The 144,179-nt window shown below is 37.1% G+C and overlaps 3 protein-coding genes across 5 annotated transcripts; all 3 read left to right on the forward strand.

The window, feature by feature from the left end:
- The first annotated feature begins 16,723 nt into the window (after positions 1-16,723).
- On the forward strand, positions 16,724-45,968 carry RGS17 (regulator of G protein signaling 17). The gene is made up of 4 exons (XM_082855285.1): positions 16,724-16,886; positions 34,193-34,270; positions 35,986-36,220; positions 45,057-45,968. The coding sequence occupies exons 1-4, from the start codon at positions 16,768-16,770 to the stop codon at positions 45,243-45,245; spliced, it is 621 nt and encodes a 206-aa protein (XP_082711411.1). The 5' UTR covers positions 16,724-16,767; the 3' UTR covers positions 45,246-45,968.
- Positions 45,969-53,412: 7,444 nt separating this feature from the next.
- Positions 53,413-65,256, forward strand: MTRF1L (mitochondrial translation release factor 1 like). 2 transcript variants are annotated; one of them, XM_082855918.1, is made up of 7 exons: positions 53,413-53,680; positions 56,278-56,357; positions 58,185-58,368; positions 58,837-59,000; positions 60,578-60,695; positions 61,883-62,019; positions 62,776-65,256. In XM_082855918.1, exons 1-7 carry the CDS (start codon positions 53,428-53,430, stop codon positions 62,974-62,976), a joined length of 1,137 nt encoding a protein of 378 aa, XP_082712044.1. In that variant the 5' UTR covers positions 53,413-53,427; the 3' UTR covers positions 62,977-65,256. The 2 variants fall into 2 exon arrangements, with proteins under 2 accessions (XP_082712044.1, XP_082712045.1); XM_082855919.1 differs by lacking the exon at positions 62,776-65,256 and having other exon boundaries at positions 61,788-62,013.
- Positions 65,257-70,426: 5,170 nt separating this feature from the next.
- FBXO5 (F-box protein 5) lies at positions 70,427-79,841 on the forward strand (the record flags this gene model as incomplete). 2 transcript variants are annotated; one of them, XM_082855270.1, is made up of 5 exons in its annotated part: positions 70,427-70,529; positions 75,479-76,196; positions 77,594-77,684; positions 78,622-78,804; positions 79,524-79,841. In XM_082855270.1, 5 exons carry the CDS (start codon positions 70,427-70,429, stop codon positions 79,773-79,775), a joined length of 1,347 nt encoding a protein of 448 aa, XP_082711396.1. In that variant the 3' UTR covers positions 79,776-79,841. The 2 variants fall into 2 exon arrangements, with proteins under 2 accessions (XP_082711396.1, XP_082711397.1); XM_082855271.1 differs by lacking the exon at positions 70,427-70,529 and adding an exon at positions 73,455-73,609.
- Positions 79,842-144,179: the final 64,338 nt, after the last annotated feature.

Genomic DNA, 144,179 nt, shown 5'->3' on the forward strand with positions numbered 1-144,179 from the left:
TCACTTTAAATATGTCCTGCCACGCCCTCATTTTCTTCTTTTTAAAAGAGCTTTTTATTTATCTGGAAACTAATCCTTTAAGCTATAAATTAAAATATTTTCTCCCACTTTGTCATTTGTCCATTGATTATGCTTATGATGGTGGTCTTTTTGTTTTGTTTTGTTTTTTGGCTTCGCAAAGTCTCTTATTTTTTCTTAAATTTGATCATGGTTTGTAAGACTTTCCCTTCTCCCATGTCATAAAGGAATTCACCTATGTTTTCTTGTAATACTTGTATATTTTCAATTTTTGCATTTATGTCTGGAATATATTTAGAGTTGATTCTGATATGTAGTTTGAAGATTTAATTCATTTTATCTCTTTCCAAGTGGTGATTCATTTCTTCTAATACTAATTAAAAGAATCCTTTTCACTTTTATTCTATATTAAATTTCAATTTTTTTCTCTGTAAATGGGATCAATGTTGACTTGCTTTACCTGTGAATGCCAAATAAGAATGAACTTTTACAAAATAACAAGTCAAATTATTTTCAGTTTATTTAAAGCTAAGTTACCTAATTTGATTTATGTAAACCTTTGTAAATACAGCACAGTATAAAATGTGTGAATTTATTTATATTGCTACTTACTCATCATTTTGTAAATTCATCTAGTTGAAATAATCAGCCCAGTGTTGCTCTCTATTCTGATCAGCATCCAGGGAGGGCTGCTCATGGTTTCATGCTGAATTTTACTAACAGGGAAGTAGATGATGGTCTCTGCCTCAGGAAGCTTTTTTTCTTAATAGTGTATTTCAAAAGTAAATCTCAAAGAATAGATTTTAGTTCCTTTCCCAACCTGAGGTTTCCATACGAAAGGCAATCAATCAGTCAATGAACAATCTATCTTTGATACAAACAATGGATGGCTGTATGTACAAAAATCGTTTTTAAAATACTACCAATACAATTAATGATGAGATTAAAGATTGCTGACGATATCCAATTAACTAAGCCTAAGGGGGAATTTCTAATAAACTGCATCGTGTTTATAACATTTATATACCTGGCAACTAGGAAGGCAGCCTTTTTCCTGACAATTACAGAATTAAGGAGACATTTTTTTTTTCATTCTACTCCACAGTCATTTCAGTATTGTTACTAGAGAACTTCAAATATTTCTGATACCCGTTCTGCTTTAACGGGGAGTTTTATTGTGAGGAAGCTGTTGAAAATGAACAGTGTTCTTAACGTATTTTATGTTACTAGTTGAAAAAAAAGGCACAGAGCCGAACACAATGAAAGGGATGTATTATTAGGAGAAATGCTACTCATGTTGAATTAATTTTGTCTATGTGTTAAAACTCAGAAACACTGACTTGGGAGCAACAGAACACTGCTGACTTTTGGCTGTGCTGGCTGTGTGTGAATGAACAGCCAGGAGTAAATTGTTACACAATAAGCCACAGAAAATACTATCAGTTTTGGAAATGTAAGGAATTGTGTAAATTTGTCTTATACATAGAGGCAGCTCTTTTCTTGAGGATAGCAGAGTTCATTTCCTCCTCAAAAGTTTTTTTAATGCTGAAAAAAATGCCTTCTTTGTATATTTCAAGAATGACATGAAACACTTATCTTAATAGGAGCAAAATACATCTGAATTCTAGCACACCTCTTAAGGTATATCCACGTTTCGTTCCCATCTTATATTAGGTCAGGGTATCATACTTAGCAACAATAAGTAAAGATAAGAACTCCTTTCAGTACATTCTGTCATCAGTCAATCAGTACACAGAATACACATGAAAATGGGCCAACAGAGCAATCCTCACTGCTGGATAGCCATCATTTGCCCAATATCATCTCCCAACAAAGCTAGTTTTGACATTTGGTACAGACAGTAAGTGACAGAACATCACTACCCAATGTGTGGCCACATGCAATCCACGTGCTGATTTGCAAAACATTTCTTACTGGTTCACAACAAAGTAAGTAATGAAATGGAGAGGAAGCATCTAGAAATGTTCACAGCAATTTGAAAGAGTAATTTTATGTCTATTAAATCTAATAGTAAAAACTAATTGGGGCTTGTACATTGCTTTTTTTAAATTTATTATTTATTTTTATTATATTTGACCAAAGTATTGCTCCAAGGCTGATTGGAAATTTAAAAATGAAGAACAAACAAAAAGACACCCTGGTCCTTTACCATCAAGTGTGAGAGTCACTATTCTAAACCAGAGGATTAGTGAGCTGGGAAAGTGTCATAGATGAAGTAGGAATTATGATGGCAATCTGGCTAGCTAATGATACTTGACTACCTACTATTGTGTCTATCATTGTGCTTAGTTTCTTTCTCTCTCTCTCTCCCCCTATATATATATATATGTATCAATGTACATATGTGAATACATTTTACATACGTATACATATATCATATAATGTACATATGTGGTATACAAGTATATATATATATATACAGCACCATATATATACACATATATGTATATATCTGTGTATAGAGTATTTAATATCTTCACAATAACCCTGAACTTTGAAGTCAATATATATCGTGCCCATTTGACCTGATTATGTCCTGGATATTACTGCCAATGTCCACTTCTCCCCCTAGAGTTATTCTTTGTTAAAAATTAAACCAATAGAGTTTCTTTCATTACCAACATTCTTCCACGAATTTATGAGGATGGAGAATAATTATGGTTCCCCACCCCCTCACCGCCCCAAAAAAATAAAACCTGTTATTTCCTATCTCTTTTCTATATTTCGGAGGGTACTTGGTGGGCAGCTGGGAATAGCTGTGTCAGTGGCTCCTGGGGAGAGCCTTTATTCCTTCATCATTGTACTCAGCCTTTCTAATAGCTGCTGCCCACTCTTCCTGGAATGAGTAAAAATGTTTTCCTGTGTGAATGAAGAGAGCTGATTGAATTGATTCCATCACTGGTGCACTTCCTGGAGATTGGTGTGTTTATTTAAAAAAAAAAAAAGGCTGAACTCGTATGAACTTTATAACAGGCACCAGTTTGCTGAGTGAAGGGAAGTAATTATTTTGATTAAATAGATATAATGTGCTGAAGGGAAAGATGACCATAACCCTCTCTGACAAATTTTCACCTTGAGTGGAACAAGGGCTTTTGAACGGTTTACTGGTTCCCTGATTGTCTCTTTAAATGTTCTTTTAAAGATGTCTATGAGTATAAGACAAAATATACAGAACGTAGCTTTGGAAAGAATAGGTAATATACTACCTCATATGCTGAATATGTCTGAGGAGTTGGCAAAGCAGAGCTGTAGATCCATATAGACGTGTTATGAAATGCAACAGAGAATCAGAGATAACCCACACTGGCTTAGTTGTAGAAAAAGATTTGAATAACATACAGGGATACGACATTAAACACAAACATAAATGGGATATATTGTGTATGTTTTAGATCCTTTTGGGGATGCTTCCACATGGCATTATTCTCTTTATTCCCATTTAACGTGTTTATATAAACAGTGCTCTATGTTGAATTTCCATAGCAATTATCCCTGCTCGTGTAACTATCTTAAATAATTACATGAATAATTACTATTAGGAGAAACAGTCTCTGGCACACCCTTTTTCCAAATGTTGTGATTTTGGTTTCTCTACTGAATTCTTTTTCTTTTCACATTTTAAGTCTTTTTTTTTCTTTCCTTATGTTAACTTGCTTATCTTCTTTATGTGAATTGAAATAATGAGCATGTCTGCTCTCTGCAAACCAGTTTGATGGATCTCAAAATGAGTATGTCACAGAGAAGAAAGTGCTATCAGTACTTTCCTAAGTAAACACATTATGACTGCATATTAATCACTGGTATATTCTAGAATGGCACAATGACAGTAATAGACCATGCTAAGGAGTCTCATTGTCACCAGGCAGTGTTTATGACAAAATTGCCCTTACTGTAATGTAGTTTTGGTCCCATTTCTGAAACATTTACCTTAAGCTAATGCTACTGTTCTAAACTAAAGCAAAGCCTGAATGAATGAGGCAAAAATTGGATTTTTTTTTTTCTGGTCCGCGGGCCTCTCACTGTTGTGGCGTCTCCTGTTGCGGAGCACAGGCTCCGGACGCGCAGGCTCAGTGGCCATGGCTCACGGGACTCAGCCTCTCCGCGCACGCGCGGCACGTGGACTCTTCCCGGACCGGGACATGAACCCGTGTCCCCTGCATCGGCAGGCGGACTCTCAACCACTGCGCCACCAGGGAAGCCCAAGATTGGATTTTTAAAAGTGCTACTTTATCTGTGTTGGTCTTCTAGACTTTCTGAAATTACCAAGTAATTGAATAACATTCCCCTTCATTTTAACTGTGCAACTCCGGCCTCTGTCAGAGAATCTATTTACTCTCTCATGCTAGAAAAGCCTTCTCTTTCTCTGTTTCACTCATTTAACAAGCGTTGACTGACCTCACTGGTTCTCAAGGTTATGTATGTGGTGAAATTCCTGGAAAATATGGTGCTTTTTACCACCTATCATTTTGATGATATTAGCATCAAAATAGCTAAATTTTACATTTATGTATGGAATTAAGTACTGGCTTATATTAGATTCCAAAATACACAAACATGAGTAGGTACCAACATTTTAAGAAGAAACAAAAGGGGGATAAACTTTATGAGAGAAATTTCTCCTCATTAAATTAACACTTTCCCTCGGAGCAAAATAGAGGGTTGTTTCTATGACCTGCTCCAGCTCACAAAGTATCAGTTCTTAGTGGAATCTTAACTGAAACACATAAGTATTATTTCATGTGTATCAAAAATACGAAGGTAAATGGCCCAGACTCTGCCCTCAAAGAGCTCACAGTCTTGTAGGAAAAACTCACAAATGGCAAAGCTATAAAACAATATGGAATTACAGGTCAGAGAAGGTCAAGCAGTGCTGGGCACCTTCCCACAGGCTGGAAGGGTCTGCAAAGATTGCCGTGAGGAAGCGTCTCCACCAGCTGCTGGGGATACCGAAACAGGCGAGACTCTTTACGATGTCAGAGTCCGGTTCTAATATAAACAGGCTTGTACACAATCACAGCTCAAAGTGGAAGGCACACAGTACTGTGTGACAGTGAGTGGAGAGAAAGGAAACAGAGAGAGGACGGCAAGTGAATGAACCTGACGGGGGAGCAGTTCAGCAAGCCTTCTGTGGTCTTTCCTTCCACCGGGTGCTTCCCTAGAATACACGATGTCTTTCCAACTCTCATGAATATACCTCCTCTACACACTGATCACGGTGCCTCAAGTTCACAACTTAGCGTGGCCTAAACTGGCTTTAATGTATGTACATCACTTGTAAGTCCGTATTGTTCTGTATTGTTAAAATGCAAAATCAGATCCAGTACATCTGAGGTGGGACTTGACATCCTCATTCCTATGAAGCTCCCAGGGAATGTGATGCTTCTGGCCCACAGCCCACACTTTGAATGGCAAGGGCCCAAGTTTTAACTCTTCATATGAGAACCTTGGCAACTGCCAAGTAAATCTATCATCTTTGCTGTTATATTTAAAAACGCATCATACAATTTTGAAGAAAATCATCAGGTATTTTTTGGTAAATAAATATGAAGACAGGGGCTTCCCTGGTGGCGCAGTGGTTGAGAGTCCGCCTGCCGATGTAGGGGACATGGGTTTGTGTCCCGGTCGGGGAAGATCCCACATGCCGCGGAGCGGCTGGGCCCGTGAGCCATGGCCACTGAGCCTGCGCGTCCGGAGCCTGTGCTCCGCAACGGGAGAGGCCACAACAGTGAGAGGCCCGCGTACCACAAAAAAAAAAAAAAAAATATATATATATATATATATATATATATATATATATATGAAGACAGGTCTAGAGGTAATAATAATAGGAACAACGATTGTGATTACAGATTATTGAGTGCTGTTTCCCTGGCACACTGCTAAAGTTAGTAGTTATAATAGCAATATATATGTTTTCTAACCTTAAAACTACTGAGTGAAGTACGTATCACTCCCCATTTTACAAACTGAGGCCGACGTTAAGTAACTTAATGCCTTGTGGCCAGTACAAGGCTGCCCTTTGTGACTCCAGTCCAGATGTCTCTTACTGCAACACTCTAAAAAGCATGGTCAAAAGAAGAAAATAGGAAGTTGATAGAAGTGCACAATCACAAGAGTAGAAATTGTGATGTTCTGTGGAATGGAAACGGCTGAATCTTCTGGGGACAAAACTTAGCAGCTGAGCTGCACAAGGTGCTCTTTGCAAACAGCCCTGTCAAATAATGCTTTTCAGCATGTCCGATAGACGCTTAGGAGCCAAAACAGGAAGAGGACTGACGTGGCTCTGATCCTGTACTTTAATGATAGAGGAAAGCACAGGAGGAACGAATTTTTAGTCTTTTTATATATTTATATGTTATGATACATATTTATGTGTTTATAAATATGTATGAAAGTATCATGAACATGGAGAATTGCTGACTCAACATAATGTGGCATTTTTAGCAAGCTTCATGGATAACCAAGGGAAAGGAACTGCATGGATGTATTCACTGATGGAACCAGATTCTAACCACCGAAAGAGTGGACCAAGTCCTATTTTTAGTAATTCTTTTCTCTTCATGCACGAAGAGTTTACTTCTTGAATTTTTCAGAGTTTAATGTAATCATAAAATGGTGATTTTTGAAAACAGCACACTAAAAATTATCCCTCTCCGCGCCCCGCCCCCTGGCAAAAAAAAAGGAAAACTGGTTTGGATGCCACTCTTTTTAGATGAACAAGTCATGGGACAGGAAGTGATGCTGAAAGCTTGCTCCGTGACATAGATATATGCTGGCTTAGCTGAAGCAGGGTAGCTATCAGACATTTTAAATTGAGGAGTGGGTTGTTTTCCTTCACAGGGAAAATACATCACAACTAAGAATAAATATCAGTACGTGGTGAATTGCTTCCTTGTCCATCCCAGTGCTAAAAAGGGCCTCACAAATTTGGCTTATTTAGCAAATACCTTTTGGGGGCTAAACACTGAATCAACAACTATATGACAACACTGAATGCTTTCATTAAACATGACAAAATGGCTACAATTATCATGAAGTGTGATTGTGGGGTAGGAGTTGATTGTGGATACCGTGAGTCACTTGAGACTCAGTTCATTTACGTGTGATAAAAATGACAGTGTTAGTGGTGAAATGGAAATCCAACCATTTTTCTTCACTGACTAAGCCTTTGTGTAGATCCCTGAGCTAGGAAGAGTCTAACCAATGGACACAAAAACTGTACAAGCCACCCTATAAGAAGTGAAATGAGCTCTCAGCAGGCAGAAAGTGTGGAAATCTTCAACATCTGTAGCCTGAGAACATTGTACCACACCAACTTTTGGGCGACATCATGAACAATGCTCTCCAGCATTACCTTGAGAGAGCTGTCACTATTAAGTACTTACTGTAGGTACAAGGATTTTTTCCAAGTATTTTACATGTTCAATCCACTTAACCCTATAGTAGTAATGGTGTACTGATGTGTCCTATTATAATCAATAATTATCTGCAGATAAGGACACTGGGACACAAAGAGATTAAATAACTAACCAAAGGGCATCCAGTTGATGACAGAGGCAAGATCTGGACACAGCCCAACGCCAGAAGTTGTTTAATCACCGTATTGTAGTGCAGCTTGGCGGTGGGGATGGAGGATATTGTCATCGGTGTATTTCTAAGTTTGAGTTCTAGAAATATTGTTACACCAAGAGTGAGATGATAAATCACTAATATTGAGTGCAGAGTCAGTTCTTTTCCAATTCAGCCTAATTTTCCAAAATTGGTAATCTCACAGCAGCAGCATCTTGACCATTAAGAAAGATGTAGGAATATCCTTTTTCTTCTAAAGTTAGGATATGTAAAATAATTAGTCTTATGTTTATGCATTAATATATCAAAATACCAAGCAAATTTTCTGTGGGTCTCTAAGATAAAGTATGAATGTTTCATCTGAGATAAAATGTAAATGTTCACATTACAGTGGGCCATTCAGGCTTCAATTCTCTAGACTTCCTGAATACGAGTTTACTCCCATCCTCTGTGAAAGATGATTTGGGAAAGGACATGGAGTCCTGTTGAAACTTAATAATGTGTCTTAGAGCTATAAGAATTTGTATGCAAATCTTCCATATTTCTGCCTTAGGTAACTTCCAAAACTTCCCAAATTTCTGCCTTGGGAAAATAGATATTTTTAATAACCAGAGAAATCATTCGTACTCACCATCATCAATACTCAAAATTTATTGTGCATCTAATATTTTGTATCGAGGTATAGTTGATGTACAATATCATGAGCATCTATTGACAGAAAACATTGCTAAATTCCAGGAAAACCAATATATGAGAAATATATTTTTTCTCTCCTTCCCCATTAGAGTTTTACAACCCACTTGGGAAACAATACATAAACAAAAAAGATGAAGAAATACCAGGAAATACTCAAGGATTGACAATATGATCGACAAGAGTACAAATTGAAAAAATAACAGGGGTTCCTCATCTCCCTCCCAACTGTATTTTGAAGAGAGTTCTCAGCTTGGGCAGCCCATTTTAAGAACAGTAACTTCAGAACTAAGAACAGTTCTCTCAGTCTAACCATTCATGTAAATTTAAGACCCCTGTAGATCAACCTCTTTCCGAATGTCCAGCCTTGGCTTGAATGCTCAAGAAAGCTTGACTTGATACTAACCTCACAGGTAAATTAAGATCTTACCTGAGTATCAGACAGACTTTCTATTTGTGAAAGCAAAACTCTCTCAGTTGCTTCTGTTTATAAATCCATCTTCTAACATTTGGGATCTTACAAAGCAGACTGACATTGTCTTCTACTTGGTATCACTTCAAATGCTAGATAATTATGATTCTGATTATATGAATCTCCTTTAAACACTTTTGTTCTAAGAGTAGTATTCTTATGAGATTTTCTTTTTAGTTTTGTTTTTTTTTAACTCTCCTTCTAGTTTTCTAAGCAAATTTCATTTTCGTTCTTAAATTATGGGGGCCAAAATTGAACATAATAATTTAACCAGCCCAGAGAAGACTTATCACCAGTTTGTTTTAGAAAACATGTTTTTATTAATGCATTCGAAATTTCCATTAACTATTTTGTTTACATCATACTGTTGATTAATACTGGATTTATTGTCCAGTAAATCACCTAGATATGCTCCTATTAAGCCATGTTTCTCCCATCTTAGTCTTCTGCAGTTTTTTAAAATCTAAGTTCATATCCTTATATTTATCCTTTTGAATTTCATCTTGTTTTATTTGGCTCATTGCTCAAACTGTAAAGATTTTTTTAATTGAGATATAATTGACATATAACATTGTAACTTTAAGGTGTACAGTGTGTTGATCGGATACATTTATATGTTGCAATATGATTACCTCCGTAGTGTTAGCTGACACCTCTGTCCCATCACATAATTACCATTTCTTTTTTTGTGGTGAGAAAATTTAAGATCAAGTCTCTTAGCAACTTCAAGATATACAATACAGCAGTGTTAACTATAATCACAATGCCATGCATTAGCTCTCCAGAACTTATTCATCCTCTTACTTCAAGTTTGTACCCTTTGACCAACATCCCCCCAATTCACCCACCCCCCATTTTCTGGTAACTATGATTCTACTCTCTGTTTTTATGAATTCAGCTTTTTTGGATTCTACATATAAGTGATATCATACAGTATTTGTCTTTCTCTGTCTGCCTTATCACATTTGACATAATGCCCTCAAGGTTCATCCATGTTGTCGAAAATGGCAAGAAGTCCTTCTTTCTCATGGCTGAATAATATTCCGGTGTGTGTGTGTGTGTGTGTGTGTGTGTGTGTGTGTGTATGTGAGACACCTTCTTTATCCATACGTCCGTTGATGGACACCTAGGTTGTTTCCATATCCTGGCTTTTGTGAATAATGCTGCAATAAACATAGGAGTGCAAATATCTTTTTCTTTTTTTTAACATCTTTATTGGAGTATAATTGCTTTACAATGTGGTGTTAGTTTCTGCTGTATAACAAAGTGAATTAGATATACATATACATGTATCCCTATATCCCCTCCCTGTTGTGTCTCCCTCCCACCCTCCCTATCCCACCCCTCTAAGTGGTCACAAAGCGACGAGGTGAGGGAGTGGTACTGACATATGTACACTACCAAATATCTTTTTGATATCATGTTTTCATTTCCTTTGGACATATACTTAGAGGTGAGATTGCTGGATCATATGGTAGTTATATTTTTAATTTTTTGAAGAACCTCCATACTGTTTTCTATAGTGGCTGAGCCAATTTACATTCCTACCAATACTGCACAGTCGTTCCCTTTTCTCCACATTTTTGGACAACACGTTATCTCTCATCTTTTTTTGATGACAGCCATTCTAACAAGTGTGAGGTGATATCTCATTATGGTTTAGATTTGCATTTCCCTGATGATCAGTGATGTTGAGCATCTTTCCATCTGTTTGGTGGACATTTATGTGTCTTCTTTGGAAAAATGTCTCTTCAGTTCATCTGCTCATTTTTTAGCCAGATTGTTTGTCTTTTTGTTATTCAGTGGTATGAGCTCTTTGTGTATTTTGGAAATTAACCTCTTATCCATATATGGTTTGCAAATATTTCCCCCATTCTGTAGATTGACTTTTCATTTTGTCTATTTTTTTCTTTTGATGTGCAGAAGCTTTTTAGTTTGATGTAGTTCTGCGTGTTGATTCTTGCTTTTGTTGCATAAAGATGGTTTTGATCATTGCATCCAATCCTGAAAAAAGGGAAGAAGCAACGTGGGGTAAAATGGTGCACAACCGGAAGTGAGATCAGAATTTTCTCTTCGTTTCTTGGAAGATACAATTAATTCACAACAGAAGCAAAGCCCTCTCTGATCACTGTCTCATATAAAGCTATATTGTATGTGTGTGTGCATGTGTGTGTGTGTGTAGAAAAAAATATATATGAGTACAAAAGACAATAAAAAAATACTCCTGCATCCAATACCCCAATTTAACAAATATTAGTATTTTGTTTTGCCTCAGATTTTTAAAAAGATTATCAGATAAAGTTAAAATCCTGTCTCCTCCAATCACATTCCCATCATAATTCCCCAGTATCAACCAAAGTCATGGATCTTGTTCATGAGTTTTTATCACTTTGCTGTATATATTACCCAGAAAAAAAATACGATTTATATTTTGTATACTTATGAAAATTTTGTTAATGATACAGGCTGTATCTAATTTTTGTTTTTAATTCTTTTTATTACTTTTTTTTTTTTTTTTTTTTGCGGTACGCGGGCCTCTCACTGTTGAGGCCTCTCCCGTTGCGGAGCACAGGCTCCAGACGCGCAGCCTCAGTGGCCATGGCTCACGGGTCTAGCCGCTCCGCGGCATGTGGGATCTTCCCGGACCGGGACACGAACCCGCGTCCCCTGCATCGGCAGGCAGACTCTCAACCACTGCGCCACCAGGGAAGCCCTGTATCTAATATTTTGCAGCTATTTTTTCCATTCAACATTGTTTTATAGTCTTCCCAAATTGTTTCATATAGATTTAAATTATTCAAGTGCTGTTTTATGTATCACCATACAGTGACTTCACCATTTTGTATTCATCCCTGAAAAGATGAAAATATAGATTGTTTCTAATTTAAGGTAATAAAAATACTGTAATTAGTGTCTTCATATGCATATGAAGACACTAATTACAGTATTTTTATTACCTTATACAGTTTCAAAGTATAAACATGAAAGTGGAATTTGTTATAAGTTATGTATATTGTTAACTACATTGTTACATAGTCAATGTTACTCTTCAAAATGATTGTATGAGAGCTTTTCATTACCCAAGTTCTCTCCCCAGATTGGTATTGTGTGACTTTTTACCTGTCAGAAATTTGGATATGAAATAATTTTTTTTATTTAAATTTCCCTAGTCACTAGTTTTGACCATCTATTCATCTAATCTGGGGTATTTGTATTTTCCTCTTCTGTAAACTGTCTGCACATTTCCTTTGCCTATTTTTCTATTAGGTTATTTGTATTTTTAAACTGTGATGTGTTACGTATATGCTATAGATATTAGTCCTCTGTATTTTCCAGTCTGGTTCTCATTTTTTTACTTTATGTTCTTTTATTTGTTCAAAGGTTTTTGATAAATTAGCTGTATCAAAAATCATCTTTTCCCTTTTGGCTTGATTTTGTAAGAAATCCTTTTCCTGCTCTGAAGCTATTAGTGCTTGCTTCTATATATTTTTTTCCCCAATAATTAGATTACATTTATTTTTAAAAACATTTTAAAATTGAAGTATAGTTGATTTACAGTGGTCTGTTAGATGCTGGTGTACAGAATGATTCAGTTATACAGTGATTCAGCTATACATACAGTTATACAGTGATTCTGTTATACATGTACATATATTCTTTTTCATACTCTTTTTCATTATAGGTTATTACAAGATATTGAATATAGTTCCCTGTGCTATACAGTAGGACCTAGTTGTTTATCAATTTTATATATAGTTTGTATCTGCTAATTCCAAACTCCTAATTTGTCACCCCCCTTTTCCCCTTTGGTAACTGTAAGTTTGTCTCCTATGTCTGTGAGTCTCTTTCTGTTTTGTAAACAAGTCCATTTGTATCATATTTTAAATACCACATATAAGTGATATCATATGATTTTTGTCTTTCTCTGTCTGACTTACTTCACTTAGTATGGTAATCTCTAGGTTCATCCATGTTGCTGAAAATGGCATTGTTACATTCTTTTTCATGGCTGAGTAATATTCCGTTGTACATATATACCACATCTTTATCCATTCATCTGTTGATGGACATTTAGGTTGATTCCATGTCTTAGCTATTGTAAATAGTGCTTCTATGAATATTGGGGTGCATGTATCTTTCAAATTAGAGTTTTGTCCAGATATATTCCCAGGAGTGGGATTGCTGGATCATATGGTAACTCTATTTTTAGTTTTTTAAGGAACCTCCATACTGTTCTCCATAGTGGCTCTACCAATTACATTCCTACCAGGAGTGTAGAAGGGTTCCCTTCTCTATACATCCTCTCCAGCATATATTGTTTGTGGACTTTTTAATGATGGTCATTCTGATTGGTGTGAGGTGATACCTCACTGTAGCTTTGATTTGCATTTTTCTGATAATTAGCAATATTGAACATCATTTCATGTGCCTATTGGCCATCTGTATGTCTTCTTTGGAGAACTGCTTATTTAGGTCTTCTGCCCATTTTTCGATTGGGTTGTTCGTTTTTTTGTTGTTTAGTTGTATGAGCTGTTTGTATATTTTGGAAGTTAAGCTCTTGTTGGTCGCATTGTTTGCAAATATTTTCTCCCGTTCTGTAGGTTGTCTTTTCGTTTTGTTTATGGTTTCCTTTGCTGTGCAAAAGCTAATAAGTTTGATTAGGTCCCATTTGTTCATTTTTGTGTTTATTTCTATTGCCTTGGGAGAACGACCTAAGAAAACATTGCTATGATTTATGTCAGAGAATGTTTTGCCTATGTTCTCTTCCAGGAGTTTTATGGTGTCCTATCTTCTATTTAAGTCTTTAAACCATTTCGAGTTTATTTTTGTGTATAGTGTGAGAGTGTTCTAACTTCATTGATTTACATGCAGCTGTCCAGCTTTCCCACCACCACTTGGTGAAGAGACTGTCTTTTCTCCATTATATATTATTGCCTTCTTTGTTGAAGATTAATTGACCTTAGGTGTGTGGCTTTATTTCTGGGCTCTCTATTCTGTTCCATTGATCCATATGTCTGTTTTTGTGCCAGTGCCATACTGTTTTGATTACTGTAGCTTTGTAGTATTGTCTGAAGTCTGGGAGGGTTATGCCTCCAGCTTTGTTCTTTTTCCTCAGGACCGCTTTGGCAATTCTAGGTCTTTTGTGATTCCATATAAATTTTAGGATTATTTGTTTTAGTTCTGTGAAAAATGTCATGGGCAATTTGATAGGGATCACATTAAATCTGTAGATTGCTTTGGGTAGTATGACCATTTTAAGAATACTAATTCTTCCAATCCAAGATCATGGGATAGTTTTCCATTTCTTTAAATCATCTTCAGTTTCCTTTATCAATGTTTTATAGTTCTCAGCATATAAGTCTTTCACCTACTTGGTCAGATTTATTCCTAAGTATTTTATTTTATTTTTTTGATGTGATTTTAAAAGGGATTGTTTTTTACTTTCCCTTTCTGATATTTCATTGTTAGTGTAAAGAAATGCAACAGATTTCTGTGTGTTAATCTTGTATCCTGACACCTTGCTGAATTCATTTATTAGTTCTAGTAGTTTTTGTGTGGAGTCTTTAGGGTTTTCTACATACAGTATCATGTCATCTGCATACAATGATAATTTTACCTCTTCCCTTCCAGTCTGGATAACTTTTATTTCTTTTTCTTGTCTGACTGCTGCACTATTTTGCTGTCAGTGCTTGTTACTCCTCTGTGGGTAATTCAGCTTATATCTTTATTTTGGAGTTCTGTGGTTCTATTTTTATGCATATATGTGTGGATTTACTTTTATTTTATAAATCCTGCTAAGCATGTGGTATGCTCTTTCAATGTAAGGCTTTTGTTTGTTTTTTCCTTCCAATTCTGGAAAGTTTCCAGCCAGTATCCTTGAAAGTACTTCCCATTAATATTCTCTGTTAATACACTACTGATGATGAAAATCTTGTTGGACACATAGGGGAGTCTTTCAATGTTACTGCTAGGCTTGTCTCAATTCCCTTTTTTATGTTTCATCTTTTCATCTCTTTTCACTGGATTCTGGGTACAGTCCTTGACACTTATTCTCTTGGGGGTGGCTTTGGGAAATTATTATTCCATCTGAATCTTTTAATGGTGATGTGTTTTGTTTCTATATTTTCCATTTTTCATTCTGTCTATTCTTGTTTCATTTTTGCCTACATTTGTTCTTATAATTTCTTGTTGTCTTATATGAACAGTTTTTTCCTTTATCACATTGTTTATATTAAACATATGTTTATTACACTAATTTTGGATGATTCTGTTATTTGCATTTGCTCAGGAATATATTCATTTCATGATTGTTGAGTTGGTTTTCTGTTTTTAGTGTTAATTGGATTTTTTGCTTTCAGGCAACACACTGAGTAAGAGGTGTATTTCTCACTCTCACTCTTTATAATGCTTCTCAGTTGTCTCCACTAGTCCCCCAAGACCTTCAGTCCCAAAGTAGCTCTTTCACTGGCATCTCAGGATTTCCTCCCATCCAGGAATGGCTTTGGAGACATCCTTGGCCCAGTCACAGAACCTGTGGGCTGTTTGGCTTAGGTCAGGTTTCATTGGCTCTCTATGCATCCCCTCTCTCCTGCAGCTAGGTAGCATTGATGGTACAGATAGTTTTTTTAGCATCTTTTTATGAGTGGCAGAAACCCAGCTGCTGATTTTATTCAGGTAAAACTCCGGTCTGAACTCTGGTCTCCCACTACTCACGGCGGAGCATTTTTTACTCCACTAGAGTTTGGAAACTTTGCACCTTTCTGTTCCCATACCTGAATTACAAAATGACTGTGACTTTACCCCCATTTATCTACCGTTGTGGTTTTCTCATCTGTTTCTGGTCTAAAGAGATGTTTATCTTATTTTTAAGAATACAGTATTTTTTAAAGTATCTATCATTGTATTCAGAACTGAAAATGTATTTTTTAAAGCATGAGCTCACAATGCCAAAAAAGCTCAAAGTACTTTATGTTTTTAACAAGTATTGTTCTCAGTCACACATATGACAATATATATGTGTGATTTACATACATTGTGTATTTGTGAAAATATTATTCAGTAGAATTCATTCCTTTTTCTAAAAGTTCATGCTAAATTTTATATTAGTCTACTAAATAAAACTTTATTTTTTTATCATCAACTAACTCCTAGATCAGTGTTGGTCTTCTAAATCTGTAGCAACTCACTTGGCTGCATTTGTAAAGTCACAGGTAGGGCAGCCTGCACCTCAGTATTTTTCTTATCTGCCATGATATATAAATTCCACCAAAGTGATTCTCCTGGATTTGATAAATGTTTAGTCTTTCCACGGTTATCTACTAAATGAAAATAAATTTTGAGCAGTGCAGGACAGGGAGGTGATGCCTTTGCTACAGGGACACCTAACACAGAGTAAGGCATTTTGCCCATACTATCAAGAGAAGGCCCCTGGACGGTGAGCCAGAGTACCAAAGAGGAGACTGTATGTTTTAAAAGGAGATGAGAGAGGACCAAAAACAAACTGTTCTTCACCATGTTATAGAGTTAGAAACCTTGCAGCAATGATTTGTAAAGCTCAAATAACTGTATTGTAAGTAAGAACAGAGAAACGAGTTATTCATACCCCCATAACCATTTAAAGGTGTTCATAAAGGCAAGCAGGTGTAATCATCCTTGAGTACAGAAGGAAGTTAAAAATAAATTTTCAAACCTTATCATATTTACCTTGCCAACTGATTCTGATTACGTGGCGACACTTACCAAGATTGTATGTAGCAGATAATGGTAGAAGTTTGTTCCCAAAGTTTTTAGAACGTTCGCCTTAAAAAATTCCTGGGGAATTTTCAACTTGACTGCTAACGCTTATTCATTTTTACCTTTTCTCAAACTATCTTTTCCTGACCCCTCAACTAAATTATGCTTCCTTCAGCACAGGCGACTTACCCTTATCATAACTTTTTCAGACCTTATGTTTTCTCTCTTCTTTCAGCCAACTGGGCACTGCAGTAGCTGAAATGCGAAAAAGGCAACAGTCACAGAATGAAGAAACACCTGCTGTGTCTCAAGCACCTGGAAACCAGAGGCCCAACAATACGTGTTGCTTTTGTTGGTGCTGTTGTTGCAGCTGCTCCTGGTATGTCTTCTTATCTGTGTGATACCACACCTGAGCTGGGTCATAACTGGCGTGAACCTGCACGTCAGCTCTCGGGACCATAGAAACTTCTCAATCTGTCCTTTTTTCTTCCTTTACAAGTAGGAATTACTGGAAACGATCGTTGGTTTAATGCACACATTTCCATAAGCAAAATATCATATTTCCTCAAAATCTACAATGAAATTGGTAGTAAGATAAAGAGTGAAAAATTGTTTTATATCATGGTTTTCTCCACCCATGCTTCTTAAAGTTATGGGTAAAGATAAGATTATGGCTATGTATTTACTGAACAGTAAACAACATTCTCCCATGTTACAGAAGGTGCAAGAACACTAATATAATCTCTAGTAGTATTGTATGTAGTATTCAGGGTAGTGTTTTAGTTCTCTGCTATTCCACGTGGTGTTGATTGTTCTGTCACAGAGTTGGGTGGCAACTTCAGCCATAGACTCCTGAAAAGGACAGAAAAAGAAGCGCCACAGACTCATGTCCACAGATCTAAAAGGCCAGGGGCTATGATGGGTATGAAGGCCAAGTCAGTTCATTAAAAACTCTGAACTTAGAGCCAGAGAACCTGCTTTCCATTGCGGTTTTGTCCCTGACAGGCTCTGGGACATCAGACAAAGTTGTAATCTCTGCTTTTTGGTTTTCTCACCGGCAAAGTGATCAAGTCAGACAAGTTGGTTTTCAAGGTCCTGTCTCGTACTAAATGTCCATGGTTCAGGCACCTTAGAAAACCTGCTTTAGTTCCAAATTCCCAAAGTCTTCAAATAAGAAAATCAGTGAGACCCAGAGTCCTGAGATTTACAAAGATGAGATTCCTCGGGGCGGGAGCAGGGGGATGCTAGACTTAATGGAATTTCCAGAGAACCACACGTTTTCGGGTACTATAAGATCCAATTCACAGGTGGATATTTTGGGTTAGCAGTGGTCTGTTGGATCTCCATGACCTGTTTCAAAACCCTAAAGAAAGGCCCAGATGCTTGAGTCATCTTCTCACACATGATCTCTACAGTTTCTCAATGTCCATATTATGATGGTTGGTGTTATGATATAGTGGCATAATGTTCTATCACAGTGGCCAAAAGAGAAGATGAAATATGTAATGCTCCAGTGGCAGCCTTGGTGTTGAACAAGCTCTGAGCTCTCTAGGAAACTTCATTTCCAGAAAAACCATCCGATATTGTAGCAATCTGGAACATTTAAAGTAGTTTTTATAGATATCAAAATTGCTTCCCAGATGATGATTCTTTTTTGGGTAAAGTCATGTACGATTCCTTTTTCTTTCATTCTTAAGCCTCAAATTCAGCATTTCAGATGGAGGCAACAGAGTCCTAGAGGAGAGAACTATTTCAATGCAACTGTGTCATATTTTTCTCTCTCATTCCTCAAAAGATCAGCTAGCTCTGGTCTTAATCTGTGAAATACGGGGTAGTGACTTAATATGGTGGTTCTGGAGTCAGACTGCCTGGGTTCCAACTCTTCATCTCTTTCACTATTTGTTTGACTTTCAGCAAGTTGCTTAGTGTCTGCAGATTCCTCATCTATCAAATGACAGTAATAAGAATCCCTACCTCATAAGATTGCTTTAAGCATTAAATGAAGTAAAACCCATACAAGCTGAGAACAGTGCCTGACTCACAGTGTGCATTTAATAAGAGTTAGTTACTGGGCTATGGAACACTTCATATTGGGAAAATAAAATCTCTTTAAAGAAGACCTGGCTCCAAACCATGTATATATTATTTTAAAGATCAGCTTGTAGATACAATACAAAAAATTATCTTGGAAAGGAAAACTATTTTATTTTAAACTTCATATGAAAGGTCACAAATATATTGTTACATCGTGCTGGGGATTATATTTCTATTTCTCACTTGCTCTGCACCATGTTCCAGTAATTAGTATATGATTTTGTTTGCCTGCAGAAACTTATTTCTGACTTGCTTCAGGATTAACACACCAAACGCTGAAGGTTTTTTGCGCAATATTTACTGTCAAACAGATGTGTAGTGAGATTTGCTTTTATCTGTCCTACAGATATTTAGCAAGACTTGCTTTTATTGATTCTTAAAGTGCACATTAAATAACAAAATAGTCAACGTGAGCTCGTGAGCATCAGGTTGTCACAGAACACAGACTATGGATGGAGAACAAAACAGCTTTTGGAAGCTGCATTAACTCTCCACACGTCTAGGGCAACAGGTATTTGGACCCTAAACATGTGGTGCCTTGGATGCATGTTCTATTCGTTTTAGACGAGAGAGTATTGTTAAGAACTATGTTTGCTAATAATGAGTCATGGACACTCAAGTCCAGGCCATAAAATGCAGAGTCTGTAAACGTATGCCTTCTTTACATGATAAATGATAGGTAAGGTCATTTCTAACGTAAGCAACTATTTTAAAACACAAGAAGGAAAGTTAAATTGCATTTTAATTGTAACTCTGTTATCTCAGTATAAATGGAGATGTCCTTTACACATGCATTTTTAGAGCATCATAATTTTTGCATTTTGAGTTTAGGGAAAAAAAATTGTAAAGTCTTATTAGAGTGGAAAAAAAAAAAGAAAGAAAGCAATGTTCTTCAAATTTTCCAGGCTAGGGAAAAGGAGTATAACAAAAAGAAACACTAAAAAAAATGTAATTTAGGGACAAAAAGTTAGAAATAAAAGTATGAAGTAACTGTCATTCGTAAATAGGAATAGTTGCCAGGTAGCTGATTTTACCTCCTTTTAAGGAAATAGAGCGCTAAGAAAATAAATTTCTATATCTAGTAATAAATATAAATACCTCACTCAAGCCTCACATGATGGGTTTTTAAAACAACTTAGTATTTTCCTCAAATTTGCATTTCTCATTCATATTTCATCATCAGCTCCTCTCTCATGTTTAAATTTATTCCTGCCTTTATAAAATTACCACTATGCTTTATTTTGGGTGGTGATACAGATCATAAATACATAACTGCTGAATAGTTCCACAGTTTCCTTCAAAAATCTCAAAAGTTAGGATTACTTCACAATGTCCTCTGTCCCTGTCAAGGAACCACTTCCTTCCCCAAATCCATCTATCTCCCTTTTCTCCCCAGAGCCCTCCATTTCAAGAAGAGAAAGCAAAGGAATGAGGTTGAGACCGTTTAACCTGTGTTACACAAATAAGTCATGGATGCCCGAGTCTTGGCCATCGAGCAGACAGTCTGTAAGCTTGCAAGCCCTTCTACACACGGGACAAAGCTGTTCCCAGCCAGGAGAGCTTTGTCAAGATCACGTGTCTAGAGATTCAGAATTGTCAAAACAATGTTCCCCTTATATCAGGATTCAAAGAGAATGACCTGCCTTTTCAGGTTGTTAACCCTCTTCCCTTTTCTTTATGAGAAAGAAACCTTTCAAAGATGCGGGATCCTTGCAAAACTGCCGACGGTGTGAATCCATGAGGTAGTTCAGACACCTGTGAAAGTGTGTCGGAAACCAGAAATTGCGTTGTGCTCACAAAACAAGGTGCCACAAAAAGGAGGTAGAAAGGGAGAGCTTCCAAAAGCTTAAACCTAATTTCCAACTTGTCCCTTGAACCCTCCTCTCCTAACATCAGAGGTTAAACTAAAATAACTCAGAGTATTTTTTTCAAGGAAATCTCTAGGTGCTAATCCACTCCTGCTTTAATTCCTCATTGCTCCCGGGGGTGTCCTAGCAAGAAAAACAGATTGCTTTGTTTACTTATAAAAAATGAGAACTCAACAGACTTCAGATACCATGCCTCCAAAACGTTCCATTGGCTTCTCATGCTGCTGCAGGTGGTGAGGGCATCACTCGGGTGGGGCAGCCTTAGGCTCGCCACCTGCAGTTTCCGAGGGAATGGGTTCTCTCTTTCGCTACTTTACTTACTAGATTAGGGTATAAGCTTTTGTTTGGAAGAAAAAAACGTCCTCACTTAAAAACTAATGTTCAGAAAACTCTGTGTCTCATTTTACAGATAAGGCAACTGAAGACTTGCCTACTGTCACTAAGCTCATTAACGACAGAAGTGGGACTAAAATGCAAGTCTCTTAACATCCCAGTCCATTGTTTTGTCCATTTTAAGAGAACACTTCCAAACTTTTCATTTCCAGGCTGGATATGAACTGATTCCAAAGCTTTTTACTTTGCAAACTCTTCAAGAATTATATTAAGTAACACTTTTCAAATGAAATTCACAATCCCATGCACTACTATGTATTGCCTACAAGATTTCATCCACTGCATCGGATGGTCTCCATTCTTCTCGGGAGAAATTGGCCAGAACGTTACTACATTAAATAGTCCTGTGAAAGCTAAAATTATCTCCCTTTTGACACATTAGTTTCCAGACCACGGAACAGATCTAAGTAAACTTTAAGCCCTTCATAAACATACTTTTGATTGCCCCTCCCTCCATTTTTAACAAGTACCACAGCCTCTATAATTCAAAACAGTGCAAAAATAATGTCCTATTTTATCCTCTGACACTGTCACACTTTAGCTCTTTGCTAGTGGAAACATTAAAACGCATGCTTTAAAAGCCAAAGGATATTTTTTCAAAGGAAGAACAAAATCTGCGTCTGCTCCATGGTAAAGAAACCACCCCCTGGAAATAAATCTGCTCACACATGCAAGTTGAATCATTTCATCTAAGGCACCAGGGAAGAAGCAGTCTTTTCTCTAGCTGTCACCCTCAGAGACCTGATTCATCTCACATGGGAGCACAACTTATCTGCATAGGATTTCCAAAGGACGTGTAACCAGACCATCAAAAATATCACTTACAAAGAATTCTAGTTTTGAAAACTCTATCTCACCATGTCATAGGTAAAATTTGTCAGTAGTTTCTATAACTTACACCATCTTTTAAAGGCACACAATCAGAAGACATGTACCAAAATGAACCCAGGTTTCCCAGGCCATATACACAAAACCAAAAAGTGGACGTTGGCACAATGGACCATCTCTGTGTCATGCACTTGTTTATTCACTCCTTTACAGCTGATTGAATGCTCATTATTGCCTGGTACTGTTGTCATTAGCTTTCACCAGATTCTCCCTGCCTCTACATTGACAGGGAACAAATGCTCAATAAGCAACTGAACATGGACATGAACATTTGGTTTACTCCCTAGGTCACCCTCCAGAAAAGTTTAAGATTCAAGCTGCCTCTGCCAACAGAATGCCTCGACCCTTTTCCAAGGAAGGCACACCGTTCTTCTTTTTTTAAATTGTATTGGAGTAGAGTTGATTTACAATGTTGTGTTAGTTTCAGGTGTACAGCATAGTGATTCAGTTATACATATACATATATTCATTCTTCTTCAGATTCTTTTCCCATTTAGGTTATTACAGAATACTGAGTAGAGTTCTCTGTGCTCTACAGTAAGTCCTTGTTGGTTATCTGTTTTATATATAGTAGTGTTTGTATGTTCATCCCAAGCTCCTAATTTATCCCTCCCCCCTATATTCCCCCTTTGGTAACCATAAGTTTGTTTTCAAAATCTGTATGTTTCTGTGTTGTAAATAAGTTCATTTATATCATTTATTTTAAAATTAGTTTCCACAAATGAGTAATATCATATAACACTTGTCTTTCTCTGACTTACTTCACTTAGTATGTTAGTCTCTAGGTCCATTCATGTTGCTGCAAATGGCATTATTTCGTTCTTTTTATGGCTGAGTAATATTCCATTGTAGATATGAACCACATCTTCTTTATCCCTTCCTTTTTGACTCTGTTTACTGTAAATGTACATTTTTTCTGAGTGTCACATTGCAGTGCTTAGACCATCAATGGAAAAATGGATGTGAAGAAAACAAAATACTAGATGAAAATATTATACCCAATTTCATTTAAGAGAGTAGAAAGAACCAAAACAGAATGGAGAAAGAAGATTAAATTAATTCCAGCTAGAAGAAAGCAAGAGCCAGCCCCCGCCTGGCCCTGTGGTGAGTGGAGAGGAGACGCCTCAAAAAGACAGAGTGCCAGGTGGGGCGGGGAGAGGACGTGGGCCTTACCAGGTCGAGATGTAGGAGAGTTCTGACGTGGAAAGGGCGTTCCAAAGAAAACAAAGATGGGTCCTCAGGAGGGGAGAGGATGGATGGTGAGAGGAGCCTCGCTCTGTGAAGAAGCCCAGAATTCTAAAGTGACAGGAGGAAACAGACTGTAGGCGAAGAGACTGGGCAGCGCGTCCAAGGACAGCACTTGGCACTGAGACGTGAGTGCCGTCCACGGGCCCACATACCCCAGTTGGCTTCAAGTCATTTCAGGGTCATATCCGGGGAGGATCTCTCAATCTCAGCTGACTCACTGTATGTCGTGGTGGGGTGGGTGAGGGCCCTCTGGGTCTCAAAGGGCAGGATGTGGTGGAGCTTCTCAATGACCTTGGCAATGGGCCAATGCTCGTCTTCCCCATGGCCACGCCTCCCTCTGCCCTGGACAAGGCTGCACATTTGGGGGGCTGGTCTGACGCCCAACTCACTGTGCTGCTTTTCATACTAGTGACTCTCCTTCTGTTTGACATGCGTTTTTGTTTTCTAGGTGAGGGCCTTCAGTAAAATTATGCTATATGGATTTTAGAGTGGAATTCACAGCCATTCATATCAGTCAGTTGGCACTGGGCCTTTTCCTAAACATATACTAAAGTTTTAAAGTAACTAAAAGTATATGTTGGCTTATAACATAATATTTGGCACATAGTAAGTGTTTAATTAATAATAAGGTGTTGAAGGGTTGATGGAATTTGGATTTTCCAATTGAGTCTACTTTATAAAATACGGAAATTTGTATCACAGATTTTGTTTCTCAAAAATTACAGGTATATTCTCCTATCATGAGCATAATGAGGTGGCAGCCAATGCATGTTAGGGAACCACCAGATTTCTTCTTATGCACCATGTTCTTCATTCCCGTGTGTGTGTGTGTGTGTTAGTAGCAGTACTAGTACTAGTAGTAGTAGCAGTTAGTAGTAGAGAAAGGCCAGGATTCCAGGAGGGAGTGCTAAAATCTGGTTAGTACTACTGGGATATAAAGTCAAGAAGGACAAAATAGAAGACTAGAGACACAATGACAGGTAATAAAATGCCTTTTATGGCATATTAAGACGTTAAGACTTTACACCTTTTTTGGTTATGGGAAGTGACTGAACATGCTTAAGTGAGAAGGGGACAAAGTCCATTTTATGTTTGAAGTATATCCCTGTGGAGACAATGGAAACTGTGTGGAAGGACAGGACAGAAACAGGAAGCATGTTAGAAGACTTCTGTAATAGTCTTGGTGAAAGATGCAAGGGGCTCAAAATGAAAGGTGATTAAAAGGAATGGAGAGATTCCAGTTTCAAGAAAAAGGAAGTACGGTCAAGAATTTGCAGTAGACGTAAAGGAGAAGGGAAGGATAACGCCATTGCTTTGCTTGAGGGGCTGGGTTGATGGTAAGCCCATCAGATGAGAGAATGCTGGAACAGGAGGTGGTTTAGGCCAGGATAGGATGGTGGGTTGGGCTCGCTCCATGTGTGGTACCCAAGGATTAGCTGTGGAAATGATTTTGAAGCTTGCAGGGCATGTCTTGATTAGATATAACAATCAGGGAGTCATCAGCATACAATATACAGGAGATAAAAAGGATGGCCCAGCATCAAGAGCAGTGAGCTACAGGCTGAAACCTCAAATGTAAATCCTTAAACCCACTACTGGGCATATATCCAGGGAAAACTATAATTCAAAAAGACACATGCACCCCAATGTTCATCGCAGCTCTATTTACAATAGCCAGGACATGGAAGCAGCCTAAATGTCCATCAACAGAGGAATGGCTAAAGAAGATGTCGTACATATATACAATGGAATATTACTCAGCCATAAAAAGGAATGAAATTGGGTCATTTGTAAAGACGTGGATGGACCTAGAGACTGTCATACAGAGTGGAGTAAGTCAGAAAGGGAAAAACAAATATCGTATATTAACACATATATGTGGAATCTAGAAAAATGGTATAGATGATCTTATTTGCAAAGCAGAAATAGAGACACAGACATAGAGAACAAACGTATGGATGGACACCAAGGGGGAAGCGGGGAGTGGGATGAATTGGGAGATGGGGATTGACATATATACACTATTGATACTAAGTATAAAATAGATAACTAATGAGAACCTACTGTATAGCAAAGGGAACTCAGTGCTCTGCGGGGACCTAAATGGGAAGGAAATCCAAAAAAGAGGGGATATATGTATACATACAGCTGATTCACTTTGCTGTACAGTAGAAACTAACACAGTGTCGTAAAGCAATTATACTCCAATAAAAATAAAAATTTTTAAAAAGCCTTTAAAGAGAAAGCAGTGCAGCTCTGCAAACACAGAATGCGGAGACTAGACAGTCTGGGAGGTAACATACAAAACACATCACTGCGCTGGCACAGAAGCCCAGACAGTAAAGACTTTCACACAGAAGGGAATGATGGATGTTGCAAACACACGAAGGAGGTCTGATGCGATAAGAATCATAAAACATCTCGTCATCTGGCCTACCAGGAAGTTATCAGTGAACTCTGTGAGAATTAAGCATCTCCTTAGGGTGCACGAGGAAGAAGAATTCGGAGAGAAAAGCTGCTGAGTACAGCCCTTTTCAAAGGCACTGAGACACCCTGATCTTTGGGGGGTGAAGATTCAAGTTGAGGGAAGCCAACGTTCCCTTTCTGATTTAATCAAAGCAAATTATTCAATTTCTAAAACAATGTGAAATCCAGCCCTTCTAAATCCTGGCCAAATATATTAGCGATCTGGACAAAGGTTAAGAACTGCCCACCCATCCCAGCCTCTGCAAATCAATAATAATACAAAAACTGAGGTTATGACATTTTGCTACCCCTAACCTATCTATAAAATGTCATAGTTGTGCTACATCTTATTGAAGTTAATAATTTTCATCTCTCTCATTGGAACTCTTTTTTTTTAACATCTTTATTGGAGTATAATTGCTTTACAATGGTGTGTTAGTTTCTGCTGTATAACAAAGTGAATCAGTTATACATATACATATGTTCCCATATCTCTTCCCTCTTGCGTCTCCCTCCCTCCCACCCTCCCTATCCCACCCCTCTAGGTGGTCACAAAGCACCGAGCTGATCTCGCTGTGCTATGTGGCTGCTTCCCACTAGCTATCTATTTTACATTTGGTAGTGGAACTCTTTATTAGTCCTTTTAAGCCTAACTTATTTAGGTCTAGGCCTGGTAGACCTATTAAAATCTGCCTGATGTTTTAGGACATCACTCAAGAATTACTAATTACTTGTCAGATAAGACAATAAAATCCACTTCTAGCAAATATGAAGTTGATTGTATAATAATTCTGCTTCATTGGGTTTTATAAATATTATCATTTTCGATGCTATAAAATTCATATCTTTGTTTCAGATATCGATATACTCTATATTAATGTACATTTCATGCCTGGGAGCATGTGCTCCGAAGTAGAAAGCAAATTTCTGCCATTGCTACTTTTCTGTATACAGAAACATAGATTATTTAAAAGCACAAAACCCTTTTAATTGACCAATTTCATAATAGTTGAATAATAACTTCATATGTTTCATTGTAAATAGATGTGGTCTTGCCATGTTTAAAGATTACACACAAATTCTAATAACATGCCTTCCTCATATAAAGCCTACTTTCAAGAGGCAGCACTGGGTAGGGAAGAAAACCACACTGGAATTAGACCTGGATGCATCTCAGTCTCATAACATATAACTGTGAAATGTCTGGCAAGCTTTAGTTTCATCTGTAAGATGGGATTCACAACAGTTACTTTAGGGTGCAGTTTCTTTCAGGAACCCCTGAATCATCCTTTATTGATAGATATTATTTGCAAGTCTCAGGCTGAAAGGAAATTACCAGACTTTGGCCACTGTATGCTTAGCATGTTCTATTTCCATGTTGTCAGTTAATGTAACAGAACCTGTTTTCTGCATTCGGTATCCCTGGCCCTTTCTCCCCAACTCTCACATGAACCAGCACAGGTATGACTTGACATTCCCGGAGCACGGACCACACGCTCATTGATACACAGAGTGATGTGAGTTCATCACATCCTGGGATAAAGTCTCCCCACAGATCAGGACTGTTGCCTTCAATCATAGTTGTTTTCAAGGATGCTCCCACCTCAGCCCAGACATACTCACACACACAGTAACTGGAAAATCCCCAGGGAAGAATGAATGGGTGGATGGGTAAGTGACCCTGCCAGCAAGCAGATGTTTTTCTGAGTCAACTGCTAGGGTTTTAACGTTTTCATTGTCCTTTTTATAATAGAGACACAAGTTAACTAAAGCTAGAAGCTTGAGCTCCAACTTAACTGATGCATTTAAAGATTTGGATGATTACATGCCATTTTAATAACAGTGTCTACTAACTAAATAAAAGTCCATTTGGCTTTTTCGCATCCAAGATATTTGCTTTCCCACAAAAGCATCCACTAACTTAATTATGACTTACAGGGAAAATTACAGTGGGTTGAAGGAAGAGCTTAAAATAGGATTTCAGTCAACCTGAGAACTGAAGTAGAGGATTCTATGGATTGGTGTATGTTATAGAAAGTACATCTAAATATTCAATCCTATAATTCTCTTAATGTTAAGGCGGAAAAAAAGAAACTCTATATATGCCAAATAGGAGGCTTTGGTTATTTAACTGAACATCAGCTGACATAGCAGATCCATATTTTAACCAGGTAATAACTTGTTAAATGCAGTTGGCATTTTAAACCAAATGAATATCCATGAACTTAAAATACACGGCTTAGAGTTTGAAATAAAAATGTAATACCAATAGAAAAAGGGAGTTTTTGAAACCCATCTTTTCCAACTGAAGCATGTATAGAGGGAAATTGGTAGCACAGAGGGCGAGTATGAGAAGACAAAGTGATTTTGTTTACAGTTTCCATGCAGCAAAAGAAGCAATTAGCATTTACATACAACCCAAACTGGGATTGAAATCGTTTGGAGAATCCACTTTCACAGTGGCTCTTTGAAAACATTTTAAATAACAAAAAAATTTCCTGCCTGTTGGTAGCTAAAAACCTTTTCTAATTAATTTGTCTAAGAATGTATCACCCAAGATCTATATTACCCCAGCAAGAGACATAATTAGAGTTCAAACAGCTAATTATTGGAAAGGATAACTACGATGTTAATAGGATTATGCCTGACCCTTTTTTAAGACTAAAGTATTCCTAAATTAAATGACCTAGGGCGGGAAGTATCCAGAACATTTCCTAAATAGCAAAAAGGAAAACTGGGTGTAATTATGCACACCTGTCAAGATTAAATTTATCCCTTTTGAGTATATTTCACTCACAGAAAATTTGATGACTCTTTTCAAAGTCCTTAGAAAGATGTAATTATCAAAACCCCATACATGTAAGAATAGATTTTTTTTCCAAATAAGGGTAAACTTAGAAACTTTCAGTTTTATTGAGTTAATTAAAATATTATATTTATAAAGGCAACATAGCCCTCTAGTGGACAGATTTTTAATAGCGGGTTATTTTACTTCTGATAGGCTTTAAATTTATGAAATAAAAGCTTAAACGAAATGAAACATTTGTTTTATAATATATGATACATGATTATGAAAAATAGGAGTACTTCTAGGGGCAATGTTTTTTTTTTTTTTTTTTTGCTGTACGCGGGCCTCTCACTGTTGTGGCTTCTCCCGTTGCGGAGCACAGGCTCCGGACGCGCAGGCTCAGCGGCCGTGGCTCATAGGCCCAGCCGCTCCGCGGTATGCGGGATCTTCCCGGACCGGGGCACGAACCCGCGTCCCCTGCATCGGCAGGCGGACTCTCAACCACTGCGCCACCAGGGAAGCCCTAGGGGCAATGTTTTTTGAGACAAGTGTTGTATAACATTCCAGACACACATTTCTAACCACCATTCCCATCCTTACATACCCCATTCAAAACCAAGCTGTTCTACCAAAATGTAGAAATGAAAGAGATGAGGTTCAAGACATAGGTTTGATTATAACTGAGTTTTTATATGTCTGAAATTGTAGATCGTATATGGCTACTGTCCCCCCTTCTGCTCCCTTTTTTCTTCCTTTTTATAGCCCTTTCTAAGCAATGCATCAGTGCACCTCCCCTTTCCCTTCTTCCCAAAGTTGTCTTTGCCAGTGGGAGCGAGTTGTATTTCCCAGGGATGCTCTTTGCAGTAACAACATCTGTTCTGGAGTCATGAGTGGCACCACCTCTTCTTCCCCTTGTCAGGTTTTGTTGTCAACCTGCTGTAACAGCTCCTTTTTCCCTGGCAATCTCAAGTTCCTGGCAATCAAGAAGTTGCTCCTTGCCAATATCTGCTGTATATTCAGTCCTCTGGGCAATACCTCCTGCAGACTGGCAGCTGTGGGGTAATGTTGTTAGAAGGGGCTGTGCCCTCCAGACATGGGTTTGTGATAAGAGGTTTACCCTTTTCAGACATTTAAGAGCAATCCATTTCTCTAAATACCTGAAAAGGTAAAATACCACAATTAATTCTTCTATATCAAGAGAAGAAGCATTGCACAGCGAAAATGAGCATGAAATAAGACGTCGGAAGGTGTGAGTTCCATTGCTAGGCCTGATATGTTTTAGTTGTGGGTATCGAGTAAGTCAACCTCGGTGACTGCTTTTTCTTAAATCAGATGGGAATGATTAATAACAAAGCCCCTGCTTACCTTACAGGACTGTTGTGAGGAAGAAATGGTAAGGTGTTGTATGCGGAAGTGTTTTATAATAACAGCACGGTGTAAGTTTTTATTCCCTCTAGTTGAAATAAAAAACTCTTCGGTAAACTTGGAATTGTCATTTTAATATGCCACCAACTTGCCCTTCCACTGAATTAAGCATGTGTAATAATTTTCCTTTTTGTCACAAGTGTTTAGTCTTTGCTTTCAATCTTGTGTAGTAGGTCACTACCTTTGTCCCCATTATGAATGGGGAAAATAAAGCTTGGAAAACCAAAATCGTCATCAAGGAGATATCTTTTGAGATTTGGAGTCCACTTCATTGTTTTCTTGGCCCATTACATAACCACACCTCACTGACTATTCTAATTTATTGCTTCCATCCTGAAACGTCTGATTTGTCCATTTTGCTCTGCGCTGATATCATGCATTTTTACAACTCTACACGATTTTACCCCCTCTGCTTGGAATTCTCCTTGTCTACGTCTCCATCTGGCAAACACATTTATTTCAACTCTCATTGCAATGCTCTGTGATGCCTATTTAACTGTCAGAGCTCCTCAGTTTCAGAGCCTCTGTCTTGTTCATCTTGACTTTCCAACCCAGACACCGTTGCATAAATCAGGTGTCTCATACATATTTGTAAATCGTTGTTGAAGCCTAAGTAAGGCTGTAGTATTATTTTACCATGGTATTTTGACTGAGAAAAATGACACATTTAAAGAATAACTTACCAATTTTTTTCAGAACCTGAAGGAAGTTGATTCCATTTTTGCACTGGGAAATTTGAGGTAGAATTGTTAAATATAAAGGAAAAGCTGATAGTACAATGTGAGAATATTAGAATAATGAATTGTCTTTACCAATGACAGGGGTTCTTTCTTGAGCCTATATTTTAATACAGTATAATACAGTTATACTGTATTAAATTTAAGCATAAATTTAACATAAATTTATTAAATGTATTAATTTATTAATTCCTCAGCTGAGTGTTTGTGTAAAGATATGTGGTTTTGTGATCAGCCTCTACCCCAGAGTTACCGTAGCTACTGCAAAGTTTTCGTCTTATTTACAACCATTTCAAGGATTCTCTCTAAGAACCAATTGTTTACTGAAAGTAGACTGTCTTCCAAAAGAGTCCCCACACATAGCCATGATGATGAACCAGTAGGTAAGCTCGTTAAAGGGCAGTAGGTAATGTTTTCCATACCCCACTGCCCAGACTCCCCTGTAAACAAACAAAAAAATCCACCCACACACAAAGAGGGCATATTTCCTTATTTTCTGAAGTATACCAAATGTATTTCTCTCTTCTCAACGTCACTATTTGAGACAATCTCTAATAAGATTTTATATGCTTATTTTAGTATTCTTAGCATAGGCTATTGGAATTTTCTCCCATAAACTATTTCAGCTTTGATCAAGACTCCCACAGTGAGCATTGTATATGCATTCTGTTCTCTTCATGGCTTTAGTTGTTTAAAAAGTGGAATTGTTAGTTCAAAATATTACAAGCATTGTAAAAGTGAAAAAGAACACGTCTCTACATGACCCCTCACGTTAAGCTTGATGTTTTCCTTTTAGAGTTTTTCTCCAGCACATATGTATATATATACGTTGATCCAGAGCAAATATGTCCTGTATTTTATTACCTTAAATGAACCCACTGTATTACTTAGAGCAGGACCAAGTAAAATTGGGGACAGACATTAGTCATGCCTAAGACAGATGGCAAACAGTCTAGCACCAAGTCTCCTATCATTTTCTCCATTTCTCTTCATCTTAGAATGGCATTATTTTAATGGTTCTTGATAATGGAAACTTGGAAACCAATTTTTAAAGAACAGTCCTAAAGGACAGTTGATTAAAAAGGACACATCGATTGCTAAAGGTCAGTTTCTTTCTACAGGGCAATGTTGTGTGCAATATTAGATCAAGAAATGGAGGAAACGGTGAACAGTTAGGCACTTACTGAATGTCTGTTATAAGTAGTTTTAGTACAGATGTGTGTCCATATTTTACCATCTGTAGAAATCAAAGATATAAACACAACCCAATATTTCATAATGATCACTCTAATATGGTGGCATTTGGGATGTTTGTAAATATCACAGAAACAGATACAAGAGCCAGAATTCATCTTCAGAAACTTGTGAATCATGTATGTAGATTCCAGATTTGTTGCTCCACAGCAAAGACACAAGGGAGAACACATTTTTTCAACGATGTTGTGTGTTAAAGTTTTTCAAATAAGGATACCTGCATTGGTGTGGCATCCTCCATAGGATACTGTGTGGAAATGTAACTGAAACAAATTCTCAAGGAGTTTATTACTTAATCAGCAAAGCGAGCTCATTTTCCAGTCTTTATATAGTCCCTCAGTATGTGTGCACACACACATATGAGCTCGGTGAAGCTTGGCAGAATGAGTACTAATTTCCTATTTAAATGTGATCTTTCTAGGATTTACCCCCCAAGTTGCATATTTTATACATTTGGCATCATTAGTTTCTCCCAGGAAATTTCACAGAATATTGTCAATGGTGTCTTCCTATCTCCTCCCACCCACTTTCCCATAATTACCGGAAATACATCAAATTCCAGAGAGGCACTCTTACTCAAAGACACTTTGAGAAGTTAATGATGCTGCCCTCCAACACATTCCTAACCTGCAGACACAGTCACAGCTCGGCAGGCAGAGACTCAACCAGCCGCTCTCTGAATCCCCCCTCGCTGCTTCCTCGCGGCTCCCCACGCTGAAGGCTGAGAGGGGTCTGGAATTGCTGACTACCATGCAGAGCAATCCGCAGTCTTCTGGACATTTGAGTAACAATCAAACTATAGCTTCTGCTTCCCAGAATTCCTTGGGCCATACCATCTTTGTGAGAGGTTTCTCCTTTTCTACACCAGTAAATCTGCCACGTTCCCTATAAACTGGTAGAGGAGGACTTAATTTACTTCCCTCTGACATTTTTTTTTTTTCATTGACGTGTCCTGTTTCTGACTGAAGAATCCTTTCCACTTCCTATTGAGTTCTCTTTTCTCCAGGTGGTCCAATTTCGCAACTAAATTTTCCATCTAGTCCTACTTTCAGTTGTAGATTGACCCCTTTGCCTTCCCGTCTTTGCTACATTCTCTCCATCCTCACCCTTGCACCTGAGAATGAATGAATGAATGAGACATCTCTCCTCTTCCCTTACCGGATGTTCCAGATCAATAATAGCTAATTGTTGGAAGCTTTCGCGCATTAAGCCACAGCCATGTTTGGTGCCGCTTTTCTGCATTCACATAAGTACTCTATTGCCTCAGTGCCTATCAGACAGCATGGTTCATAATAACAATTACAGGGTGGCTCAAGAGAATTGGGTTCAAATTCCAATCATACCGCATATTTAGTGCCTGCCTTTGGGCCAACCTACCAGACAGCTCTGTGCCTCACTTTGCTCATCTGTAAAATGGGGATAGTAAAATTAAAGTAAATTAAAGTAAAAGAACAGCGCCTGGCACATAATAGGTACTAGGAAATAATAGTTTCCATTTCCCTTTGTTGAACAGATAATGAATGAACAACTGAAAGAGACATCATCTAACTTCTTTTGCTCTCTGACAGGCTCTCATGAAGCTTCTCGGCTTCTAGACAGAGGGATCAATTTGCTAATTCAGTAGCTTAGCTCTTCCAAGGCCACTGAGTCATCCTCCCCGCCCTGCTTCTTAATATCTGCCCTCAACCCCCTCATCACGTTGTCTGCACCTAGAACCCCACAACCCTGCTCAGCTACCGTTTACCTGAATCAGACAATTCTTATTCTTGTTCTGGGTTACTAAAGCCCATAGGATTATCCCATCTCCTGTAATCCTGTAGAATTCCCAAATTTATGTCCCAGAGACACAGAGACGCCTCCCACTCAATGCTCTAATATCCAAACCCCAAAGCCTCAGAGTGACTGGCTTTTCCCTCTTGAGATGTTGGAGGTTTACTTAAAGGGATGAAAGGGCAAAGAAAAAATCAAATATAAATCCTGTCGTTCGAACTTGAGTGGTTGGAGGAATGATGACAGAAAACCTGGTCTGCAGAGAAGGGTGATGTGAACTTAGCAAATTTTGTTGTAGACTCTGATACACTTTATCTTTTTAGCAATCAATGGGGGAAAAATCAATGGAAAACAAACTATGAATAGAACTAACCAAAAATCAAAATGGCATTACACTAAGGAGTAATATAATGATATATATCAAATATTAAAGCATATAATCATGTAAGTTATCTCGGAGATTTTAAGTAATTTGAATTATGCATGGAGGAAGTCCGAATGTATGACAGTATCCATTTTCTGAGGTTATGACTTACTTTATTTTATTAAATAATGATTCTCTTTCCTTTAGTTGACATGGGCTTACCCAACATTTAAAAATGGTATTGCTCTTTTTGTACTCTAAATACTCTCACATAGTTGAAAATAAAATTCTTCCATGAAATATTTTCCTGGAATTTTTTTCTTTTCTTTAAATAATTGGTTTTCCCTCGACAAAATAAAGTGTTATACTACATTACAGCCTCACTGTTAGGAATGAAGAAAGAGGGGAAAATGCAGGAAGACCCACACATACCACAAAAATGGAGAGTATCCAGGTCCTAGAGGAATGGTGAGTGTGATTCACGTTGTAATTGTGTCTTGCATGTACGTGCTGTGTACATCTACCCAACGCTTAAACATAGTCTCTTGCTTCCCAGTAACTCCTCAAAATGGTTTTGTGAAATGAATGCATACTTAGTCTGGGAGATCTTATTTTGTGATTGCAACTGCTTTTTATCCCTTTTTTTTTTATTAGCTCTGTTAAACTATCAGCTAAAACATTGCTTGAGTTTATCCTTCCCTTTCAAAAAACAATGATTGATACATGAATTAACCTCCCCCCCTAAACTGCCCTAGTTCTCTACTTCCCTTTTCTGAGAATTTTTTTTTTTTTTTTAACATCTTTATTGGAGTATAATTGCTTTACAATGTTATGTTAGTTTCAGCTTCACAACAAAATGAATCAGTTATATATATACATATATTCCCATATCTCTTCCCGCTTGCGTCTCCCTCCCTCCCACCCTCCCTATCCCACCCCTCCAGGCGGTCACAAAGCACCGAGCTGATATCCCTGTGCTATGCGGCTGCTTCCCACTAGCTAACTACCTTACTTTTGGTAGTGTATTTTTAAGTTGTTATCTTTATAGAAGAGTCTAAAACACACACAGAAAAGATATGGAACTACCTAAGTCAGTGAGAAAGGGCACCCAGCTGTTCCTCAGTCCCATTTCCATTGGAAGGGACTCTAATTAAGTATTTTCGCCAAACTGAGAAGTTGAAATGCAGTATCCACAGAATAGAATTAAAATACAAGCAGATTATTTGTATAATGATATGTGCTTTCTTTTTCTACTTCTTATGAGAAGGTTTTAATTTTGATGCTTCATAGTAATTTTTCTGTCTTTTACACTTTTTTTTAAAACAAACGAGGAAGTTCAGACATTTTGGAATAATAGCAAATCTATATAAAATATTTGGTCAAAAAGGTAAGATAAAATATAAGAATTTTTTGACCAAGCGTATTTTAGGTTGGAAAATTATTAAACAGACGAATGAATGGCAAAGCAAAATCAGGACCAATTTAACCATAAGAATCTCCAAGCTTCTATCCTTTACTTCTTTGATGTATAAGCAAAGGAAGTAATAACTGGTGGTTTCTGCAGGAAAGTAGTCGCTGAAAACCTGAATATAGGTATCTAAAAAGTCCCTGATGTCATTATAATTGTCCTGTGCTTTTTAATTGTGATAACTCCATTCATAGGTAACAATTCGCTCATAATAGTTACCAGAATAATTATTAAAGTTTAGGAAAATATGTGACAAGTGCACACAATGTATTCTTATTTTGATTCAGTGAAAAATGAAAAGATAGTGACCAGAGATGAAAAGAGAAACTGTATCTTATGCCTTGGAAATGAAAATCTACATCAGATGCAAACAAAAAAGTTCAGTTTGCCTTTCAAAGTAATGCATAGGCTTGCAGTCGATTGTTTGGGTTCAAAAATGCCCAAGCTTCATTAGGGATCTATGATGACCACGTGCAGAGTGTGTGTAGCCCCTTGCTACTTGAATGTTTGACTCCCTAACACATAGCTTGTACCTACACGAATTTTTGTCAAGACCCAGAAATCTCTAGCCCAGTCCTGGCAGATGTTTGCCAGGTCAGGCTGGACTGAGTCTCAATGACCACTAGATGGCAGCAATTGAATGGCATTTCTATCTGCAGCTCACCATCCCCGCACCAAAGTTGCTTTTGATAACGGCCCCATTCTGTCTCTGCAGCCAGAACCCCACTTCAGATGAAGTCTTGTCCTGGTCTCAAAATTTTGACAAGATGATGAAGGCCCCGGCAGGAAGAAACCTCTTCAGAGAGTTCCTCCGAACAGAATACAGTGAAGAGAACCTACTCTTCTGGCTTGCCTGTGAAGACTTAAAGAAAGAGCAGAATAAAAAAGTAATTGAAGAAAAGGCCAGAATGATATACGAAGATTACATTTCTATACTCTCACCAAAAGAGGTAAAAATCTGGAAAATATTGATGTGAGCTTCTTAGACCAAGGATGAACCTAAAAGGACTTCTGTCCAAATTGAGTAATGAATGCACGGGGTGTGGACAAGCTAGAAGGCTTGTCTGGGTAGATAATCTATATTCCATCCTACCTGAATCTACCTGAAGACGTGTTTCAAGGTTAGGTCTCCCCAGTATGCTTTGATCATTTAGCTCTAGCTGAATCACGTGACAGTCTACTTGCTTTTCAGAACTACCATTAGGAAGCCTGGTAATACAATTTGCCGTGACTTAAAGTGGAAAAGAAGAACTTACGTTGGGGCAGTGTTTCTCAAAGTGTGACCCCAGATCACCTGTATAGGAATCACCTGGAGCATTTGTTTGAAAAGCAAATTCTCGAGGCGGACCCAGGATTCTGAATCTGAATTTTGGGAACTAGAGCCCAGGAATCCGTACCTTTAATAAGTTTTCCACATACGTACTAGTTTGAAAACCTCTGGTATAGGGGAAAAAAGCGACAACAAAAGAAACCCTGCCACGTTGATGCTTATGATAGAGTTTTTACAGAACTGAAGTATGACCCTTTAGGACCCATTAATATTCTTGGGGGAGAGATGTGTAATGGCAATCATTTTACTTGTTCTGGTTTTCCTGTTATTTATAAGTGCAAGCTATTTTTCCCATTGCCAGAATGTACCTGATAAACAAGGAACGTTTCAAGCAACCGGATTGACACCGTTCCATTAGCTTTCTAAAAATCAGTTTGCTCCTGAGAAACGGTCCCGCTACCAGAGTGAACAAGCATTTGGTGAGGGAGGGGCTGAGAGTGTGGCTGGCCTCTGAAGTGCCGAGGGACTGAGTTCCAGCAGGGCTTTTCAGAATTTGAACTTAGAATTTCCTAGAATGCCTTCTCTTCTGCACGCCACCCTCTTGCTGTCTTTTCTGTCTCTCTTAATCCACTGTGACTTTACCTGTGCATTTAAGTGTTCTGACCTGGTGCTGTCTGCCTCCGGACTTTATCCTCCACACCCCTCTCCTGCACGCGGACGTTTATTACATCCCCTAGAGACAGGTATCTGTCTCCTCCAGCGTTTGGTGCGGCCCTTACCTTTAAATCTGTAAGATGAGTTTGCGGCTGGTCTATCAGCTCTGTGCTTGGGATGCTATATAAGCTATTTCACTTCTAATCAGATACACCTGAGTAATTTTTTAAAGATGTATCCGTTCGTGCCATTGGTATTCCAGAGTACTCCAATAGCATTGTCTCTGCAAAATGAGAAACCTTGAATTGGATACACAAAAGATTGTCTTAATTTTTACTTCCTGCATTAACACAGAAAAAAGTATTCATAGAAACAAGGTGGGGAGAAATTTTTCTATAGCCTCAATACATTTATTACTGATGCCACTTTGTATTTCTAACACCATTAAAATTCTGCATCCTAAAAATACATTCTTCAGGTTTCTGGTCTCTCTAGAACCTCAGCATCTAACCAGTTCTACTTGAATTTTATTAGTATATTAAGTTCACCTTCATTTTTATTTAATATTGCAATACATGGCAAATATATCAAATAATCCAAATGTGCCCCAAGATGTGCTTCTCTTGTCCATAAGTACACATAATTACAGAGTCTTTGGGAAGATTATCTATCCCATCTCTCTCCCCCAAATATGTAACATGTATCATTTGAAAATGATTATTGTTTAAATTATCTAGTCCATTCCTCTGTACTATGTATCCTCTTAAAATGATGACTGTCCCATTTTAAAACAATGTTAGTAGAAAAAGTGCTCTCTATATTAAGTACATACAATTCCTTTATTTTACAGTCTCCATTTTCTAATTTTAAGTTTTTGTGGGAAACACAAACACACAGCTCTTGAGTTTCAGATGTCACTCATTGATGGAGCTTTGTAAAATACTTAATTTTCACAAAATTACTTCTTCTCTGGGCCACAGTTTAGAGATATCATAGTTATTGATTACTGAAATATAAATGATTGGATTTTCATTATTTTGCAAAAGTAATAGAGTTTTGTTTTAACCAAATTTCTTTACTTTGAACATGAGTTTCACCAAAAAGTCATTAAAATATTATTTCCTGAATAAGAACATGACCTTTCCTAAATTAAATAGACTAATATTTAGTGTAATAGCCTCTCTCCTTTAATATTCTCTAAATACCAGAGGCAGAGGTAAAATTCAAATTTTTATCATTTGGCTACTTGTTTGCTGACATATAAATAATTCTCAACATAGAATCTAAGTGATTGGACTGTATGAAGTACCTCTGTTTAGCCAACTGATGGCTCTCCTGTCAACATAGTAATTACACTTATTATTTAGCAGCAAAATTGAATAAACCCAAAGTAGGCAATTATAAAAGATAATTGTTAAGAAGTTACATTTTAAGCCCACGTATAGATATATTTACTTTTGAACCCAGTCAGGTGACTTGACTCACTTACATGCTCCCAAAATGGCACTCACTTTCTAGCTATCCCAGGGCCCTTTCCAAAATATTATATCTCACTGACCTTCTATGCAAAAACTTGTGCATTTCTAATCAACAATACACTGCTAACCGTTTAGTGATACTGTGTTATCACCCTTCAAGTTTTGTTTTCCACCACTGGAGAGAACACATGTCCCATCCAGAGAGCCCTGACTATATAGAAGTAAGAACACTGAACTAACACTCGGATGGACAGATTCTAGTCCATGCTCAGCTCCAACTTAATTGTGAGGCCTGGGATAAATTAGTTCACTTTTTCTGGGCCTCGGTATTCAGTTGATTTGTTTATAAAAATCAAAATTCAAAGGGGCACAGAGGATAGTAAACCAAGTCCAGAATGGCAGCTGTAAGGCCCCTGTGGTACTACTGCATTCTCCCCTCCAAATGTCATGGCCAGTTAGTCACGGTCTGCCTCACTGCTGTACCCAGATTCAACCTCAGAGCCTGTCTTAACATGGCGCTCAGAGCAACCACTGCAAGGCCATCGGAGTTGGGAATCTACTTCCCACTTTGGAGCCAGACAATCTGTTTCTACTTAGAATATTTTTAAAGAATATGAACATTTGAATCATTTGTAAAATGGTAATAACTAAATAACTGAAAATTGTCAGGACTTTATTCTTAACCAGAACCTCAGTTTTCTTCACTAGACTTTCATTTTACTTTAATTAGATTGAGTCATCATGTTGCCCTTTGTTAAACGTTAAGGAGGTCTACATTCTTAATATTATATATACATTGGGGCTTCCCTGGTGGCGCAGTGGTTGAGAGTCCGCCTGCCGATGCAGGGGACGCGGGTTCGTGCCCCGGTCCGGGAAGATCCCACATGCCGCGGAGCGGCTGGGCCCGTGAGCCATGGCCGCTGAGCCTGCGCGTCCGGAGCCTGTGCTCCGCAACGGGAGAGGCCACAACAAGTGAGCGGCCCGCGTACCACAAAAAAAAAAAAAAAAAAAATTATATATACATAGCATATTTCCTTCATGAAGCCAGAGTGCTGAATGTTACATTTCGTTGTTTTAAGATCATGTTATATGCATTTTTAATAATTTGGATGTTATGTTATAAAATAGATGTTTACAACCAGGAGGCAATATAACTTCCACTCTCGGCACAGCATGCATTTCAAGAGGGGAAATGACCAAATTTTAAATTAAAAAAAAAAATCTAAAAACAGACAAAAATAACATTTCTCTCAAAAGTGAATTTTCTTTTTTGTCCTCAAAGGGAAAACAAATGGACGTAATAAAGAGGAATTTAAGACGAATAGTACGCTTGCACATCACAGATGCCAGTGGCAACTTATATTAAGTATTGAAAAGACAAACCCAGCAAAATAAGGAACTTTAATAAAAAGTCTGCTTAAAAGTTATGACCAACTTAAACAGCACTGAGCTGTTGAATAAAGAAATATCTATAAATGCTGAAACAACTGTAAGACTTATTGGAATTGAAGAAAACTATGTGTGTTCAGATATCTAGTGACAGCACTGTCCTTAACCAGGGCTGTAATCCAGCCCCACCACTTAACCATCTGTTTAACACTAAGAAACTCACTTCAGTGCTCTGCAGCCTTAGATACCTTGTTCTGTAGAATGTGGGAACGGAAAAAGCTAAAAAACCCACTAAATCTATGACTTTCAGGCTCTGCTGAATGACAATTTTTATAGTAGTAGGAACTGTTTGCTTCTTCTGATTTCACCCTAAACTTCCAGTTGCTATCAGGGAGAAAAAAGCAAAAAGCCTATTTAAACACCAGAATTATCTAAACATAATGCACATGTGAAAGACATTTGGGTCCTATGTGTGCACATAGACAGATGTTTCTTCGTGCAAAATCATGTGAATTTAGCACTTTCAATAATTTAAATCAGTTTTTCTAAACAGGACTCATGATTGTACTTTCCTAGATTCATTTCTTTGTGCACGCATATTATCATTCAAAAAATATTTCTTGAGTACTTCCCACGAGCCAGGTACTGGGCTAGATGTTAGGGATATGATGGTGAACGTTGGCCTATACCTTATGGAGCTTTCATTTTAGGAAGACAAACAAATCATGTCAAAAACAGGTAACTAAAAATCGTGATAAACATTATGATGGGGGTGGAGGTCAAATGATGTAGTTAGAATAGGGTTAGTCAGGGAAGGTCACTCTGAGAAGGTAAAATTCAAGTTGATACAAAGTCTAAAGACATTGGGTTTGAGGTGTCATTACACATATGCTCAATTATTATTATCATTACTATTATTACTTTACACTGGGCTTAAACTTCGTTGTTGACAAAATGGTCTTATGTATATTATTACAGCATAAGTCTCACAAGAATCCTTTAGCCTCTAGGACACATGGCACCATTTTATAGGAAAGGAAATTGATTTTCAAAGAAGTAAAACCAGGATATTAGAATTATATCTGGTAGAGAGAGAACACAACCCTAAGATCTTCAGATTCCAAGTGTGATGCTCTTCCAGCTACAATATGCTGATGAGTTATTCCATTGTATTCCATCCATGATACTACTATGGATTTCTATGAACCCAAACTTGAACTTGAGACACGATAAGAACTAGTAACCTTAACCACATGTCTGAACTCTCCTTCAGAAACAAGATTAACTTTCCCATCATTTGTACGCCATCAGAAATATGGTTACTCCACTTCATCCTACCAGTGATGTTTGGTCCAAGAAACACATTCCAATAATCAATCTTATTTGTAATTTATAATTATTTTCAGTAGAAATAACCAACACAAAATAATATGACTAAAAACACACGTGGTAAAAGTGTATTAAAACAGATAGGAAAACCAGATAGCCTTCAGATCTGTAAAATTTTACATGAGAAGACCGAATTTAGTTAAAATTATAAAGAACATTTCCAATGGCAAAAACTATAATTGGTAAAATTGAACGTGGACTTATAAAGGAAAAAGAAAAAAATTAATCAGAATTTTACTTAGAAAATAATCCTAAGTAAAGCAGCTTCAGTAAAATTAAAAATAAAGTGGAAAAAATGGGAGAAAAATTAAATCATTATGTGTAAAAAAATTGTTCAAGGAATTAATTGACTTAGGAGGGTCTTTATGGGAGTAAAAGACTTTTAGTGGTAATTCATCATCTTCAGTACAATTCCACCGAAAAAATGTCCAAAGAGTCAAAATTTCCATGATGACTAGAAGAGGAAGACAGGGTCAAAACTTGGTGTGCTCCCTTTTGCCAATACTGACCTATTTTACATGAATTGGCTCCATTGCTAGGAAATCTATCAAGCATAATATTTAATTCAATTTGACCCAGGTTTTCCCAACCACACTAGAAAGATTTCTGTTTTCATCCTCCCCACTTTACCCCCCATACTGTTGTTGAACCTTTAGCTTTCATTTCATTTTCCCCCCAATTAGTTTGTGGAGTTGCTGGTGCATATTTTTATGTTTGCAAGCCACGTGCTTTTCTTTTTCTCTGTCTCCTACTCCCTGTGGGAATGGATGCTTCCAAGTTCATTGAGTCCTGTCACAAAGTCACTTATGCCTTTTTAAAGCTTCAGTTACCACCTCTCAACGCTGCCAACATTTCCAGCACTGCTAAAACTGCCAGTTAAATGCTGCCAAGTCTCTCAGTGCCCTCTTGTGCCCTGTCCCACAGTAGTAGATCGTTTTTTAACTGTTATTGCTGCACTGCGTCCCTCCCTTCACCCCACCTAAATGGGAGTCTGTGAGGACTAAGAAAAGAATTTCCATTGCCCAAGGATAGCTCTTGTCTTGTGCTACTCAATTTTCTCTTCCCCTAGCATGAGTTCTTCACAGGAAACTCCTCAGTCCTATGCATTGGCCGTACAAGCCATCCAATCATGGGTGAATCCTAGGGTGACAATGGCTCAGGCCCATGCTGGGATCCACCCACACTATCTTGTATTATAGATGTTCCACAATCGAAGCACAAAGATGCTACAAGATGAAACTATAGACTGTTATGCTCATGGGGTTTATCCTTGTTGTTTGACCTCTCTACACTTCTTTTGACAGACAACCTTTTCAAACAAACAACCAGATATTTAGGAAAATATTTTATTTTTCAAAAGGAAATAGCAAATGTGTTTTTGTTACAGATTACTAAATGTTGAATGGTACTACTTTCTGTACTGCATTTCACTACTGTTTTTAATTAGCCAAAAAAATTTTTAAATTATTCAATGAAGACTCAACACATTTACTAATTCAAATTATTTTATTTCTCTGTCTTCAGATAACTAATATTATTCCAGCTCCTGATAAACTGTTATCAGTTTATCACATGTTAAATATGTTAATTATATGTGTTAGGGAACACATATGTTAAATAGCATATATTTCATTATGCTATTATTTAAGAAATAAATGACCTCTTTATCACTAATCTAATGTTCCTCTCTCCAATGAAAGAAAAATTTCCCAAGTTTGAAAGTAAGAGCACCATTTACAAAAATAATAGAATATGTTTGTTACGATTCACTTGACCATAACACCACATTTCAGAATAAGATCTATCAGTTTAAACTCCAATGTCAATATTTTCCTTTTGAGTAGAAAAACAAATGATATTTTTAAAGAAAAAGCTTAGATAAAAATTCTGTACTTTTTATTACTTGGTACCTGACGATGACCTCTTATGGCAGTAACACAGAGAATAAAATGCAAACGATCCATTTCCAGAACATCTTTTCTTTTTTCTTTAGAATTTAGAGAGAAGAATATATAGTTCAGCCAGGGAACGTTTAATTTTTTCTCTATATAAGTTAGTCTAGCTAAACCACAGAAATTGAGTCTGGATCACCATTTCCCGACACATCCTCCCCTAGCAGCCATCCCTGGTGTATATCAAGGAACCCAACACCACATGGGCTGTTGAGCTCAGGCATCTGGGGACACCAAATGGAATCTGAGTGGCTTCCGTCATTGGGACTGTTTCAGATCCCAGGCTTAGTCCAAACAGTGGGTGGGAAAAGAAGCCGAAACCAAAAAGGCTTTTGCAAAATGCTTGTGACAAAACGTTCAGCTATAAATATGAAAGGTTTGTATAGACTTGAGTACGTCATGAGACAAATAACTGTGGATCACAATGCCCTAGTCTTTGTTCAACAGTGAGAACTATGGACACCAATCAAGACTCTGAGGTGGTTTGCCTCTTAAAGGGTGTTGCTAACATGTCATTTCAGAGCAGACCTTAGTTCTTTTCCCAGAGTGTGCATTTATTGGTATTTAATTTCCCCCCCTTCCCATTTCAACATGCTCTACCAGTTCCAACCAGATTAGCATTTAGGGAGGAAAAAACCAAAACAAAACAAAAAACAAAATTGAATCACTTGCAGAATTTAATTTCTTTACACTTTTCAAATAACACTGTATGATTAATGGGTACTCTGAATTCCTACTTACATTTCTCCTTTCAGAGATTGAATTTCAAGTAAATATTCTGCTTAATCTTTAGTACAGAGACCTTTGGATGTATTCCTAGGTATGGGCTACAGAGTGTCCTATGCCATGCCAGGTAGATAGAAGAGCTGAAGAGTGTGTGCTGTCGTTCTGCTCTACTCAGCCCTTCCACATTCCTGGTGTCCTCCTTCTGACACGGGAGGACTTGTTGGGATTTGCAACTATCGGGAATCAGCACTTGATATACGTGTTAAGTTTGGACAGAGAACTACTCTCTGCCAGATTTCTACCTTGTTCCATCAAGAGTTACCCCAGCAGTCTCATCATAGGAGGACGTCAATTTGTATCCTGGCCAGGGAATTCTCTAGCACCGCAACAATGAATAGAAATTGTCAAAAAAACTCCTGAGTGAATGCGTAGAAAAGATACATCCAAGTAAGCCAAGATATCTGAACTAAAATTCTGGTTTAAAAGTTGGTTTTTGTTTGTTTAATTCAACGTTTGAAGGAGAAAAGTATGCAGGGTTATTATGTAACCTTTGAAAACATAACCTCAAGATTTTGTTTTTTTGTTGTTTTTTTGTTTTTGTTTTTTGTTGTTTTGCGGTATGCGGGCCTCTCACTGTTGTGGCCTCTCCCGTGGCGCAGCACAGGCTCCGGAAGCGCAGGCCCAGCGGCCATGGCTCACGGGCCCAGCCGCTCTGCGGCATGTGGGATCTTCCCGGACCCGGGCATGAACCCGCGTCCCCTGCATCGGCAGGCGGACTCTGAACCACTGCGCCACCAGGGAAGCCCCTAACCTCAAGATTTTAGAGTTATTCTGTGAGGTTCCTCTGAAATGTCATGAATCTATACTTACTTAGTTGAGATCTTTTGAAAAAATATTATTTAATGTATCTGCTCTTATTTCTTTTTAGGTCAGCCTCGATTCTCGAGTTAGAGAGGTGATCAACAGAAATCTGTTGGATCCTAATGCTCACATGTATGAAGATGCCCAACTTCAGATATATACCTTAATGCACAGAGATTCTTTCCCAAGGTTTTTGAACTCTCAGATTTATAAGTCATTTGTTGAAAGTACTGCCAGCTCTACTTCTGAATCTTAATTTTTATTTTTAAAAAATCATTTTGGAGGGCTGGGATGAGAAATAAAAGTAGTTAAATAACACCTGAAACTGAGTTCCTGGAGAACTACAGTTTAGCATTCCTCAGGCTACTGTGAAAATACAACCATATGGTCTTTGTCTCCATTTTGTATCAAGGTTATCCATGGTTATGTTTGGAGAAAATACCACCTGAAACAATGAATTGCCAAATTAAGTTTGTTTCATTCAACACGCATTCTACTTGCAAGCAAACTGTATTTGTAGTCCTATGAACAGTCTCCTAGTGTATCCAGAGACTGCATGTGCAAAGTAAAACTGCTTCATTTGCCATGTAGTTGTTGTTAATATTTAAGCCAATGGCATAACTTATATCTGTATTTAAGGACTTTCGTGCAATATGGTCTTATAGAAATAATTGCCAAAAAGTTGGCTGTGGTTTGCATTTTTAAATATAATCTAAGACAGAAAAAGCCAATTTTTAAATTGTAACTATGATATTCAACATGCTATATACTGTGTTCAGTACACTAATTTTGAAGCCAATATTTCTGTACATGAAAAAAGAGCTATTTATCTCTGTTTGTTGGAAAATCCTAATGGGGAATTCCTCTGGTTGTTCACTGCCAAAACTGTGGCATTTTCATTACGGAAGAGTTTTCTTCATATATATATATGAAGAAAAGAGAAAAAAAAGCACAAAACAATTTGAAGATATTCTATCTCAAAGACAAATCAAAGAGTGATATTGTTTTTAACTGTAATAGAGGAAAATGAATCTATGTATCAGATGTCCAATACTGTAATTAATTTATTAAAGACTGGCTCTCCAGTTCTAAAATGGTTGTGTAAAGTATGTACTTTAGCAAAAAAAATAATAATAATAAGCTTGATAACTTAGTTTTGGAATATAAAGAAAGGATTTAATAAAGGAATGCCTATATGTAGCATCATAAAACTTTTGATGAATAGCATCTGTGCTGTGGCATATTTTCCTTGAAAGTGAAATCCAAGAAAAGCTAAGTTTTTAAGCAAGAAAAGTTTTATAGGGGTTCTCTAGAAGACAATTCTCTACTTCAGACCTTAACTGTTTTCACATAGTATCTTAAAAATGACTTATTTAAAAAATGTTAAAACCAAACCATTCTGATCCATAATTGAAAGGCAGTACAGTGCTCAAATCTTTTAGCTGCCGTATTATTTTTTATATGTACTACTAAATCTTTAAGACAAAAAATACTTGCCTGACATTGGCACGTACTTTTGACATTCAAGAAAACAGTATCCTATCTCGCACACACACACAAAAGTCAGTGTCATATTTATATCAAGGTGTTACATTTGAATATTAACATCCCCTGGAGGCTATTTTTTTAATCTTAAACTTAATAAATATTGAGTAACCTAAAATGAAAGTTTTAAACATATTTATATCCACTAAGAATACTGGCCTTATATTAAGGATATTAAAATTATAAGTTTCCTTTGTCATTTTTTTAACTACCTCTCATTTTTTTAATTTATTAAAGTTTTTTTAAAAAAATCAAGTTTGGGGTTTTCTTTTTAACATTTATTTTACTTGAAAGGTTGACATCGTAATTTTCTTTTGCCATAAACTTAAAACATTTCAAGAATTGCTTTTTTAAGTGAATTTGATTTTCTAACTTATACAGAATTCAGGAGATATGATTAAAAGGGCTATTATCTATTCCCTATGCAAATATTTTAACTGTTGCAGTGTTTGACAAAATGGGATTTAAAAAAAAAGTTTGCAGAGTAGAAAACAAAACGTTCTGTTTACACTGGCGTTGCTGACTATCCTACTATATTCAGCACTTTTAAATACATTATTTATGAAAATGTAGTTAAAATACAAGATAGAAAATATTTATAATAATTTCTTTTAACAAATGCGTGTTTCTGTCTGAAAGTGTTAGTGTGTTAAGACATGCTTTATCCATGTCAATTAGATATTTACTATTTGAACAATAGTTTTCAGTAATATGGTGAAAAAGATAGCTATGAAGATGTTTACAAAATGTCGTATTTTTTTCCTAACGAGTGAAGAAAAAGCTAAAAGAATAATCATCACTTCTATTGTGAAGTTTATTGTTCCTAAATTATCTAATTTTTTTCTTGATTAGAATTGTTATGCTACTATGCTGTATACACATATATGTTGTAATATCATACTTGTTGCTGTGTTTGAGGCACATGACTAGAAAATATGTAATATGCTATGATACACTGCATGCATCAATCTTTTTAAATGTAGACTTTATATTCTTGTTGTTACTATATATGATGGTGACTTGCTAGTCATAAGTTATCTTTATAAGATACTTTGGACTATTAGATGAATTGTCTGTTTGACAATACCTTTAATATTTTACCAAATGTAAAAGATAAGGGCCCTTATAAAGAGTCCTAATCTCTAACTCTGGGCATTTGTAGTATACAGATTTTGAAGCTAGTATATCCTTTTGAAATCTGATTAGGAAGTTGTGTTGAGAATGATTCTAGAGTAGATTTACACATCAGATGTTACGTGAGATTTCCCTGCTAAATTCCTATTTTCAGGGGAGGGGAGTGTTTCTCTTTTAATTTCAAAATGTTTAAAGTTTCCATGTAAGAGTATGTCTGTGTACTTGCAACTCTACCAATTTTTAAAGTATGGTATAATTCCTTCAGTTTTAATTACAGAGCTATAATAAACAAAAAAAAAGCCCTCAACTGGTGTCTATGCTACCATTCCAAGAGCACAATATTTGTTTTGGTAGAGTTTGATTTTTCCTAGTGAGTAAATTCCTCCCTGGGGAAAAATTAGCACTTTAGAAGGTACACTTTATATTTTACATTGCCAAGTTATCTTTGTATCCTGTTAGAATCTGCTAATGCACACAGAAAGAGGTTAATGCTCTTTAAATAATGCCTAACTTCAGATGTGTCTATAATGGAAAGAAAAGTAGAGGATATAGATTATATATGAATATGTATACATATATTTATATAAATTGGAGAGATTTCTTCAGAGATGGATCTTGAACATAGATCACACTAATAATGAATGCATGATGCTTCTTTACACTGGATAACTATTATGATGTTACCTAAAGGTAATACAGATGTCCCGACAGTGTTATAGGGCAGCTCTAAGCACAGCAGGTGCACTGGCAAGAGAACAATAGCAAAACACAATTTTGATATCAACACTATGATGTGCAAAAATCAAGACCATAATGTGGTCATTTTTTTTCAATTTTAAAATATGTACATAGGATGACCAGTTCTGATATTTGGTCATGGTGCATGGGGTGTTTATTCGTATCCTTTAATGCTGCCTAGATTCTTACTTGTGGAATGAAATGTGTATCATATATTTACCTGATAGTTCAGTTTTGCAAAAAGATTGTAGAAATAAGTAAATAGTATTTATTTATTAAGGGCAAAAAAATACACTTTCACCCCATTAAGCTGATTTAAAATAATACCTGATTCTTATTTTTTGAATTTATCCATTTTTTTCTATACGCTTTTAACTTACATTGAAAAAAATGTCATATTGTAATTGTAACAAACTACATTTGCAAAAAAATGCAATATACCAGATGTGTTGAGGAAGAAAGATACAAGGAAGAAATTTAACATACAATCAGAAAATAGGAAAATAAGCCACCTAAAATTTCTTAGGTCCAAAATGTCTATAGATAGAACCCTGTCAAACTTGAGTTTTGAAAACTTCGCATTAGATACATTGGCAAATTATTTTGAAAAGTGGTAAAGATACTTCCAGAATTTTTTTTGCCTGTGTATTTATGTTGACAGTTTATGACCTTAATTTTCATAGTTTTCAGACACTTACATTTACATGCCCTTTTCAGTTTTTAAAAAATTTCTGACCAATATGTTTGTTCTCCTGAGAAAACAATACTCAATCTGCAAAAAGTTTAGTTATTCCTTACTTGCTGCAACTTCAAATATTTACCAATGAAACTGATACCAAAACCTTGCTTCGGATCTTCTCTGCAACACTCTTAGTAGCATCCTTGCAACACACAACAGTGCACAGAGTGATAAGTTTTGTTTCCAGATACCAGCCTTTAATTATAAATTTGGTTTCAAGTTATGTTTCTGTCTCATGTGACTTTGGGCAAATCACTTATCCTCTCTGAGCCTGTTTCTTTATCTTCAAATGAGGAATATAATAATTTACAGGATGGCCATGGGAATGAAATAAACATGGAAAGAGTGAAGTGTTACATATAATATTACTATTTTATCAAAGTTCTCCAGCTCAGTAATAATTCCCATTTTCAAGAATGTATGTATTAAATGCCATTTTAATGCACTTTCCCCCGATTTTTTTCAAACTATACTTTAAAAATCTGATTTAATTATTCATTAAAAAATACAACCAAGCTTATTTTAAGACAGAGGAATATATGAATATGTTATTGCTTTGTTCAATAATGTGATTCAAAATCAGTTCTCAGTTCACCACATCACACTGAAGTTACAAAGAAGTATGTTTCTTTCAATGACACACACACAGAGATATTTAGATGTGCATATGCATATGTGTGAGTGCGTGTATAATATTGTAGGTTTAAATCAAAGTTTAAATAAGAGAAATCATTTGAAAATTTTATTTCCACAGGAAATAAAACATTCCCAAGGATAGGAAGAATATAAATATCAGTTAATTTGCCAAATAAATATGTGGTGGTTAGACGTAAAACTAAACTAAAAGAGATTGGCCTGTAGAAAACATTGACTGGCACGGAACAGAAAGCATTCTTTTTACTATTAAGGTAGTATGATTTTTTAAATAATCTTATCATGAAAATATGAAAATAAAAGAATAAAAGGCAGTTGTATGTTCATAAAAGTTTTCATTAAACCTTTTATTTTAGAATAGTTTTAGATTTACAGAAAAATTCCAAGGATAGTATAGATAGAACCCATATATGACACACCCATGAAACATTTGTCACAATTAATGAAACAATATCAATGCATTATTAAGTCTACACTTTATTTAGATTCCCTTAGCTTTTAACTGTCTTTTTTCTGTTCCAGGATTCAAGATGCCACATTACATTTAGTCATCATGTATCCTCTTAGCTGTGACATTTTCTCAAACTCTTCTTGTTTTTGGTAACCTTGGTAGTATTGAGGAGTACAGGTCTAGTATTTTGTAAGATGGCCCTCAACTGGAATTTGTCTGATCTTTTTCCCACGATTAGACAGGTGTTACCAGTTTTTGGAAGAAAAACGGCAGAAGTGCCATTCATATCACACCATTCAAAGGTACATACCATCATTACGACTTATTATTGTCGATGCTGAACTTTATCACCTGGCTGAGGTAGTGTCTGTTAGGTTTTTCCACTGTGAAGTGATACATTTTTTAAGAGGGTATACTGGACGTAAATTTACTGGACATTTACACTGAGATAAAAATATTCTGAGCAGATTCCTCAGCATTGCTACTAGGTTCCATTAAATGACTGCTAACCAATACTATGAAGAAAATATAATGAATTGGAAATTGATATGGGAAAGTAAAACTCCAAAATGGTGTTAGCTTGAACATTCACTTAAAGGACGTGAAGGTTAACTTTTTCCCTTGAACTACCTGTATGATTACCTTAATCCTCTGCATCCCTTGGATAGTGAAGATTTTAGTTTTACTGTCATAAAAGGTAATCTAAATTGATGATGATTTTGCTGAGTACTTTTCTATATTGCCTTCCACTGAACAATGAACACTGAATACTGGAATAATGTAAAAGGCTTGATTTTTTCCCCCTTGCTTTAAACTATTTGTCATAAATACAGTGTATCTTGTATATGATTTTAGGGTGTTTGCTAAATATTAAAAAGTATTTCAATGTGTTTGGTTCTGTAAAATTTATATTGAACGTGTGTAATTTTTTCTACCATGTTCATTGTACTTAATAATCTATATCCATATCTTGGACTTCACCAATATTTATTAGTGGACCATAAAGAAATTTTGAATGCATGAATATAACTTGAGATGCCATGTTTGGTTATTTTGCAATGCCAGAATAACTGTAGGTACTTATAAATTGAATAGATAATCCAGATTATTTTCCACCAACTTAAGTTGTTTTGGGTTTTTATGCCCCCTTCCTTGAATCTATTTTATTATTTTACCTATGTACAATAACAGACTTCCTGAAAATGCTAGAATTTTCAACATGTAATAGAATTTAAGCATGACCATAATGGAAAAAAATGCAGAAATCTCGAACAGTGTATATTTCTTTGAGTTTACAAAGTAAAACTAAAGCTGTTTTCATTTGACTATATTGTGGAAACCTATGGATATTATTGTAAAATGCACATGCGTTACACTGACTTTTTAAAAATGTTTTGAATAAAGAATTCACCAATGTATCCTTAGAAAAGTTACTGTTTCCTCATTGGTGTAACACTATAGGAGTAAAGGTGCACTTAATTATGTTGCTTAAATTGCTTACACATCTGAGGGAAAATAATTGCTGGCAGGATTCTTTACATTGTTCTATAAGGTTATCACTTGTTACATTTTTGCACCTTTTATAAATAATAAAGTATACTCTTGAAATAACTCGTTTTGAGAATTCAGCTGAGAGATTTATGTTGAGTTCAAGTAGCTCCCACAATTTCTATGCTTAAACTAATATTCAAAGTTGAGTTTAGACTTGGAAAAAAACTATTCCTAAAAGAGATGCAGACAACCTAATCAGTCCTGTTCTATACTCGGATTAGAATTTTTTTAATTGGGTTTGGATCACTTTTAAAGCAAAACAATTTTATAAAGTAGTGTGGCTTAATACACATTCAAAGTGAAAAAAGATTTGAGTTAGTTGAAGCTTCTAAGTAGCAAAACCTATTTTTGTTCTATATTATTTGGAGAGTCAGCTCATTCTACTTTGCATTTGTATATAGAGAGCAAAGAAACGATGCAAGCTCATTTTATAAGAATTTATACTTAACCTCAACAATTCTGATTAGATGACTTAAGAATGACTTAACCTTGTCAAGGGCTCCCGTATTTTACCATTTTTTTTTTACAAGAATAAGTAAGAAGATTTTGGGTATATTAGGTCTCTGTACAGTTACACCACCACTTAGTAAATCCTGCTCAAACCAGTTAGGTAGTGGGATGTTCAGCCCTTGCATTCTCAGGCCTGTCTAGATTGTATTATTCCCTCATATACATTCCTCTGGCGGGCTATGAAAAGGTCTTTTGAAAAATGCAAAAGCATTATACCAGTAAACTTCAGTATTCCTGGCACTAATCCACTCTCAAGTTTGGGGGTGGAGGTTGGTGGTTTTGTGGGGACGGGGCTAGCGGAAGCGGGGCTCTGAAGGCTTTGCTGGGCTGTGATTCGTTGCAACACGGAACGGCTCAACCACCTTAAAAAGTAGCTGAGTAACAACGAATAAATGAGAATGGGCATGAGACTCGGTGTGGAAGGAAGCCGTTTTAAAGCAGGTAAATTAAGTGGTAGATAAAGGGCAGGAAAGCAGACTGCTAAATCACTCCGTGGTTGCCTTCAAGTCTACTTGTCACGTCTTTGTTAATACGAACCTTAACCACCGTCGAAAAGAGAAACATGAGCAGGTAAATTGGAAGAGTAAACACACGTACACACTGATAACCATCCTACAATTCACTCTTGGAGACGACAGTCCAGGCTAGCAAGAGAGAGGACATCCGTGCTGTGACCTCAGCCCCTGTAGCGGACAGTAGGCTGCCCCCCGTTGCTGTACTTTAAATCCTCACTGAAAGCCTGGCAGACAAATCTTCGACGTCAGAAAACGTAATGACAACCTATTGCTTTCTCCTTCCGGTCTAACACTCCGCCCCAGCTCGTTCAAGGAGGCGTGCCTGACCTTGCCTTTAGAGGAGGTGCCCGAGGTCTCTCGGACCCTCCCCTATCGCTTCCAGCTCTGCCCCTCAACTTCCGGCCTCCGCAAATAATACGGCGTTTAATAATAATTGGCCGGAAGTTCCCAACCAGGCTTCCGGGAGGCCCTTTTAAACCTGCGCGTGCGCCAGACGGGGCTTGGCTAGGTCTCGCCCCTATTGCCAAGCTGCACGGTGTCGCGAGACTTGCTCCGTCCGGAACTTCCGGCTCTTGTCCGCTTTGGACGTCCGGCTGTAGCTATGCGGTCAAGGTTTCTTCGGAGTGCTTTTCGGTGGGCCCGGCAGGCTGCTGGCCCGGCCCGCCGACACGTTAGCTGCAGTAGCCTTCCAGTGGAAGAGCTATTCGCCCGCGGCGGACCCCTACGGACCTTCCTCGAGCGCCAGGTAGGGTCTGAAGTCCAGTTGCAGGTCAGGCGGCCTGAGCTGGTGGCGGTGGCCAAGCTTCTGAACGAGAAGGAACAGGAACTGCAGGAGACCGGGCACCTGCTACATGGTAAGGGCCGGGCCTAGGGGAGCGGAATTCAGAGCAGATTCTTGACTCTTCATTTGCCCTTGCCACTAAGCCGCTGCTCAGATGTCCACATTCTCTCCGAGTCTGAAGTCTTTGCTCGGTTGCAACCCTTTTTGATTGCATCAGAGGTCAAGGCATCTGTATGTGAGTTCTGGTCCCATCCTCTCCTTGGGCTCCCTTGACAGTGCTCTGCGCCCTTTTACAAAACTTAAGTTGACCTTTACTGATTGCGTATTTAACAGCAGGAGATTAGCTCGCCAGACAAATAAGGCACTAGTCCTGTTATGGGCTCGAGAGCAGTGTTTCTAAGTGTGGTACAGGGACCACCCGCAAAAGTGACAGGAAAGGTTCGTGCTAAGTAAACCCAGACTCGGAATCTGAGACCTAGAAACATTGCGGTTTTAACAGATTTCCCAAGTGATTCATGTCCATTCGAATCTGGATGGGGCCTATGTTTCTGCATTTGCACAAGCTTCTGGGGATGCTTAGTTGCTGGTCTGTGGCCCACACTTTGGAAAGGCTCTAGAGAAGGTCACAATCTATTGGGGGCAAGAAAGTTAATTATAATACAGATGATAAGTAAAAATATTTATCAATAAAGACCTAGGAGAGCAAGGAGAACTTGTTGGGAAAGACTTGTACAGGGATAAAGGCCCACCCTTAGATGATTTAATAATAATTTAACCTTTATTGATCCTTTGCCATATTCCAGGCTTTGCTTAGCTTCCTTTATCTAACAACTCATACAATTCACGTAATAAATTATGAAGTAGGTTCTATTAGCCTCATTCAACAGAAGAGGAACCTGAGACATAAAGATAAAATTACTCAGCTCGGGTGACACTGCTTGTAAGGAATGGAGCTTGGATAGGACTGACCCCAAATCTCATGCTCTTAATCACTGAACTCTGTGTTAACCAAGAAAGGGGAGGTTGGAACCATTTTGTAAGGGGGCTCAAGTACTAACCTACAAAGTTTCATTTCATCCTGTTGGCAGAAGCCAGCCAGCAGAAGCTTTCAGATTGGGAGTGAATGATAGGAATAGCTTTCTTGCTTAGGAATCTTGATTGGTGGCAGTTTAGAAGCAGCCTGGAATAGGACTGAAGATGCCATGGAAAATGGGAGACTAATGCAATTGTATAATTAAGACATAGTATCCTTTGGGAAAAAATTAAATTGGTTTCATTCCTTAAGCCAAGCTTAAAGTCCAAGTAGCAGCCACAAGCCTTAATATTAAAAAATATATTTTTATATTGATTACATGTTGAAATTGGTAGTGTTTTGGGTATACTGCATTAAATAAAATGTAGTATTTAAATTAGATTACTTCTACACTTTAGTTCCAATCTCCTTAGCCTTACCAGAACACTGCATTTCAGAGCTGAAAGGCCCCTTAGAGATCATCCAGCTCAGATCTTTCATTTTATTCTTGAGATTACTGAGACTCAGAAGTTAGGTGTGTTGCCCTAAGAGAACCTTGGTGGTTGAACTAGGGCTAGAATTCATTTTTGCTTTTTCTAATTAAGCACATTTTACATTTCACCAAATTCTTGCCAAAATAATTCCCTGCCATTCCACCAACACTCCCTATATTCTCCTATCTCAGTTTTGCTGTTTTCATTCTCTCTCCTTAATTCTTTCCTTTTTCTGCCCATCCCCAAAACAAACAAAAAATCCTTCGGCATGCTGTTATTTTAGTATTTAATCACTTAATGTTTTAGGTTATTTTTTGTGAGTTTTTCTCCCCTAGAATAATATAAAGAAAGTAAAATGATCTAAAATCCTGCCTTGAGGGCAGGTCTTAACATATTATCCCCAGCTCCCAGAATAATTGGCTGTTAATACATGAATAAACATTCCAGCTGATAGAGTTGTTCTTTCAACAGAAACAGAAAATTGTAATAGCTAAGAAAATTTCTGCCTGTCTCCTTTCTATAGGCTGCATGTGGTCCATAGGATACAGGAATGAGGAGGTATATTTTGTACAGTAAAAATGAAAACTGAAAGATGAAATAAGAATTAGGTAAAGCCTGAGAGAGAAGACCGCTTCATGTAAATATTCTGTCAGTATTAGGCTGGGTCTAAATGTTTATTTAGGTGGACACTTTTATATTAATGAAGCATTTACTAGTAAGACAAATAACTTCCTACTTTTTAACTCAGTTTTGGTCTAACTGGTGGTACCTTCTCTTCCCCTTCCGGCCTTTCTAACTAGCTCAGTGTATTCATTGGTTATTGTAGAGTCTGAGTTGGAAAACTAAAAGCATATTTGTTAATATGAATGTTTTGGGGAGGCAGAATTATAGCAAAGCTTTGTAGCTTCTTTATATTTTTCTATAGAGATTCTTTTTATTTTGAACATATACTTTTGTCATCAGGAAAAACTTAAAAAAAAATTTTTTAACTACATGCTTTTGAAAACTAATGCATAATATGCTTTAAATTAATAAGTTATTAAAAGGACAGGATAATTGTTATTTTTCCCTTAAGCTACAATAACAATAAAACTATTACCTTGAATTCTGTTAGCAATTTAATACTAATTAAGGAAAACTTAACCTGCTGCCTTTTTTTCTTAGATGAAAATGAAGACTTAAGGAAACTTGCAGAGAGTGAAATAACTTCATGTCAGAAAGAAATAGCTCAATTGAAGCATCAGGTATGGTATTTGTGCAAGGAATAAAGCATCCGTGCATGCTATTACTTCTAATGTATTTTATTAGAAGTTTATAAAAGCAAGTCAAGAACTAAGCAGCTTGCTAGTATTTATAATTATAAAAAATTTTAAAGAAGGAATCCCCATGGCCCTGTTTTTTATCATACTAAAAGGATTGTATTGATAGAACTCTGAAAGAAAGATGACTGTCACACTAATAGGATTTGCCAGAAAGGCAGTGAAATGTTGGTAGTATATTTTCCTTCTTTTGTTTTTTGAAGAGAGGTGAGGATGGGGATGGACGATGAGAAGAAGAGGTTACGGAGCGATGGTAGGAGGAAGCAGGAACATTTCTTTATCTTTGTGTCTCTGACACTATTACAGTGCCAGCCTAGAATAGGCCCTTAGAATTTTTAAAATGGAATTGCATTGCTTTGGCTTTATATCTAGGAGAACTGCAGAACATATGGAGTTAGACGAAGGATCATGAAATTAGATCCACTCTTCATTAATTCTGTAAAGCATAGCTTAAAGGTTTACAGCAGATATATCTGGAAATATAAGTGAAAGAACATGATAAAGTGAGGAAGGATCCTGGAAAGGAGGTGCTTAATTTAGAGATTCCCTTTATCCAAGTGTAGAACTTACCAAAAATTAATGTCCCCACCACCAGTCTAGAAGAAAAGTTCCACTATAGAGTGAAAGGTTTCACGTAGCTTGCCTTCTACCCATTTTCTAAATTTTTTGTGACATAGAAGGACATACGTATTAATGGTTTCTGTTCATTGGCTAGTAATTAACAGATGTAAACTCTATCATGTTAGTTCAAGATTTGAGTGGTCACATTCTATTGGCACAGGCCAGAGAGATGGAAAAGTAGGAAAGCAAGTATAGCTCCTGACCAACACAAAGTGATACTTCAGAACTCCAGTAGCCTTGGGTTCAAATTCTGGCTCTTCCGCTTTCTAGTTGTAGGATACTGGGCAACTAGAGTTAAACTTCGTTTTCACTTCTTAAGGTGGAGCTGTTAATAGAACCTGCCCAGGATGTTTTAAGAATTCAAGTACGTAGAGTGCTTAGCAGAGTGCCTGTCAATATTAAAGAACCAATAAATGTTGGCAGCTTTTTTTCTTAATTCACCTCATCTAAGAAGTCTTTTTTCTGTATCTCCTTAATAAGTACATACTGCAGTGTGAAACACAGAATTGTAATGAAAGGAAGACTGATTTAGGCACAAGGGTCTGAGTTCTTGGGCCTGTTTGGGCAGTAACTAACGCGTGGCTCTTTAACGAGTCATCTCACTTCTATTCTCATTTTCTTTTACTTGTAAAATGAGGGAATTGGACCAGATCTTCTCTAAAGGCCTCTCCAGTTCCAAAATTGCAAGTTTCTCTTCCATGTTGAAGCAGCTTCGAAAAAACTACAAATGCAATTTGAGTGTTTTTTTCCTGCCATACTAGGCTATAAATTTCCAGGGACAGAGCTAGAATCTTTTTGTATGCTGTACACAATATAATGTACTACTCACAGCAAGCACTGAATTATTAACTGAGTAGAGAACAGATATGTATACATGAACACCAGAAAGAAACAGAAACACCTGTAAGTGTCAGCTGAACATATATAGCATTTATAATGTAGTTATAACAATATTTTTGGAAATTATGCATTATATGGTTCTAATTGGCAAGATAATTGAACAGTAATCAGCAATATTAAATTATTTGCTTAGGGAAACCTTAAATTAAATATTTAAAATCCTACATCTAATCATTTGAGGTTTTTTTTTAAGTCTTAATTATAGGAGGGGTGATATTTTTGTATTTGCAGATTATCTTACTTTTGGTTCCCTCAGAAGAAACGGATGAAAGTGATTTGATCCTGGAGGTAACTGCAGGAGTTGGGGGTCAGGAGGCAATGTTGTTTACCTCAGAGATATTTGATATGTATCAGCAGTATGCTGCATTTAAAGGATGGCATTTTGAAACCCTGGAATATTTTCCAAGTGAAATAGGTCAGTAAACTGTTTTGAAAAAGTATAGATTTAATTTATCTATCTACATATATTTTAGGAAAGGGTTGGAAAGTTCATGACTAGGCTTTATAATTTATAAGGATGCTTAAGTAGTTTTATGCTTATCATTTACTTAATAATTTTGAATGCAAATATATCAAGTTTGAAATGGCCTATAAAACATTAGTCATTCAGTACTAACCACTGAATGACTAATAGTCTTTTAAAAGTGGTCCTTTAGAGGTGTTACTGAACAGTTAACACCATAAATGCTTTATGTTTAATAATTATATGAAATAAAGATATTAAGTGAATATCATAGACTTGTTAAAGGTTTTCAGTATGTTTTATAATCAATATGCTTATTATGTAGCTCTTTTAAATATATTTCAAGATGGTAGAAGTGATGGTCAGTTGTTATAAATGGTAGGAAAAATAAAATAATTCCCTTTTCCCAATGTTTTCAAGGTGGCCTTAGACATGCATCTGCCAGCATTGGGGGTTCAGAAGCCTACAAGCACATGAAATTTGAAGGAGGTGTGCACAGAGTACAGAGAGTGCCCAAGACAGAGAAGCAAGGCCGCATCCACACCAGCACCATGACTGTGGCGATCTTACCCCAACCCACTGAGGTGAGGCACCACAGGCCCCTCTCCTTGGAATCCTGGGACCAGCACAGTGCCTCCCCCAGAGTAACACTCACTTTACTGAATTGAGTGTCTCTTTTGCATCATGTATTTTGAGTTGTTTTTACAAATACATTCTCACAGTCCAAAAAGTATGATTTTAACAGTAAATGGTAAGAATTAAGGATATATAAGTGATCTAATCTTACATTGCCTATTTATTATTTTTTCTCCACCACTAAGCTTCAAGTAGCTATTTTGAGACCATGTACAGGAGAAACGATATTAAATAGCGTTCGAGAGTGATTACCTCTATAAAGACTTTTGCTTTGTGTGACTTGTTTCCAGAACATTAACAGCGAGAATCCTGTTTTGACAAAGGATAACTATTACTTAACAAAACTGCTGCTTTATAACCCAATCATATTAAAATGGAAATATATTACTACAGTGTTCATAATGAGTATACTTTATTTTCACAGATAAATTCTCAGACTGTATAATATTTTTAAGGTAGCTTAGTTGGGAAGTTCTATTTTGCTTATATCCCTTCTGCTGAAAAGTGATAGGAAATATATGACTTGTTTTTCAGAATGGAGTATGAATGATTTGAGAAGGAAGTTTGAGTGTTTCTCTCTAATAGGGTTAATGGAGTTCCTTTCTTCATGTCTAAGTTTTATGTGAAGCCTAGATGAGCAACAGAACAGTTAAGGGAGAGAGTGAAATGGGATAGATGGGAGGAGCCACACCTAGATATAGTCACTTCGGCTTAAGCATCTTGGAGATGTAAGGAGTTTTCAGAAAAAGATGGAGACTGAAGACTGAGGTCCATATGTCATCTCATTTCATTCTTCCAGCAACGGTATAGAAGGAGCCACCCAGGGATACATGGAGGGCCTGTGAAATGATAGGATTCCTGCTCCTGGGGTTGTGGACATCTCACAGACTGGGCTGTAATGGTTCATGAAAGAGCTTTTTAAATACAGTGCTTTGGATGGTGACTCGCAGGACAGAGCATTATCCTGGTGTCAGACCCCAGTGTATTTATGAATTGAGTCTATACCCTTGACTTCTTGGCCTTTAACATTTCCGTTTGTCTCTTCTCTGCCTCTAAATGTGTTTAAATCCTCCTTTATTTAAAATTAAACAAAATAAAACCTTCCTATAGTTCTTAAGCTCGTGTCATTTTTTTTCCCCTCTGCTAAAGTCTTTTTGCACTCAAATCATTTAGCTATTATATTCACATTTCTGTTACTCACATTTCTGAGTTCTGCTCTTGGTAAGAAGAGGGTAATCACAGAGAAGTCCAGTTTTTGAGGATGAGGAGGGTTTGTTTTTCTTTTACCTTATGTTTTGATAATGTGCTCTTCCAATAAGAAAGTTTAAAAAATGGTATCCTTCCAACTACTTTCTGTTCCTAAAATTAAACCTTCTAAACCTTATATAAATTCTATATATGACATGTATTTATATTTATAAATTCTATACATGACATGTATTTATATTTATAAATAGATAGTTCTTCCCTTTGAACAGATCATACATGTAATTTTTTTAAATCCCAACTTTTCTCTTACATATAGATTAATCTGGTGATTAATCCTAAAGATTTGAGGATTGATACTAAGCGAGCCAGCGGAGCTGGGGGGCAGCACGTAAATACCACAGACAGTGCTGTCCGGATAGTTCATCTCCCGACAGGTATGTACTTATTTCTTCAACATAAAACAATGAAGAAAGAAATCGAATTTTGAATGACTTGATTAATTTTCCACTGACACAGGTCGTCAGTTGTCAGAGGAATACAGTTGTTATTTAATACTTGATTTATCTTGAATCCTTAGCTGAAACTCTGCAGGATAATTACAAAGCCAGAAAGAGGGAGGGATCTAAGCCCAGGTAATTTCCATGTTAGTGACTATATCATTAATTTTTAAAAATCCTCACAATGACGTAATATCATGGGTTCTTCTTTATCAAAAAATGGTCTAAATCACTAGTTCTTACCCTTTTTTGGAGGGAGGAGGAGATGGATTCCTTTGAGAAAATGAAAGCTTGGACCTGCTACCCAGAAAAACATGCTTATATGCAAAGTTTTGCAGGTAATTTCAGGGGCTTCTTTCCATTAAGTCCATCTGCAGACATCTAGGGGTTCTGTCTTAATTCTGGACAGTAAGGCAATGGAGCTATAACTCAATATTCCTTAAGACTTCAAAATACTATTAGTGTACAATACACTATTATTAAACGTGTTTTTACTGTTGATTTACATGTGAGAAAGAGCATATGGTTAACAGACCTCCGTTGTCTAGAAAGAATACAAGAGCCGCCGACTGTAAATGATCTCAGTCATAATTCCTGTTGACTGAGAGTGGCTGATGGGAGTGCTGGGGTCATTTTCTTCTTTTTTAATATGAGGAAATCCTCACGTTAAACTTGAAGATGATGTCTTATGTAATACATATTATATAAACAGGAATAAGAAAAAAAGTGGATGGAAAGACTCAAAAATATTAATAGTGACTAACTCTGGTAATAAGATTAACTTTTATAATTCAGTTTGTATAATGAGTAGTTATTACTTTAAAAAAAAATTATGGTGACTAGCTGAAAGTACCAGAAAATAATCCATTTTAAATGACTAATGCTTATTGTTTAGTATGTATGCCTTCAATATGGAAATACTTTGAGCTATAACTCAAATTTTCAGTTTTCCGATAACTGTAAAAGTTACTTGTTAAGTTTACAGTCTTCCTTTTTTATATTAGAGTCCTATTTTTTCCCTTTATAAAGGAAGAAGAAAAAGAATGAGAAGAAAAAGGAGTATTCCTTGATAATAAATGAAGATTTCTCTATTAAAACTCTTTAATTCTCATAACACTATTCAGGTGTTGTTTCCGAATGCCAACAAGAGAGATCTCAACTGAAAAATAGAGAGATGGCTATGAAAAAGTTACGTGCAAAACTATACAGCCTGCGTGTAGAAGAAGAAACAAGTAAACGATACAATGCTAGAAAGATTCAGGTAAAACTGAAATCTTACAAATGCTTCTAAAGGATAAAAATATTTTTAGATAAACAAGGTTTTGTATGTGTTAAAATCACTTCAATGTATTTGTCGAAATTAGAGTATAATTCAAGTAGCTCAACCAAGGGCTGTACTTGTTTTAGAGCAATCTTACACCTCTGCCCTGTTTTTTATATTCAGAGGTGTCTTTCTCATTCACCAAAGTTATTTTAAAAAGGTGTATGGAATTCCCATTCATTTTGAATCCTTTGAAAATTATGGAAGAAAGTTGCAAAGCAAACTGAACTTACTTCCTGTTTGACATTTGACTTTATGTTAACTCCTTATTATAACTTTGTCATCACTGATGACAACCAGATTAGTTTGCAGAGGTTATATGTGTTCAGCTATAGCATCTGAATATCAGCTGTGCGCCAGGCTGTGTGTGTGCACCGTCACTGTGCAGTAGGTATTGTCTGTATTTTACAAATGGGGAAAACTATAGAGTTGAAATAAATTACCTGAAGTCTTAAAGTATTAAATGGCAGAGAGAGGATTCAAAATTCAAGTACTAATCTGTCTGACTTTAAAGCCTATATTCTTTTTTCTCTATCAAGTTCCCATGTTACTTGAGGATTCAGAATGTTTAAAACTTGCTTCTTAACATTGTTGTAAATTATAAACCGAGAGCTTAATCTCCAGGTAAGTTAAATTTGTAGGTTTAGTTGCCCTGAATTTAACTGTATTTCATGTCTCTTTTCTTTTAATATATAGATTGGCACTAAAGGAAGGTCAGAGAAAATAAGAACATACAATTTTCCACAGAACCGGGTCACAGATCACAGAATAAACCAGTCACTTCATGATCTTGAAGCTTTTATGCAAGGAGAGGACCTACTGGATGAACTTGTACAGTCATTGAAGGATTATGCTAATTATGAATCTTTGGTAGAAATTATTTCCAACAAAGTTTAAGTTGACTTGTTATTAAAGACTTGTATAGCTTATGAAAATTCTATTATAGCAAGTCACATTGTGTACATACCAGTATTCTCTTGAAACACAGGAGTTAACACAATTGGGAGTAACATGTTTTTAATACATAGGTAATTATATATGAATCGTCTCTCAATTTATTAGTAAAAAGTATTACAATATAGTCATGACTCTGGTTGTACATTTTGAACTCTTACAAGAAAGGAAAACAGTCCTTTGTTTTACGTAAAATATTTAACGAATGATCAGAAATTTGGTTTAACTCTTAAGGAAAACTTCAAACATAAAACAGTAGAAATATGACAGTAATTATTGTTATTAGTCAAGGTTCTAGTCAGGAGACAGAAACCATACCTTTAATTTGAACAGGGATAATTTTGATATAAAAAATTAACCAACGATGGGATTAGCTATTAGGAGATAAAAGGTTACTACTCTAGGACTGAGAGAGAATACCCAAGGAAAGAATACCCTTGGAAAGGGCTTCCCTTCCCTCCAGGTAGAGAGTCAGGCCTGTTGGGAGAGTAACGCTGACTAGAAGCCTAGGCACCCTGTGGCCCAGCCAACTTGACACATAAAATTAACTATCAGTGTCCCAAGAGCACCCCTGGCAGCTGTGCATAGAGACAGAAACAAAAGAAGCCCCTTCCTCGTGCACTGTCTGTCCACCTACCCTACTGACAAAGCTTAACATGGTACCAGCCGGCAAAGGAGAAATGTTTATAGGTCCAGCTCCAATATCACAAAGTACGGCAATAAATCGGTAACTGGCACAACCATACTCATTGCTTAGTTTCAGTAATTGAAATTATAAATATGTTACACTTCACCCTTAAATATTTCAGCTTGTATGTAAAAAAAAAATGACACTGTTCTACTTAATCATATACTATCATCACACCTAACAAAATTCACAGTAATTCCCTAACATCTTCAAACACCCAATTCAAGTTTTCCCCAGTTCTCCCCGAAATGTTTTAACTGGCTTCTTCAAACCAGGATCCAATTAAGAATCACAGATGGGAATACGTGATTATATTGCTTAAATTTCCCTTATTCTAGAACAGCCCTGCCAAACGCTGCCCCCTTTTTTTCATGACACTGCACTGAATTTTCATTTGAGAAGGCGAGACTATTATGGGTCACGTCATTTGTTCCTCAAGTCACAGTAGTTCCTGCAAACTGGAAGTTAAGAGCTTAAGACTAGGTTAGTTTTGCATAGTCCTTCCCTTTCCTGTGACTTGGCATTTTTGTCATTAAAATACACAGTTAAGTAAGCCAGCCTGAATGCTCTGATATGCTAAGATGTATTAGATTCGCTAAAAAATGACTTCACCCTTGTGAAATAAGAATTTGTTGAAAGTGAGGTTAAAGCTAAATCAGTATAGTCTTTTTTCTATCATAATATTTAAAAAGTTGTTCTTTTTTCCCTGGCAATCCTGGTTATGATTAGCTTTTTTCTGATAAGCCTGACTTCAGAGAATTGAGCCTGAGAGGGAAGGAGAGCACAGGAATGTCTGCCTGAAGCTGCACAGCTGGTAAAAGACTTCGTGGTGTTGAGAGCAACAGCAAATAAAGCAGCGTGCTTGAGAAACGGACCCCCCATGGTTCTCCCGTGGTGTGTGCTTCACTGCAAAACAGTCATAAATTCAAGCTGTTTAACTACAAAAAAGGAAAAGAAACAGGACATGTCAGGTACCCCATAAAAAAAGTGAGAAAAGCTAGAAATGCTGGCTCGAGAATATTTTGAAAACATGAGGTAAACGAAGAACTACAATTATGAAGAGCTCTACCTAGTGGATGATGAATAAATGTCAAATTTATGGTAGTTACAACAAGGTAGGATTTCGAGAGAAAAGTGATTTCACTATTAAGGTTATATGATTGAAATGTTAAAGTATTAGGAGACATCTAGTTGACTCTCAAAACTGCACATTTTTTCATGTGTTTGAGTCAACAGTATTAATTTTTATAAACGTACTACATAAATTCAAAACTACATTATTGTCAGGCAGTTGTTTCCTCTTTAAGTCAACATTTATTAGCCAAATTCCCTTTAAAGCCCCAGCATGTGCTAAATTTCAGAGTAATTTTATATTGATAATTTCTCACCTTATTGCTCTAAAAGGGAGGTGTAGAAAAACCATTAAAGACAGTTAAGAATTTAAGCTGGCCAAAGGTTATCAGATACATCAGAGAATTTTAATTTGAAGAGTATCCCTCTACCCTGTAATGTTCTGCTCACGAAAGCCATTCTGTTCTGCCTTCACAGGAACAGCTGATGAATGCCCCTCTTAGTGACCTAGAATGCAGCAAGACGCATTCATTCAGCAGTCATCATCACTGAGCACAAGGCCCAATGCAAGCCTGTGTCTCCCAGATTTACCACTTTCCCCTTGGGTCTTTTGGTTTCCTTTTTGAATGAAAGGGACATAGCTACAGGTTATTAAATATTACAGTATACTGTTATTCAATTTCTCTTTACCTCCTCTAACAGGTAATAATTAGAAAAGTTGCACTGAGATTATGAAAGGTCTCGAATGTTGTATTTCATTCTATGAACAAGGGAGAGCCAAAAGTCTACTCATTCTGTCCCCATCCCTCTCCAGTCCCTCCCTCTCTGCACCACAGGAAAAGAAAGTGTGAGAGCTGTACTAATGAAGGTGGGAAAGAACCTTCCGTGAATTTTCAAACTTCCTGCCCATTAGAACATCACAGTTGGTTAGAAAAAAATTACCATAATACTTTGGTAATGTTAACAATATAACTTTAAGATATGTATCACCATGTGCCTTATGAACACCTGTGGAGTAACTGACAAATTCTGGTCTGTGAACTGACATTGGCTTCCACTTCACTCACTAATCTAAATTAGTTATTCCTATATGATCAAATGTAATTTTTGGAACCCAGGAAAAGGTAAGAATAGAGCAACAATTTTGGCGTGAAGCTTACTAGAACCCTACATCTAACATTTTAAGGGCCTTAGAACTTTGTAGCTGTTTGCACAAACTATGCATCTACACAGCTACCTGAATTATACAGCACCCAATGTCGCTCCCACCTGCCTTTGCCTTCCCTGCCCTCTCTTCCTAAAAACACACAATTACTTCTACAGACTTCAAGGTCCAACCCAAAGGGAACTTTTGCACTATGCAGAGTCAACTGCTCTTCATTAGTATTCCACAGCCCTTTACACAACAGTATGAAAACACTTATGGCAAGGCAGTAAACTCACTGGGTTCCTCCTATCTCAGGTTTGTGTGTGTAATAAGGAAAAGGGAAAGGGTGGTCAGGAAATGGAATGTATTATTAACCCTTTCACATCATTTTATTAGTGGACAAAACTGTTTTCTTCATTCTTGTCTCTTCAACACCTAACTTCATGGCACTAAAAAGATGTCTAAAAGGCAGTTAGATCTAAAATTATTTGTCTAGAAATCTGGTGTATTGTTCAGGAAGAACCAAAACTGAACTTCATTTCAAAACGGCCTACAACATCAGTTAATCAAAACTCATTCAGCCAGAATGGAAACTTTAAAGACGTATAAATAAATCACTATGTCTAAAATGAAACGTCATATATAACCCGTTTCTATAACCCGTTTCTCGTTGTGTGATCTCAGTTTCTTTCACGGCACTACCATTCTCCCTCTCTCAAAATTAAATTGTAGTCATCTTCGATTCCTCTTCCTTATATGTGGTTTACTGCTAACGCCTACTCTCCTAAATACCCTAAACTTCACTGATTCCGTTATCACCACTATGGTCCACAATTGCTTCTCCCGGACTACTTTAATAGTCCCCTGCATCCTAACTCTAATTCAGGTCACACATACATAACTGCCAGATTCATCTTCCTAAAATGCAAGGCTCTGATCTTGTCATCCTTCTACTCAACAACTTAATAGGTTCCCACTGCCTCCCAAATAAAACTCCAACTCTGAAGTATGCATGCAGCACATCCATATCCCTACCCAGCATCCTTTCATATTAGCCCACTTTACACACCACCCCTTTATGTCACATCAAATTAACTTTTCTTGATAAATCCTCCTGTAGTTAAGCTTGCCCCCATTTCGTTCCTATGCCAGGGAAGGCCACTCTCCTCCCCATTCCCTTAAAAGACATCCCCAACAGCAAAGGTTCACATCTAGAGGCAACCTCACTTCCCAGGGGATACGTTGCTATGTTTGGAGACAGTTATCACAACTTGGGGTGGGGGGGCAGGGGGAGTTAGAGGTTAAGGCTGCTGCTACACACCATGCACAGCATAGCCTCCACAGCAAAGAATTCTCTGGCCCAAAATGTCAGTAGTGCTGAGGTTGAGAAACCCTGTCCTACAGAGTAATCTCATCCTGGCATACAGCAGTAACTCCGCTGTTCTATAAAAATTCCCACGGTAACTAGACATATTTGACTCATCCAGTGTTCGCAGCTGTATTCTGTACACCTTATCTCCTCCCCCCTGTACTCATGATGCTTTTTATTCAAAATTATTTACTGAGCATCTACGTCTATTAGGTGGCTGGCCCAGATAGGAAGCAAAGGGGCAGGTACCACGTCCCAATTATTTCCAGACATTTCCAGGATGCCTTGCATGCTGTAGATCTGCAATAAGGATTTGGTGAGAATAAGGGCAATTCTCTCTGCACTTCATTTTGCACCTAAAAACTCAACAATTCTGATTGATACTGATTTGTAGAAAAAAAGAGGTACATATATCTGTTGACATCCAGTAAAATTCAGAATATCCCTTTCTAAATTTCTCACTAAAAATGAAACTAACAGGTGCTCATGAACCTACTGAAAAAGTTAAAGTTAACTCTCAGTTAAGAATAATATTTCAACATAATTAAAGCTCTAATAAGTTAAAATCAATATTAAGTAACTTAATAAGCCTAAAGAAAAAGACTCTAACAAACTATTCCAGCATGCAATAAAACATGCTTCACTCTTTATATTACCTTATATTACGATAGTAATTTTAGTTTTTCCAGTATCTTAGCCTTTTTCTGAAAATAAATTTTAAAAATAACTGCTGGAGCATACCTTTTAAGCTGTGGTTAAGATTCAAAGGTTGTAGTCCAGGTGCTCAATTAATTTAATGAGAACCCCCCCTCCCCTCAAATTTCACATATTTGCATCTAAAAATAAAAAAGGTGAATAAAGATGATCTCTGAGGTCAAATGGGAAAGTAATATGAAAACGTACTTATAAGCAATCAAGCCTCCCACAAGTACTATTACTCCTCAGTATAACACAGAGGAAAGAGGAAAGTACGTGGACTTATCCTAAGACTGGTGGTTCTGTGGGAATGAACTTACACTTTTAAGCACAATCAGAAAATGAAAACCCTAAGGTTACTGGGAGAATTAAAGGCTAATTTTACAAAGTGCCTAGTAGATAAAAAAGCTACCATCGCTTTAATATTCATTCAACAAATCACTCCCTTGCTAACATTCCTCCAACAGTTAAACAAGTCCTACAGGATCTGGCTTCTACCTATCTGACCTCACCTCCTGCAGTCTTTTGCTCTGTAGGCTCTAGACTTCCTTCTAGCCCTGGAAGTAGCTATGCGCCTTCAGTCTCTTTCCTCTGCTTACTATGCAGATCTCTGCATTGCCAGCTGAACATTCGGATCTTGGTCCAAAGCCTCAGAAACCTTCCTGACCACCCAAAGTCCTTAACCCTGCCCCTACTGCCCATTCCCTACCCCCTTATGTTGTTTTATATTCCTCTTTCATTCAATGAAATTGTTAATTGTGAATTTCTTTCCCATTAGAAAGTAAACTCCCTGAAGAACAGGACTTTCTGTCTTTTCAACCCTATGTCTGCAGGACCTAGCACCAGGGCCAGGTGAGAGACATGACTCAGGTGCAAAAATTTAAGGGGATGCCAAAAATTTCAGCAACCCAGAAAAATACTAATTTAATGCAACATTCTGAAAAATAAAAATTAACTCAAAAAAACATGAACTATCGAAAATTTTACCTAAAGACAGGATCCACTCAGCACTTGCATGATTCATCCTGATCCCGGCCCTACTTCACGCAGGACTTGACCACAATTTGAGCGCTTTACCACAAGCCAACTATTAACTCTCCCCGAGGCTGCAGAAAAGCAAAAGAAAGAGGGAAAACTGCCAAAGACAGGGATTCGGACTCTGGGGAGCTCACCTCCTGTAGCGTCACTGTGTTGTGACCAAAAGCTGGGTCGGGGGACTGCAACGTCACCACTTAAAGCACGCATTCAAAGAGTGAAAAGTTCAGCATGACAAATTGTACGGTACAACTTGTCATAGAAGACTTAACAATACTTCCTCCGTTTCCTCCATCACTAGAAAATCAGGCCAGGAGCCTTCGGTCCCAGGGTGTGGAAATGGGAACTCCCAGGGCAGGATGACTGATTGATTCATTCATTCTAGAGCAAGGACTACTGCGTGCGAGTACGGTAGATTTAATAAGCTAAACGTCCGTAACAAAGAAGTGGTGGCTGGGGAACAGTGGTTGAAAATAAAAACACGCTTACAAGAAGAAATGACTGTCCCAGCCTCAGCCCCTCCGGAAGGCTCCTGGGAGATGCGGGCCCAGGTCTCCCCGCACCACGTCAGCGGGAGCAGCTCCATGTGCCGGGAGGGACGCGGCCCCACCCACCGCGGCCCCAAGCTCTCCGCCCCCCAAACAGAAACGCGGGGGACCCCAGCGCGCAAGCGTCAACCCGCCAACAGCACAGCTACCGCCCGCCACAAGCGCCTGCGCGAAAGCGCTGAGCCGGGGGTGGGGCGAAACTAGGAGGAGAGAGGAGCGCGCCTAAATCCTAGAGAGGCGGGCTAAGTAGGGCTGGGGGAGGGCTCCTCTTCCGGAAAGTCTGCATTCCCGAACGACCACAGTGGCTACTCACCAAACTCCCGCTTGTGAGATGACCGGAGAAAGTCGGCTACCCTTTCTACCCAGCGGAGACCTTCAGACGGAAGCCGAAGCTGCCTTCAGGATGAAATTAGGACCCGCAGGAGGCCCGTTCTCCAGACGGCGAAGGGAAGCGTGGCGGGAGCGCGCATGCGTGGTAGGCTCCCTCCACGTGCGGCCCGGCAGTGGTCTCCCTGCGCTCCGAGGTCCCGCCCCCTGCCTCAGCATCTTTCCGGACGCGCGGAGCCTCCGGGGAAGAAGGAGGTTGGGCCTGGCGGCCCGGCCCCGCCTCGGCAGCCTCCAATTGGGCGTGGGTGAGGGGACCCCCTCCCGCCGCCTTCCCATTGGAGCGCGCGTGCGAGCGGCGCGCCCCATTGGGCCGTGCGGATTTGGGCACCAAATTCAAAGATTTTAAAAGTACCAGCTGGCGCCTTTTAGAAGCTAGAGCTGAGAAGCGGGTGGCCCGTTTCTCTGCCGCGGGCGCAGCTCCCTCACCTGAGGCGGAACCCACTTGCCCTGGCATGAGCCGGTGCCCCTGCAGCTGTTCCCCACGGCCGCCCTCCGGTTCCTGCCGCTGCAGCTACGGCGTCCTGACAGCCGCCGGGCGCCCTCGCTCCTTGGACGGTGGGTGAGAGGAGAGAGTGCGAGCGGGGTGCGCCTTCCAGGAGGGGTGCCCAGTGAGGGGGGGAAGACGGGGGACAGCGCCCCGGACCCGACGCGCTCCCGAATCCGGCCGTGGGGCCCGTCGCTGGGCCTCGGGCGGCCGGCGGCGGCAGCGGCGGCGGGGGGTCCCGGGACCGGCAGGGAGAAGGCAGGGGTCCGGGGAGGGGAAGAGGTGCCGAGGCGGGACGGCGGGCCCGGGTCCCGCCGTGCACGCGTAGCTGGGCGCCTGCTCCCGAGGAGGTGCGGGTCGCGGCCTCCCCGATGGCCCTCTCTCCTCGCGCAGGGCCACCGACCTCCACCCCGCCGGCCCGGGCGCCAGACGCCCCTCCTTCCCCTCCCCCACCCCGGGGCTGCGGCTCTGACAGGGCCCGCGAGCCGGTGGCCCGTAGCCTCCGACCAGTGGCCCGACCCCCGCTTCTGTGCCCCGTTTCCCCGTGTGCCCCGCACCCCCGGGTCGGAAGTCAGTTCCCCCCGGTTTTCGTCACCTCAGCCTTCCTGGCGGGCGCGGGAGATCGTGCTCGCTGTTATCTCCCGCCTCCTCCGGCGGCCCGCGCCCTGAGGGCCACCCCTCCGACCCCTCGGGATTTCCAGGGTTCCCCCCAACCCAATCCCGCCAAATGCAGGGCCCCCTCATCGGGCCAGGCTGTGCTGGGACGTCCAACCAAAAATGTTCAGTTTCTCCTTTTTTCCCTTTACCCAGTGACTCAGTCTCAAGGCCTGGAGTCAGAAGGAGGGAGGAAGAAAGGCACTTTTAAATACAAAACCCTGAATTTGTCCAAATTGAGACGGTCTTGAAGAATTTGGGAAGCAGATTTGAGAAGTGAAGAATCAGTTATCTTTTTTCCCCGCGCTCCTGAGGAACCAGTCTTTTATTCCACCTCTTGGGTGGAATGGAAGGCATTCGGATAAACGCTGACTTTTTTATCCTCTTTGTTGCTGTCTCCCAAAAGAGATCCAGATGCATTCATTTTACCTCAGAAATGACCAAGAATTTTAGAAATTAGCAACTTGATATTGTATATTTGGTCATCACTGAAAAGTGCCCCTTTCTTTAGAAAAGGAAAGTAGAAAACTCAAAAAATATTTTAACAGGTTAAGTCTGTTTCTAGAAAACCCTGAATCTTGAGCCCCTCTGTGAAATTCTGAAGCTTGGTGGCTCTAAGAAGGGATATTTTTGGTTGCTTAATTCCAGTTGTCTTTACTACCTTGCCCCTCACGAGAATATTTGCTGGTCCCTGGATTTTTTTTCCATATTTACAAATTTGATGAAATAAAATTAAAAATCTATTGCATTCCATTACTTCTGAAAGTAGGCTTTTCTAAAATGTTCTCTCAGGGATTATGGCTGATTTGCAGTTGATGGCGGCAGGCCTTGGGGCTCTCTTAAATTTTTAAGGACTTGCCATGCCTAATTAGTGTTGGGCACGTGCTGGTTATCTTATAGGTATTGGAGATAGTAGAACTTGATTATTTAGCATTGGGATAGTGGGAAAGATTTTTAATTCCAAGCACTGTAATCTTTTTAACTATTGTAATATGACACGTCGCATCTACATTGGAAGGTCAAATGGAAGGTCAAACTTTGTATGGTTAACTATCATACCACTTTCTCGTGATTGGATTGTTGAGTGGGTAACTAAGAGGTTTTAAGAATGTTATCAACTCTGAGGTAGACATTAGTATTTCCATTTTAAAGAAACTGAAAGACTAATTCAGCGTTCTAGGTTACAAAACTAGTCAAAAGGCTGAGCAAGGATTTTCATTTGAAGTCGGACATGATTCCTAGGGAAAGTATATAATAATCTGAAATGCATAGGTCTGTGTAGAATGCATTTTGCTACTTTTAAAATGTTCGTGATTTACAGTATAAAGAATATGAAGGGATTTGGCTTACAAAAATAATATGGTGAAAATAAGTTTTATTTATTAAACTATAAGTGACAGGGACTCTTCCATACATTTAATCCAGTTTGGTTGGTTTTCTTACCTGCATTTTATAAATGAGGAAGCTTGCTTAGTTTTTTGTTTGTTTGTTGTTAGTTTTTTGTACCTGAGATGCTCAAGATTTAAACCCCAGGGTATTCTTTATTCCCCTTTCCTTCATCATCCACATCTAATACAGGACATCCCCAACCTCTGTTGACTTTATCCTTCTAAAAAGATCTCAGATCTATCCAGTTATCTTTATTTCCGCTGTGGCCATCCGAGTCTCAGGTACCCAACTCTCTGAACTCCTGTGATAGGCACCTCCAACTAGCCTCCCTGCTTTCACTTGAATCTTCCTACTATCCATTTTCCACAGTTGCCCATCTTTTTTTTTTTTTTTTTGACGTAAACCAAATGTCTCTACTTAGAACCCCTCAAAGGCTCTTTTTTACACACTAAATAAAAGCCAGTATACCCTAAAAATCCTATAGAGCATACTGTACCTCTCCAACTTTCATTTTCAAGCAATTCTTCCCCTAGCTCACAAAGTCACAGCCCTGCAGGCCTTCCTCTTCCTTGAAAGCTCAACACTTGTCCTTCCAGTGTCCACCTCTGTCTGGTTTTTCACAAGGCTTTCAGATGTCAGGATTTCACCTCCAAATGATTTTTCATGACTAGTTTCTTTTCTACTCCACACCCTGTCACTAAAGAGGCATTGGATAAATGAATGAAGTGGCAGAACTAGACTCTTAACCCTCATCTATCTGAGTCAAGAGGTCACAGAACCGTGTGATACTTTTTTTTCCTTCCAGGGTAATATCAGATCAATTACATTTCCCAGATTGTTTAGGGGCATTTGGCTTGGTCATGGGGAAGCACTGAACTAGTTAAAAAACATGGAATTAGCTTTTTACAGTCTTTCAGCTTCCTTTTTTAAATAAAAGATGGTATTCAGTTTATTTTGCAGTATAAACTTCACACTCTAAATCTACAACCAGCATCCAGATTTTGGAACCAATGAAAGGAACCAAAGTTCCTTGGAGAAATAACAGATTTTCTGGCTGGAACAGGAAAAATACAAGATGATCGTGGAGCATCTTGTTTAGTGCCAAAAAGTAAGGAATGTCAAAGGAACATGAACTTAGAATGGCAAAAGCTGGAACAATTTGAGCAACAATGTAAATAATGTAGTATTAAATTATAACCCAAAGTCCATAAGTCTATACTTTTATGCTTTTTTTTTTTAATGCTCTTCATCTTACTTCCCAGGTGAGATAATGGATGGAACAGTGAATTTACAGTGAAGAATAATCTGTCCCTCTTAACTACCTGTCAAATCTTAGGCAAGTTACTTAGATAAGCTTCAGTGTTCTTAACTGTAAATAACAATGCCTCTCCATTCTACCTCAAAAGGTTGTGAGAACCAAGTGTTTGGAAACACACTGGAAATTAACTTCTAAACACTTAATAAGGTAGTTGAATCATTATTAGCTCTAAATTTAAAGAACTGTCCATATCCAAAGAACAATGTTGGATGAAAGGGGTTCTATAGGATAGTCTCCCAGTAACTAAGTTCTAAAGACAGCAGAGGAAGAATGCTTTTGAAAAGAATTTTGAGTTTCTGAAGTACAGTTTCAGGCCTCTTCCCTTTAGGCAACTAAACAAAGTAAAAGGTGTGTCTTTGTTGGTGGCTTCTTTTTTATCCTCTCAGATAAAATGTAGTCTTGTGTAAATCATACTTAATTCTTTACTTGAGGCAAAAATAAAAATCTCTTGGAATTTTTTACTCTTCTGAGTAGAAGGGAACCACTCAGTATAATTTGTTCTAGAGTTAGGGTTAATTGGGGGTTTATTTACTTTTATGCCCCTCAACTCTTAGTTTAAACCTAATTAAAAGAGTGTCTCTACCTACAAGGTTACTTGCTATCAAGGTGTCCTTTAGTACTTGGAGGTTCTAAGTAAAAACAGTAAAATTAATATGAACAGATGCTGTACTTACGTACCTACATTTACTTATAGGGTAAATTTTTACCTACCTGTGATTGGTTTGCAGGGGGTATAGTAGATGGGGGAGTACATTAGAAGCGCATACCATCCATATACTCTGCCTTCAAAAATGCTAAGCAATTTTCTTGAACCCATTCCTTCCCAGTCTCTACTGCCTGACAGAAATTCTCATCATCCTTTAAAGCAGTGGTTCTCACCTAAGGAATGGGGGAAATTTGGCCTCTGCTGGCTTCCCCACACTCCAATAAGTGGTTACTGAAGACATTTTTTATTGTCCTGACTGGGAAATAGTGGCTGCTAATGGCATCAAATGGCTAAAAGTTGCTAAACATCCTACAGTGCACAGGACAGCCCCCAGCAAAATTATCTGGCCCAAAAACTCAGTAGTATGGTTAACATTCAAATGATTAAATTTATTGCCTTTTCAGTCCTTTCTCCAAGCTACCTATAGATTTCTTGATTCATTATTGTAAGGCTTATAATAATTGCTAAACTAACATTTAAATATACAAATTTTTTTGCTACTTTTATCAAAACTATTTTGGCATTCCCCTCCTCCATTGTCTTGACCATATTTCTCTAGAAATACTTGATTTCTATAAGGATATTTCTTATCTCATACCCCGCTCATGGTGCATCACATTTCCTTATTTGTTCCATAAGCACAGATATTTATTAAATAGTCCCTTTTGTCACTACTTTCCACTCAGATATGATTCTAAAAGTCAGATGGTAGAGTTATACAGATTTAAAAGCAGTCTGTACTGAGGGTACCCCCTCAAGAGTAAGATGTATATACTTTTATAAGGTTTTAGTAATGTTTTCTCATATTAAACTTGGACAGTTTCACAGCTACATAGGCAGTACCCAGTGCTGAGAGAATGCAAAGTAATTAAGTCTCTATATCCCAAATTTAGAAGTAGGGATATGTGGAAATTTTGCCATTAGGAAGTAAATATGTTATGTTCTTTTTGTAGGTTGTAAAGAAGAAAGTTCCACTGTCTCTGTCAAAATGAAGTGTGATTTTAACTATAACCATGTTCATTCTGGAATTAAACCGGTAAAGCCTGATGACAGTAGAAGACAAGGTTCCTACACTACTGCGAATTTGGAAGGTTCTTATAAAGACTTCATTAAAGACTATGAAAGGTTATCAGATATTGGGTCACCGATTGTGAGCCCCAGGATTGTAGAACTTGAAACTGAGAGCAAGCCCTTGCATAATAAGGAAAATCTACATGTACAGCAAACACTTAATAGTTCAAATGACATAGAAGAACTAGAGACCAGCGGACCTTATGAAGACAGTGGCTACTCTTCATTTTCCCAGCAAAGTGGCCTCAATGAACATGAAGACAGTAGCCTTCCCCTGGTGGAAAATTTCAGTGACAGTCCACAGTCTTGCCTGCTACGGACACAAAGCCCAGACCAATATCCCAACAAAAACTTGCTGCCAGCTCTTCATTTTGAAAAAGTGGTTTGTTCAACATTAAAAAAAAATTGTAAACGAAATCCTAAAATAGATTGGGAGAAGCTCAAGGAATTTATATCCAGTGGAAATTTTAGACTACAGAATATAATTGGCAGGAAAATGGGCCTAGACTGTGTAGATATTCTCAGTGAACTCTTTCGAAGGGGACTCAAACATCTCTTAGGAAATATTTTGACACAGCTCAGTGATATGGACTTAATCAAGTAAGTATTGTTGCTTTGTGGTCATTAATATAATCCATGAACATTTTTGTTAGATGGCTCAGTACCACCAACTCATGCAAAGACATAGTACGGTAGTCGTGCACTGTTTTTAATTGAAGTGATGACTTTTGTCTGGTTGCTGGTATTTTACTACTTATGTGTCACTAGGAGGAAAGAAAGATAATTTTTAAAGTATGCATTTAATCCAGTTATTTCAAATTTCATATTTATGCTATTAGAAAACTATTTCTGTGAGATTGGGATCTTTGTTCCTTTTGGATCTGAAATTGTTCATACGTAAACTCCATCTTTTAGTCTTAACTATAAAACAAGAGCCTAGGTCTGGTGTACAGGTCCAATAGGCATTATGATTTTTGTCACACTTGAAAGTATGAAATAATTTCTGTTCTTTTTAGGCCATTTTCAAATTTGAGAGTGATGAAAATACAGAAACCCACAAATGGGTCTGATTATTACTATTTCTTAGAAACCTTATACTGACCACCCTTTCGCATTCCACCAAAGAAAACCTGTTAGGATGAGGTAACTGAGAATTAAGATGATTATCCAGACTATTGGATTAGCTTGCTTCCAGCTCAACTGGGTTCATTTTTGGCTTTTTGAAAAATTTTTTAGAGGTACTCTTTGTGTTACTTTACACTGGTCCATGAAATATAGGTGAAGCAAAACAGACATAAGTAAGGATTGATTTTTATTATTGGCTAGCTTCTTGAGGGATAATCAACCTCACAACATTTTTGTTAGCAAAATGGAGTTTTTAAATTGATTTCTACTAATAGCAGTGTGTCCTCAAGTTCTTTGAAATTTGTCTCATGTTAATAAATAACCAAGATGCTGCCATATATACAGTGGGGCTTCTTATTTGATATTTGTGGATATTGTGAGAAAATGAAGTACAAAGTGTAGTGGTTCTAAGCCTGGATCCACTTAGGATTACTTGATGGCGAGCTTTTAAATAAATACAGTGCCCTGGCCCCCATTTTAGATCAGTTAAACCCAAGTGACTAGGCATGGGCCATCCTTAAATCTTTCTCACTGTTGTGGCCTCTCCAGTCGTGGAGCACAGGCGACGGACGCGCAGCTCAGTGGCTATGGTTCACGGGCCCAGCCGCTCCGGGGCATGTGGAATCTTCCTGGACCTGGGCACAAACCCGTGTCCCCTGCGTCGGCAGGCGGAATCTCAACCATTGCGCCACCAGGGAAGCCCCATCCTTAAATCTTAAGTGCGTACCTCAGGCAATTCTAATGTATAGCCGGGTTTGAGAAGCACTGCTAATAGAAATTTCTTTTTTGCACTGTTAATGTTTCTGTAATATAGTCATCTTAGCTCTTTGTGGTGCTTTAATTGTTTCCTTTATAATCATTTACTTTTCCAGTGTGTCTAAAGTGAGCACAACTTGGAAGAAGATTCTAGAAGATGATAAGGGGGCATTGCAATTGTACAATAAAGCAATACAAAGAATTACCGTAAGTCTTGCAGTTGTTTTAATTTTAAAATATAACAGCTAGTGCTCTTTACCTTTGAAATTGGAGGGGGAAATAGCAAGGATAACAGATGATCTGGAAATCCTTTACATTCATAACTCATTAAAATAATTCAAAGATAAAGGGGATGGGATCCCAACCCAGTCGTTTATTTCTTGGGTTCTCCATGAAAGGAAATGTCCGAAGATAAAGGGAAAACTACTCAGATCTCAGTGAGAGTTGACCATATAGCTTGGTTGCCATTTGTAGTTTAGCTCTTAACAAATAAACAGTAATTATCTACATATTGAAGATTCTTAATGCAGGAAAGGAATTCATTTACTTTACCAAATACTTAGTAACTTCGGAGATGTTTCTGAGAATAAAGATCAACACATGATTAAAATTTCAGGCCTAGGAGTTGGCCGACTTAGGTCCAGATTTTGGTGCTGCTGCTTACTAGCTGTATAGCTTTAGACAAGCATTGCTTAAATTCTCCAAGTTCAGTTTCTTTATGTATAAGCTGGTGTTAATGGAAACTTTTCTATTCCAAAAGATTGTTTTGGATCCATTCATAGCACTGAGGGGACACTTAAACAGTGACTGTTGCCATCTACTGGTGGATGGGGAGAATGACCTTTTGTTCTAGTGGTAGTGCTTTATAAATCATGTATTAAATGCTACATACTAAGTGTAAAGCGCTTTCTCACAATTTCTGATTTGCAGTTTCAACAGCTTAGTTGTTAGGCCTTAAATGTGTGAATATTTGTGGGTGGCTGTGTTTAAGCATATGCAGGTAATTTGGATGCAGGAATAAATCCTTTATATCCTCATTTGCCCCTTTTACATGTACAACATGTACAAACATAATAAAAATTCCTGATTGTTGAGAAGACAGGAGAATATTTTTTAATCCTATTAAAACTTTTTTTTTAATTAGGAAAAGAACATTAAGTTTTCACCACACGCTTCAACCAGAGACTATGTTTTATTCAGAACCCCATTAGTATCTGTGCAAAAGTCAGCCACCCAGACTCTCCCCAAAAAAGAAGCTCGAACCAAGTTACCTGATCCAGGTGATCAGAAAGGTTCTACTTACAGTCGACACAGTGAATTCTCTGAGGTAATTTTTTGTTTATTAATAAATTAGAAACATATGGGACATTTATTGTTAAAAGGATTTAGAGTAAGAAAACCATTTATAACTCAACTAATCAAATTAGGGAAGTACACAGATGTCTTTCTATGCTGAAAATAATAGATATCATTTGGCATTGTTTATGACAGTTCAATGTTGTTGAGATCTAATTTGGAAACACAAAGAGAATAAGGAAAAACCTTGATTTTGAAGTTTTATTTATAAAACTGTTAAATACTACGTTTCACAATTACTGCCTCTAATAACTGATGAAGAGAGCTAAGCAAGAAGTCAATTTTATCAGGCACCGCACAGATATGGAAACATGGTAACCTTCATAGCAATATAAAGATAAATGCCATATAATGTGATAGGTGTTTTTAAAAAAGTAGAACTAGAGGTGAAGGAGCAACCAACTCCTGAGTGACTCCAGGAAGATTTCACAGAAAAGGTGACGTTTAAGTTCTGCATTGATGTGTGAGTAGCATTTATGAATAAGAGCATGTTTGTAGCATTAGGAAATAGCCACTGGATCAGTTGACAGTGGTTTCTCACCTGTTGAACAGAAAGCTCCTTAAAGGCGGGAGTTGTGACATTAGTGCTTTATACATGTATTGGGGAAGGCACAGAGGTGCACTTGTTTTGAGTAACTAAATTACATTCAGTCCTTACTAAAATTTGTTTATGGATTTTCTTCTTTCTAGGCTGCCAGAACTTTGAAAAAGAATGAGAGCCTCAAAGCCTGTATTCGCTGTAATTCACCTGCAAAATACGATTGTTATTTACAACGGGCAACCTGTAAACGAGAAGGCTGTGGATTTGATTATTGCACAAGGTGCCTGTGTAATTATCATACCACTGAAGACTGTTCAAATGGCAAGCCCCTAAAAGCCAGTTATAAAATGGGTCCTTTGCCTGGTACTAAGAAAAGCAAGAAGAATTTACGACGACTGTGATCTCTTAATAAATCAGTTGTAAGTGATCTTGAAGGTTAGTTAGAAAATGTTAGGTTTTAACTTAAAAAAATAAATGTACTATGATGTTCAATTTTATGTTGAAATCAGTATATGTAGTACATGGGGTTTTTTTCCCTCAGTGAGAAGAGAGGATACACAAACTCTTAAAATATTTTACAATTTAATGTGAAAAAATTCAAAATTCTCAATCTAAATCAGAAAATTTAAATATTTTAAGAAAAACTTTTTCTGATGATTGTGATTCAGAGGTAAAATAAAATTGTCTCGATTTTATGGTAAAGGAGGACCATGTAATTTTACCTGGACAATCTTAAATGTAAATCTTCTTTACCATCCATTAGCATTTGAGACATTTTATTTGCTTTACCAAATTAATAATACCTATTGAAATATCAGCTTCTGGTGTCTGTTAATTTAAATGTTTTGTCACCTTTCTTGAACCTCTTTTTCAGTGTGTGTATTTCCCAAAAAAAGTATCTTTTGTGAAATCTTGCTTTTCGTTTTTCGTAAGGTTTGTATGTTTTAATATTTTGTACATATGTAAATATTTCTGTATTTTTTATGTGCCAGAGTAAGAAAATAAATGTCTTTTGTATATACATGTAAATAAATTTTTCTCCTGTTATGAATAAAATTGTCACAAGCGTAATAAATAATGTGAGTCTTTTATTTAAACATTTTAAACTTAGAAACAGCTGAAGTAAGAAGCTGTAGGACACTGCCTGGTATGTGTGAAGGCATTGAGTGGGTCTTTGTCTGCTTATCTGAGGACCTTGTGAGATTGATTACCAGGCTCTGTTCCAGGCTCTATTCCAGTTTTCTCCCCACCTAGTATCCTAGTAGTTGTGTAGTTGGGTCTTGAAATAAGCATCTCAGGATGGTTCAATACAGGAGGACCATAAAACACTCTTTGAGGAATACTGGTGTATTAATTCATTCATCACTAAGACAGTTAAACTGTATGGCTTAAACAGCCACAAAAGAAATATATAAAACTATACTAGAAAGATTAAAAATAGTATGTAGAATAAAATGTTGTCTTTGACTGCAATCAGAGCTTTTGTGCTAATAAGAGCCCAGGATAAGGACTTTTTTTTTTTATTCCTTAATTCTAAAGTTGAATATATTTTGGTTTCAATTACGGATATGGAGGAATTAAAGAGTTTTAATTCAGATCTACCAAAGGCATAGACTTAAAGGTGGGCCACACAGGTGCTCTCAGTCAGTAGGTCCTCACAGAAGCTTAAGGGCTTTGCCCTTGATCTCAGCAGAAACCTAAGAGGATTTATCTCAAGTGGGTTTGTGGGTGTGTCTTTTGTCTAATGGAGTAGAACCTCCAATAAAATTAACACAGGTTTGCTTAAGCTTTGTTGATGTAAAATTGACAGACAAAAAATATTAAAGTGTATAATTTGATGTTTTGACATATGCGTGCATGAAGCCATCATTATTGCTGGAACCAAGGTAATGAATATTACCATCATGCACCGGGTGTTTCCTGCTTATTTGTAATCCCTCCTGTTAGTCCCCAGGCAATCACTGATCTGTCACTGTAGATTAGTTTGCCTTTCCTAGAATTTTGTATAAATGAAATAATTATGTGTTACTTATCTGACTACTTTCAAAGAACATTACTTTGAGGTTCATCCATTTTGTGTGTACCAGTAGTTCATCCCTGTTTCTTAAGCAATATACTATTGGATATACCAGTTTGTTCATATGTATGTTCACCCTGGTAGTTGGACATTGGATTTTTTGCCCAGTTTTTTGCTATTAGAAATGAAGGTGCTGTAATCATTTGTATATGGGTCTTTGCAAGTGGTGTTCTTTCATTTCTCTTGGTAAATATCTAGTAGTGGTATTTTTGGATTATATGGTCAGTGTATGTTTAACTTTTTAAGAAAATACCAAAATGTTTCCAAAGTGGCTGTACCATTTTACATTCTCACCAGCAGTGTATGAGCATCCCATTTATTTCATGTGGTCATCAGCACTTGGTACAGTCTATCTTTAATTTTAGGCATTTTAATGTGTATGTAGCAGTATGTCATCGTTTTAATTTACATCTCCCTAATGACTAATGATGTTTGGCATTGTTATTTGCCATCATACTTTTTCTTCGGGCAAGTGTCTATCAAATGATTTGTGTGTGTGTGTGTTATTGATATGTGAGAGTATATACTCTGAGTACAAGTGCTTTATCAGGATGTGTCTTGTCTTTCATTTTCCTAGTGTCTTTGGAAGAGTTTTTATTTTTGATCAAGTATAAATTATCAATTATTTGTCTTTAATACATCATGCTTTTGGTGTTACATCTCAGAAATTTGCCTATCCTAAGAGCATATATATCTTTCTCCTATGTTTTCTTCTAGAAGCTTTATAGTTTTAAATTTAACATTTAGGTCTATGATCCACTTGCAGTTTACATTTGGAACATAGTGGGAGGTATCGACTGAAATGAGTGTCTGCTTGTTCCAGCATCATTTGTTGACATATCGTTTCTTTACTGAAACGACTTCTCATCTTGGTCAAAAATCAGTTTTACATAAACATGGGGGACTATTTCAGGACTATTCTGTTGAATTGACCTATTTGTCTCTCGAACTCCAAAACCACACTGCCTTGATAACTAGCTTTATGTCTTAAAATGAAGTAGTGACAGTCCTTTTTTCTTTTATTTCACAAAAAATATTTTCTAAGTTGTTTATCGTAGGTCCTTTGCATTTCTACATAAATTTTATAATTAACTTGACAATTTCTACAAAAATACATAATGGGATTTTGATTGAGATTGCAATGAACCTATTAATCTATTGGATTAGGTTAGGAGGAGAGAATTGTCATCTCAACAACATTGAGTTTTCCAACCTGTGTATACGCAGTAGTTATTCCATTTATTTACATTTTTTAGAATTTCTGTTAGCGATGTTTTGTCTTTTAAGCATCATGTTTTGCACATCTTATGTCAGATTTATTCCTAAATGTTTTATATTTTAATGCTATTGTAAATGGTGTCTTTAATTTCAATTTTTGATTATTGTTAATATATTGAAATGTAATTGATTGAACTTGTGGCTTACAACCTTGCTAAACTCGATTAGTTATCGGATTTTCTACGTAGATGATCAGTGTCTTCTGAAAGTAAAGACAGTTTTATTTCTTCCATTACAGTCTATATGCCTTTTATTTCTTTTTCTTGCCATATTATACTGTCTTAAACCTCCAGCAAAGTGTTGAATAGAATAGCCTTTAAAATATCCCCCAATAATGCCAACCTCTTGGTATTTACAACTGTGTGTAATCTCCTACACTGCCTCAGGTTTGGTCTACATGACTAATAGAACACAGCAGAAGTGATGGCGTGTCACTTCCAAGACTAGGTTATAAAAGACATGGTGATTTCCACCTCCCTTTCTCTCTCTCATCACCCACTGGGGCCAAGTCCATTGTGAGCAGCTTATAGAAAGGCCCACACTGTGGGGAACCGAGGTCTCTGTAAAATGCCAAACGGCTTCCTCCCAATTGCCAAGTCTGTGAGTCTTCTTGAAAGCAGGTCCTCCAGCTCCAGTCCAGCCTTCAGACTTCAGTCCCTGTCAACATCCTGAGTACAAACTGAGTCACCCAACTAAGCTGCTCCCAAATTCCTGCGCCCACCCCAGATCATAACATTTTTGTTGTAAGCCCCGAAGTTTGAGGAAGATTCCTTATGCAACAATAGACAACTCATACAAAGTGGGCACACCTTTCGAGGAGCCTTGGACAAGAGAAAGATGAACAGAAGTCTTTCATCACAACCTTCAGTTAGCTATACTAATTAATATTAAGAAGGTCAAGTCTTCCCCAGGACTCTGAGATGTATAATTTCTCGGCCTGGAATCAACACTAATGTTAAGTACAGGAGGCTAAGCCGTCTTGCATCTGTGTAGAATGTCTCTGAATAAAGAACACATACTCCCAGACCAAAATAGGTTTGGGACTAGTATGATCACCAAAATGGACTATTTTAAGTCTGCTACAGAAGGAGTATAATGAGTAACTTATAGATGTTGCTATTTTCATGGTGACTGTGATACGGTTTTGTGTTTTTTTGTTGTTTTTTTTTTTTTTTTTTTTTGCGTTACGCGGGCCTCTCACTGTTGTGGCCTCTCCGATTGCGGAGCACAGGCTCTGGACGCGCAGGCTCAGCGGCCATGGCTCACGGACCCAGCCGCTCCGCGGCATGTGGGATCTTCCCAGACCGGGGCACGAACCCATGTCCCCTGCATTGGCAGGCGGACTCTCAACCACTGCGCCACCAGGGAAGCCCCGGTATTTTTTTTTTAACGATTCATTTTTTTTTACAGAAAATCATAGTACTACTGGCTTAAAGCTTCCTAAAACTTCTTTGTATTCTGGCATCCAGGGAGACCCTATATGTTTTATGGATTGAATCTAAATAAATTTTATATCAAAAGATCCCTTAGGTGGTTCAAGTTGTGACAAGAACACATGACCACCACATTCAGAAGGGCACTTGAGCTGAACCTGGTCCCACGTGGTCTCTACTGGGAGCTAGTCTCCAAAATGACTTCCTTTACGTGGCTTCTCCGGTTAAGCCAGTGAGCAGTCTGACTTCTCAGAGTCACTCCTGGCCCCCTAACACGGTGCTGGGACCAACTGGTACCATTTAGTGGCAAACGCTACTTCATTGAGGACTTTAATGAAGAAAGTTCAGGTTTGGCAGCTCCGTAGTAGATCTGTTATCACTTATGATGGTGGAGATTATATTCTAGGGTTTCTGCTAAAATCTCAATGTATTCATATGCATTGGTCTTTTGTGAGCGTTCTCCTTGTCATATTTCACTGGAGTGAATACTGTATTCACATATTAGCACTAAAGCCTTGCTTGCCTTTACCAAGGTTCATGCTGGAGTGTTATCTGACTCCCAGAGTTTAGCATTTCCATGTCCTCTATCTAGCTGGGAAGTTTGTTAAGCCCAGTTCATACAACTCGAGGGGCTGCCTGAAAGATTGCAGATGAGAGAGGACAATGGTCGTTCCTCCACTATTACTTAAAATCTAAGAAATTTAATTTCTTAAAATCCTAATCGTATCCTGATTGCTTGGCATTGTTCCCTTTTCCCCAAGTTCTGTTTCAACAATATAAACAGCACAATGCCACAAGATGGTGCTCTTATAACACCATACTTTTGAATGTGTTCATTCATCTGAAATTTAATATAGAAAAGGATGAAACAATATTACTGCTTTTCTATTCAATTTGTACTGTCAGATTATAACACAAAGCCCGCAACATAGTGTTTAGCTAAGATAGGTAAATATAAACTATTTACGTTTTGGTCTCGGGTATTAAGAATAGAAGCCTTGCTTATCTTCAACATTTTTATCCATGTTTATATTCAAAGTTGAGATCTGCACGGTCCAATGCAGTAGCAACATGAGGCTGCCAAACACTTGAAGTGTGGCTCATTCAAATCCAAACAGAGATGTGCTGTAAATGTAAAATACACCCCAGATATTGAAGACTTGGAATGAAGAGAAGCAAAGTCTCATGTATAATTTTTATATTGACTACTCCTTGAAATAATGATACATTGGATATACTTGGTTAAATAAGATACTACAAAAATTAATTTTACCTGTTTCTTTTCATTATTTTTAGTGTGGCAACTAGAAAATGCTAAATTACATATGCAACTGGCATTAAGTTTCTATTGGACAACGTCGGTCTAAGATCACACAACAAACAATAACAGAAGAACCTTTTCTGGCCTCAAAACCTAAACATGTCACACCCTAGTACCCTAGTACCAAGATCTACCATACTTTCTAAAAATAAGTTTATTCTAGGTATAGAGATAAGAGGGTATTTGCTAGAAAATGAAGGACTAGAGGTCATCTAAATAGAGTTGGATGCGGGGCTTCTCTGGTGGCGCAGTGGTTGGGAGTCCGCCTGCTGATGTGGGGGACACGGGTTCGTGCCCCGGTCCGGGAAGATCCCACGTGCCGCGGAGCGGCTGGGCCCATGAGCCATGGCCGCTGGGCCTGCGCGTCCGGAGCCTGTGCTCCGCAGCGGGAGAGGCCACAGCAGCGAGAGGCCCGTGTACCGCAAAAGAAAAAAAAAAAAAGTGGACTTGGATGCTGTGTCTCCGAGCCCCCAACACTCACGGTTTTGCAGCAACTTGCTCCTTATCTGACCTCTGCCCATCCTCACTCCCAAACTAACACGTAACTGCTCTTACCAGCGCAGGTCAGGTCCTATCTTCCCATCACCCAGAAAATGCTTACTAAATAATTGTGGAAGAGATGAATGAAAGAACTGACTGTGTGGGTTCAGGCTGACATCTCTGGGAGTCAATGGGTGCAACTGAACTTGGGCTTTGCCTCCACGTTAGTGGCGGAAACTGCTGTGACCCTTTACAAATTCTTCTCTACTCCGTTTCCTCAGGTATAAGGCTTTCCTTTCTTCCTGAGCTTTGAGGGCCATAGAGGACCTATAATTTGAGGTTTGTAAAATACTGTTTTGCTAATGCCTTTTTTGTTTTGGTTATGAGGGTTTATTTTTTGATCCAATATCATTTTATATATTGGACATAGATGAGAATGTCCAGCTACACTTTATCATTTGGTTTCAAAAGGATTATAAAATAGACAAAGTTAGTGAAAAGAAGTGGTGGGTCATTAGGATGAAAGGGAAGGGGAAGGAAACCATCCCCTTTCTTTTTTTAAGCACTGATGGTTGAACATCCACTGCATTTCATTAATGTAATTCTTTCTATGTTGCCAATATTCAAAAGATAACTCAGCCCGTTAACAGAAGCAGGTACATAGTCATATATTAGATAAACCTGAATTTTTATTTGTCTAAATCATGCGTGGGATAATAGTGTCCCAAAATGGAAAGAGCAGACATTTTGTACCGTCAGACATTTCTGGTTTGGAATCCTAACTCTTTTACTTACTATTTAACATGGAGCAAGTTTTTAACCTCAATGAGCTTCAGTTTTCATATTTATAAAGAGAAGGTAATAACACCTACTTGATATTATTAACATAACATTTAAGTGAGAAAATATAAGTAAAGTGTTAATGCAATATCTGATACATAGTAAACAAATGTGTGTGTTGTAATTTTTTTATTATGGCCAAAATATGAACGCTTAGAAATATCTGGATGTTTATGATAGTCTAAATAAACAGGCCCCTTCCTAAATAATGCTATCATTTTGATAAGGTTAGGAAAATCTCATGTTAAATTTTCCATTACCTATGTTCTTAACTCTTGAGAATTTAAAAGGTTTTTGGTCCTCAGCAGATGAGCAAAGAAAGTAACCTTACTAGAAAATAATTTTGTTAAAGCATGAACTGAATGAAACTTCAAATGACTCACACTTAGAAGTTTACAATCATTCATTTATTTGTTTATTAAAAGAACACTTATTGTAATGGAGTACCGTGTAGTACTGTGGCTGATGTCAAATGTGTAGCCTTTCCCAGGCAGGGTTGCAGGAAAGAACTGAGCTTTAATGACCTAAGGCATCTATTACGTATAATAAATTAACATTTCTTTTAGGCATCTAGAATGGTACCGGTTAAGAGCCTTCCTTGAAGAAATTAATATCACTCAAATAATTAATTAATATCACTCAAATAATCACTCAAATAGTTTTCTGTATTCTATGGCTCAGATAAGAAATCCAGTTGAAAAAGTCTAGGGGGTAAAAAGAAAGATAAAAAGAAATACTAAATTAACCATAATAGAAAGCAAAATGAAATAAATATGAACTAAACAAAATATGATAATAGAATGGAAGGAAAAATGACTTCTAACTAGAGGCTCAGAACAAAGGAAGTACTGAAAATAATCTTGATGGTGATAAGAAGGACCTCTTTTCTTGATCCCTCCTCCTTCCCTTTTTCAAATGTGCAAAATTTCTCCTATGTCCTGTGATTGATTGATTCAGAGATGGATTGGTCAAGGAGCTTATATGGTTTCTGGAAAAGTAGTAAGTGCTGAGAGAGAGGTACACAAGCAAATGACTGTGTGAATTCAGCATGGAAACACTGATGTCCTCCGAAGGTCCTTTACTACTGTGAAGAAAAGTAATGCTCATTACCTATTTTCTTTACATGACAGAAAAAAACATTTCTATTTCATGCCAAGAGCTAGGAAGAGTCCGTAGAAAATTATTTTTTAAAGCCTTCAGAATAGGGTGGCAGAAAAGGAAACTCTGAAGTGATATTAGAGATTGTGACAACCCAAAACAACATGTATATTGTTGACTGAACTTCAGAACACAGTTACGTAGTTATTTTTAAGGACTAGTACTATTTTTTTTTAAGTAAAATTTTTTTAAATTTTAAGTAAAAATTCTAAAAAGTACCTTTAAGGATGAGTTTTCTCATTCCAGAGGATGCACTGGAAGCACTAAAAGGAGTGGAAGATGGATTGTAGGAAGATAAAAGAGTAGATACAGTAATGCTTGTACATCAGCCAACTGAAGGATCAATTTTCTAGTCCCAGGGCAAAATAGGTCGTGTTCTTTCTCTCTAGATAAATTATCATGCACGTAAAGTCCTAGATTCTCAGAAGATGGATGCACAGCAATCTCTAATGTCACTGCCATCTTCCTGAGAGACCCAGATCAGGAGCGGAGAGGGCAATCCTTAGCCAAAGAGCCTAGCTGAGAGTGACTGTTTCTTACCAGGAATAAGAGTCTTCCTGAGGGGCTCCTGGCCTCCACGGAACAAAGGTGCTTATCTTGCTGGGACTGAGAGGAGGAGTGAAGAGAAGCATAAGAGGGGGCAGTACTTCACTCCCCTCCTCAGCTGCCTGAGCACAGGAAAAGTATCAGTGTTGGTGACTTCGGGAATACCACATTGCCTGCTCGCAATTCCTTCCTGAGAAGGCAGTGTACAATAGCTACATGATCATGTTTTTTGACGTTCTGACAAATACTTTTTTTAATTAAAATGATTTCTAGTAAAAACTGTAATTCTGATTATTCATTCTTTGAGATTTTACAAGACTCCTTTGCACAGTTGCCCCTGCAGAGACTCTGCCGTGTGTAGCCAGTGTGTGAGACAGCTACGTTGTGTTGACTATTTAGACTTGCTCAGTATTCTTACGTCTTCTTCCTGGTAGATTTTCCAGCCATTTTCATGAGCTTGCAGACTTTCCTAGAGCCCAGAATGTCAGTGAACTAGTTCCTGTCTCTTCCTGTTGCACTTCACATTCCTTGTCTCTCCTTCTTTGGTTTTCCACCAGAGGGCATACTAAACCTAGCTAACATACAGTTTGGTATGGGCAGTTTTAATACATGAAGTGAAAATTTGGGGACTTATTTAGAATGGTTCTAATTTTATTACTCCAAGGTGTTGTGGTTAAGACCTTGTCTCTGAAGCCAAACTATGTGAATTCAGATCCCAGCTCACGGTCTTGGTAAACTCTTTGATTTCCTTTCTAAGCATTGCTGTTCTTATCCCTGTAAAATGAAAATAACAACCTGCCTCATAGGGTTAAATGAGTGTGGATAGATACGGAAAGCACTTAGAACCATGCCTGGCTTATAGTAAGCATGAGTAAGTGACAACTGCTATGAAAGTTTGTGAAAATGGCAGTTCTATTGGGTTGGCCAAGAAGTGCATTCGGGTTTCTGCATGAGCGGTTACCAAAAACGCAAACGAACTTTTTGGCCAACCCAATACTTACCTAGGAGTTAACTGGAAAACACCAAGGAGTTGAAAGCTACTAAGGAATGCTAATTACTACCATTTTTGACGGTCAGATCCTATTTATAAGCATTATTTGCACCCAGTGGACACATGAGGAAGAACTCTATGTTCATTTGTTCCTTCTCCCATCCCAAGAACTAGAACAGTGCCCAATACATCAGAGGTGTTCAAGAAGTATGTTTTAAATGAATGTAAGCTAATTTTTATTAACCCATGTTTACAGGTAAGAAAACAGAGGCTCAGAGAATTGAAGTAAATGGCCTAGGATCACACAAGTAAGCAGAATATGTTGTATCTAAACCCAAACGTGTCTGATTTCAAAAACTACCTTCTTTCCATGGGGTTTTCCTACTTAGGAAAAAAGTTGAAAGAGTTGAAGGGATGAAGAAAATGAACCTTTGGCTTATCCTCATAACTGAACTGTCAGGCTGCATTTTTCCAGTTATTGGGTGGAATATAAGACATTCCCTTTAGTAAAACTTATGAGGATGGTGGCCCCCAGGATTTAAATGGTGCTTAGCAAAAAAATTAACCTAAAGGAGGGAATTACTTCATTAGTCTCAAGCAAGTCTAGCCAGTATTCCCCATTCACATTTTTCCCTGGGACATTTTGCACCCTATTTCCCATAATGGAAATGTAATAAACCAAATATAAAGAAAAAAGAACTTTGAAATCCTGCTTGCCCTTAAATTTACTCTTTGGAGGGCACAATGGCTGGTTCAGAGTTCATGTTCAATACGTGTTTGTTGAATGCCTATGTGTGAGAGTAAACAGAAACAAATACCTATGGCTAAGGATTCTGCAGCCTTGATAAGCCTCGTGTGTAGACTGCCCAGCTGCATCAGCAACTAAAAGCTTGTTAGAAATGCCAGTCTTCGCTTGGACCTACTGAATCCTATTCCACAGTTTAATAAAATCCCCAGGTGATTTATATGCACATTAAGGACTGAGAATCGCTGTTCTAGTCAATATGGTTAATTGCGGAAAACAAATGATTGATTCCACTAACTAACTGATTAATAGCTTCTTATTGGGCATGTTTCAGAAAGCAAGGAAGTGGAAGAAAATTAATGCTGGGCACCATAAAACTCCAAAACTTGTGTCTTGGAAGGAAGGGAAGGGGAACTCTGAATGTGCTAAAAAATGGAAACTGCAAACTTATGTATTTTTTCTTTTTAGGGACTTGTAACCATCATGCCAATATAGGATAGGTGTCTTCAAATTTACAAAATGATTTCTTGCATGGATTACTTGTATGAAAGGTTTGATTTCCCTTTAGTTATGGGTTTATATAGCCTGAAGTCATTTTATTGTCAATGATACCTTTGTGCTATATATACGAATCATCAAAATGTGTTTCCTAAATCCAAGGTGGAGGTGAATAGCCAAGCTAAAATTCATGGAACTTCCTCTGTGACAGATGTCTCATGTTAGGTTATCAAACTTCTGTCTATGAAAAGGCAAGGAAATCTTCAGCAATATAAGTTTCAGTTACATGGAAATACGTTGTAAAAACATCTCTGCCTAGTATACCATATACAGACATATGTGCATATATATATATATAATACATGTATACATCTATAGATATCATTTTAATGGTATATTATTTGTATGTATTTTTATATGTAAAGTGAATAACTTCTATAGAATATGTAGTATTTCTCACATCTTTTCAAAAGTTTATAGGCACCAAAATATAATTTGTTATAGTAAAAACACATCTTTGTAATTACTTTAAAAAATCATAACCCAGAGTGATAACACTGGAATATCTCGGTAGATTTTTTTTCTTTTAAGTATTCAATCATATCTGCATATAGTCCAATACTATTAAAAATTGTTAGTAAACTAGGAATAACATAGTAATAAAGAAATAATTCACAAAGTTTCTTTCATTAAATTATCTTCACATATGTTTTTCTTTCTACAAAATTGAACTCTTTTTAAAATATGAACTTGATTACTATCCTTGGGTAAGTTACTTGTGCCTCTCAGACTTGAAATTAACTCATCTGTAATGTTGTTTAATTAGGTTACCTCTGAAATTACCTCCAGTTCAGAACCAAAATGGCAATGTTTCTTTCCCTCTAAATGTGTAACTGTGTTAGTTACACATTAGTTACACTGTACATTTGAGGACCCTTTCCTTCTACCAAAAGAAAAGGGAAGGAAACAAAATGGCATCATCGTCTGCTGCAGTGTGTTCACCTGAAAAATACTAAGTTTCCATTTTATATTTACTTCCAGAAAGCAGGGGCTTTATTCTGCTGAAAATAGTTTGTACTTGTTTGTGAAGACAGCTCTGCTCTTTTGCTCTTTCTCTCTCTCTTTTGAACACTATTGGAGACAATGAGTCTGCAGAAACTGAAAGGGAGTTTGGCAGTGTTTTAGTGATTATTGAAGGTATTTGGAAATGTAGTCAAACTGAAGAATTTCTTCCATAGTAAGAGTTTAGGTTATTAGCAATGTAAAAGTATTTATGAAGTATAATTTTGGTTATATTTTATTATACTGCTATCTTATTTTAGTTGGAAATGGTTTCCGTGTATTATAGAAGTCAAGGTCCTAATCTTATGATTCAACATCTGTAAGAAAAGGGAACATCAAATATAAGGAAAGTCATACACTGATTTTTTTTGCCAGTTAAATGTAGCCTATGGGAATTTGATCTCTGAGGACTGATAAGCGAAACATTTTCAAGGGATTTCTAGTGACAGATATTTCACGGTGCCCGAATGGATAGAGGAGCAGAATGAATATTTTCACTAACAGCAAGACCACTTCAGACTCTGAGGGAACCCACTAGTTCCTATTCTTCACATAAGGCTCTCATCTCATAGCTTATTTCTTTCTCTACTTTTACACTGAAATTAGTAGATTCAGAGAAAAAATGTATTCCCTCTATTCAATTTCATGTCCATCCTAAAGCTGATTTTTTAATATACCTCTCTCTACATAAAGCAGTGGTCCAAACCTGTAGAAATAGTAGAGAGGGTTATTAGATCTCTAGTTCTCAATTGTTGTACATTTCATAAAAATGTTGGAAATGAATCCAGTTAAACATTTTTTTTAATGCCAGGAGATTTTAACAGATGTGCTTAATGGATTTAAGTATGCTTCCTAAGTCTTGTACAGAAACTCATTTTCATTATAGAACAAATAATCCCACCACTGTAGTCATAGAAATGAAAGAAAGAAAACCTTGATAAAAGAGTGACAATAAGTCCTTGCAAAAGACTGTTAAAATTGTCCAGATAACTCTGGTATTCTATTTTTCTATCACAAAGCATTTCTGTTTTAAGAATTCCTTTTCTGAAGGTGTTCAAACCTCATTCAATTGTCATGTTGTCACGATAAAAAACAAACAAAAAAAGCCCTTCAAGAGCTTCTTAACTGGACTCCCTTCTTTCATGCCCATCAAATTTCCACCCAATGTAGTAGTGATATTTATAAAAAGATGCTCCAGAGGAACAAAAGTCTTAGAGAAACAAAAGTCTAATCTTCAAGGAGGTTTCCGTTCACTGATGGCCTTAGGAGGGAAGCTGGAGTCAGGGCCAGGTTCATGGTGCTGACCTGAACAGGCACATTGAGCTCTGCACTCAGGAGTCCAGAAGAGCTTAAGGTTCTGCTGTCACCCTCTTGAAATCCTTGTAATTTTACCTTTTTTAATAATTTATTTTTTGTAGATGAAGTCTAATGGGACAACTCTGCCCTGTTGTTTCTTTAAACAGATTAAAAATATTTTCTGCACCTTTTCTAGTCGAGAATAGTTACTTTCTTGCCACGCCGCAAGGCTTGCAGGATCTTAGTTCCCAGACCAGGGATTGAACCTGGGCCCCTGCAGTGAAAGTACAGAGTCCTAACCACTGGACCACCAGGCAATTCCTAGATGTGGATAACTATAGCAAGTAACATCATTGAGTGCCTTCTATGTGTTAGGCACTAAGTAAAGCATTTTATATGGTACAAAATTGTTTGACCCATTTAACCCCCTTCTCCCTTCAAAAACAGACAAAAAAGGACAGGAGCTTTTAAACTCTCATTTTACAAATGATTTCTTGGGACTCACAGAGGCTATGTAACTTAAGCCCAGGTGTATCTGACTCCTGAGACTGTCCCTTGGTTTGAATGTGCAATACCCTTTCACCAACTCCACCTATGTTGGGTAGCCAGAATCTTTGTATCTTACTCTCCTCTGCCTTCTATCTACAAAACTCTTCTATCTAGAAAGGCTTTGTTTGATAATGAACCTCACTATACTTTTAAGTCAAAGCGTCAAGTCTTTGAAGAACTCATGTTTTTGGTTTTATCCCTAACTGAAGTAAAACAGTTCCTCTTGAGGCATAAGTTTTGGAATTGGTGCAAAGATATTTGGGGAATGGGAGACTTGCTTGATGCCTCTGAAATTATCCTCCACAGATGTCCATCTCCTTTATGACTAACACTGGTCTTTACAGGGACTATTGGGTTTTTTCCCTCTTCACTGCTGGAGCTAGGACTGCCATCTCACATGAAAAAAAGAGAAATAAACAAGAAAAGAACTAAGGCTACATATGACATAGAAGTGAGTCATAGGAAGAAAATGATAATGTAGCTATTCTCAGGTGACAATTATATTTGGTATAATCTACCTTTCCTCAAATACAGGGTGTGGACAGAGTTATTATTCGTATTTCTTTTTCAAAATATGTTAGAAATTTTTACGATAGCTTTTTAATAAGATTATAAGAGAAATAGATGCATCAGACAAATAAAATTGTATTTTAAATGTGATTTAGAATCATGGAACTGGCTTTTGTAGGGATAATTCTCTTTTGCATATTTACACATAAGCACTATGTGTCAATTTAGGAGAAGTTATGTCTACTTTTCTTTTTTTCTGTAGTTTTCATTTTATACCAAGTTCATCTTATATTTTTAAGTGCTTTACCAATCGTTTGTTACATTCATTCAAAATGTGTTTAGTATAATCTTTTGTTGTGGACACTATTGATTTAATAGCTTTTACAGGACAAAACACTACTAGGTGGAAATAGCTGATGATGTTGAAATATTGAGCATTTTATTAAAAGTGACACATTTATTCAGGCAGACTGAATAATGCAAGCATGAATAAAATCTGTGTATATTATTTTGAGGTAATACAAATGTGAGTAATTCAGTACTTAGTTATCATCAGAGTTGAAAGAGAAATGAAATTTTAAAATCCTAAGATATTCTTAATTAGACTGATTTTTCTCTTATGATTATAATGTAATAGCAAAATACATTATTTTTAGCAAAATACAATAAATTTTAGCAAAATACAATAAATCATTTTATTTATTATTTTTAATGTGTTCACTAAGGTCACATAATTAATAACAAAAATCAGAATTGGAAAATAATAAATAGGTAGATAGACCAAATATTATCTGTAGGCATTATGCAAAACGAATCAGAACATCTAATAGTCTGTCAAAATATGTTCTTTCCTTCTGAGTTTGTGTATACATTTATTTTTAAACTGTACATTTCCAATTATTAGAAGCTACTATATATTTCTGTTTAAGAATGTTTTTGTAATATTAAAATGAGTTTAAAAGATAAAGATCATAAAAGGCCCTCTTTTATTTATGAGCATTAGAGAGTACTGGTTAGATGGTTATCAGGATGGTTATCAACTAGATGCAAATTAACCTTCACAAAATATTTGACTTTAAAATACAAAGTGCTGTGGAAAAAGTGGACAGAGTGGAGATTGGAAAAATGCACCCCCAGTGATATTGCAACTTAATCATTCATTCATTCAAGTGTGTGTATTATACAGGGTGGCAGATTCTGTTTTGCACAGGGATTCATCTTTGAAGATGGCAGGTATGGTCCTTGATCTCACAGTACCTATAGCACCCGGTCTAGAGGGGAAAACACATCATTAAACATTAATAACCAAGTGTGATGGATTTTATAGAGACTTCTATCCCCACTATACCTGACCATGAGTAGATATATCACAGAGACTGCTATAGACTGAATATTCAGGTCCCCCTAAATTAATATATGGAACCTAACCTAATTCCCAAGGTTGATATTTGGAGATAAGGTTTGAGGAGATAATTAGTTCATGAGGGTGGAGACCTCATGAGTGACATTAGTGCCCTTATAAAAGGGGCAACAGAGAGCTCCCTCACCTCTCCCACCAGGTGAGGATGCAACAAGAAGAGGACCATCTATGAACCAGAAAGTGGGTCTTAACCAGACAGCGAATCTGCCAGTGCCTTGATCTTGCACTTCTCAACCTCCAGAACTGTGAGAAATCAACTTCCTTTGTTTAAAAGCCATCTAGTCTGTGTTATTTTTGGTATAGCAGTCCTAACATTCTAAGATAGAGACCTAACACAGTGTAGGGGAGAGTTAAGAAAGGATTTCCGTTTGGTCGTGATTGAAAAGTGTAAATTAAACTTAAATAGCACAAATTCAATGGCAGTACTCATGGTTTAAATATTTTGAAATTCATTCGTTGATTAATTCAGTCAACAAGTATTTATTGGACAATTACAGCGTGCCAGGCACTGTGCTGTATTTAGAGGGAAAAGCATAATCTCTCTGGTGAGACCTGACACCTGGCATTTCGTTTGTGATGGCCAAGTAAACTACACCATTTGTTTGCAGGTTAATAAATGGCTTATAGAAGTGATTTATATCTATCACTAAATGTTTCTAAACAGATAATAGAGCACATTAACCTTGCAAATACTTGCAAAAATTACTAAGCTCCAAAGATTGCTACTTTGGCCCTCTGTATTTTGCCTTGTCCTATCCAAATACTGCTTCCTTTCTGTCCTTACCATTGTTTGTCACTTTTTTTCATCACTTAGAACATAAACATTTAAAATTCACCTGTAACAAATCAATGAATCAATAGATGCATTTATTTACCACCAATTCTATGTATAGTGCTGATGGACTTGAGACATGCTTGGGATTCCTCCCCCGCACACTCCAGGACAACAGCCATAGCTATGCTATGTGTTTTGGGGGAGTAAAAAAGTTTGACATGGTGTTTTGGTTTTCAGGAGCTTAGAGCCAAATTTGAGCGATATGAGTAATATGCATGACATAAAAAACAGTGTGCATGAATTTAAATGCTGAATTTTGAACTATTCTGAGATTCCAAGAAAAGGAAGACCAAAGGAGGCATGATCTGGGTAGAGGGTGTTGGGTTGTCAGGAGGGAGAAGGCTGGAGGTTAGGGAAGGTTTCATGGGAAGAGATATAATTTGACCTGCAATTTTAAGGAAGGACGCTGTGATGAGGAGGAAAAGCAAAATTATCTAGGCAAGAGAGGGCAGAGTATGAATGAGAACAAGAGAGCAAGATGCAGTAAGGTGTGTTCATAGGAACGACAATTTTTGGACAAAGCACATCACTGGAGAATGTCTTGGGAGTTTACTGGAAAATTAAATTGAATAGAACAAGTCCAAATTATGAAAGAATCTGGAAACCAACCAACTGGTTTAGGTAGCCACAGAGAGTATGAGAGATAGATTGATGTTGATGGCCGTGTACGAGGAAGGTAAACCTGGCAGTGGTAGTCCAAATAAATAGAACCAGGGAGATTGGGTTTGGAGACCATTCTCTTTTCTCATTTGATTCTACTCAGAAGTCCTGTGCACACACTCTCCATGCAAACAAGAGGAAAAAAGCAATGAAACCAGTAAGATGTCATTAAATACTATTTAGATATTAAGATACCTCAGTGACTGTCCTTTTCTTTGCATACTTGATTTTTTTCCTTCACGGCAAAGGGACAGGTGCCTTATACGTTTTACATTCATAGATCTTCAGATTCTGGTCACTGAAAAGGTGTTACACAGTAAAGACTTTGATAAAAGGACTAAAAGCAGGACAGATTTTCATTTTTGGCAAAGTAGCAGGATGAATGAGCTAGCATTCTCAAAAAACATTCTTTTCTAAACAGTCTACTTAAAATCAGAAGGAATATGGCTAATATCCGAGATCTTATTACTACATGATGATATTCTTTCTACATGCAGAACAAATAACTTTCTAACTGTATGTGTTAAGTGGGACCTGATCATTTTTGGATTCTTAAAGAGACTGTGCTTCAAAGGTGATGTAGAACCTGGCACATCACGAGCAACTCTACAATGTGAAATGCCACTGATTGGATTTGTGCAGCCCAGATATCAGAGGCCACTCAACAAATTGTAATATTATTGAAATGCAGGACAAAGAAGGAAGGACAAAAAGGGATTAATTGCCAATTAGGATCTGAAGAAAACATTTGTTTATGATTACTCACATTTTTAAAGGTTATTTAGCTACATTTTAAAAGTCTGGAACCATTAAGCCATCTTTATTTCTTTTCAAAAATGATGAAAATAGGAAATTATTACTGCAAAGAATATAACTTTAATTTTTGTACATGCATGTGTACTGTAGTAATAAGATTTTAATTTTCATTAGGGAAAGATAAAGGAAACAAATTGCTGTTAGCTATCAATCCACCCCTTTTGTGAATTAAATGATGATTCATATGCATTCAACACTGACCAGAACATTATTCATATAGTGGCTACTTTTCCAAGCTTCAAAAATTCACAGCAATGTAGAAAACTTGAATAGGTTTCAGGGGAGAACCAGACGTCCACATTGGTAGAATATTAATGCATAAGACCCAAGAGAAAAGCCTAAAGGAACTAAAGTCACATGTCTGGGAAAAAAATTCATATATGTGATATCTTTTCTAAGAAGAACAGAACAAGGAAAAAACAGTACTAGCTAAAAGGTAAGTATTTTCGAATAGCTATAAAGGAAAGACACTCTTTACAGTTAGTTCAACTAGACAGTTAAAATATGATCCTTCTTTGGAGATATTTTAAAGCAGAATGGAATCATATTCATTCATTCATTCAACAAGTATTTATTAAATAGCAACCAATGTACAAAATAGACAAGATTCCTGGTCTCTTAGACCTTACGTTATACTAGAGGAAATAGATAGTAAATAAATAATACAATAAAAATTTCAAATACTAAGAAGTGCTATGAAGACTACAAAATAAGGCAATAGGAAAGAGAGTGGCCAAGTTGGGAATTTATCATTTTAACTGGGAGTTAGGGAAGTCTCTTTGGAGGAGGCAAAGTTGATGCTGAAACTTGAGTGATGAGAAGGAAACAGCCATACAAAATCTAGGAGAAAAGCTTGAGAGACAGGGTAAATAGCAAGTACAGAGGCACTCAGTTCGGCCTGAACTCGGGATACTCCTGGTACACAAGAAGGCCCAAGTGCCCAGAGAACAGGACAGGGAGAGGACAGGAAGACAAGGGGCTTGAGGCTGAGTCCCTGCAAGCTTTGTGGCTACAGTTAGGAGTTTGGATTTTACTCAAGTCCACCGGGAAGCTACTGGGTGGTAGTAAATAAGTCAGAGAATTAGAATCATAGGGTTTTCAGTTTGCTTCATCCCTATTATTTGGCAATAGTAACCAAAATGCTGTTTTAAAAAAAAAAAGTGCTGTCTTCCATAGAAAAGGACTTATTTTAAATTTGGGAATAGAATCACTTAATTTTTAAACTAAATTTTTTAAAAACTATTTATTTGGCTGCACCGGGTCTTAGTTACGGCATGTGGGATCTAATTCCCTGACCAGTGATGGAACCTGGGCCCCCTGCATTGGGAGCGTGGAGTCTTAGCCACTGGACCACCAGGGAAGTCCCTTAAACTAAATTTAATAGCCTAAAAACAATGTGAGTCTTAATCTATTAAAGTATGTCTGAAAAGACCACAGGAATCTGGCTATCTTGTGAGCCTATTTAAACCTCTTCCCATCTAAATACCATTCCAAGATGGCATTCCCCATCTATTGTCCATTGCTTTAAAAGAAGAAAGAATATTATTTCAGCATCAAATTTAACTTTATGAATAATAATAGCCATTAAATTAACTAGAATTACTGTACTTGTTCTATTTTCAGTGTAAATTTGTTTACTAGCTTAATATTACTGAATCCATGTTTCCTATATAGGGAAACATAGATGGAAAATAATCATTTAATGTTTGGTAAGGTAGAGAAAGAAGTAGGTTAGCAAATATTAGGATTTATTACATCACTTTCACTCTAACTAGAGCTTCACCTAAAATACCAGGAAAGGGTGACTGTCTTGAAGTCACAGAGGGGCTCCAGACTAGAGCCCTGGAATTCTGAATTCCCACTATCTTTCTACAACTCTCTGGAGCAAGTCAAATATGGTGCCCAAATAAAGGCTTTCTACACAACCCAGCCCTTAACTCTGCCTTTTGCCATGGGCTAATTACTATCAAAATGAGTTTTTCTTCTCAAGGAACATTATAGGAAATAGATTTGAGCTTCTATTCCACCTTTGCCTACATTTACCTAGATGACACTTATTTCAACTTCCTTTTGGCTTTTAAAGAGATTCTGTTAAAGGACAGACTAAGGACATGTTCATATTCACTACATTCTTCTATGTTATCATACTCCTAAGAAGTACAGGAAAGTTGGGGCCGATTGATAGAACCCTGATATGATAAATATTTCTTCCTCACTATTCCTTGAGCTTCTACCATATTCACCATTTTCCCCCAGTGCTTGCGATAGTGATTTACATATACTATATGTTCAGCATATTTTGTTCAGAGACTGAATCTGTACTGACAATGCTTAATATCCTTTATGAAATTCTTATTTATAAAAATATCATAGAAAATTATCCTTTCCTAGAAGAATGACAGTCCAATATTTATTCTATTCCAATGTCAGGAGGCACTGACACTCTTTCTGATATCTGACTTAAAATTACTATTTATGCTTTACTTTGCCTGTTGCCAAAAGGATTTGAGGAAGCTTACAATAATTTAATGAAGCAAATCAATAAAAATGTGTTAGGGCTTCCCTGGTGGCGCAGTGGTTGAGAGTCTGCCTGCCGATGCAGGGGACGGGGGTTCGTGCCCCAGTCTGGGAGGATCCCACATGCCGCAGAGCGGCTGGGCCTGTGAGCCATGGCCGCTGAGCCTGCGCGTCCGGAGCCTGTGCTCCGCAACGGGAGAGGCCACAACAGTGAGAGGCTCGCGAACCCAAAAAAAAAAAAAAGTGTTGGTGTTATCTGTGTGCCTGGCACATATGCAATGTGATGATATCACTTGTGTGATGGGAATACTGAAATGGATGTGATGCGTTCTCTGTACCCAAGAAAATCACTGCCTAGTGGAGGCTAGCAGTTAACTATAATACATGTGGTCAGTGCTACCGTGGTGATCTGAGCAAAGTGCTCTAATGCAGTTAAGAAAAGACAAATGCAATAAGACCACAAAATCATTGCAATTCTGATACAAGAACAAGAGTCCTGCATTGGGGGGAAGCAGATATGACCAAAAAAATAAAATAAAATAAAACCTGAACTAAGAAAAAAACAACTATCAATGAGCTCTCAGCTAATAAGGAGAATCATAAGACTTTCTTAGAATTATCTTATTTTTATGGCACTAAATTTATCATGGTTGTCTCCATATGAGTGCAACGCAAAACAAAACTGACACTGCTTATGTGGTTATACAAATACAAATATATACAAATATACAGAATTTTTAAAATAGTGTATTTTTCTTACATCAGTACTTGACAATAGCTGATAATACAATTTTCTATTATACCTCCACGAAGACATTCCTGCAGGAAATAAGAAGAGGTAGCCGGACTGAGAGTTTTTTTCTTTTCTCATCTGCTATGAGAGTCTAACTTAGACGTTATAGACAAGTACAAAGCATATTCCATATCCCAGTTGGACAGACTAGTGCTAACCACTCCTGTCCCACACCAGGGGTCTCTGCTTCCAGGGTGGCACATATTACTTGTACTGTCTTCTTATAAATGCTCAGCAGTCATTTCTCCAAGCAGCAACATCAATTCCTCCTTCAGAGGCTGGCTCCTAAAACTCTCCACCAGCCTTAAAGGCAGGCCACTAAAAGTAGATTCCTTGAAAGTAAGCTTTTGACAGCTTTAGACTGAAAATGGTGCCACGGTTGAAGAGATTTGGGTACTAATCAAAGGAAAAAGATATGACCACATAACAAACTTTATTGGGCAGTGCTTGGAGAAGACTGCATGAGAGGGGACAGTGCCTCACAGCAGGAGGCTGTCCAGAGGCTCACAAAGGGGGCCACCATCCAGAAGGGAGGAGGGCAAGGGAGCTCCTGGGGGAGGTGGAGGGGATCAGAGAAGGAACTTAGGCTTCTAGGGGATGTGGCTCAGTAGCACCGTGGGGAGTCCCTGGGACAGAAAGGCCACAGCAACTTGGGGGTTTTATAACCACAAGTCTCAATCTTACCAATGGCCAGCAGATGGCTGGTGAGGTTTTGCAGGATATACAAAGTAGGAAGGTTCTAAATGGCTGAAAAATCTACTTTTCTGGCTGTTTTAAAAATAATTGGGTGCATAAAAGTTTGAGTTTGGTGCTCATGAGCTTCTGAACTAACAGGTCTCACTCTACAGTTAAAAAGAAACCTAGGTGCCAATCCACAGAGGCTGTCTTTGGCTCATTTATATATATAACAATAAATTACTATTATTTTTTATTACAAGGAACCAATTTCAGTAATCTTTCCATTGATTAACTAGTAGCAATAACTAAAATATCTACCATACTTTCATAAACTTCTATTGAAATGCCTTTCCTATTTCCTGTCTTCCTTAGGTATATGGTAATTCACCTAGGGATAATAATATAATATACTGAAGTATATATTATACTGAAGTATATATTGAGTTATACTATTAAGTCGTGTATTCTTTAGCCTAAATAATTCAAGTTTCTTGCAGGTTAATTCCCATTTTTTTTCATTCTATTTTTTAACTCAGATAAGCTTGAATAAAACTACTGCATGATAGATCCTGATAAAGTCAATGATTTCTTTTACATTCGTCTATGTGCTCAAATACCAGTCAACTACTTTTTTCCCCTCATACAATGATGTTAATCAAATGAATATTTCATGATTTATAAAGGTTGCTAAAAAAAGCTTGGATTAGAAAACTAATCTCACATAAAGCATTGCTAGGTTCACATGCTCATTTATAACTGTAATTATTATTGTATAATTTAACTCCCCCCAAATTAAAGGAATTTTAAGCTATTTTTATAAGCCTAGTCTTTAGACTGTGCTTAATATTTATGTATTTTTCTTATCATATTTCTAAATTTAAAAATGGAAAGTACTAAGATTAAATATATATATTTAATAAGATAGTAATAAGATTATATATAGTATATGTATATTATATATATAAAATCAGTGTATATAACTACACAGCTTCAAATAGAGTATTGATAATCCCCAAATGAATATGTACAGCATAATCTTGAGCATGGTATTTCTTCTCATTTTGTTGACCCCTTCTAAAAACTAAGGTGAAATAATGATTAAATGTATTGTCATGTGTCATAGGCACTTTAGAGACATTATCTTTTTTAATCTTGAAAAACAACTTTATGAAATAGGTTCCATTGTTAGTGCCAATTTCTATATGGACCTACTTAGGTTCAAAAAAGATTAAGCTACCTGCTTAATATCACCAAGCTTGAAAGTGGGAGGAATTCAAACCTTGGCAGTTTGGTTTCAACACCCAGGGGCTTTCCATTACACCACACTGCTTATGGGAGAGGAATCCTGAGGGCACTGACAGAAAATTTTGGGAACTGTAATGCACTGGATAATATTAAATATTAATTAAAATGGAATAACCTATCATTTATAAATTATAGATGGTCCAAATTGAGTTATATCTATCTAAAGAAATAAGCATTTTAAAACTTGAATATTTCTTGCTTTCATTCAAAAATTTACAGCCTCTTATCACATCTTATTGATCTCTCTTTTTTTAAAAGTTATGCTATTTTTAGTTTTCAGTGAAGGTTTAACAGTTGTCCTTATGATTGGAAAAGCAGGAAGGATAATCTAATGACAAATCTAAGGTTAAGAATTTGACATGGCATAGAGGAAGAGATATTCTGCAGTGCTATTTAATGACTAATCTATATCTCATGGTGCATGAGCTGGTTGAAATACTGCTTGATGCATCTCATGAATCACTTAAACTCAAGTAATTAAATTAAGTACTTGAAGAGTCAGAGACCCATCAGATCTATTTGTGACTATGGAGATGAACAGGAAGTGATCTCTGCCCTCTGATTTGACCTCCTGTCAGTATCCTTTACTTTTCCTCTAACCCCATAGAGCCATTGGATAAGAAATGGTGACTTGTAACTTAATTCTCCCTGGTCCAATTAAGCAGTGGTAATAACTAAATTTTCCATTGCCGTTTTAAGAGAATTTGCATGCATGTTTTTATATTTTATATTCAAGTAATATTCAGTGTGTACATCATTTAATAACTAATTGATCAAAATAGCTTAAACAAATTTTACAAAACTTTGAGGAGTAATTTTCTATAAAAATTATGGAGCAAGACTTTAGTGAGTGTTGAATGGTTTTATTATTAAAACGAACATCTATTAAGTAAACTTTTATGTGTAAGCAAGTCTCGATTGTTACTTTTCTTTTCAATGGTCTTAATTTGTATAGTCTTAGTAGCTTACTTTTAGTCTGTGACTTTTAATATAGACCACACTACTGTACTTTAAAACTTCAGTTTCTGTGTTCCAACCTTAAATTTTTTTAATGCTATGATGAATGATTTATCTTTTCAAAGTCTTGAAAATTGTGATGAATTGATAATATCATGATACCAGTTTTTCATTTCATAAAAGCAAATTTTTCTTTTTTGATATATGAAAGTATTCAAACTTAAAATATAGTAGTAATTTAACAAGAAATGTATATCATAAGTTTTTTTTGAAAATCTGTTGAAGGCCTTGTGCAGTAAGTCACAGTTCCTCATTCAAGGCAGGTATCATCTAGTGGGGAAGAAAAGATTAGAAACAATCTGAAACAAATTCACTGAAACACATGTCCAAAATTGTGTATACAAAAGCTTCAGGTATTCAAAATAAGTTTAAAAATCCAAGATACATTCTACTGTAAAATAAAAATCTGATATTGCTTTATTAAAATTAGCCAAAATACATTTTAAGGCAAAAAATTACTTGAGATAATGCAAGTCATATCATAATCTATCATAATGCTAGAAGATTCAATTTGCAAGGAAGACATAATCGTTTTAAATAAAAATGCACCTAGTGGTACAAGTTTGTAATATGGCAAATTGTAATAGGCCAAACTTGTTCTGAAATCTTTTCTTTCCTTAACTTTGTTAAATTATTCATGACACGCATGAAGATGGTAAGGAAGGTATTATTTAATACAACAATGAAGGTATTGGAATTGGGGAGAGAGATGGGGCTGAACTCCAAATACAAGGATAAGAAGGGATTGATGGCCAAGGAGCAGGGTGGCGGGGTCAGTGGATGGAAAATTACTGAGGAAACTAAGTCTTACAGGGATTCTTGCTAAACAGACTCTACTGGAATCTTGCTGAAGGCAGGCCAGGGTGAGAAAATATTGAGGATGGAGATGAGAAATTGGACCAGATATGGAAGGTGATGATACATCAAGGGTGGGGGTCTTCACTAAACTGACTCAACAGAATTCTTGCTAAAACCTGGCTAACTGGGCCAAGGACAGAGCTCAAGGTCAAGGACTAGTCAGGAAGAGAGTCATTGTCAATCATTTCATTTTCACTCTGACACTAGTATTCTTTGCTGTAATTGCAACATAAAATTCCTTCATTGTATTCTGCCAATTCGTACATATTGTGGTTAAAACACATCATTCCCTCAGCCTGAACTTTTTTTCCTACTTGGAAAAAGTTTACTCCTGGTTATCTTTTAAAAATCAGCTTAAATATCGCCTTTTCTTAACAGTCGTCTCTGACCCACAAGTCCAATTTAGAGGCTCCTTCTCTACGTATCCCCTCATACATTCAACCAATATTTATTCAGTGTCTACTATGGATTATGTCAGGAGCTGGGCACTGAATATATGGTGGAAAACAACATGAATGAAGATTGAAGCTTCATCCATTACATGCCACAGGTCTTCCTTTATTTCCTGCCCCCTTCCTGTAGTCTTTAGTTCTGTGAGAGAAAAGCTGTGTTTTATTCATCTTTGCATCTCTAGAACTAATTCAGAATATGCTGTATACAAACACTCTCAGTTCAGGAAATATTTGTGGCAGGCAAAAATAAGGGAAGGAAGTAAGATGGGCAGGTGTCGGAGAGATAGAATTAAAAACAAATTCTGCTATATTAGTTTGCTAAGCCTGCTGTAACAAAGACTGGGCAGCTTAAACAACAGAGATTTATTGCCGCACAGTTCTTGGAGGCTGAAGTTTGAGATCAAGGCTTCAGCAGGGTTGGTGCTTTCTGAGGCTTTTCTCCTTGGGTTGTGGATGGCTATCTTCTTCCCGTGTCTTTACATGGTCTTGTCTCTGTGTGTGTCTGTGTCCGAATTTCCTCTTCTTATAAAGACACCAGTCAAATTGGATTACAGCCCATTCTAATGTTCTTATTTTATATTAATTACCACTTTAAAGACCCTATATCCAAATACAGGCACATCCTGAAGTCCTGAGGGCTGGGACTTCAACATGTAAATTTTAGGGGGACATACTTCAGCCAATAACACTTGGTTGTCTCCATGAAGGTAGGAGAGAAAGAAAGCAGTTGTGTTATCGAATAAGCATTAAATCAGAATGTGATGCACATCACACACAATCCACTAAAGAGATTGCAAAGACCGGAAGAAATGTTATCCTTTTACACAGTCAGGCAGATACAACACATTCCATACATGATCTTAAGATAAACAATAACTAGCCCTCAGGTGAGAGGAGTTGACAGTACCATTTGGCACGTAGCTCATCCTAAATTCACTTGATGAGGTGGACACCTGTGTTTGCTAATTTCTCTATCCAAAGAAAAAATACATCTCTCTGATCTTTATGACAGGACATAGTTTTGCAACTTGGAGCGAGGATCCCACGGGAAGTTAGGCTTTTTCTTTCTCACAGCAACTGAGATGGGAGCATTATCTTCCTTGATGATTATATTTTTGAAGAGGTCCTAAAGGAAAACATCCCTGGGCTATAAAACTGGACAGAGGCTTATTTAGCCTTTGAAAAGGATTTACGTACATCTCAAAAGGACAGAAAAAGATTTACAATGACAAGTTTTCTAAAGTAAATGCTGAAAAAATAGGGAGAAGGGGAAGTCTCTTCCCTTATTTTCAGCCTTTTATTTTTAATTTGTATTTGCCCTAACAAAGACCAAATGGGAAGGTGCGCCAGTCTCCCCTCTGAGATATTACTCCTGGTGGAGAACATGGGTCTGTCCAAGGCTATGTTCAAATCCACCGTGTCCCTTTCAACTCCAGCCCTCCTGTCACTACTATTCAGAAAGCACCATAGAATCTTAAGTTGATGGAAAGTGTAGTTTATCCACTTTCACTTATTGAAATGTGAGTCATTTATAAGCATTCATAATTTAACCCTTAAGAGTAACAATTTACATGCTTTGCCCTTTTATTCATTTTTAAAAGATTTTTATTAGAGTTAATTTACAATGTTGCATTAGTTTCTGCTGTACAGCAAAGTGTATCAATTATACATGTGCATACGTCCACTCCTTTTTAGATTCTTTTCCCATATACGTCATTACAGAGTATTGAGTAGAGTTCCCCATGCTATACAGTAGGTCCTTATTAGTTATCTATTTTATATATAGTAGTGTGTGCCAATTTATACCTCTGGCCCCCGCTTTCCCCCCTGGTAACCATAAGTTTGCTTTCTACATCTGTGACTTTATTTCTGTTTTGTAAATAAGTTCACTTTGCCCTTTTAAATGACACCATGGCATCATATTTGAGAACCACTAGAAAAGAGCTAAAATAAAAGGAGGAAAAGAAGAAGTTGTGGTATTTACCATTAAAAATCACTTTAGATTGTACATTATTAACCTTTTCTTTCCTGTAAAGGCAAGAGGAGAGAAAATGAGGAATTATGTAGCTAATCACACTGCTAAGGTACATCACAACTACAACTGCCTCAGATAAGCACTGAATTCCCCAAAGATCATGTTACTTCAGTCACAGTAGCAAAGAATGTCAAGAAGTTGTAAGAAACCCACTTTTCTCCCGGAATCAGATTACTTGTGCAAACAAGTATTTTTTTTTAATATTTTGAATTATACATAGAAGAGTAGCAAAAAATACAGAAAATGTGGTGGTCAGTTGTTGCTGGGATTATGGACAAGTTAAAAAATATTCCTTGTCTTCTAAATTTTTTACAATAACATATATAATAATTACAACAATAATTTTATTAACATTTAAACAATAAAGATGGCTAATTCCATGATTTTCTGGGTCATTTTTCCTAACTCTGTGTGCTAGGAAAAATAAATGTACATAGAATTGTTTATCTCCACTCCAGTGCCCGTTGTCTTTTGGCAACATGAAGCATCCAGTTCTAAAGAGCAGCTGCTGAAGGGAGAAAAATAGTCATTACCAGGGCTGTACTTGTTCTTCATAATTTCCGCCACAATCTTGAAGACAGCCTTATTTACCCCCAAGGTAGCATTTGGAGTCACACATCTGGATTTTGTCATTTCCCATGTAGCCTCACTGTAGTATCAGATCACTGAGTTCTAATTACCTATTTTAACTGTGATGCAAATAAAGAAGACTTCGGGGTTCTTTTTCAGCTGTTCATAAATGTTATTGTTGTGTAATGCAGACAGATGGAATGCCAGTAGAATGTAAGATTCAGCATAGCATTTTAAAAAATAGCGTGGAAGAGTAGAGTGAGGGACAGCCTAGATATCATCTGCATTGGTATTTGGTCTGTGTTTTAATTATTCATTTCTGAAAACGGAGGCAATGGCCAGACGGAACCACAAGGATGTTAGCAAAAGCCCAGGAGCCTATTAAGATGTGGGTCTGCGAAAGATCCCTTTTTTATGGCCTCCTTAAGGGATAGGTGAACAGCTATGAGTTCCGCCAATTAGGCTGAGCTGGGAGTACCCTGCTCAAGAGAGACGTGCCTGAGGCCGGGTAAAATGCCGTGACCCTCCCGTGAGCTGCATCCCTTAAAGCGGTGGCACTGCCGCTGATGAAGGACGGCAACTCCCTGTTCATCTCAGACAGTTGGTCCCAAGGAACTTCCCAAGTAGCCAGAGGAGGAGGAAGTGGGGGCACTGCTACCAGTTCCACAAGGTTCTCAGGCAAGGGACTGAGCATGTTGGAAGCCACATCCTTCGGTAATGTGGAAAAGGCTTTGAGGTCAGGTTTCACCCTCCCCTGAAGGTACCATTTCCATTTTACGAAAGAGGTATCAGTGACTGTGCTGAACTTCTGCCATGAGGCATGTCTAACCCAGGGCATTTTAGGAACTTGGGTACAGAACAGTACCAGGTGGGGTCTGGTTAGGACCTTGGTTTCTAAAAGAGCCCAATAGGATGTAAAAAGCTGGCACTTCAGGAAAATATATTGAGCTGCTGCTGGGGGAAGGTGTGTAGTCCAAAACCCCATGGTTAAGCTCAGGTAAACTCATGTTTGGTCCAGAGACTCTGGTAGGCAGAGCAAGACATGGCCAAGAACTCAACTGGGAACGCAGAGCCAGGTGGGAAGTTTATCTCAGTTTCTGCTTCCTGATTTTCTCCCATTTCCTTGACCCTATGTGTTGTTACCAAGAAAGTTTGTGAAGGATGTCCCTGTAAGGCCGCTTCATAACTGGCCACATCTTCCCTGGATGTCCTGGTTGATCTCCCCAGGATGGAGGTTTGCCTCCACTAGCGCCATATGTACAGGGTCTTTGGAGAAGCCCCTAGGCCTCTGAAGCAAAACGCCTGAGCCTTAGCATGTTGGTATGACTAAGCACTAAGCAACACCCGGGAAGCCTTCACAGGGGTTTTGCATTTATCAGCGAGTTGGTGAACCTCCTCAGGGGTTTTAGGAGTTACTGGCACAAGTTATTCAGGACATTTATATTTTTCCATAATTTTTTTTAGCAGCACTGTGCCAGAACAATGTTCATGTTCATTGACCCATTGGGTCAGGGAACAAAGACCAGTAGCATCCAGTAAAGCCAGCAGCACAGAGACCACAGGCCTTTGCTGCCTTCCCTGTTTCATGGTGCCATGAGTTTCCTGTTGCAAAGATATTTCACTCAACAGGGTTAAAGAATTAAACGTAAGACCTGAAACTGTAAAACTCCTAGAAGAAAACAAGGGGGAAACTCCTTGATATTGATGCTGATGACCTTGTGTTTTTGGATATGACACCAAAAGCACAAGCAGTAAGAGCAAAAAAACCCAAGTGGGCCAATATCAAACTAAAAACCTGCGCAGAAAAAGAAACAGGCAATAAAATGAAAAGGAAACCTATAGAATGAGATAAAAGACTTGCAAACCACATATCTGATAAGGGGTTAATATCCAAAATATATAAGGAACTTGTACGACTCAATAGCAAACAAAACAAAACAACAACAAAAAACCAAAACCACAAATAATCTGATTAGAAAATGGACAGAGGACCTGAATAGACATTTTTTCCAAAGAAGACATACAAATGGACAACAGGCATGTGAAATATGCTCAACATCGTTAATCATCAGGTAAATAAAAACCAAAACCACAATGAGACATTACCTTATGCCTGTTAGAATAGCTATTATCAAAAAAAGATAAGAGATAAGTGTTGGCGAGGTTGTGGAGAAAAGAGAGCCCTTGTGCACTGTTGGTGGGAATATAAATTGGTGCAGCCGCTATGGAAAATATTATGGAGATTACTCAATAAATTGAGAATAAAACTACGTTACGATATAGCAATCTCACAGTGGGCGTATTTCTGAAAAAAATAAAATCACCATCTTGAAGAAATTTCTGCACTCTCCCATTCATTGCAGCACTATTCACAATAGCCAAGACATGGAAACAACCTAAGTGTCCATCGATGGATGAGTAGATAAAGAAAATGTGGTATAGATGCAACGGAATATTGTTCAGCCATAAAAAGAAAATTCTGCCATTTGTAACAACATGGATCAACCTTGAGAACATTATGCTAAGTGAAATCAGTCAGACAGAAAAATAAATACTGCATGATCTTACTTATGTGTGGAATCTACAAAAAGCTGAACTCATAGAAATAGATAGCAGAATGGTGATTGCCAGGGGCCGTGGGCAGGATGTGTGTGTGTGTGTGTGTGTGTGTGTGTGTGTGTGTGTGTGTGTGTGAGCAATGGGGAAACGTTCATCAAAGGGCATAACCTTCCAGGTATAAGATGAATAAGTCCAGGGGATATAAGGTACAGCATGGTAACTATAGTTAACAATACCATATTCTATACTTCAAAGTTGTTAAGAGCGTAGGTTTAAAAAAAGGTAATTATATGAGGTGATGGAGGTGCTAACTAACCTTACTGTGGTAATCATTTTGCAATATAGACAGGTATCAAATCATACCTCTGTATACCTTATACTTACACAACCTTATAAGGCAGTTATATCTCAAGAAATTTGGGGGAAAAAATCCAACTTCATATACTGAATTAAACTTGAATTTTTCACTTAATAAAAAATTCTGAAAACCTTCCTCTTTCAATAAATATAAGATTCATTACTACTCTTAAGGTACAGTGTACCCCACATGGTTTGGTATGAGAAAATACATATGAAGTACCCAGCACAGTGCCAGGCATAAACGTCCTGGTTGCAATATATATTAATATATTTAAAATGTAGGTATTCTTAGGTATAAATCACCACAGATACTATAAGGCAAGCGGTCTTAGAAGGAGCAGTGAGGTCCCTACACAAATTTGAGTTACACTAATAAAGGCAGCACTCAATGGATGAGCTCAGATGTAGGCAAATAGCACAAGAGAAAGATTGTCTTCCAGGGTAAAAGGAGGGAGAGATCACTAGGACTGCAGCCTAAGCAGTGGTATTGACCGGGCTAAAGATACTGACAACAGAGGGGCGTGGCCAGTTTTGAAAGAGGAATACTGGAGGGGGTATGACCCAGGCACAAACCAGGGGAAAGTGTGCCTGCAAACTGACATGCATGTTTGGCTCTATCCCCCCAGTAGTGATGGGTGAATTCCTGTCCCAGCCAGTTGACAATAGGAATGACAGCCACCCAGTTCACACCCCTGGTTCTCTTCCCAGGCTTATCAAAAAAAGTTACTGTAAAACTTATATTTAAAAAGTGCATTTGGAAATACATTGATAAACTTAAAAACACTCTATGAAAACACAATCTTAGGTTGACAAGAGCTTACCATATTCTGAGAAAAATCTGCATAAAAGGGAAATACATTCTGACCTTCCTTTTTTCACAAGGATTGAGTGATGAATCTGGTGCAGGCATGTCTATAGGCCCTTAGTACACAACAGCAAACAAGAAAGCTTTAGTATGAAGGATAATAATCCCAACAGAAGCCATACATAATAATAAATCAAAATAAAATCTCTCTAGAGCTGAATAGTTTAATAGTCACCTATAACTTAAAAACTCATTGAATTTTAATTTTAGTACAGATGGATTAAAAAGCAAATTATCAACAGAAAAGCAATCTATCATAGCTTCTAAATGATCTTTCAAGTGGAAACACAGAGTGTGGTAATAGATACTGAATGAATTCCATTATGGTTCTGGTGTGGATAATTCTGCATTTTATTTTCCTGAAGAAAAAAATAAACAACCTTAATTAAAGCTAATTAATTAATGAATAACAAATTAAAAATTTAATATTAAGCTATTTGAGGGTTATAATAAATGCAGATCTTATCTCCCATCTCACCAAATATTAGTTTAGCCAGAATAGAAAACTTCAGTATTTGATTCAAACTCATAAACAGATCTCAATGACTTTATAATAGGTGTGTTTAACTAAATAATTTTATTGTCTTCAGAACATATTTTGGGGGCTTTCCTGGTGGCACAGTGGTTAAGAATCCACCTGCCAATGCAGGGGACACGGGTTCGAGCCCTGGTCCGTGAAGATCCCACATGCCATGGAGCAACTAAGCCCATGAGCCACAACTACTGAGCCTGAGCACCTACAGCCCATGCTCCACACAAAAGAAGCCACCACAATGAGAAGCCTGCACACCGCAGCAAAGAGTAGCCCCTGCTTGCCGCAACTAGAGAAAGCCCGTGCACAGCAACGAAGACCCAACACAGCCAAAAAATAAATAAATAAATTAATTAATTAAAAAACAAAAACGATTTTGGAAGACATTATGGGAGAATGTGGTGGGCAGGGGGAGGAGCAGAAAAAAAACCAATAGGTTAATTTGTCCTTCCTAGAATTTTGACAGATAAGACATATGAAATGATAAAACAAGTGAAAAAAATCAAAGTTTAAATCAAGCAGAAAGAATATTTTCAGAAGAATAATAAGTTGTTGCAACATTAGTAAAAAGAAATTTAAATTGTCTTTGGAAATAATGAGTAACCTATACAGCAGTTCATCAAAATCTGGCAAAAATTTGTTCAGAATTTAAATGCACTTCCTATATTAACTCAAGCATTATTCTTATTAATTGTATAAAGACTGCATGACCCACATATAAACTCATATAAATGTAAATGCTTTTAAGAGAGTTTTTTTTTGTTTTTTTTTTTTGTGGTACGCGGGCCTCTCACTGTTGTGGCCTCTCCCGTTGCGGAGCACAGGCTCCGGATGCGCAGGCTCAGCGGCCATGGCTCACGGGCCCAGCCGCTCCGTGGCATGCGGGATCTTCCCGGACTGGGGCATGAACCTGTGTCCCCTATATTAAAAGTCCGGCAGGTGGACTCTCAACCACTGCACCACCAGGGAAGCCCTAAGAGTTTTAAAAATAAATGTCATAAATATTTTAACCAGGAAGGAAGCAAAAGTCCTGCAATCTTTGCTGTCATCTCCCATACGCCCACTTTCTCTATTATCCCTTAAAGTATACCACTTGAAAGAGGATCTAATTAATTGAGTTCACCTTCTCCCAAAACTGTTTACATCCCTCTTTCAAGGTTGTGGCATTAAGGGGTAAGAGTTACTTCAATTATCACCTTGAGTCATCTATGATCAAATGCTTATAGAAGATAAGGTTTTGGTTGACCATGTACTTGTTGCCATAGAACTTTTTAGTGAACATAAGAAGTACGGTGTTTTGTTGGTGGTTTCTAAGAAGAACCAATTTGGAGAGAGAAAATTTGTGTTCAGGATCAAGGGCTTAGTAAAAGGCCAGGACTTCTATGTCTGTCCTAAAAGAAATTCCTGTTTCCTAAAGCTGCAGGATGGATAATTCTGAAAGGCAATCACACGGTCTAATCCTGCACTTGGCTGAAGAATAATGCAAAATGAATCCCCACTCTCACTGGGTCTCTTAAGTTAAAATTAGGTCATTGACTGTAAAAGGTTGGAATCCCACACATTTGGGGTGATAAAATGCAATCAGATTCTGATGAAACTGAGAAAATCAAATCCTAAATTCTGCCAAGAAGTTCTTTGCCAGTAGAAGCATCCCTTTCTCTCCTGTCTTACAAAGTTAGTGTCCCCTTGGCTGTAGAAACCATAATGGTCTCCATGAGGTAGTTGTCTTGCAGGGAGTCCTGATTCCCCTCAAGACTCCCCTCCACCACAGCACAGAACCCAGTGTGAAGTTCACAAGTGAAAGTCTCATTCTTGTGCAAAACTCCAAATCTTTTTATTCTACTTTTTATTCTCTTTTTATTCTACTCTTTTTATTTTACTTTTATATATGACCTGATAATCCAGACTCATCAGACATCTTAAGACATCCTGTATGAAAGACAAGAACAGATAAACAATAATAAAACCACATCAGCTAGCCCAAACCAACATCAACAATAGAAACAAACCATAAACTAAGACAGCTGGAAAAAAAAAAATGACGGAAGAGGGTGAAAAAAACAAAAAGACAGATAATATATCCATGAAATAAGAGCAGAATACTATACAAAGAGTAGTCAGAGAATGAGAAAGAGCCCATGGGAATTAAATATATAATATCAGAAGTGAAAACAGTAAACTATTTTAAAAGATAAAGTAAAATCCCACAAAATAGATAAAAAGACAGATATATAAACTAGGAGCAAATGGATATGAAAACTAGATGATTAATTATAACTGTAAAACAAAACTAGGAAGAGAGAATAGAAAAAACGAAAGGAAGAAATTTTCAAACATAGTTCAAGAAAATTTCCTAGAGCTGAATGACCTAAGTTTCCATATTGAAAATGTCCACAGAGATGCACTGTAAAATAAATGAAAGAGAACCACATACATATATCATTGTGGAATTTCAGAACATTTGGAACAAGAAGATTCTAATTACTTCCAAGAAGAAAAACACTTAAAAGGATCAAGAAGCAAAATGTAATGAATTTCTCATTAGAAATACTTGAAGCAAGACAACAATGGATCAAGGTCCATGCACCCTTATCTGGAAGCTACTGAAAGATACATTCCACTAAGATGAGAGGACATTTAAAGCAGAAGAAAAAGAGACATGAAATGCACAAGAGACATTCATGGAGTCCCCAGGATTATGGTCCAGAAGCTCTCAGGATGATGATTTGTGCAACAGACCCAGAGGGCAAGCAGTTGTCATGGGACTAAGTCAGGAAGCTTCAGGAAACTTGCCTTTCAAAGTTGAATCTAATAGAATATATCTAATATGTTTCAACTTAATGAGACAGGTTACACAATAGGGGACAAATGGAAGGTGAATTATTGCTAATTATAGGTACATAGTAAACCAAGGAAACAAATAATAAAAGACTCCTGGGAGAAGAATGTACAAGTCACCATAGTATACTACATGGCTTGGTACTAAGTATTTAACCAATTACAGTGTTGATGTACAATATTGGGAGAACGGAGAAAAGAGAAGCATGCCTATGGGGTAGGTAGTGGTAGAGAAAAAGAAGTAAGTTCTCAGCTTCCATAGTGACAAATCCATAGATTATACCTAAAACTGAAAACTCAGGGAGTGGCAGTCAAAGGAGGTTATACAGAGGTAAGCCATCAAAAGAATTAAAATTGTTGCCTGGAGAATGTGATGGAGGTGAGGGGTGTAAGGAAGTTATGGGGTTTTTATGTTTTAGGGTTTCTTTGGGGGGGGGTAAGTCATGAAGAACTGTTTGACTCCTTAAAATATGTGCTTGAATAACTTTATAGAAGTGTTTGACTAAATATGTGCCTGTACAGCTTTAATTAAACCTTAAAAAATTAAACAATTTATTATGAATGATTAAACATTTATGATCATGCCTAAGTGAGGTTTTAGGAGATTAACCACAAACTAAGATAAATAGGTGGATAATTGTGGTTGAATACATTATAGTTCACATAATTGAATCCAAACACTATTCATCTTAAACTGAGTCATTTAAGGGTGAATCACTAATAATGCATAGATGACACTAAAAAAGGAACAACTTGGTTTTTTAAGTTATTCACCTTTTTGGGGGTCAGATTATTCAGGGCATGGTTTTTCCAGATGTCATTATTAGCTGTAGTCCGGTGAGGTGCTTCCCTGTACATTTTGACACTAACTCAGGACTATTTTTCTTGTGATCCTCCAAATCAGACTTGGATATCCCTAATCCCTTAATCTAGATATGTTGATCTCACTATATTTTTATATACTGTTCTTCCCTCCTAATCAGTGGTGTTTGTGACCAGTCCCTTTAGCCCTCCTTTCCTTGTCCCTATAAATGCTGGCCAGCTTGAAAGTCTAGCGCCAAAACATAATGAGCGTAATCAAGTGTTGGCGAGAAAAGCCATCTGAAAATGGTTATTCCCCCCACCTAATGTATAGGTTCTTGTGAAAATGTTCCTTCTGTTATTTTTATGGCTGCCTAAGACAGAAATAGTTTCCTCGTTGAACAAGCTATGGAGAATGAATGCATCCAGATCAGGGTCAACCTGGTCCTCAAAGACCTCCTAGTTTATTTGATTAACTTCAGCCAAAAGATAAATTATATAGTTATGCGAGATCTGAAAGTCACTTTGCTAAAACTGGGTATGTGGTTACCTAGAAAACTTTAGACTTTGTCAGATAAGAGTAAATCCTTTTTCTCCCTGTGGTCAATACTCCCTGGATCAAAATAACCATTATGTAATCCCCTGTACTTCTGTTTGCACTGGCTGCCTTCATTTAATCAGATGCTCGTTTGGAAACCCTATTTTTCCCCTCTTCAGCTTTGTTTCCTAGAGAGAACTTCTTTTTGGCCTAGATTATCTTGGCATATGTTCTGTCCTTCCATTTGGTAACAGAAGGAAAAAAGAGAAATTGAATGGGATGTGATGACCTAAGGTTCCCACTTAGTGACTTATAAATATGATGTTTATTAACACAGTTGAATTCGGATTTAAAGTCAGAGTTTCTGAGATATGTTAAAATACTACATAGGAAAGTCTAACATTAAACAAGTTTATCCAATTGGTTTCTTAAGAAGCAATTTATTTAACAATTTTAACCCTATAGGAAGATTATGCAAATCCATTAAGCTAAAGTAATCATTCCTTCATTTAGCCCTTCCTTTTATTCACCATTATTTCTTACTGTATATATATATTTGCTGGTAGAAAGAGAACAGAGAGGGGAGTTTTTTCCTCTCAACTGTGGCATCCTTACCTCCTTCATAAAGTAGGAAATCCTTACAAAATTATGTTTATTGTCTCCAGAGCCCTGTTTATAATAATTTCCATTGTATTACCTTACATCTAATTAGTCCAATCATCAAGGTAAAATCTCAAGCTTCTTTCTAAATAGATTTAATTTCTAGATCAATACGTCACAAACAGAACTTAATAAGGAAGTACTAAGAATAAAAAAAATTGTGTTATAGGTTTGGATATTGTTTCACTCACTAATTTTGTCTTTGTTTCTGTTAGCTATAGGTTTAACAGTGATTTGGACGGTTTTGTTGGAGAAATGAGTCCTGAGGGACTATTTGAAGCAAAATTAGAAAATTGCTTTTCTGCTTTCCTAAGCCTGGTCAAAATGAAAGAATAAGAATAAAAGAAAAAGAGGTTGAAAATATTCAAATTTTATTTTACTATCCAGAATTAAATATTTGGAAAATATTTGGAATAATGAAATAATTTATTCCATCCACATATGAACAATTTGGACTGATGATGGTAATGCAGTGATTTGCTTGATTTATTGCCTTTGCATCAGCTTTTTAACAAAAAGACAATGAAAGCGCTTTTGTCATTGTACTTGGTGCAAACAACTCATGCAAGAGTTACCAGCTGACAGTCTCATGAATACCAACATCGGGATATACAACGTGTCATAAGCAAGGGTAAGCTCAGGGAAAGGGACAATCATAAAATTCACATTTCATTGAGCAAAGTAATCTTCTGAATTTTACTCCATAGTCTACAGTATTCTGTGAAGTCATTTTTTTCCCCTAACAAAACTGAAACTTAGGGCAGTTTAGAATGTACCTGACAAATCAATTCCAGCACAATGTTCTATTAGCTCTGATGATACTAGTGGAGTGTACCTTTCATTGGCATAAGGATTCTGGGAAGTCGAAGGGAAAAACAACTCAGAAATTCAAAGCTTTTAAAGCTTCTCAATGGCATTTTCCTCAGGCACAAAACCTTTCTCCTACTTGAACACTGATGAAAAACTCTCATAAAATTCTCCATATTGTATTCAATAAAGGATCCATTAGAATAACTTTCTAAATTTAAGATTTTGAAACTTCAACTTCATCACTAGTGGATGTCATGTAAAAAGTAAGCAATTGTATCTAATGCTAAGTCATAAATTTAATATACTTTGATTTATTTTAAAAATATATTGACCACCTACTATATCCAGGTACTATGCTAGTACCTGTAAAGTGATAGATCCGATACAACTTTCACCCTCCAGGTTTTTGGGTTCCAGTGTTTGCTGCTGACATAGATCCTAAATATGCCATTCTATCAATACAAACTAAATGCAACAAGATTGGTTTAGAGACAGAGGACAGAGCTCCCTGGAAGTGCTAAGGATGCTTTGAAATTTGCAAAGCCGTCACATAGGTGATATCTGAGATGACTTGTGGGGGATGAGATTTATACATAGAGAGAATTACATTTAATTTCTGAACTGACCTTTTAAGGCAGCGGTCCCAACATTTTTGGCACCAGGGACCGGCTTCGTGGAAGACAACTTTTCCATGGGAAGTGGGGTGGATAGTTCAGGTGATAACGCGAGCGATGGGGAGCGGTGGGGAGCAGCAGATGAAGCTTCGCTCTCTCGCCTGCCACTCACTTCCTGCTGTGTGGCCCAGTTCTTAACAGGCCACAGACTGCTATGAGTCCACGACCCAGGGGGTGGGGACCCCTGTCTTAAGGTATTCATCTTACATCCTTTATCAGTTGATACGTCAATAATTTTGGAAAACTTTAGATTACTCCTCTACTATTTAGAAACAAATAATATTACACTGTTACTTTAGATGGGATAAAATGTACTCCAGTATTGGAGTCATTTTTTTTCAGAAAAACATCTTCATCTGTTTAAAGCCAACCTATTTTACCAACTTCATTATGATTCAAATTAAGTCAGTTACTTCTCATGAAAGGTCAGGGAATATCTTTCTTTGCATGCAAATGGACCGATGGCATCTAGAAAAGGTCATTCATTATTAGTAATGGAGGCTAAAATAGCAAGTATGGAAAAGCAATCTTGAAGTAGTCTTCTGTGTGAAGTGCAATATATCATATGAACCTTCATTTTGAGTGGCAAAACTACAATAGATTTTGGACACTAGGTTTTTTTATACAGGCAATCTTGAATAAGTCACCCTCTTGATCTTTGTAAGCTACATAGAGTTTCAAATAAAGTCAAATACTTACCATAACTACTAAATCGTAGGACAATCTTACTTGACTTGATAAAATAGCTGGATCTATACATAACCTCACTGCTTATGTATGCACCAAGATGGAATCCATCCTCTGAACATTGGACTGCACAGATGCCTTAGTCCAATTTTCCTACAGTGATGATTCATGCAGCTTCAGCATTCCAAAAGCCACTGAGGGTTGTGTTTGTGCAAATTTGGGAAGGCTGCTGGTTCAGAAGATAAATAGAGGCTAGGTTGTACCATCATCATATGTTATCAAAGGGTCTGCAAAAATTTAATCATGAAGCCACCCATTCTCTGAAATAATTTCTTCAAGGGTCCAAAAGAAAGTAGTAGTTGAGAAAATTAAATCAAAACCAATGTTGGAGATGACTTCCCTGGCGGTCCAGTGGTAAAGAATCTGCCTTCCAATGCAGGGGACACGGGTTCAATCCGTGGTCGGGGAACTAAGATCCCACATCCCACGGGGCAACTAAGCCCTTGTGCCACAACTACTGAGCTCGTGAGCCTCAACGAGAGAGCTCATGCACCACAACTACAGAGTCCATGTGCCCTGGAACCCGTGCGCCACAACTAGAGTAGAAAAAAACCCGCACACCACAACTAGAGAGAAGCCCATGCACCGCAACAAAGAGCCCATGCTGCAATGAAAGATCCCGCATGTCTCAGTAAAGATCCCACATGCCGCAACTAAGACCTGACACAGCCAAAAAAATAAATAAATAATTATTTTTTAAAAAATGTAATGTTGGGGAGAAAAAAAACAACAATGTTGGCAATTACAAGAATATATGCAGGTGATATCAGTAAACAAAGACTGAAGATGAGTATGTTGTTCGTTAACAATTTTGGTGTTTGAATGTTTGCTTTCCCTTTGAAGAAACAGGACCTAATAAAATATACAAATTTTGAATATTTCAGAGGGTAAAGGAATAAGCCCATAGTATAAATAGGCTAGAAAGAAAAATTCCTCTAGTTCACTGTTTCTATCAGTGAATAAAGATTAGTCCTGATAGCAGACATTATGCAGTTTCTAACTGGAAATGACCAAACTCAAATGAGAAATAGTAACGTTTGTGTGTAATAATTAATGCCTACTTCTATTATATAATTCAATCATGTAGAACTTTGCTATAAAGTAATATACACAATACTTTCTCCAGCAATAAATAAAATAAAATGTCTTCAGACACTAAATAGATTACATATTCCAGTGTCTCATAAGCACAATATTTGTTTCCCCTCCTAATTCTCTGTTCTCACTTTTTTTCTGATCATCTCTCTTACTGATTCCAAAAATGTATCATTTCTGTAATTTGGAGGCTGTGTTTTCACAAATGATTATATGAAATTTATTCTGAGGACTTGTTCTTGCTCTCCTTTTAAATTGGCTCCAGGAGATTTTTCGATGCAGCACATTGAGAGGTTAAGTACTAGGGTATCATCTTTCTTACACCCTACTCTTAGGTAGATAAGGACTAATTCTCCCACTATGTTAGCATATTCCACAAGCATCTCTGTTTGCCTTAATTTCTTCTATTACTTGCACTCTCTTTATGATCATTTAAATGTCTTTATCATCCCTAGGGATAAGATATATTCCCATCAATAATAGTGGTTCATCATGGCCCTGGTGCACAATCATGGGAACATGTCACTCTAGTAAGATATCTGATTCATGGTTCATGCATGCTTGCACACGCATGCCTATGGTGTGGTTTTGTAAAACTACCCACATGGTTCTGAGGCATTTCCCCCTTCCTTCAGCCCCCCATAATCACTGATACAATGTCTCATTTTTCCTTTAAAAGTGAGAATTTTTTCTACTACTTATTAAGTCTTTGACATCTGAGCATGTTATTCTCCCATTTGCCACTACTTTACAATATTGTTTTGTAGGGTTTCTCTTGCTGTTTTTGGAAGTTCTTTCTCTTGTACTCAACATTTCTACAAAATTAGAGGAATTAGAAGCATTTATCTCAAGGACTGTTCTTGATTTCAATACTGGCAAATAAAACAAGGCAAAACCGTAAAATAAACTTGTACTGACCACAATACTAGTAAACAGGGTTTTAAGTTTCCTCTTGTGATTCTAGAGGGCCATGGAAAAGGTTTTCTTCACGGGAGCCAGAGTTCCCACTGATGTGTTGCCATAATGCATAGCTAGCTACTCAGCAGCAATTCGGCCCCAGGAACGGCTTGATGACCCTTATCCTATGTTATAAAATTATCTTTTAAAGTCTGCATTTTCTCCCTTTTTTCCTGATTGTTTGCTCTTTTTAAAAAATTATTATTCAAAATGTACTTCAAGATTCTCATTAGTCTAATTTCCCATTTTACATAATCATGTACACATTCTTAGAAGTCTTTTCTAATTCTTTGCCTCACATAAGGCATTTTTAAATAAATTTTTATTTTCTTCACTAAACTGTTACTTATCTAAGATTGAACATATATTGAATATCATTTATCTCGAACACTTAACACTATCTGGCACATAAATAAAATGACTGAATAAACTGTATTACAATTTTTCTTAGATAATTTGTTCACTTGACTTGTATTCCAACTTCTATATCAGAAAATTTTAACATATTTTAGTAACTTCCTCTTTTCTGTTCTTGGCAGTATTATGTGTGTGTGTGAACGTGTGTGTGTGTGTGTGTGTGTGTGTGTGTCATATGCCATATACTTGGGTTCAGATTGCATTTCAAATTATCTTTGTCATCTTCATTAATCATGTCTCTTATTTGATGCTGTTCTTAAGAGCAGAGCTGCAGTGGACAAATATGATAAGGACATATGGTCAGGGTCAGCCTTGATGTACTTACATTTCTTTCCTTACCAGCACATTAAGTTTGAGGATGCTATTACCTTTCTCATCAATGTCTTTAGGTATCTTTGCAATGTTTCTGACACCCACTAACTGCATGGTCTTAAGAGAAAATGATGGCTTTAGCAAAGGTTTTCTTTTTTTAAAAAAACAAAACTAAATATAATAAGCATTCTTTTTATTTCTCTTCTTTAGTGTATTCTGCCATTTCTCTGAAGTTTATCAAACATATATTTCCTGCCTGGTTTGACTCTATCTTATGTCTCAAATCCTCTGTTGTTGTTCCTACAAGTTTAAGTCTTTCTATCTCCTTAATACAAATTTTCTAAAAATCTCCCCCATACTTCAGCCTCATTTCATTAGTCATTCACCTGTCTCTCATGAGCCATAGAGAACTTGTATGAGAAGTTTGCTCATGGAAAACAAATAACAATCAAAGCTGAAGTTCTAAACCAGAATGAAAAAAACCAAAAAACAAGAAAAAAAGTGTGAAATGATGAAATTTGCCAAATAGAGGTGTGGAATCAAGTCGCTCTGTGTCTAAATTACTAAACCAATGAGCCTAAGTTTCCTCGTCTTTCTTTAGGATCATAAAAACTATTCTTTCCATCATGAGATAACCTTGTAAAACTTCTTGCACTGTGCTTGACACTTACAAGCTGCTTCAATACAATTTTTTTTGTCAGCACAGTGCCTGACTCTAGCAAAATGAAAGTGAAAAGATACACTCTTGTTCTTAAGGAGTTCACAATGTTATTTGGTTCCCACCACACCCCTGACCCCCCTTCCCTTCAAATCAGGTGCCTTCCAGGGGAACAGAAGAATGCCAGTGAGTTCTGTTATTCAAATCTCATGTTGGAAAAGGTCTTGATGTGAGTTACTGGATGAAGTTTTATGATTTGGAGAACATTCTATTAATAGAACTACAAGCACAGATGGCCCAGAGTTCTTTTTAGGGACAGATTTCTGAACCATATCCATGGCAGCTGGTTCATATGACATGGTCTTTACCAAAGGAAGAAGGAATCAGGTGGCCTGGCTCAATTTCAGCTGTGTTGTGCCCCATGGAATTGGACACTATTTAGCATAAATTTCCTGATTTTTGAAACATTGTCTTGTGATTCTACTGCTCTTTTCTTATTAAGAGAGGTTTCATTTGCTATGAAGCTGAGCTTGGTTACTGTCTTTCTAGCTCGGACTTTGCTTCTGTGTGATTTATCAATGCCATTTGTGTTTCAGATAGAGATAAAATTAAAACTGAAATTAAAGGCAAATTTTGTTTTTAATATAGTATAATGTGACGTGGAGCTATGGAACAAGCAAATATTTTAATGCTGCCAACGCTGTTTGGTTTAAGTTAACATCATTCAACACCGCTCTTTGTCAATGGTCACTCCATGAAAAAAAATCTTAAACATGGAGAAGACTCAGCAGTAACTGAATATGATCTCCATTTGTTGAGATGGAGCAAGAGAACAGGCCAAAGAAATGTTTACCATTTTAAGTATCTTTATGCCCGAGAACTATTTTAAGTACTGTTATGAAACAAAACAACAACAGCAAACTTTGATGACTTTCTGTGCTGGAAATCTACTGACCGCAGGTCATTGTGTCAGCCAGCCAGTCCACAGCCCTTTTTCTTCTCAGCATCTACCACTGGGTCTCAGTGACAGGCTCAGTCATGACCTTTGATTGGCGAGGGCTGTTAAGGTGCTCGTGGTCAGAGAAGGATGAGGAGTCCTTGTTCAGTGCTCCGCAAACCTGAATAATATCAGAATTACCTAGAAAAGCTTTTATAAAAATCTATATTTCTGGGCTCCACACTCAGAGATTCTGATTTTGTAGATCCAATGTAGGGCTTAGGGATGTATGTTATTATAAAAGTACTTAGGGAATTCTGATAATGAACCAGAACTAAAAACTTACTTAAGAAAATGGGCTTCTGGGTATACTTCTAGTAACTAGGGTTCTGCCTTTCTTATCTTGTCTCCCATTTCTAGTAACTAAATCCTGGGTGTGTTGTCCAGTGCCCAAGTCCTTTTTTGATACACTACCTAGAACACTTTAAAACTGTGGGCTTTACTTTCTTTCCAATTGGCTTTCTCCCTATATTTTCACCTAGAACAGAGTCCTTAGCTCTGAATCCCAGATAGAGGGACTTCTCTGGCAGTCCAGTGGTTAGGACTCTGGGCTTCCAATGCAGGAGGTGCGGGTTTGATCCCTGGTCTGGGAACTAGGATCCCGTATGACAAAAAAGAAAGAAAGGAAAGAAAGAAAGGAAAGAAAGAAAGAGAAAGAAAGAAAGAAAGAAAGAAGGAAGGAAGGAAGGAAGGAAGGAAAGAGAAAGAAAGAAAGAAAGAAAGAAAGAAAGAAAGAAAGAAAGAAAGAAAGAAAGAAAGAAAGAAAGAAAGAAAGAAAGAAAGAAAGAAAGAAAGAAAAAAGAATTAAATCCCAAATAGAGGGGACAGAATGCCTTCCTTGAGGCAGGCCTCTCTGGACCTCGTCTGCTCCCAGGTTTTCTGACCCTGTGCTGTGCTCTGTTTGTCCACCTGCCTTTCAGAACATCTGATTTTCTCATATCTGATGTCCCTAACTCCAGCTGCTTCTCTGCACTACCACCTGTTACCTACCGTCATGACCCTGGATCAAGACTGTTGAATTTACGATACATGTGGATCATCTGCATATCGTTTAAGTAGATTTTTGCACTCATTCACCCGAGTTAATAAATCAGAAGTGTTGGGAATTGGTCTTAGGCGTCTCGATTTTTAGAAGCACCCAGGTAATTCTGATGGATTTACTGCTGGACCATACTGTAAGTATGAGAAGCTATAGCTAACCTCATTTCCCTAAGTTTGGTTCCTATTTTGTGGGTACATCTTATTCAAGTTTTAATTCATTTAGTTCTAATCCGTCCTGCTAACAGTTCACATGCCAACCACCCAGCTGTGTGATGAAATTCTTCAGCATTGAATCAAATCCAAATTTCATCTCTTCCATTTCCGACCCTCTGCAATTGAGATTAATCTTGCCCTTTTCTGAACTTTCATTGCTCTCCGCCTGTTTCCTTCTTTTGCTAGTTACCATATCCAATCTTGTATTATAGATGTTTATTCATCTTAAGAAACAGCTCTTTGAGGGCAGGCTCTGGATCTAGGTTGTCTTTCTATTTCCAGTGTTTAGCACAGTGACACGGGGCCTGGCACATAGTAGGTGATCATAAGTACTTACTGAATGAGAGAAAGATGGCGCTCGACTTAAACCTGGAGGTTTGAAGAAGTTTTCCAGAGGTCTTTTCTCTTTTTAGAAAGTAGTGATTTGAAGGTATTTCAAGACTTTATTTTAAAATGTCAGTAAAAAGGAAAATCTTTCTAAAAAGAGTAGTTGATTGTAATAGTAAGGGAAGGAATATTGCAAGAAGAACTATAAAAATGACAATGCTAGGCCTTTCTATTTGGTCATGGGTTTGACTAGGAGAGTGTTGATGGATAACAGTTGGGAATTATTTGACTTAGCAACAAAATGGGGTTCTTAAAAACTGTGTGCTGTGGTATCTTAGTCTCTACAGTGGTTGCTTGTTTTTAGGTCAAAGCAAACTAAATCAGCTAGCTTCAGAAATTGACTCCTTAGAAACATTTTTTCAGAATGTTTGAAACACTTTATTTAAAGAGCTGCCTCAACATTGGATGTGATTGTTCCATTTCAACACAGAGAGACCTAAGTTTTTCAGTGCTTAATAAAACCCTAAAAAGTGGAAAACCAACCCACCTGACCATTTCTCCCACAGAGCCATTGATGACCAGGCTTGGGCTCTCAGTTTTAAGTATTTCTTTTCCTTTTCATCAAGGAAATACGTTAAAGGAAATGTTTGTCTTAGTTCTTTCACTTATTTCTCTTTCTTCTATCAGTTCTGCAGTGTCAACTCACAAAACGAGGGAGTAAAAATTGAAGCCAAAGGCATCTATTTAGGGCTTCCCTGGTGGCGCAGTGGTTGAGAGTCCGCCTGCCGATGCAAGGGACACGGGTTCGTGCCCCAGTCCGGGAGGATCTCGCATGCCGCGGAGCGGCTGGGCCCGTGAGCCATGGCTGCTGAGCCTGCGCGTCCAGAGCTTCTGCTCCGCAACGGGAGAGGCCACAACAGTGAGAGGCCAGCGTACAGCAAAAAAAAAAAAGACATCTATTTATAAGAAAATCAGCCAATGTCAGAAAATTCCTAATTATCATTATTAGAAGCCCTAATGCATTCACTAGTTGGAGGAGTGGGATATGGGAGTTGATGCAACTTGACAGCAAGACCCCAATGGAAAAGTATATTTAAAGAATAAAAAATTTTTAAGAACCCATTTGTGTACAAAGATCTGTCTGTAAAGGGCACAGGTAAACTTTCAAAGTGATGAACTCAGCCAATGCACTATTCCTGTCTTCTGGACATTTTTTGAATCCTCTTTCCTCTATTAGTCAGGATTCAATCAAGAAAGAAAAACCACACCAGTTAATTTAACAGGATTTGCTATGAAGAATTGTCAGTCAGATATTAGAGAACTGAAAATTCAAATAAGTAGGACCAGAGATTCACAGAGGTAGTAACTGCAGGAAGTAGGTTCACCCCCATGGCTGCGATAAAAAAGAAAAGACTGGGGTTATTAAATTTAGAAGTTAATTGGAGAGCTTTGGAGAGCTGGTACCCACACTTAGGAGGAAGGGGGCTTCCTGTCTACAGTTGGTACTGCAGGAACTTGCCGGCATCCGTGGAACTTGGGAGGCCTAAAGGTTACAGCACGAATGGATTAACATCTCTTGCTCTCGCGATAACTCACAAGGTAGTGGGGAAAGTAATCATATATGTGAAGGCAGTTTGCATACTGTAAAGTACTGCATAAAAGTGAATGTATATTATGGTTATTACAATACATTTTAGACTTATATTTTTCATGAGTTATTCTGGGGCAGGCTGAACTTCATGTCTTCTGTCTGTTGCCAAACTATGTGTTAGACTTTGGCACTTAAGTTTTGGCTTGGAATGTATAATAATCAGCTATAATCCTACACATCACAATCAGCTTCTAAAACTACTTGACTGGGATCTAGACTTACTAAAAGTAACATAAACATTTCAGAGGGCTCCCTATTCTTTTTGGTATTCAAGATCTGTCTATTCTAGTCTAACATTCCTGGTTAGACTGTGTGACCTTCTTGGAAGCTGGACAGGGTAGAGTCAGGACGGGGGAGGAAGTATGGCTGTAGTCATACCTTTTGAGATATTTTACTCACTGAGCAGAGATTGAGTCATTGAATACAGGGGAGAAAATACAAGCTGTGTTACTCAGTTTCTGCTTCTACCTTTTCATCTCACGGGCAAGAAATTGTTTATTACAAACTTTAAGAGTCAGAAAACAGTTCATCAAGAGTCCACAAATTACCTACTCTTTCAGGTGGAAAATAACTTCATATCAATCCTTCTCAGCTCTACTTGGACACACAGGTGGCAAAATCGTTTATATTTTGGTTGATTAAGAAGGAACATGAAATTTAAGTATGAAATAATGGGGAGAGGGAGTACTTCCTCTTGATTTAGGATAACAATCTTTTGCTGCCCCAGTTCATCCTAGAAATCAGCTGATTCCCATAAATGTCACAGAAATATTCTGCATTTTGTCAGAAAAGAAATATTCTACAAATATCTGCAGCCAGGATCTCTCCCTGTAATTAACTTCTCATTATGCAGCTCACCATTCCCTCCACTCAAATAGCCTTTATGCTAATTGCATAATATTTCATTGTCAGCAGAATGTGCAACAGTGCTCTCGTTATTGAACAGAAGTTGGATCCTTAATCCAGATCTTTTGTGAAATAAAGCTCATTGCCTGGCATATGTTACTTATAAACTTTTGGTAGATTTATTGACTATTGGTATAGTTAAAACACAGAGGTCCATTTTAATGGTACTTCATATCGAGTGTATTTATATATATTTTTTACTCAACAATTGGTTTCCTGAATGGCCCAGTATGTCTCTGGAGTTCTCTTTCTTACATCTAAAACTATAAATAAATGATGCTAAAATTACTTGTGGAATTTAATAACTCATCAGAAGTTATGAATTATAAAGAAGTCTATGTTTAAAATATTTATGGCCTTTTTACAATTATTTTCATCTTCCCAAAAGCAATTCTTTTGATTAATAATAGTAATACTTAATAGTTAACCTTTTTGAATCTTTCCTATGGGACAAATAATGTGCTAAAATCTTTACATGATTATTTCATTTAATACAACGTGATTATAAGTAAGATCCTATTATAATTCCTATTCTATAGAAAAACTAAGGTTAAAAGGGATTAAGTAAATTGCTAGAAGATACCCAGTTAGCACACGGGAGAGCTAAGATTCAAAGCCAAGTCTTTTTGACACCAAAATCTATTTTGTTAACTACTGTGCTATATGTAATAGAATACATGGTCCAAAAAAAAAAAAGATCCTTTTCCAATTCTAATAGAAGACCAGATGTTTTCAGAAGTAAACCTGGGTTGGATGTGAAACATAAAATAAGACATATACTAAACAATTGCAAAGTAAAGTCTGAAATTCAGAAAAGAAGGAATAATTTTAATAGTCCATTGAGTGAGAATTAGAAACAAAAACAAAAAAAAACCTTTCAGTTTATATTCCTTAGACTTGTCAGGAAGCTACCCCTGAGGGAATTTTCTTTGAATTCTCTTGCCTTAGGTATCTGTTTGACTCACTCCCTCAAGTCTTTGCTCAAATCATACTTTTGCAGATTGGCCTCCCCTGACCATATGAATATTAAAATGTTGCCATCCCTCCTCCCACTATTTCTCTGTGCTCTGGTCCTGGTCCTCCTTTCCCTAGCAGACCATGCTCAACTTCTTTATTATCAGCAATAAATACCTTCTGAAGTACATATTGACTAATTATTGTGTTCTTTGTTGTCAGCCTATTCCCACTAGAACACAACTTTCTTGAGGCTAAGGATTTGTGTTTGTTGTGCACCCTGATGTACCCCAAGCGTCTAGAATCAGGCGTGGAAAACAGTACTTATAGTAAATATTTGTGGGATGGATAAGGGTTTAGCAGTGAATTAGAATTTTAAGGGAGTTTATTGCCAGAAAGTGCCAGCGTCTGAAAAGAGAACCATGAATGCTCCTAAGCAAAGGAAATCATCATCCCTTCAAAATACGCCAACAGGAAGAGAGGTGCCAAAGCAATGTATTTCCAGAAGGGGAGGCTTCCTCCTACTTCCTTGAGGTGTGGCAGGAAGGTCCTCAAAATCAGGCTGTCCCCTGAGGACTTCATTCTAATACAGAGCAGGAAGTCATTTCACCTCTCCATGGTCCTTCTCCTTCTCTGTTTTTCAAATGGAAGGTCTTTTGGGGATAATGATATTGTTTCTCCTTTCCTGTGTGTTGCGAGCTTGTTGGGATGATCACGTGCATCATTTCGCTGGACCATTTATCATTTTCTGGACCATGAGGAGCCACATTTGAAACCCACCAAGAGGAATTCACAGCCCACAGAGATCTTAAACTCAGAGCCCAATGCAGAAACTGGACATGATTTTGGTGTCTTTCTTTGAGAAGAGGACGATGCATTTTCAGTTGGGCGTAGGTATTTGAATGAGATTAGATGCGCCATTTTGGGAGTTAGATATATGAAAAACAGAAAGTGTGTGGATGTGGACACTGAAGAAGGTGGTTAATAATGAACAATAATTGCTTTTAAAAGTAAATTTTATTGACATGAGACATAATCAGAAAAATGTACAAGTTATAATAGATTTACGACTTTACTATAAAGTGAATAAGCTCACATGATGAACACCTAGATCAGGAATTAACATGACCAGCATTTCAAAAGCCTCTCTGTCGTATACAAATTACAGCTTCTTACCAACCCAGGAGTGATGACTCTCATGACCTCTAATACCCATAGTTACTTTTGCTTATTTTGGGCTTTAATAAATGGAACCATGCAGTATGTGTTGTTTTTGTACCTGGCTTCTTTTGAACAATATTAGGATTGTAAGATTCATTATGTTGTCTCAGTACCAACAGTTCTTTCCATTGTCATTGTTGTATAGTTTTCTATTGAATGAACATACCACAACTTATTTAACCATTCTACTGTTAATAGATATTTGGTCTTTTTTTTCAGTTTAGGGCTGTGCAAACATTCTTGTCCATATCTTTTAATGTGTATATGCATTTCTACCAGTTATTTATCTAGGAGTGGACTGTAGATTTGCTGGGTCATAGGATATATACTCCTGCATATATTCAGATTTGGTAGATAGGAGTAAGCACTTTTTTAAAGTGGTTGTACAAATTTATACTCCCACCAGCCAGGTATGAGGGTTCCAGCATTTTACAATTGTTATTATCAGTCATTTTATTGATAGTTTTAGCCACTCTAGTTAAATTGATTTTAATTTTCATTTACCTCCTGACAAATAAGTGTGAGCACATTTCCCTTTTTTTTTGTCCATCCAGCTATTCTATTGTCCTGTAGAATTTTATACTTCCTTCTTATTGACTTGTAAGTGTCCTTATATATATATGTCAGTCCTTTGTTAATATATGAATTGCAGATATCTATTCCCAGACTACAGATTAACTTTCACTTCCTTAACATTATCACTTGGTGAACAGAATTACTTAATTTTAAATTAAATACTTAATTTATCCATCTATTATTTTATGGTTTTTGTGTTTTAATTAAGAAATGTCTGCTAACCCCAGGATCATACATATATATATTCTTTTATAATATTTTTCAGAAGATTTATTATTTTCTCTTTTACATATAGAATTGATTTTTATGTAAATTATGATCTAGAGGTCAAGGTTCTTTCCTATTCAATTTACATTTAAAACAGCACTATATATTGAAAAACACCATCCTTTCCCTATTGCTCTGTAACTCCACTTTTGACAAAAATCAAGTGTTCGTATATGTGTGGGTCTCTTTCTAGACTATTTTGTTCCATTAGTCTATAGCTTTTCACCAATACTACCCTGTTTTAATATTGTTAATTTATTATAAATGTTGATTTATGACAGTGCAAGTTTTCCAACTTTATTTTTTTTCAAGACAGTTTGGCTATTTCCTGGACTTTCACAGGGAAGAAATATATATACATAAAATCATATTGATATTTTCCATTAAAAATTCCTGCTAAGATTTCGATTAACATTGCATTGTTTTTATGCTTTTTCTCATATTTTAAGGGTTATTTATGTATTAGGGATATAGACCTTTATTATAACGTACATCACTAATTAATTCTTTTTTTTTTTGATGCCGAAACCCGGGACTAATTAATTCTTGAAGTCTGTCATCTGTCTTTTGACTTTGCTTGTGTGTTTTTTAGTCATATACTTTTAAATTTCAATTTGGCCCTCACATTCTTTCAAGAGTTATTCCCCAAGGAAAATATACAACTGTGACTAAAAGAGGCATATAATCAAGGCATTTCAGTATTTTATTTTCCCTTGCTTATTACTTTTATGGAGTCTTCATCTGTAAATTTCCATCAGTACAACAGAGTCCTCATTCAGTACATCAAGAGTGCAATCTGCATCTCCCAGAAGCATTTGTGAAATCTGCACAGAGAACACACCACATGGTAAATCACTGTGGAGAACTAAAGCAATTTCCATTGAGTGCTTAGTTAATTCACTCCAGTAGATAAATATCTTTTGAAGATTATTAAATTGTTGCATTGAGTTTTTGTAGCAAACACAAATGTGTTCTACTATTACATAATTTACCTCTTACGAAGGAAGTACTTTAAAGAATATGAATGAGTCCTTAAAAACTGTACAATGCATTGGATATTTGTACTTCAAACTATTGAGATGTAAATACAGCATTCATTACCATCAGAACAAGTGGTGTTTCATTCAACGTATGAAGCATGGGTTTAATGAAACCAGTTTCCTGTGTTATTCTTTTGACAATTTTTATGTATGTTATTGCTTCATCTAAGTAATTCAGTGCATTCTTTTCTGTGCTCCTCTCATTTGCCAATTAATTATCTAAATACAAATAAATGCCATTTAAATCCTCAGTTGATATATTAGAACCTTGTTCTTCAATTTTTGAATTGCATGTTAAGCACTTAGATCTGTGAGACAATAGGCATTTAGTAGACAAGTTGATTTAAACTGATCCCACATGAATCAGGAGCAATGTGAACTTAGAAAAATTATTTAGAACTTTCTTTTTAAATGCATGTATTTACATTTGGTTACAAAATATAAACACTGTCATTATAGACATTTTGGAAAAAAAGAAAAAGATGAAAAAAAAAATCCTTCTGGTTCCAACATATTTAAACACAAAGGGTGTTGGCATTTGGGTGTGGCTTCCTATCTATTAGTCCATACATAGAGAATTTTTACACATGTATTATGTACTATTTTTTACACATATGTATATTGCTTTATGTTTCTCCATTTATAATACTATATAATATTTTATTTCACTAGATGTAAAATAACTTACATGTCTGAATTTTTTCAATATTTTAAATTGAATTCACTTTTTAATTGAATGCAATCTTTTCATTTGAATCTTTAGATATTTATGGAAATCATTATAGAAGAGAGGAGAGTATAGTTAAAAATTTTTAAGTCAGGTACATTAATTAGGAAAATCAGTTGTCATATTTTATTTGTTTAGTCTCATGTGGTATTATTAAGAATAAAAAGTGTTGTACACTGAATGGTTGGCAGAATTACATATTCTTCTTTAGCAGTTAATGGTAATGTTTACTTTTCTAGGATGCATATATTTAGATACTGGTTCTCCTATCTCAATCATTTTTGCTTAGTTCATATACTTACCAATTCCTTTAATTGCACGATCTATTCAAGAATGTATGAAGAATAAAAGAATAAGTTATTGCCAAATTCTGCTCCATGTAGATTTTACCAACTGCCATAATTCAGATCCTTTTCACCAGAATTTAATTACAGGGATACGCTTCTAATTTGTCTTCATCCAAACACTGTCCACTACATTGCCAGATGAATCTTCTTAAAATACATAATAACTTTACTGTTTACAGTTTTCAGAGGCTCCACATTACTTCTTCTTCTTTTTTTTAACATCTTTATTGGGGTATAATTGCTTTACAATGGTGTGTTAGTTTCTGCTTTATAACAAAGTGAATCAGTTATACATATTCCACATTACTTCTTGGGTAAAGTCCACTCTGGGTCCTGAAGACTTTCTGCTTCTGACTTCAGTCTAACTCTCTGGATTTTTCTTACATTCATTCCTTCACTGCACCATCTCCCATCTGTGCTTTGTTTTGGCTTGTTGCTCAGCTGCTTAGAATGCCTTTTCTCTGTTCACTTCTACCTTTAAATATTTAATGCCAGGTAAAGTCTCAATTCTTTTGTGAAGTTTTCTTTATGGACTTGTAGCATTTGTAAACATGCGTTTACCTCATCCTTAATCACATATAGAATTAGGCAATCATATATGGCAATGTCATATATGGCAATATCATATATGATATTAGGATATCAAGTTTAATCCATAATTGTTTATACACTGGGAACTGTGGGCAATAGAAATATTAAATTGATCCACAATCTTGGGAAATGTACCATCTAGATCTGCACTGTTCAGTTGGGGAGCCACTTGCCACCTGACGCTATTGAACACTTGTAAATGTGGCCAGTGTGACAGAGGAACTGAGTTTTAAATTTTATTTAATTTTAATTGATTTGCTTTTAAGTTTAAAATCTGAAGGAGAGTAAAGGGTTTTTCTATTAAATACAACTGTGTTGTTTTGCTAGGATTACATTTTACTTTCCTTGTGCATCACATAGATATTATTGCATGGAAGTGTGTGTAGGAAGGAGGTAAGCATTTCTCCTAGTATTACAAATAAACACATCATCCATCCAGTCAGGAACAATAGACTGACTCCATTCCAGTGATGTTTTATTTGAGGTTTTCATTCAGACAGCACAAGTTACAGTGATATCTATTTAATTGGTAATATAATGGAAATACTTATTAACATTTTAGTTATAATATAATTAAATTATTTTTCTAGTTAGAAAATAAGTATAGACATATTTTTTAAATTTAAAATAAAGACATGCTACTGGTGTAAAATCAAGAGTTGCAGAAGCTAGCCCTATGTCTGGAACAGCTAGAGAGAGAGACAGGGACAGAGAAGGAAACAAACTGGAAGAAGATACGTCACAAATTTCACACGAACGACAATCAGTCAGCTGTAGCAGAGGAAAATGTAAAGCTATTTGTTGCAAAAAAAAATTTTAAGTAACAAACTGGGTAATATTAGAGGCATTTTCAGCAGATACATAATGAATTTGATAAGAACTTTCCTTGCAACAGTGAAAAGTCAGAAAAGAATAAACGAAATTAGTCACCTAAAAGCAGAATAGTCTGACCATCACAACGAAAATATTATTAAAATTCTAACAGACTCTGAGTTTGTAACTGTGGCCGGCTATTAAGTGTTTTGTATTAATGTACAAAGAAAAAAATTTAAATGGAGATATATAAAGGAAGACATTATTTCAGATATGGAAATTTTGTTAGAAAATCTTGAGGAAAGCCTAGAAAAGTTATATTATAGAAAGTGAAATATCTATAATTAAGCCACCAAACAGTTGTTTCATAATACAGGAGCTTTCTAATAATATCAATGATAAATTGAATACAAATTGGGTATACTTTTCTTCCCTGCAGTAGTCTTATGGTAGAAACTGTCCGATTAGCACCGTGAGTACATTTTGTCTCAAAGAACTTTTAAATATAGAAAGAAATGTTGATTCACAGCTGCATGGTACATTTAAGACCCCGTTCCTGAACCCAAGGAACTCATAGTCTAATAAGAAAACATATGTAAATAAATAATCAAAGTATGGAAACCTAAGAGCTAAAAAAAGGTAGGTTCAAAGCACTATGGCTCTATAGAAGAAGGAATGCCTAAAGTACCCACTATAACATGCTAGCAAGCAGAAAAATCCTCTTTGAGACTAATGTAATAAATGGAATTTAAACATTTGAATGTAGAGTGGAGTCTGAGCAGTGGAAAAAAAATGCTAGTGGGAAAGAGATGGTAATAATAAAATTGAAGGTGAAATAAGAATTTTAAGAGAAAATGAATTAAACTATGTCCAGTGTGTTTGGATGGAAGTTTCATGTGAAATTCACGTTGAGAAAAAAAAGGATGTGATGGTAAAAACTCCTAGGTTTGTTGCAGACTTTGGGGGCAACCAAATGCAGTAATGTAAATGCATGCATCTCATCACATCAACCTGTTTTAAAGATACTCTTTACCTTGCGTTGGTGTTTGGAGCAGGACAATCTCTAGACAGAGATACAGAGAAAGCAGTTCTCAGAAGAGTTAATATGGTTTGGGACTGTCTCACTGGTCCTGCTTTGGTGTACTCAAGTGATCTTTTGAGACTCATCATTTAAACTATTATATTATCTATGTAATGTGCTTATTTGAAATTATGCCCCTTCCTTGCATTAATTGTTTTTTGCCAAATATGTCATTAATAGGTTGCCCTTTTGAGGATGTGAAGCTTTTGGTAAATTATCCCAGAGAATTTTTCTTTCTAAATAAATGGAGAAAACTACTACTTTATAAGTGGATGGTCATTTTAGGGATTACAAGGCCTAGAAACAATGATAAACTGAGGGTCTTGGGTGTTTTGAGAGAGAGAAGAATCATTAGACTTTTGAATCATTAGACTTTTGAAAATTCTCTACAAACGTTTCTGTGCCAAAAAAGAAGATTTAGAACTCTCCAATACTCAAGGAGTGTCCCTTAAATGGCCAGGGTTGACTGATAGAAGAAGTGGTCACCTTCTATATCTTTATCTACATACTGCAGTTCTTTACACTTCCCCTGGTTGTAAGATGAGCATCATGGGTCATTGCCCAATAACCAACCTTAGCCGTGGGCACAATGTTTTTAAATACATAATACTCCATCCATCACATACACTTATAAAGTCCCTATTATGACACAGGCTATTACATTTTGTGACCAAGTGAAGATTCTGAGTTGTTAAAACTCAGTATATGGATATATCCCAGTCATAAGAAATGAACATGATACTCATACTTTTAGGGGAAATTGGCTGGATTTCATGGGAAGATTTTATATCACATTCTAATTTCTGACAAAGTGTAAAATGATGCCACTTTAGTGGGATGAATAACACTAAATTTATTATAGCGCCTTTCCTGTGAAAGTTCAAAGTACTTCATAGTCTATAATTTCATTAATCTTAACACAGTTCCTCTAAGACATTAATTGTAATTCCTTCCGCAGCTTCTCAGATTCTTCAGTTTAATAGGAGAAGAGCTGACAGGACTGGGAAATAAACAGGACTTGGTAATTGATATTTGGTAGAAGGAGAAAGAATTCTGAGTCACCGACTGGGAATTAACAGATGCAGAAGCTATGCTAAATAAAAATCCTAGGAGATTGACTATAGAGCCAGATGATATTTTATACATTGTGGACAGTGTATAAATACTGGAAATATATTTCCAATTTTCTAAAACCTAGCATTATGATACAAAAGTTCCTCTCATTATAAATTACAAAGGAAAAAGAAGAAACAATGGTATGGCAAGATTCTGTTGTATGATATCTTTTATGAGCACTTTCCATAAATATTTATGTATTTTTGTTATTGTGAGATGAATCTAATATGATTTTCTAATGAGACATTAATTTAATCTGGATTTACAGTACAATTTAAAGATTTTTCCACTGAAACCCTGACACTATTGCACCTGATTTGACTTACTTTTATGAGTCGTGGATGAAAAACCTTTCAACTAGGCAGGTCTCACGTTAGCATACTGGATTTGGATCACATGAGGCATTAAGTATCAAAAGTATATTATTCATTCAACATATAATTATTAAAGGTCTGTCATGTATAACCACCAACTCCTATATAATCTCTTGGAACAAAAACCTCAATCAGAAATAAAAGGACTTGGGGGCTTATACTTGCATATCTTCAAACAAGTAACATTGGTCCCTGTGAGTACTTTTGTCTCACTAGTAAAGTAGGTAGGAAAAGACCTGTGGGTTTGCTTTTTTTTTAACTTATAGGGTTTGTAAAGAACAAATGAGATAATTCATGTAAAAGTCATTTTGAAATTCTAAAATTCTAAATTCTAGTTGTAATTCACTCTTTTATATATATATTACTTAGATCAACAAGACTCATGAATTCAGACAATGGCCTCTGTTTTCTTATAGTATTCCTCCATGGAAAATAAACGACAAATAATTTCCTAAGTCTATAGCAAAGAAGAAAAAAAATCAAGTGGTGATTTCTGTTTAGCTAACATAATTATTTAAGAAAAGACCTTTTGTCTTACTATATTTTATCCTTTCTGAGGTGAATGTTTGTATCTTATTTGTTTTCGAATTCTCTTTGCTCTAGCCAAAGGCTTGGCAGAAAGTAAGTGCTTAATAAGTTGTTTTCAGTTTGTTAATATAGTAATGTATTAATAAGCTCTTGGAAGATAGAAGAAACTCTTAGCAATGAGCCAGAGGGTTCTGGTAAAGGCCAATGTGACTATAATAGTCATAGATATTAGAAATCATAACTACAATCATGATTTTGTAATGGTCATTATTTTAATAGTATGCTAAAGTTGGTTCAGTCTTCATAAATTACAGAAGATATTGGAACACAGAACAATTAATTGGTGTGCTGAGTGTGCCTGGGAATTTACCAGAAAGCCGAAGAAAGCTTAGCGGTAGAATGACTCCCACTTCACACACTTGGAGAATGATATCCTACAAGTGTTAGGGCAACGCAGAGAACTCTACTTAGATGAGACTAGATAGAGAAATCAAGATAAATGAACTCTGGAAAAATGAATTCATACCTAAACCTGGAGAATAAAAACATTCACCTGACAAGAATCATACATTGAAAATGCACAGAGGCAGAATTTTTTATGCAACTCCATGTGAATTCTGCATAAGAAGTCCAATAAAAATGAAATTCTGAGATGTTCCATTGCATATGAGAACTGAAGCTATGCGTGTTCTAGGTACCCAAACTTTATCCACGAACTCTGGATAGAGGAAAACAGTGTGGCTGTGGAATATGTATGTAGAAATAAGTTGGCGAATTAATTTTGTAATAGATAAATCTTTCGAAAATCAAAACTCTGTGTTTATTGTTATGTCTTCAATATTAATTCTGAGATTTCATGTTTCCAAATAATTTGATTCCATGTCCTCTGGAGTAAAATACTTCTCTATGTAAAAATAAACAATAATTACTACTACGTTTTACACAATAACTTCTGACTTATATCTTTATCACACATGTAGAAATAAGTCAGAATTCTCTACCATGCCATTCAACATCCCCTACAACATACCCCAAGCAGGTATTTCCAGCTCATTTCTGAACATTTACTCCTGTTTTGCCGTATTTTTTTGTCATCCAGAGCTAGCTCACAATTTAAGAGCTTTAATCAAAGCTTCCTCTTATCCCCTAACAAAAACAGAAAAACTCAAACAAAAAACAACAATAAACCGGGTCAGACGCACAGCATATGCTATGTGAGTTCCTTGTCACCTGACATTTTGACTTGTGGTTACACATATGTTGGTTCTGTACTCCAAAGTCTAGCTTCATTTTGAGTTATAACCAGCCATGTTCAGAAGTAACCCAGTTGGAGTTGACAAGATATTAAGACACATCCTCTAGGGAAATTCTCTATGCCATGAAAAATAAAGTTGACAACCAGAGATCAATTCCTTGGTAATAAGAAACCAGTGACAGGGGACTTCCCTGGTGGCGCGGTAGTTAAGAATCTGCCTGCCAGTGCAGGGGACGAGGGTTTGAGCCTTGGTCAGGGAAGATCCCACATACTGCGGAGCTACTGAGCCCACGTGCCACAACTACTGAAGCCCACGTGCCTAGAGCCTGTGCTGCGCAACAAGAGAAGCCACTGCAAGGAGAAGCCCGCGCACCACCACGAAGACCCAATGCAGCCCAAAATAAATAAATTTAAATAAATGAATACCAGTTAGTCAGGACCTAAATTTTGGAATGCTGCTTTAGCTAAAAACAACAAAACAGAATGGCTTCTGGAGGACCCACACTATAAAATACTCCCATTTGTGTTAATAACTGAGAATGGAAGAACCATGTATCTTTAAAACAAAAATTACGGTTAATGGTTTTAGCCTATTCCTACAAGATTGTAAGAAGACAGTATAATTACCTTCATATGTATGAAGACAAATCCATTTGACAAATATATATTGGTTACTTCCTAAGGGCTTTTTGCTTTTCTGGGCACTGGAATTCCAGGATTGTCATGGTGATTGAATGAAATAGTACACTGTAAAGGTCAACAGTTTGGGTTTTGGCTCTTGAATTATGCTGGATTTGCCATGAGGCTCTGCTTTGCGGTTACTAGCTTCTGGGGAGAGGACTGAGCCTCTCTGAGACTCGGCTTTCTCATTTGCACAGTGGAGATTTTTAATGTCTCATATAACAGTGAATTAATAGGGTACAAATGTTGGAAATTGCTGAACACTGCCTGATGCATAGCTAAATAATTAAATATGGAAATAAAGAAAAATGATTAAATAATTAAATAAAGAATTAAATAAATGGCTCTGTTTTTGGACCTAGGTTTTAGACCATCTGTCCATTTGGGAAGGTTTCAAAATACCTTTACAGATTTCCGGAAGGTAGTCACCTAAACTGAAGTCTTCCTTTACGTTTTGTCCCATATACATTTTGGGGGCTCTTTCTTTCATTCTATTCTGCATCATTCACTTTTGCAATATGAGATTTTTCTTTTGCACATATAGTTTTTTTATGCTTAAGACAAATTTTCAAAGTCTCTTAAGCCTATTTTATCTAGTCCATTAGGCTTTATTGTTTTAACAATAACACCAAATAAATTTAACTGAAGTAATAAACTTTTAGTGAAAATATTGGGATATGTTTTAAAAAACAGATTTATTGAGGTATAATTTATATGCCTTAAAAGTCACCTAATGTAAGTGTACTGTATAGATTAATGATTGTAGTACATTTATAGTTGTATGATCATCGCCACAATCTAGTTTTAAAACATTTCCACCACCCCCGAAAGTCCACTCGTGCCCTTTTGCAGTTAATCCCAGCTCCTACCACCAGCTCTTGGCAACCACCAATTTATCTTGTCTCTATAAATTTGCCTTTTCTAGACATTTCCTGTAAATATACTTATACAGTTTATAAACTATTGCATCTGGCTTCTTTCACTTAGCATACAGTTCGAGGGGTTCACCGTATTGTGACATGTATCAGTGCCTCTCTTCTTTTTGTCGCTGCATTGCTTCATTTCATGGATGCATATATTTTGTTTATTCATGCACCAGCTGATGGACATTTGGATAATTTCCACTTTGGGGATGTTATGAATAATGCTTTTATGAACATTAGTGCATGCACATGTCTTTTTGTGAATGTATGTTTTCATTTCTCTTGGAGAGATTCTTAGGATTGGAATTGCTGGGTCAGAGAGTAATTTATGTTAACTTTCTAAGAAGCTGCCGAAGTGTTTCACAGAGTGGCTCTGCCGTTTCGGTTCCTATCGATAACGCGAGAGGGTTCTAGTTCTCCACATCTTTGCCAACACATGTTATTGTTTGTCTTTTTAATTATAGCCATGCTAATAGATGAGAATTTATTAGTGATTTTTATATATTTCATTGTGATTTTATTTTCTATTTTCCTAATGAGATTGAATATCTTCCATCTTCTTATGTGGTTACTAGCCATTCGTATATCTCATTTTTCTTTTCTTCTTTCTTTCTTTTGTCTATTCAAATCTTTTGACCTTTTTTTTTTTTTTTTTTTTTTTTTTGCAGTACGCGGGCCTCTCACTGTTGCGGCCTCTCCCGTTGCGGAGCACAGGCTCCGGACGCGCAGGCTCAGCGGCCATGGCTCACGGGCCCAGCCGCTCCGCGGCATGTGGGATCCTCCCGGACCGGGGCACGACCCGTGTCCCCTGCATCGGCAGGCGGACTCTCAACCACTGCGCCACCAGGGAAGCCCTTGAGCATATTTTATTTGAGTTCTTTGTCTTATAATTGAGTAGTAAGTGAACACATTTTTAAATAGTAAACTCTATAAAAATATTTGTATTCTATTGAGCTCTCATTCAAGGAGAATAATAAAAACAGTTATGTGGGGAAATTTTTAGCAAAATTAAATTAGAAAAGGTTGATGTTTCTCAGGTAAGAGGTGTATGGGAATACCCTGTGAAGAGCTAGTTCAAAGACATCCATCAAGGATTGGGCTTCACTTTTATTACGGTTTGGCCTCCTCCATCAGGTTTGTAAGGAGCTGATGCATCTCTAGGCATCACAGCAGTATTCCAGGCAGAAAGAAAGGAGAAAGGTGAGGGATAAAAGGCATGTGACATCCTGATTTGGGTTGCTTTTATCTGGCCATCCTACCTAGCACAAGTCTGCTAATATCCAGTTGCCCAGCAGTGGGTCCAATGACCATCCCAAACTGCTACACAACCTGAGGTGGGGGGTATTTTCAATGTGCCTGTTGCTGCGAAGGAATCTTTTATTAAAGAAGAAGAAAATATTAGCAGGTGGGCAACCAAGGTTGATGGGGCTATGTTTATGCAAAAATATATCTAAAGGATGCTCATCACAGAATTATTTGTAATAGAAAATTTATTAAACATTAATTAGGGAATGGAATTAGCTAATTATGCAGTACCTATCACATAGAATTTTATCCTATTAAAATTTCATTTAAAAGATTACTTAATGATATAGGAAAACATACTTATTATATTAAGTAAAGAAATGATACACCAAACAACATATAAACTTTTGAAGGTTTACAAGCAGGTATATCAAATTGTTAATAGTATTTATGAATATGTAGGAAAATTAAGTAGAATGGTCATTTTTTTCCCTAATTTTGTTAATTTTCAAATTTTTTTCTAATGAACTTGAAATACTTATATTTGTCAGAAAAAAATTCGGTATTTAAATTAAATAAACTTAAGGTAGAGACAGAACTAAATATTGGCAGAGTATACCCTATGGTGTCATCATAGAGTGTTAAAAGCAGAAGGATGAGAAAAAGTTTCAAATTTGTGTCTTGCCCAGGAAGTTGGCATACTTGAGTGGACATACTGTGGTTAGTAATAAAACACATGACGACATTAGGAATCTACATAAGGAGAAGGAAAAAACAAGTGCCAGGAACTAGGATTGAAGACAGAGGAGAAAATGGGAGGAAAAAAGCCATGCTTGATGACCTCTGCCGCATACTGGGCTGTTCTTGCCTGTTAGAGAATCTCTGGTCGTGAAGTTATTATTCATGTTATTATTCTCCTAGATTTTCATTGCTTTGAGGAAGTAACATACTCCAGGGAATATCAGCAAATGGGTACGTATTCAGTTTGGCTCCAATACTTACACACATTATGTAAGGGCTGTAAGATACTGAAAGGTCTGTTTTGCAGAAAGATATTAGAAGTTTGGGATCCGTATTGCCTAGGCAGGCCGAGCACAGCGGGTCTGGTGGCAGGAGAATGGCAAAAGAGAGTTAGGTCATCTAAAATGTTTGAATCACTTGTTTAGACTTCCATATATTAGCCAGCTCTTCATCTTTCTATTATAGCACAGTCTAGCATCTGGTACGTATGAAGCATTGCAAGTGTTTGTTGAATGAGTCAATTAATTAATGAATGTGAGAGGTCCCCTCTAGGATCTGAGATACTTGTTTAGGTACAGGGCTTCAAATGAGGAGAGGCAGAAAAAATAGAGTGAATTGTTTTCATGACAGATGTGGCTAAAGGATCCCTTTATAGGATGCCATATAATTTTGGTATAACCATGATGCTAACCTTTGCTCCAAAGGGTAACAATGTCATGTGAGAACAACAAACTCTGCCTCAGGGGATGGTGAGGCAGATTTTCCCTATGACCTAGTTGCCATGCACTCTACCTACTTCGTAATACAGATTCAACTAGGTATTGAATTAAAGCCTGTTTTGCCTGCTGGAGCAAGCCTAAGAGAGATCTAGTTTATTTCACAATTTATACTTAACTCCAAACTACTTATTTTATTTTAAATTAATTTTCTCTCCCACTTTTCCTTAGGGTAGACTTTTGCAAATCTATAAATTATTAAGGGAACCACTAATTATTTCATTTGTATACTACAAAAACAAGCATATCTTGGAAGTTATTTGCTAACGGACTTTTTGGTAGTTCTTATTAATGTCCTTATTTCCCCCACACATTTAAAATTTTGCATTGAATAATCTCTTTGAGTCTCAGAATTTTTCTTTTTTTAGTTATATTTGCCAGCCTTAAGGCACTCTCGCTGGCTCTCTTGCCCTCTCTCTCTCTCCTCTTTTAATTAAATTTAAATTTAATGAAATTGGAAGGTATTTAATTACAGATATGTACTAGTCAACTCATACAGATTTTACTTGTCATTCCAACAATTATTGGTAACAAGTAGGAGGTAATAGTAAACAGAGCACTTCCCAGATGGGAAGACTAGAATTCAAGTCCCAGAATTTCCATGATATGTTACTTGGTTGCTACAGAAAAAAACCAAGTATAAACAGAACGGAGTAGAAGTTAAAAATGGGCCCTAGTAGAGAAGAAGAGATAAATAAAGGCAGTGAGGGAGTGGCCAGAGAGCTAGGAAAATGATCCCAAAGGGCAAAGTACCACAATATTTTGAAGGTTATTGAGGAAAAGGAGAGCTGTTAAAAAGCCACTGGGGGTCAGTGTAGGCTCCTGGGCCAACTAGGAAGTTTCTGGGTGCC

This window comes from Leucopleurus acutus (genome assembly GCF_964270905.1).
Source record: "Leucopleurus acutus genome assembly, chromosome: 15".
Classification (NCBI taxonomy): Eukaryota; Metazoa; Chordata; class Mammalia; order Artiodactyla; family Delphinidae; genus Leucopleurus; species Leucopleurus acutus.

Coding starts and splice junctions, on each gene's coding strand:
- RGS17 (XM_082855285.1), top strand. CDS start 16,768: ATGCGAAAAAGGCAACAGTCACAGAATGAAGAAACACCTGCTGTGTCT. Junction 34,271..35,985: donor ATCCAGGTCCTAGAGGAATG/GTGAGTGTGATT, acceptor CTGTCTCTGCAG/CCAGAACCCCACTTCAGATG. Junction 36,221..45,056: donor CTATACTCTCACCAAAAGAG/GTAAAAATCTGG, acceptor ATTTCTTTTTAG/GTCAGCCTCGATTCTCGAGT.
- MTRF1L (XM_082855918.1), top strand. CDS start 53,428: ATGCGGTCAAGGTTTCTTCGGAGTGCTTTTCGGTGGGCCCGGCAGGCT. Junction 53,681..56,277: donor GACCGGGCACCTGCTACATG/GTAAGGGCCGGG, acceptor TTTTTTTCTTAG/ATGAAAATGAAGACTTAAGG. Junction 62,020..62,775: donor ACAATGCTAGAAAGATTCAG/GTAAAACTGAAA, acceptor TTTAATATATAG/ATTGGCACTAAAGGAAGGTC.